This window comes from Hyla sarda, chromosome 2 (assembly GCF_029499605.1).
Source record: "Hyla sarda isolate aHylSar1 chromosome 2, aHylSar1.hap1, whole genome shotgun sequence".
NCBI lineage: Eukaryota > Metazoa > Chordata > Amphibia > Anura > Hylidae > Hyla > Hyla sarda.
The window spans coordinates 94,828,622-94,972,800 of record NC_079190.1 but is presented as its reverse complement, the minus strand read 5'-3'; the positions used below and the strand labels follow the sequence as shown (position 1 = coordinate 94,972,800).

At 44.0% G+C, this 144,179-nt stretch overlaps 1 protein-coding gene across 8 annotated transcripts; it reads right to left on the bottom strand.

Annotated features, from left to right (window-relative positions):
• Positions 1 to 24,432: 24,432 nt before the first annotated feature.
• LOC130358794 (glycoprotein-N-acetylgalactosamine 3-beta-galactosyltransferase 1-like) lies at positions 24,433 to 127,470 on the bottom strand. Of its 8 annotated transcripts, none has more exons than XM_056562594.1 (6): positions 71,157 to 71,221; positions 70,180 to 70,275; positions 69,449 to 69,587; positions 45,353 to 45,547; positions 30,110 to 30,771; positions 24,433 to 27,230 (listed from the first exon to the last, which is right to left on the bottom strand). In XM_056562594.1, exons 4-6 carry the CDS (start codon positions 45,543 to 45,545, stop codon positions 27,009 to 27,011), a joined length of 1,077 nt encoding a protein of 358 aa, XP_056418569.1. In that variant the 5' UTR covers positions 45,546 to 45,547; positions 69,449 to 69,587; positions 70,180 to 70,275; positions 71,157 to 71,221; the 3' UTR covers positions 24,433 to 27,008. The 8 variants fall into 8 exon arrangements, with proteins under 8 accessions (XP_056418569.1, XP_056418570.1, XP_056418567.1 ...); XM_056562595.1 differs by lacking the exon at positions 71,157 to 71,221 and adding an exon at positions 71,063 to 71,133; XM_056562592.1 differs by lacking the exon at positions 71,157 to 71,221 and adding an exon at positions 71,015 to 71,055.
• Positions 127,471 to 144,179: the final 16,709 nt, after the last annotated feature.

Sequence of the window (144,179 nt, the reverse complement as noted above, 5' to 3'; positions counted from 1 at the left end):
GTGACCTTGGTCACCCATTTAGCAGCTGTCCCCGCTCATTCTCCAATGCTGTGACCACCCGGGATCGGGAGAGCAGTGAGGTTGCCTCATCTGGGGTGGGGACCAGCAGAGGAGAAGGGGCACTAGAGCCAGTGAAGAAAGTTAAGAACAAGAGCCCCTCTAAGCTTAGGAGGGAGGAGAGGCGCAGAAGGAGCAGGGATCTTGAAAGTTCCCTGGTAGAAGGTGTAGTCCGGGATCCTGCTCCCGACGCTGGCTCAGAGAAGACAGCTGAGGCTCTTGGGGACACCGAGTTAGATGAGGAGATAAGGAAACTTCGTAAAGAGGAGGCAAATAGGGCCATTTCCTCAAGTTCCTCTCAATATGAAAGTTTGGATGAGGAAGATGGGAAAGGGCAAAAGGAAAAACAAAAGTGTGGCAGAAGGAGGCAGGGCCAGAGGGTACTCAGGGCATCATCTTCCTCCTCCGGTGTTGCAGGCCAAGTGCCTGGGAAAAGCCTGACCAATCCCCCTCTGATCGTTCTATCCAATAGGTATCGGGCCCTTGGCAAGGACTCTTCCCTTTCTTTGGAGGGGGAGGCTGAGAGTCTTTGTTCAGAGGCGGAGGAACCTCCGGGAGGTGCTGAGCCTGTTCCTTCTGAGGTAACTTCCTTGGGAGGGCAGGTGGCCTCTGGGTCAGGAGATGAGGATCGTGGGATTGATATGTCAGCATCCCTAAAGAGGTCTAAAAAGAAGGAAAGGGGGTCTTCTTCTGATGTGGAAGGTGGGAAGAAGAAGGGTAAGAGGTAAAGAGGATAGGCCATCCAACTCGATCACTCAGGATGGCGACACTCACCCCATTGACGCTGGCATCCATTAACTGTGCCAGCATTAAGTCCGATATGGCTAGATTTGCAGCCTTTGATTTTCTCGGCCGAGTTGAAGCCGACATTTTGTATCTGCAAGAGACCAGGTTGTCAGATCTAGCCTCCCTGGTAAAAGCCAGGAAAGAGTGGAGGCGCGGCCCCTCCCACTGGTCTCTTGCGGCTGAGCCGTATAGTGGGGTGGCGGTATCAGGTATCGCCTGTATCAGGGTCTGAGGAGGAAACTCAAGCTTCTCGTCTCGACTGGAGGTAGCCGAGAGCATATCTCCAGAGTGAAGTCCTTGCTGATAAGGTGTCAGTACGATAGGCACGCATCTTTGGTTTTTGAGAGGGATTTCGGGAAGTACCGCTCGCCCGACCCTTACAGAAACTGTAAGATGTCAGTGAGTAGTAAAGTCATTTCAGGACTGATTGATAGTATGGGATCTTTGAATCGGTCCAGATCAGGGATCCTGGAGGTTGTCAGATCCTTCTACTCACACCTCTTGGGGAGGAATTATCTAGATCGGGACAAGATGTCGGCTTTCCTACCTGAAACCATTCCTGAGCCAGGGGTAGACCCCTCTCTTGATGTTTTGGCAGAAGAAATCAGGGAAGAGGAAGTGAGACTGGCAATCGAGGGGCTTGCCCCTAAGAAGTCGCCAGGTCCAGATGGCTTAACATCCGAGTGGTACAAGACCTTTAAGGAGTCTTTAGCTCCCCTCTTGACTGAAGTATTCAATGAGTGTCTCTCCTCGGGCACTCTGTCGAAGTCAATGAGGAGGTCGGCCCTGATTCTTCTCTCAAAGGGTAAAGATCCTAGCCGGATTGAGAATTGGAGGCCCATAGCTCTTCTCAATGCGGACAGGAAGCTTCTGGCCAAGATACTGTTTAATTGGCTGGTGAAGTTTGCACCCCGACTCCTTTCGGGGGCCCAGCACTGCTCTGTTCCAGGCCGAAGCACCTTAGGTGCTGTCCTCAGTGTCAGTGAGGCAGTGGAGCGGAGTAGTGCGGGTCTCTGGAAGGGGTACTTGCTGTCCTTGGATCAGGCCAAAGCATTTGATCAGATGAACCACGAGTACCTCTGGTCCGTCCTCCTGAGATATGGCTTACCGAGTACTTTTGTGAATTGGCTTGTCACCATATATGCAGGGGCAGAGAGTTTCCCCCTGGTGAACGGTTGGTCTGGCCGCTCTTTTGAGGTGGGGTCCGGAGTCCGTCAGGGTTGTCCTTTGAGCCCGCTGTTATACGTGTTCGCAATCGATCCCTTCGTCCGGAGGGTAGATTGTGGGCCGTTGGCGGGAGTCGGGATGAGTCTGGCGGAGCTGGATGTCGCCCAGAGAGTGGTGGCGTACGCTGATGATGTCACCATTTTCGTCTCCTCGAGGGGGGAGGTCGAGGTGGTGATGTCGGAGGTGGATCGTTACTCGGAGGCATCCGGGTCCAAGATCAATCGGGATAAGTGTGAGAGTCTCTGGCAGGGAGGGAGGGATCCCATGTTTGATCTCCCGGACACCCTTCCAGGGCCCCATGAGTCAGCAAATGTTTTGGGCATCACATTCGGCCAGGATGATTATCCCACCAAAAACTGGGATGGTAAGCTCCAGGATGCCACTCAGAAGGTGAACCAGTGGAAGGGTTGGTCTATGACCCTCAGGGAAAGGGTACACCTGATCAAATCGTACCTGCTCCCTTTGTTTCTCTATCTGGGCAGCGTATGTATCTTGCCAGAGGCTTACTACACTAGGATCTACAGCCTGTTTTTCCAACTGTTATGGGGGAACAGGTTGAGCCTAGTCAAGAGGGAGGTTACATACCGCACGAGGAGACTAGGGGGTTTATCTATGGTAAACCCTGTGGTGTTAACGAACACCTTCTTGAAAGCCAACATTGCAAACCTCTGGAAAGAGAGGGCTCCTCCGTGGGTACTCTCCTGCAGGGAATGGTTTCGGCCTTTCTTCCAGGAATGGGAGACAGGAGGGCAAGTGAAGGACCTCCGTACACCACATGGATATCTTCCGGCTTACGCTACCCCGACTCTGATGGCGATACGTCGGTGGGGTCTGGGAGTGTGGGAGATCAGGACCCAGTCAAGGCGTTCCCTTGACAAACTGGTTCTGTTGACCCACTTCCAGAAGCCTCTGGCGCTCAGGGACTGCCCAGGTCGGGATCTGAGGGTTGGTTTAAGTCTTTTGAACTCGAAACGGATCCCCCAGAAGTTTTGGGACTTGGCCTGGCGCTGCTTTCAGGGGAAGCTATGTGTAAGGGACAACCTGAAGTGTAGGAGCTCTGATGACCGGGACTGTCCCCGAGAAGAGTGCGGGAACACGCTGGAAAGCATGGACCACTTCCTGCTTCATTGTCCCTTTAATATAGGGGTCTACAACAGGGTGGGCGCTTCCATCGGCTGGAGTCAACTTGCCGGCCTTGCCTATCCGGAGTGGGCTTATGGAGCATTCAAGATCCTGGGTGGCCGAGATCGGTGCACATTATTTTTAGTTAGCTTAGTGGTTAGGTACCACACGTGGAACGCACGGTGTTTAGTGTCTACACAGCGGAAAGTCCTCTCCGAGGTGGAGGTCTGTAGGAATATCACTGGTGACCTCGGGAAGATCAGGTCTTTAGAGTATGGCAGATTGGGTACAAGTAGGGCTTCTCTCCTATGGAGAGGGTTTTCATTTGATGTGCCCTAGATGCTGAACCCTTTGGGGGAGGCACGTTAATTCTGGTTAGGGATAGAGTGGTAGGGTCAGTGTTAGGGTCAGTGTGTACGGACAGCTTAAACTTTAGGGGCAGCGATAGTGTGAGTCTAGGGAAAGTAGGTGAGGGATAGGTTTAATAATTATTTGGTATCTGGTCTGCCATACTCTGATCCCGGTGGAGGGCTGGCGCATGTCACCTATAGCTTTTTGTTTTGTTTTAGGGAAATGAGTGTATGAAGGGCTTGCAGGTAACTGAACTTGGGCCTTACAATTGTTATGTTATGTATATAGTAGTTATATGTATAGTTATGTTATGTGTATAGTTATGCACTTACATTACTATGTTAATAAGTGTATAGTATGTGTTAAAGTAATTATGTTGTGTGGCAAACCTTTTGGTGGCATGGTTGAATAGGCCTTGCTTTTACTTTCTTGTATATATGTATATAGGGGGCTATAGAATAGGTTGGGTGAGTGTGGAATGAGAGAGAGAGAGAGAGAGAGAGAGAGAGAGAGAGTTTTTGTTTGTGTAATTGGTGTGAGTTTGGTGTGATGTATGGTGTTGGGGTACACATTATTTCATTAGTTTATATATACGTGTACGTAATTAGTTTTAGTTGAAACTGGACTGGCTGGTAAAAGTTTAGTTTTTGTTATAATGACAATTTGTCTTATTTTGTTTCATATTTATGGCGCATGTAAGCTGAGTTTATGTTATGTATTATTGATTATGTCTGTTATGTTTTATATTTTATAATAAAAAGATTTACAGGATATAACTCAGGATCAGTACAGGATATGTACGGGGGGAGGGGATTATCAGATTATACATGTGAGGGGAGGATAATAATGATTATTATAATCCTCCCCTCACATATATGTAACATCTCCCCCTCACATGTATAATCTAGTAATCCCCTCCTCACATTGATAATCCCTTCACATATATAATATCATAATCAGATTATATGTGAAGGGATAATCAATGTGAGGAGGGGATTATCAGATTATACATGTGAGGGGGAGATGTTACATATATGTGAGGGGAGGATTATAATAATCATTATTATCCTCCCCTCACATGCATAATTTCCTCCCTTCTTACATTATATAATAACCCCCCCCCCCCCCACATTATATAATAAATATCCCTCACATTATATAATAAATCCCCCCCACCCCCACACTATATAATAAATCCCCCCACCCCCCACACACACACTATATAATAAATACCCCCAACACACACACACACAAACTATATAATAAATCCCCCCAACACACACACTATATAAATCCCCCCCCCCAACACACACACGCACACTATATAATAAATCCCCCCCAACACACACACACTATATAATAAATTCCCCCAAACACACACACGCACACTATATAATAAATCCCCCCCCAACACACACACGCACACTATATAATAAATACTCCCAACACACACACGCACACTATATAATAAATACCCCCAACACACACTATATAATAAATCCCCCCCAACACACACACGTACACTATATAATAAATACCCCCAACACACAATATATAATAAATCCCCCCCAACACACACACACACTATATAATAAATACCCCCAACACACACTATATAATAAATCCCCCCCAACACACACACACGCACACTATATAATAAATCCCCCCCCAACACACACACACTATATAATAAATACCCCAAACACACACACACGCACACTATATAATAAATCCCCCCCAACACACACACACTATATAATAAATTCCCACCAACACACACACGCACACTATATAATAAATCCCCGCCAACACACACACGCACACTATATAATAAATACTCCCAACACACACACGCACACTATATAATAAATACCCCCAACACACACTATATAATAAATCCCCCTCAACACACACACGTACACTATATAATAAATACACACAATATATAATAAATCCCCCCAACACACACACACACACACACACTATATAATAAATACCCCCAACACACACTATATAATAAATCCCCCCCAACACACACACGCACACTATATAATAAACCCCCCCCAACACACACACACACTATATAATAAATACCCCCAACACACACACACACACACACACTATATAATAAATACCCCCAACACACATACGCACACACTATATAATAAATCCCCCCAACACACACACGCACACTATATAATAAATCCCCCCCACACACACACACACACACACACACACACTATATAATAAATACCCCCAACACACACTATATAATAAATCCCCCCCAACACACACACGCACACTATATAATAAATACCCCCCAACACACACACACACACTATATAATAAATACCCCCAACACACACACACACACACACACAAACTATATAATAAATACCCCCAACACACACACTATATAAATCCCCCCCAACACACACACGCACACTATATAATAAATACCCCCCAACACACACACACTATATAATAAATTCCCCCCAACACACACACGCACACTATATAATAAATCCCCCCCCAACACACACACGCACACTATATAATAAATACTCCCAACACACACACGCACACTATATAATAAATACCCCCAACACACACTATATAATAAATCCCCCCCAACACACACGTACACTATATAATAAATACCCCCAACACACAATATATAATAAATCCCCCCCAACACACACACACACTATATAATAAATACCCCCAACACACACTATATAATAAATCCCCCCCAACACACACACACGCACACTATATAATAAATCCCCCCTAACACACACACACACTATATAATAAATACCCCAAACACACACACACGCACACTATATAATAAATCCCCCCCAACACACACACACTATATAATAAATCCCCCCCAACACACACACGTACACTATATAATAAATACCCCCAACACACAATATATAATAAATCCCCCCCAACACACACACTATATAATAAATACCCCCAACACACACTATATAATAAATCCCCCCCAACACACACACACGCACACTATATAATAAATCCCCCCCAACACACACACACACTATATAATAAATACCCCCAACACACACACACACACACACTATATAATAAATCCCCCCCAACACACACACGCACACTATATAATAAATCCCCCCCAACACACACACACACACTATATAATAAATACCCCCAACACACAATATATGATAAATCCCCCCAAACACACACACACGCACACTATATAATAAATCCCCCCCAACACACACACACTATATAATAAATTCCCCCCAACACACACACGCACACTATATAATAAATCCCCCCCAACACACACACGCACACTATATAATAAATACTCCCAACACACACACGCACACTATATAATAAATACCCCCAACACACACTATATAATAAATCCCCCCCAACACACACACGTACACTATATAATAAATACCCCCAACACACAATATATAATAAATACCCCCCAACACACACACACACACACACACTATATAATAAATACCCCCAACACACTATATAATAAATCCCCCCCAACACACACACGCACACTATATAATAAACCCCCCCAACACACACACACACTATATAATAAATACCCCCAACACACACACACACACACACTGTATAATAAATACCCCCAACACACATACGCACACACTATATAATAAATCCCCCCAACACACACACGCACACTATATAATAAATCCCCCCCCCCACACACACACACTATATAATAAATACCCCCAACACACACTATATAATAAATCACCCCCCCAACACACACACGCACACTATATAATAAATACCCCCCAACACACACACACACTATATAATAAATACCCCCAACACACACACACACTTATATAATAAATACCCCAACACACACACGCACACTATTTAATAAATACCCCCAACACACACACTATATAAATCCCCCCCAACACATACACGCACACTATATAATAAATCCCCCCCAACACACACACTATATAATAAATACCCCCAACACACACTATATAATAAATCCCCCCCAACACACACACGCACACTATATAATAAATCCCCCCCAACACACACGCACACTATATAATAAATTCCCCCAACACACACACACACACTATATAATAAATCCCCACCACCACACACGCACACTATATAATAAATTCCCCCAACACACACACACACACTATATAATAAATCCCCCCCCCCACACACACACATTATACATACTCACATATCCGGCGGTGGGTCCCCTGCTGCAGCCTGGATCCTGGAAGTGGCCATGTGGGGACTGAGAGGAGGAGCGGGAGACTCTCTTTGCTCCGCTCTTCTCTATGATGCCGCCCGTAACGTCGCACGTCACGTGACCATCTCCCAGACAGCCATTGCGGTACTGGCTGCCTGGGGATGAGTGACGGCGGCGGCGAACATAAAAAGGTAGCAAAAGGGGCAAAAGGGGCGAGCTGCTTTTGGGCCCCCAGGAATTACAGGGCCCGGGACAGCAGCCTCTTTGCCCCACGTTAAAGACGGGCCTGGGCACACAATTCTTTCATGGGGCCGGGCAGGGGCGTACCTAGAGCATTTGGCACCCGGGGCGGACCCTTTGTTTGGCGACCCCCCCCCACACACACACACACACCCCTTAATTACACCCCCTCCCTCCCCCCCACCCCCTTTATTTACCCCCTCCTCCCCCCCCCCTTAATTACACCCCCTCCCAGGAGCGGACTGACAACACTCAGGGTCCATGGACCAAAAAAAAAGCAAGGGCCCCTACTAGGCTCTGCAGCTCATCAATCCCATGCTACACTCCTATTCCACCTAAATCCCACACACAATAAACTAAAATTTATATATATATTAGAAACACTTTAACATAGGTAAATTTCCATGACCAATAATACTGGTATACAAGGAGTAAATATATACCACCACACAGTAACTGGATAATGCCGCCATACTGTACTGAATAAAACCACTATACACAGACCAGTATACTATAAAGGATCTGTATACAGGACCATATGGCGGTAGATATCAGCTGTACACAGGATGTATATACCATATAAGCGATTACAGTTACATTTTGGGACTCACAATTTCGTATTCTGATCAGCGGCGTCCTCTTTCCTTTTCTTCTCCGTCCGGATAAGACCGCCATGTGGATCTCTTAACATCTGCAGGAAAAACATGTCAGACTTTGCATTTTTCCAGTGCCCTCCTCTGCACAATCTTTCCATCTATAGGCCCACAAACTGTAATAATGCCCTCCTTGGTGTCCTGCACAGTAAAGGGGCAGGTAGGTAGGTAGCCAGGTAAATAGGTAACTAGGTAGGTAGATCAGGAAGCCAGATATGTAGATAGGTAGGGTGCTAGCTAGGTAGTTAGGCAGCCATGGATGAAGGCCAGGTATGTACATAGTTAGGTAGCTGGGCATGTAGGTAAGAAGTTAGGCATCCAGGTATAAAGTTAGGTAGCCCCCCTTCCCTGTAGGTATAGGCAGCAGAGTTAAACCCCCTTCCCAATAGGTATTGGAACAGAGTTAACCCCCCTTTCCCCGTAGATATAGGCAGAGTTAAAAAAAAAAAAAAAACTCCCCCTGTTTCCCATAGGCAGAGTTAAACCCCTTTATTCCCATAGGTATAGGCAGATCCCCCCCCCTCTTTCCAATTGGTATAGGCAGAGTTACCCCCCTCTTCCCCATTGGTATAGGCAGAGTTACCCCCTTCTTCCCCATTGGTATAGGCAGAGTTACCTCCCCCCCCCCTTTTTCCCATAGGTATATGCAGTTACAGCCCCCCTCTTTCCCATAGGTATATGCAGTTACAGCCCCCCCTCTTTCCCATAGGTATATGCAGTTAAACCTCCCCTCATTCCCATAGGTATATGCAGTTACATCCCCCCCTTTCCCAAAGGTATAAAACACTTTTACCGAATATTCTGATTCTGAGATTGTTATTCTAACTTTGAAGCTCTCTACATGTAAGGAAAATGGATATTCCCAATAAATGTTATTTTTCTTCACAAATACAATATGTCCACTTTTTGTTGGCATCATAAAATGGACAAATTTTTGCTTTTTGAAAAAATTTGAGGGCTTCAAAGCAGAGCAGCAATTTTCAAAAATTTCATGAAAATTGCTAAATCTGAAGGGACAGATGTTACAGAACTACAACTCCCAGCATGCCTGGGCAGTCCAGGCATGCTGAGAGTTGTAGTTTGGCAACATCTGGAGGGCTACCGTTTGGGCACCACTGTAACAGTGGTCTCCAAACTGTGACCCTCCAGCTGTTGCAAAACTAAAACTCCCAGCATGCCAAGACAGCCTTTGGCTGGGAGTTGCAGTTTGGCCTTCCTAGTGGTCGCCACAGTAAAGATCGTTTTACTTTCACTTTCAATTCCCCCCCACCACCACCGTCGCTTCCCTACCTGAGCCAGGATCCAGCAGTCTCCAGCGAAGATCCTGCTCTGCCATTGGTCAGAATCAGTTCTGACCAATGGCAGGGGATAGGAGGAAATCGCAGCACATCGACCTCACTCCTAGCCCTCAGGATGATCGGGGCTGTCTCTGACAGCTCCGATCATCCCTATTTTCCGGTTGATCGGGTCACCAGAGACCTGATCAGCCCGGAATAGCAGAAAATCGCATGTCTGAATTGACATGCGATTTTCTGCAATCGCCGACATGGGGGGGTCTCAGGACTCCCCTGGGTGATGTGTCGGGGTGCCTGCTGAATGATTTCAGCAGGCCTCCCGGTCTGGTCCCCAACCGACTAGCTGCAGGGACCGGAATTCCCATGGGCGTATGCATATGCCCCACGTCCTTAAGGACTCGGGATGCAGGGCGTATGCATACGCCCGGCGTCCTGAACAGGTTAATTCATGTAGTGGAAATTGTGTTCCTGCACCTAATTTATCATATGATGCAGGGTATGTGATAAATCTGGTGTAAATCATATGTGGTGTTTTCTCTACAACTTTTTGTGCAATGTTTTAACCTGTGCGACAATTATGCGAGTTTTTAATAACGCTGTCCACAGTTAGTTTGTAAGCTCCTTTCTATTTGGTGGTGATTAGCGGCCTTTTTGGTGGGTTGCGCCAAAGTATGCAACTTTTTTTTTAAATTCCTGACCACTGCAAAAAAAGAACCAAAAACACGTCTACCACTGCAAAAATTTAAAACACAGATAAATGAAAAGCCAAAATATTGCGATAAATTTACCCAAAAAACAGGGTAAATGCTTCATAAATACCCCCAAAGTTTTTACATCCGGTATTTCAACCTGTGATGAATAGTTACCAAGGGTACATTCTCCAAGACTTGAACAGGCACGTTGATGTATACCTGAGCTCTGCCCTTTTTTTTTTAGCAGGCACCATCAGCACAGACCCTGTGGAATTTACCACACCAGATTGGCCAGTACTTTGCCCAGTTTGCCATGGGTGTTTTGTTTTGTCCACCCTTCAGTGTAGCAGAGAGAGAGTTCAGCGTGGCATCGACACCTCGAAAAGAACAAGATTGTCTGCCAGCAATGTTGAAAAACTCTTGTTTGTTTAAATGAATCAGCAGCGGTGGACTGACAACACTCAGGGCCCCTGGACCAAATAAAGCAAGGGCTCCCTGTGAAACTTCACCCCTGGCCACACCTCTCTCACTGGCCACACAAGTCCCTCCTCATTCCTCACACCTACACACAAAATAAAATTATATATATATAAATAAAACATGTTAACATAGGTAAGATTATTTTCCATGACCAATAATACCGGTATACAAGCAGTAAATATATATCACCATACAATAACTGTATAATACCGCCATACTGTACTGAATAAAACCACTATACACAGACCAGTATTCCCCCATAGAGTGCCCATATAGAGGTGGATATCAGCTGTACACAGGATTTGTATACCATAGAAGTGATTATATACAGGACTATATAGAGGTAGATACCATCTATACACAGGATATATACACCAAATCAATGATTACAGCTACACCATGACAACTTCTTCAGCCAAAACTCATCTCTTTGGCATCTGCAAGACAAACATGTTAGACTCTACATTTTTCCAGTGCCCACCCCTCCTCTACGCAATCTCCCCATATATATGCCCTGAAGTGTTATAATGCCCTGCTTGATGTCCTGTACAGAAAAGGGAAGGTATGCAGGCAGATAGCTATGTAGTTAGGTAGCCAGATATGTAGGTAGGTAAATAGCCAGGTCGGTAGGTAGCCAGAAATGTAGGTAGGTAGCTTGGTAGTGAGGTATGTAGGTAGATATGTAACTTAGTATTTAGGTATCCAAGTATGTAGGTATCCTGGTAGATAGCTAGGTAGTTAAGTAGCCATGCATGTAAACAGATAATTATGGCAGACTGGTATGTAGGTAGGTAGTTAGGTAGCCAGGTAGGTAGGTAGTTAGGCAGCCAGGTATGTAGGTAGGTAGCTGGGTATATAGTTAGGTAGCCAGGTATGTAGGTGGTTAGGTAGTTACATAGCTAGATATGTAGGTAGGTAGTTAGGTAGCCAGGTATCTAGGTAGGTAGTTAGGCAAACAGGTGTGTAGGCCAAGTATGAAGGTAGTTAAGTAGCCAGGTATGTAGTTAGGCAGCCAGGTATGTGGGCCAGGTTAGCCAGCCAGGTATGTGGGCCAGGTTAGGCAGCCTGGTATGTGGGGGAAACATCAAATGGATAGGCTTCCAAAAAAATAGGACTCTGCCAGACGCAGAGGAGAAGCGCCTGGCAGAGTCCTATTTTTCGGATGCCTATCCATTTGATGTTTACTCAACACTGAAGTGACCCAGAGCCACTTGAGAAGGACACACCGGCCAGCCGACCTCAGTCTTCATTGTGACACTACGTGCAATTCACGGTGTTGTGCCCGTAGCGCAATGTTTTCTGGTAAGCAGATTTTAACCCATTTGGGGGCACCCGCTTACCTAATACTTTTACACTAGGAGAGCACCTTTGTTTTCCTTCTCTAGTATGTGAGGGAAGTCAGGTATGTGGGCCAGATATGTGGGGGCAACCAGGTATGTGGGCCAGTTATGTCAGCCAGGTATGTGCAGGTCCCCTCCCCTCTCTGCCTCCCCTCCCTGCCAAGTTGCAATAAAAAAAGTAAAAAACAAAACAAAAAGAGATACTCACATGTCCCACGCAGTGATCTCAGCACCACCGTCGCCCACGTTCTTCAGCCACTATAGTGCAGGTGCCGAGGAGTGACGTACTCGGCGCCTGCACTGCGTGCTGTGTGGGGGCGGAGGTCATGACTCCTCTCAGTGTAGGCTGCAGATGCGGCTCACACAGAGAGGAGGCTTTCAGTGTGAACGGACCCCTGTGAATCAGGCATGGAGCAGTGAGAAATTTAAAGTGGCTGTGTCAGATGCCACTGAATAGACAGTACTACAACTCCCACTAGTCTGCCATTTCCTGCTTTGTGCTGCCTACTACAACTCCCACAAATCCACCATTTCCTTCTGTCATTTTGTCACTTTTTTTTAGGTTCTTTACTATTTTAAGATTGTGTTACCAATCCTGTTTCAACTCACAAAAAGGGATAACTTTTGAAACGCTTGGGGGGGAAAAGCCATTGCCCCTTCTGATATCTTTTTGTGCATTTTAACATCAGCAGGCATCTGCCAAAAACCAGGAATACTTAATACAGCTTTATTTTGCTAGGTGATCCTAGAAGTTTCATACAGGGCTTTAGAGTTCTTTGGCTGTGTTATAAACGTGTTTTTGAAGCTAATTGCCGGTTTGCGGAGAACTAGTTAAATGTAATCCAAACATTTTCTTAAAGTTGCAACTGCCAAAAAGGGATAATTTGTGGAACGTTTGGAAAAAACCATTGTGTCTTCCGATAAGATAGGAAAGCTTAGCTGTGATGGGTTGCTGTGGGAAAATCACTTCAGTTTTACTCTGACACGGTTTTAGAAATCAGGGCCACGGTATACTATTAATAGTAATATATACAGTATATATGGTATACAATATAGAATACTATAATTTTACAAAAGTGTGTTCCCAGCTCCGAAAAAAGTTCCTAGAAGGAAGTCAGGAGAATGCACTGGATGAAACTGGGACATCACTGTTTTCCTTTGAACAGAAATCTGTTTGGCTGCTATTCACACTTTGCTTGTGCTTGTTTTTATACATGTTGCATCCACCATGTTGGAACCGGATGCTGTTGTGTTGGAGATGCTTTTGCTGTTCAGCTAGCGTTTGCACTGGAATTTTGTAGGCTGAAGGCAATTGCTGGTAATGGGGGCTGAAAACGGTACTGGTATCCATATGCCCTTAGATGATAGGTAAAATACTCTAAGGTGTGCATGAGCTCAGCATCAACATAATGATAAGATATAGCAAGGTCTGAACAGCACTGAGGACCCTGCAAAAAAAAAAAAAAAAAAAAAACATAGGATGTTACCTGGAATTATAATAAGAAATACATACTATTTTTTGAAAAACAACATGACAGAAAACATGTTCTATGCATCAGTAGTTACTGTGGTCAATAAGAGGAAAAAGTTCCACTATGTACTTTAACCCATAGAAGGACATATATGTACACCCTGGCTGCCTGGTACTAAGTGCATCAGGATGTATATGTACGTCCTGAGAAGCATCTGGACTATAAAGCAAAAGCAGGAGTTGTGTCTGGTTGACTGCAGGTCTGTGGCTGCTACCACATTTATGGCGGACATCGATGATCATGCCAATGCATGTAATTAACCCTTTAGTTTCTTTTATCAATACTGATCAGGCATCTGACGCATTAGAGGAGCATTGCAAGACTCATCGAACCACCTGCATTGCAATTATTGGGTCTAGTGGGTCAAGAGAGTGGCTGGGACTCTGCTCACCTGCTCCAGGGCCACTCCAGGGATCTTCTTGTATGGTCTGCCTTCTAGATATCACAATGACAATGCATATCACTGAACAGTAATAGCAACCAATAGATTGCAATAAATGGTCCCCTGTGGGGACTTTAAAAAAAAAAAAAAAGATTTAAAAGTTTTTGTAAATGTGAATAAGCCCCCCCTTAATAAAATTTTACATAGTCCTCTTTTCCCATTTTACAAATAAAAAAGTGTAAAAAATAAAAATAAAATAAATAAACACATTTGGCCAGAAATTACTTTATTTAACCCCTTCAGGACCAAGCCCATTTTGGCCTTAAGGACCGGAGCGTTTTTTGCACATCTGACCACTGTCACTTTAAACATTAATAACTCTGGAATGCTTTTAGTTATCATTCTGATTCTGAGATTGTTTTTTCGTGACATATTCTACTTTCACATAGTGGTAAAATTTTGTGGTAACTTGCATCCTTTCTTGGTGAAAAATCCCCAAATTTCATGAAAAAATAGAAAATTTTGCATTTTTCAAACTTTGAAGCTCTCTGCTTGTAAGGAAAATGGATATTCCAATTTTTTTTTTTATTATTCACATATACAATATGTCTACTTTATGTCTGAATCATAACATTTATGAGTTTTTACTTTTGGAAGACACCAGAGGGCTTCAAAGTTCAGCAGCAATTTTCCAATTTTTCACAAAATTTTCAAACTCGCTATTTTTCAGAGACCAGTTCAGGTTTGAAGTGGATTTAAAGGGTCTTCATATTAGAAATACCCCATGAAAGACCCCATTATAAAAACTACACCCCCCAAAGTATTCAAAATGACATTCAGTCAGTGTTTTAACCCTTTAGGTGTTTCACAGGAATAGCAGCAATCTGAAGGAGAAAATTCAAAATCTTCATTTTTTACACTCGCATGTTCTTGTAGACCCAATTTTTGAATTTTTGCAAGAGGTAAAAGGAGAAAATTTTTACTTGTATTTGTAGCCCAATTTCTCTTGAGTAAGCACATACCTCATATGTCTATGTTAATTGTTCGGCGGGCGCAGTAGAGGGCTCAGAAGCGAAGGAGCGACAAGGGGATTTTGGAGAGAACATTTTTCTGAAATGGTTTTTGGGGGGCATGTCACCTTTAGGAAGCCCCTAGGGTGTCAAACCAGCAAAAAAATACCACATGGCATACCATTTTGGAAACTAGACCCCTTGGGAAACATAACAAGGGGTAAAGTGAACCTTAATACCCCACAGGGGTTTCATGACTTTTGCAAATGTAAAAAAAAAAAAAAAATTTACCTAAAATGCTTGTTTTACCGAAAATTTAACATTTTTGAAAAGGGTAATAGCAGAAAATGCCCCCCAAAATTTGAAGCCCAATTTCTCCCGATTCAGAAAACACCCCATATGGGGGTAAAAAGTGCTCTGCTGGCGCACTACAGGTCTCAGAAGAGAAGGAGTCACATTTGGCTTTTTGGAAGCAAATTTTGCTCTGGGGGCATGCCGCATTTAGGAAGCCCCTATGGTGCCAGGACAGCAAAAAAAACCACATGGCATACCATTTTGGAAACTAGACCCCTTGGGGAACATAACAAGGGGTAAAGTGAACCGTAATACCCCACAGGGGTTTCATGACTTTTGCAAATGTAAAAAAAAAAGTAAAATTTTTTACCTAAAACCTAAAATGCTTGTTTTCCCAAAAATTTTACATTTTTGAAAAGGGTAATAGCAGAAAATACCCCCCAAAATTTGAAGCCCAATTTCTCCCGATTCAGAAAACACCCCATATGGGGGTAAAAAGTGCTCTGCTGGCGCACTACAGGTCTCAGAAGAGAAGGAGTCACATTTGGCTTTTTGGAAGCAAATTTTGCTCTGGGGGCATGCCGCATTTAGGAAGCCCCTATGGTGCCAGGACAGCAAAAAAAAACACATGGCATACTATTTTGGAAACTAGACCCCTTGGGGAACATAACAAGGGGTAAAGTGAACCTTAATACCCCACAGGGGTTTCATGACTTTTGCAAATGTAAAAAAAAATTAAAATTTTTACCTAAAATGCTTGTTTTCCCAAAAATTTTACATTTTTGAAAAGGGTAATAGCAGAAAATGCCCCCCAAAATTTGAAGCCCAATTTCTCCCAATTCAGAAAACACCCCATATGGGGGTAAAAAGTGCTCTGCTGGCGCACTACAGGTCTCAGAAGAGAAGGAGTCACATTTGGCTTTTTGGAAGCAAATTTTGCTCTGGGGGCATGCCGCATTTAGGAAGCCCCTATGGTGCCAGGACAGCAAAAAAAAAAACACATGGCATACCATTTTGGAAACTAGACCCCTTGGGGAACATGACAAGGGGTAAAGTGAACCTTAATACCCCACAGGGGTTTCATGACTTTTGCAAATGTAAAAAAAAAAATTTTAATTTTTACCTAAAATGCTTGTTTTCCCAAATATTTTACATTTTTTAAAAGGGTAATAGCAGAAAATACCCCCCAAAATTTGAAGCCCAATTTCTCCCGATTCAGAAAACACCCCATATGGGGGTAAAAAGTGCTCTGTTGGCGCACTACAGGTCTCAGAAGAGAAGGAGTCACATTTTGGCTTTTTGGAAGCAAATTTTGCTCTGGGGGCATGCCTCATTTAGGAAGCCAATTTGGTGCCAGGACAGCAGAAAAAAAAACACATGGCATTACATTTTGGAAACTAGACCCCTCGGGGAACGTAACAGTGTTACAGTGAGTTCTTACACCTCACAGGTTTTTTGAAAAGTGGGCCTAAATTGAAAAATTAGATTTTTTTACACTAAAATGCTGGGGTTACCCAATTTTTTACATTTTCACAAGGGGTAATATGAGGAATTGGGTTACAAATTTTGGAGGGCTTTTTCCCCTGACTATAAAAATCCATCCACATATGGGGTATCGTGCTGGGCGGGCGCACAACAAGGCTCAGAAGTCATAGAGGTCACTTTGTATTTGTGGCCTATGGCATATCAGTAGCTGACGGTTACATACATTCCGAGGAAAATACAAAAATGAAACACCCACATGTGATACCATTACAGAAAGTACCCACCCTGAGGAATGGGTATAAGGGTAAAGAGGACATTTCTAACGCACAGGTGTTTCCTATATTTATTTTCCAGGAATGGATGAAGGGTAGCTTTTGAAAATTGCAATTTTCAACCTATGCTCTGCTTCATCTTTTTGGGAACAACTAACATGTGACTCTGAATTGTCGCCTGGTAATACGACAGAGCTCAGCGAGAACTCTTCGCATTTGAGGCGGATGTTTGTTACGGACCTAACAGTTACATACATTCAGAGGAAAATACAAGAAAGGAACACCCATATGTGAGATTATTACAAACAGTACACCCTCTAGGGAAGGTGTATAGGGTGAAGTGGAGATTTGGAACAGATGGGTGTTCCCTTCATTTATTTTCCAGGAATGGATGAAGTGTACTATGGGGGGAAGAAAATTGCAATTTTAGAACTGATATTCCAATTATTTTCCCAGAATGATGACCCAGAGTACAGCCAAAAGTAAAAAAGGATGCCCGCCCCAAACCCTATACTCTGAATCATCATTCTGGGAAGGGGATGTGTGGGGCCGTCCCTATTCTGTTACCTCAAATGCGCAACCCGCTCAGGTGGGGAGAGAGAGCGTTGCGCATTTGAGGCAACTGCAAACCTCCCATGCTGTTGACTCTGTGTCCCATGACCCATTTTTTAGGGGGAAGAAAAAAAAAAGATATTGGGGGTATTGAGAAAAAGGTTATTTTTTTTTGGGGGGGGGGGGGGTTTGGTATAAAATTTGGAAGACAATGTACCCTGGACTGGTACATTGGAGTCGAATTGTGGGTAATGAAAATTAGGGAAAATGACGGAAAATTTAGTACTCCATGGAAGTGTGATACTCCCTGAAGCAGCCTATGCAGAGGCCCGGATGATCGGGGCAAGTGTCGCATTGAGTGGTGGTGTCCTTCCGAATCCCCCTCTTGCGACACACTCTGCATTTCTTCTGAGATCGTCCCTTCTTTCCAGTGTGGGGGATCACACCTGGAAAGTGTTGGCCGGGGACGATCCGGGGACCGGAAGTTCCAGAGGTGCTCTGACCCGCTCTTTGGCGGTCACCATAGATGAGGGCCTTTAGAACTTCCTCTTGGAACTCCAGGTATGTCCCTGTGTTGCCAGCGTTCTTGTACAGTACAAAAGAGTTGTACATGGCAACCTGTACCATGTAGACCGCAACTTTTTTGTACCATATCTTTGTTTTCCGCATGGCATTATATGGCTTGAGGACTTGATCAGAAAGATCAACTCCCCCCATATACCGATTGTAGTCCAGAATACAGTCGGGCTTGAGGACCGGTCCCACGGTACCTCGCACAGGGACAGGGGTGCTGCCATTCCCATGAATTGTGGTGAGCATAAGGACATCCCTCTTGTCCTTATACCGGACCAACAACAGGTTATCATGGGTGAGGGCACGGACTCACCCCGGGGGATAGGAGTCTGCAGGGGATAGGAAGGAAGGCCTCTTTGATTCTTCCCGACTGTCCCACAAGCGAGCGTGGATCTGGCGGCGAGGGATGTGAAGAGAGGGATACTTGTATAAAAGTTATCCATGTAAAGGTGGTAACCTTTATCTAGCAATGGGTGCAAAAGGCCCCAAACGATTTTCCCGCTAACACCCAGAGTGGGGGAACAATCTGGGGGTTCAATGCAGGAATCTCATCCCTCATACACCATAAACTTGCAAGTGTACGCGGAGGTACTCTCGCAAAGTTTATACATCTTAACGCCATACCGCGCTCGCTTGGTAGGGATGTATTGCCGGAAGCTGAGTCTCCCCTTAAAGCTGATGAGCGACTCATCAATAGCGACCTCCCTTCCAGGGACATAGGCCTCCCAAAATCTGGCCCCGAAGTGATTGATGACCGGCCTGATTTTATACAGGCGGTCATACGCGGGATCAGTTCGGGGGGGACATGCCGCATTATCAGCATAATGCAAACATCTCCGAATGGCCTCGAACCGGGAACGTGCCATGGCCATACTGTAGAGGGGTGTCTGGTAAAAGACGTCCCCACTCCAATATTGCCTGACACTGGGTTTTTTAACTAGACCCATATGCAGCACGAGGCCCCAAAAGGTCCTCATTTCGGCTGCATCGACTGGAGTCCAGCCGCCGGGTCTAGCTAAAAGTGAGCCCAGGTTAGCGGCGACGAACTGTTGGGCGTACAGATTCGTCTGTGTAACCATTAGATTAACAAAGTCGTCACTGAAAAAATGACCGAAAAAGTCCTTTTCAGTGAACCCGGCGATGTTAATCTTGATTCCTGAGTCGCTAACAAACTCAGGAATCACGGGCTCGTGGTCCGCTGGCTCAGCCCTGACAAGTTCTCCGGTACGAGGTACCAGTGACCTTGGCAGGGGGGCTTCACTAGTATGAGTGCCAGGGGGACTCATACTAGCATGGGGCACAGGGTCAAGGGCAGAGGAGGTTTGCGGCACCGCACGGCGGCGTCTCCGCCGCCTTGGTGGCTCATCATCAGAACTAGATGATAAGGAGGACGATGAAATAAGGAAGGTGGGGTCTTCATCGTCCTCTGAGCCGCTCTCGGTGTCGGAGGCAATTATGGCATATGCCTCCTCCGCCGAAAACGCTCTGCGGGCCATTTCCCTACTCTAATGGGGATACGGGTATGTGTGTGTGTGTGGGGGGGAAACTTTATTGGTGTGTGTGCTGCGTGTGGTGTGGTGCGATACTACCTCCCTTACCCGCCCTAGCCTAACCTAACCTAACTAAACTAACCCGCCCTAACAGAAAAAAATATAAAATAAAAAGGGGACTTTTAAAAAAAAAAGGGGGACTTCTAGCGCAAAAAAAACCCTGCGCCAAAAAAATAAGCGTTTATCTAATCAGTGGTGTGCGCACTGATTAGCGCTTGTGGCGGCAGGGGGCGCAGAAGTCAGAGGGGGGTCCAGCCACTCAGCCCAGAACAGTGGCTGGTGGCTTGTACTCAGACCCCCACACAAGAAACCCGAAAAATAAAATAAAAAAACGCGTAACCCCGGAAAAAATGCACCCGCCTGAACAAAAAAAAAAAACGCTGATCAGTGATAAATCACCGACAGCGGTGGGACAGGCTGCACACACAGGTACGGTCCGTCCACACAGTACACGCCTGCTACTGGGGGCACGGACCGCCTATGGGTGCAAAAAAAATACGTGTTAACCGAAAAAAGTGCCTTTACCACAAAAAAAATGCTGATCAGTGATAAATCACTGACAGCGGTGAGGCACGCCGCACACACAGGTAAGGTCCGGCCACACAGTACACGCCTGCCACTGGTGGCACGGACCGCCTATGGGTGCAAAAAAAGCGCTAGAAAACGCGTAAAAAAGCGCCAGCACCACAAAAAAAACGCTGATCAGTACTACGGGACTGATCAGCGGCGGGTGGGCTTTAACAAACGGTGGCGGACCGCTCTTTTATAACTAAGAGGGTCCGCACACACGCTTAGGGAAAAAAGAAAAAAAAAAGAAGAAAAAAAAGGCTGGCGGCAGACCGCAGCGACCCGGCAGGGCCGGGGTCACGCAGCTAAAGGTGCTACGGACCCACGGACACCCACTGAGGTACGCCGAAAAAAGAAGAAAAAAAAAACTTTATTTTTTTTTTTTAACCCTAACCTGTCCCTACCTAAATCTAAAGCTATCCCTGGGGATTTCTGTGCCAAGGGGCCACAGAAAGGGGGCAAGGGGCACTTTTTTTTTTTACTGAGGGGATGGTGGGCAGCACGGGGCTCCGTCCTGCACACCAGATCTCTGTGGAATGGTGGGCAGAACGGAGCAACGTGCTCCTAGCCCCCACCATCCCCTCCTATTACATTGTGATTGGTGTGGCCACTTTGGCCACCCAATCACAACTGTACTGAGGGGGGTGGCCACAATGCCAGCCCCCAGTACAGTACGGATGGTGATTGGTGGTGTATACTACACCACCAGTCACCATCTATATCCGGGTAACAGGGTCACACGTGACCCTGAGGACCCGGAACCGCTGCAGAGCGCCGGTTAGTAGTTATCGGCGTCCTGCAGCGATCGCCGGTATAGGAGGTCCTCCGGACCTCCTCCTGCACACTGCCGGGATGTCTGCTGATAGAAATCAGCAGACATCCGGCTCCGATCCCCGCCCGGCGAGCGGCGGGGAACGGAATCGCAGCGCATCGCTCATCTGAATTGATGAGCGATGTGCTGCGATCGCCAACATGGGGGGACATAATGACCCCCCTGGGCGATATGCCGGGATGCCTGCTGAACGATTTCAGCAGGCATCCGGCTCCGGCGCCCCTCCGGCTAGCGGTGGGGGCCGGATTTCCCACGGGCGTATGGATACGCCCTCGGTCCTTAAGAACTCGGAATGCAGGGCGTATCCATACGCCCTATGTCCTGAAGAGGTTAAAAGCAGTACAAAAAAAAGAAAAACATATAGCAATGGGTATAAAGAAAACCTGTCAGTTTAATCTCTTTCCACACTACTGTTTGTGCCCAGTAGGTGACGTCCGTTAGAAAGATAGTGGGATAAAAATTTGTGCATGTGCCGTCTTTTTCTCCCGCTATCTTTGGCCGCAACAATGGGAGTTTTAACGGACGTTAGAAGAATCCTCTTTGCCCGTTATGACTCCTGTAAGGCTCCATTACAATAACGGACATTAAGGGCGGTCAAAGTGAAAAAAAAAAAGAGCCCTTAACGTCCGTTTGTAATGGAGCCACTTTCATAGAGTGAATTAAATAAAATAAAATAAAATTAAGTAAAGTGCAATGTGTAATAAAGAAACTCCCCAAATTTCCTGCCACAGATAATTTTTTTTTGTGTGCTGGACATTTTATGGTAAAATGAAATGTGTCATTATAAAGTACCTTTCATTGGACAAAACACAAGCCCTTATATGGCACTGTCAATGGAAAAATAACAGTTTTTACTCTTAAAAGGCGATGAGTAAAAAAAAAAAAAATTGTCTGTGTCCTAAAGGCAACAATGGCTTATCCTTAGGAGGTTAAAAGGTGTCACAACAAGGTTTATGGTCCTCTGACCTTAAAGGGGTACTGCAGCGAAAATGTACTCATCTCCTATCCACAGGATAGGCCATGTGTCAGATGGGCTCCTGATCCCAGTGCTTCCCTCATCTCTATGGGAGCGTTGGGGTCTCTTCGGCGCTCTTATAGAGAATGAGTGCCACGGCCATGCCATAATGGGTAATCCCGGCAGTTGGACCCTCCGTGATCTGACACATCCCCTATCCTGTGGATAAGTACCCCTTTTTAAAGCCAGCACCACAAAAGCTTTTCATATCACATCAATTTTTTAAGTTACATTTTTAATAATAAATAAAAAAAAAATGAAAGGGATATTTCAGCTACAAGCATGTTAATGATCACATCTCAAGTAGATTGATGGGATCTGACCACTGAGACTTTCACCTACCCTGGTACTCTGGTTTCCCTTAAAAGCGGGGAAGGACAAATTAGGGTTTTGGACTGCTAACATTCTCAACTGGGCTTTATCCCACTTATTATGAGCCCGTCAATAAATCTGTCCATTAACACCTTGTTGCCCGGCTCGGGAGTTATACCATGTAATTTTTGGACAGTCTCTAGGGCTATGGCATTAGCTCTTAAAGTCTCACCTGGCTTCTGTCGCCTTTCATACAGCCGAAGACGTGCCTCTGACAGAGAATGTGACTCAAATACCTGGTACAGTCCTTCAAAGATCTGCTCTACAGTTGTCTTCTTGGAGGCTGGCCAGGTGCTGACTTCCTCTAGTGCTGACCCCTGTAGTTGTCCTGTGAGCAATGGTACCTGTTGATTAGCAGGGAAAAAGTAAAAGACAAACAGACTCTGGATCTGGAAGGGTGAAGGTGTCTCCCATAGACTTGCATTGAGGGGGCGGGGAGTGATGTCACACAGGGGCGTAGTCATGATGTCAAAATCTTCCGTCCCCGTGGTTGGGAGGAATAAGCCAGAGAACCTCCAGCGCTTCCGGATGCAGTTACAGGTGGGTGCTGCTTGCTATATTGCGGGGGGCCCCAGCGGCAGGACCCCGGCAATCTGACATCTTATCCCCTATCCTTTCGATAGGGGATAAGATGTCTAGGGGCAGAGTACCCCTTTAACCACCCGAAGGTAATACCGCTGGTCCTGGTCTAGGCATGGGGGGGGCAATGAAGACACCAATGCCAAGTTACGGCCAAACGGTAGCTTTACTGAGGGTAGACAGATGACACAGTCTATGAAGTACAGCCAATATCCCAAGGAGGTCACCAGTTACACAGGGGGACCTCGCAGGCTTGCTGGGACTTGCAGTAGTTCGACAGACTTTGGCGCAGGCCACGGTGAATAAACAGTAGACTTGACTTGATTAACTTGATGACTGATAATTAGATGACTTTAGCTTACTTGCAATTGACAGGTGGCTGTAGACTTTAGGCTTGAGGCCTCCAATGCTCCGGACACACACACTGAGATGACTGCACTGGACCTCAGGAACTAAGAGAGAGATTGCAGCCCCTCCCCTGGTTATATAGGGGGGCTGTGCAAGGAGCCCATAGGTCACTTGGGGGGGGGGGGGTCACCTGGTCACTAATGCCTCCTGGGTAACAATCAAATGGTATAACAATTAAAGAAACAGTACATTATTAATATCACAACTTATATACACAGGGGATAATACATAAAAGGGGGCCCTGAGACTCTGCCTGACAGGGCAGGAGAAGTACGGGGAAACACCATCCCGTATTGGGCCACCGTATTTTTTTTTTTTTTTTTTTTTTAAAGCCACCATGACCCATTTGAAACAAAAAAAATTTTTCAATCTCTAGACAACACCTTTTAGGGGGTCTAAAAAGAAAAAAAAAATATAGCAAAAAAATTAATAAAAAACACACTGCACTTCAAAAAATACAAAATAAATAAATCAATTTAATCATATTCCTAAAACATATAAAACATGTGCATATTAAATACCCACACTCATCTTGACCCATATACTAAAGTTATGTCATTTATTAATTTTAATGGAAAACAACATGAGAAAAAAAATAACAAAAACAATGGTTCAATTGTTTTTTTGTTTTTGTTTTTTTGTGAATTCCCCCTACTAGAAAGGTACCTAAATTAAATAACATCATATATTTACCTAAAAATAATTTCTATAAAAATATAAATTGTCCTGTAAAAACAAGGCCTCAAATATGCTACATAGTTTGTATGACCATGTCTGTATGACCAGTTTCTGTCAGGGTTCTTTTTTAACAGGATATACAAGCAGAGCCTGCTCATTTTTGTACAATGCAAGTCTAAGGCTAGGTTCACACACAGGCTTGCATCCAACCTTTTTTTTTTTTTGAGCCAATCGGACTCTGAAACGGCTACTGTCGGGTCCCGATAGCCCCCATTAACTTACATGGGGTCTGTCATTGACCCGGTAATTTTACAGGGTTTTAGCGGAGGAAAAAAAATAGAGCTTGCACTATTTTTTTCTCTGCTAAACTCCCATACTTCTGGCCGGATTGCCGACGGAACTCTGAATAGTGGAGTCTGACAGCAATGTGAACATGGGTTAAGGCAACAAGATTCTGCAGGATAGGTACCCTGTTACATCGGGTTAAACCATCCTGTTTGGCATCTGATTTTATTTTTTTTAAACTTTAAATTAACTTTTAATAACTATAAAAAAAAAGATTTAAAAAAAAGGTGAGTTTAAAAATGGCTACAAACTTATATACAAGTGGATCTGTCAAAAGGAAGCTGACATGTTTACTTACTGTAAAAAAAAAAAAGCAAACAAGAAAAAAAATGTTTTAACCGGATGCAAAAGGGCTAATATATCTAAATGGCTATTTCCATCTTAACCATTTATGATCTAGCCACAGGAAATGCCATAAATGTCTGATAGATTAAAGTTTTACCTATAGTGTTTTTGTAACTGTTAAAGGGTTACATAATAACATAAGATGAAAATTCCTTAAATATAACTCTCCATACTATGGTATAGAAAGCAGACACCTTTAGACTACGTCCATACAGTATAAAAGGAATATGTGCATTTCAAGGCAGAGATGCTTCGGATATTTTTAATTTTTTTTCATTAATAAGGTTTTTTTTTTTAACAAGCACTGTCTTCTGCAAAAACTTTTCATATAATGTAGATAATAACATTATATGTATATTTGTAATATACATTGAGTCAAAATTTATATTTTTGGGTAAAAAAAAATGCTCCATACTTCTTACCCCTAGGGGTCTCTCCACTGACATAACACCGTCTTGTCCGCGTAGCTATTGCCAATTGTAAATAGAAAGCATTTAGAACGTGAATTGTCGCTGAGCAATTCCCTTTGAATCAATGGGCAACACATTATGAATGTAAAATATGAGTATTTTTTACATAATACAAGTGCTTTAGACTTAAATATACATATCCAAAAACGCTGTGTCATCGTCTTTGTTTTGTCTGTACTGAGGCTGCATAGTTCACTTATGCAAAATGTAGCACTTGCTGGTTACATGGAATAAGGTGCATTTCATAATGATAATAAGGCACAGTTTGGGGTGTTATGGCTCCCAATGTTGTCACTTAAAGGGGTACTCCGCCCCTAGATATCTTATCCCCTATTCAAAGTATAGGGAATAAGATGTCTGATCGTGGGGTCCCGTCGTTGGGGATCCCAGCGATCTCCCTCCAGCACCCGGTGTTCATTTAGAGTATTGGGTGCAGTGCTGGAGTGCTGGAGGCTTGTGATGTCACAGTCATGCCCCAATCTTGATGTCACGGCCATGCCCCCTCAATGTAAGTCTATGGGAGGGGGCATGATGCCCGTCACGCCCCCACCCATAGACTTGCATTGAGGATGCATGGCCGTATCATCAAGAGCGGGGCGTGACTGGGACATCACAAGCCTCCGCCCCACATTGTCAGTCACCTGGCACGGAGTGAAGTTCGCTCCGTGCACCGGATGTCTGGGGTGTCGCAGCCAAGATTGCAGAGGTGCCCAGCGGCGGGACCCCCTGCGATCAGACATCTTATCCCCTATCTTTTGGATCGGGTCTAAGATGTCTAGGGGTGGAGTACCTCTTTAAAGACCTCAGCAGTCATTATACAAATGTTAATGGGTTTAAGTCTAGCATCAGTGTATTATAGTTATTATCTTGCATGTATGGATTATGTTTAAGATTTCTCTTGTAAGTCTATGGAGGCATGTGAACATGCCCTAAATGACAGTAACGCATTAAGTTTCCAATGCAGAAATACCATGGTGACATATTTCCGTATCACACAAAGTTACGTAATCCAATTTTTATATTAGCTTTATAAGTTGTCCATCTTAGAGTCTAGTTTCATTGAATGTATGACATGTACAGTAGATTTCCATTTTACAGGTTTAAAACCTTTCAAGGAAAATATGCTGTACTCCACTCATATGTATAACAAAAATGCCTTTGAGAGGAAAACATCAGCCAGCTTTCTAGATTGAGTCTCAAAAGATTCCTATGAAGAGATGACACGGCCAGCCTACAGTGTACTGGTTTCATTTGTAGCCATTGGTTTCACGTCTTTTGAAGGCCTCTCCTCATAGTGCACTGGAAGATGTTGTGCAACCTCTGATAATGGTGGCTGGTAGCGATACTCGTATCCATATGCTCTCAAGTGGTATACATAGTACTCCAGCATGTGCATCAGCACGGGGTCAACGTAATGAAATGATATAGCGAGGTCCGAGCAGCACTGGGGACCCTGCAGAACAAAAATTCACAAAACATTTACATTTATGTCCTTAAAATGTAGATAGCTATATCTATGATTTTAGTGGGAGCAACTGCTATGTCAGGGGATGATCTAGAACCTAGTGCCAGCACTAATAAGTGGGATGACTTTGCACATACATACTGTAGATATACATGGTTTACTAGACTTCCCTGGTGCTATGACTTGGTCAACAGGATCAGAATAGTAGACATCTGGTTTAATGCCCCCAACATATGATCAGTCTCATCTCCATTCTGAATTCCTATAGGGGTAATCCAGGAACAGAAAAACACAGCTTATTTCATTCAAAAACAGCTCCACGTCTGTCTGCAGGTTGGGTGTGATTTCACAACTTGGCTCCATTCACTTTAATGGAACTGAGTGGCACAACCACACCCAACCTGGAGACAGACAGGGAGTGTTTTTTTTTAAGAAAGTAGCTCTGTTTTTCTCTTTCTAGATAATATATTAAAATATAAATAATAAACTGAACTGAATATATTTAGATGGTTTTCCTATAATGGTAGCAATTAACCCCTTAAGAACCCAGCCGTTTTTTCATTTTCAGTTTTTCCTCCTTAACTTTAAAAACCCATAACTCTTTCAAATATTCATCAAAAATTCTATTTGATGGCTTATTTTTTGCGTCACTAATTCTACTTTTTAATGACATTAGTCATTTTACCCAAAAATCTACGGTGAAACGGGAAAAAAAATCAATGTGCGACAAAATTGATGAAAAAAACACTATTTTGTAAGTTTTGGGGGCTTCCATTTTTACGCAGTACATTTTTAGGCAAAAATGATACCTTATCTTTATTCTGTAGGTCCATACGGTTAAAATGATACCCTACTTGTATAGGTTTGATTTTGTATCACTTTAGAAAAAAATCATGAATACATGCAGGAAAATGTATATGTTTAAAATGGTCATCTTCTGACCCCTATAACTTTTTAATTTCTGTGTTCAGGGCACTATGAGGGCTCATTTTGTGTGCCGTGATCTGAAGTTTTTGTTCTGATCAGACTTTCTGATCACTTTTTATTCACTTGTTTGTGGTATAAAAAGTGATCAAAAATGCGCTATTTTGGACTTTGGAATTTTTTTGCGCGTACGCCATTGAACAAGCGGTTTAAAAAGCAGTATATTTTTATAATTCGAACATTTCCGCATGTGGAAATACCACATATGTTTATTTTTATTTTTATTAACACTGTTTTTTTTTTATTCTTGTAAATGCTGGGTGATTCAAACTTTTATTAGGGGAAGGGATCATTCAAAGGGTTAATTATTTTTTTACACTTTTCTTATGCAATATTATAGCTCCTATAGGGGGCTATAACATTGCATTAACTGATCTTTAACACTGATTGATGCATCTCCATAGGAATGGATCAATCAGTGTTTTCGGCGATTGATTGCTCAAGCCTGGATCTCAGGCTTGAAGCATTCATTAGGCGATCAGACAGCGCAGGAGAAGGTAAGAAGACCTCCTCCTGTGCTACAGCTGTTTGGGATGCCGCGATTATGCCGCGGCGATCCCGAACAGCTCCCTGAGCTAGCCGGGCACTTTCACTTTCGTTTTTAGCCGCGCGGCTAAGCTTTGAGCGCGCGGCTAAAGGGTTAATAGCGTGCGGCACCGCGATCAGTGCCACGCGCTATTATCGGCGGGTCCCGGCTTCACTATGACGCCGGGCCCGCCTCGTTATATCGCAGGACCGGGACTCAAGACGTACCCATACGTCATGGGTCCTTAAGGGGTTAAAGGGGTTATCCAGGAATAGAAAAACAGAGCTAATTTATTTCCAAAAATGCTCCCTGTCTGTCTCCAGGTTGGGTGTGGTTCTGCAACTCAGTTCCATTGAAGTGAATGGGGCCAAATTATACTACCACACACAACCTGGGGACAGACGGGGAGCTCTTTCATAAAAAAAAAAAGGAGCTCTGTTTTTCTATTCCTGGATAACCCCTTTAATCATACTACTCCTATATACCCAACCTGTAGACTGTAGGATATGTTTACATTAGATATACAAAGCCTGTTGCAATTAGAAACCTGAACAAGTGAATACACTCTTAGGCTAGGTTTCCACATGTCTTTTCTTTTGCTTTTTTTCCTTACACAAAAAACATAAAAACTGCCTTGTCATTTTACACCCCCAAAATGCCATTTTTGTGGTATGTTTTAAAAAATAGTGGGTTTTAGTCTTTGGGGTTTTCCCCTGCTGTTTTTTTTTTTTTTTTTTTTTTATGACAAATCATGTGGTTCTTTCAAAATGTGACTTAAGGATTTGTATTGAGGAATTGGGGGAAGAAATGCCAGTAGAAACTCCAATGCTAAACTCACATATTCAGGGCCCCAGCAGTCAGCATGAAGGGAGCATTCCGAAAAGCCCCCCCCCCCCCCCATGTATCCCATAGAGATACATGGAGGGGGGGGGGCTTTTCGGCCACCATATCATGCTGGGGATGGACATGTCCCCTTTCTGCCATAGATGAGATCACGGGGGGTCCCAGTGGTGGGATAAGTTGTTTTGCACTACAGTATTCCTTTAAAAAAAAAAAAAAAAAAAGTAGAAACCTAGCCTAAGGCTGGAGAAATCTTAGTCATGGGGTGTGAATGTTGTACATTAAGGGGAATGTATGCCTAATTCACACCCCCTGACTATATAATCCTGCCCATCACCTGATATTTACTACCATTATTAAAATTAAGTTACCGCCCATCTGACTGATTCTATGAATTGTCTGACAAACTATAAACAATTTTAGGAATAGAAAGGCTTATCTTGGCGTATGTTTTGGGTTGGCCACTGGTTTCTTTAGAACATTTGAGTCTTAAAATGTATAACTTCCTTAAACTTACCTCCACAATGGGATAGAAACAGTAGTTCCAATACCACCAACTTTTGTCAAAATGTTGTGTAAGATGGGATTCCGGTGGAAATGGATGAAAGGTTTCCCTTTTTTCAGTGTCCCTAGAGTCTCCAGCTATAACTCCCATTTTTTCCATGCACTGACCCAGCGCTAGGTCCTCCACAGATGTGGTGTGCTGGCAAACTCCAGTACGGAATCCTTCCACAAATCTGTTAAGAGCTTCCTTACTAAGTACATACCCAGCCCCACCACTCATGTAGCCTTGTTTAGCATATGGTTTGAAGCGTTTCCCAAAATACACCGGCTGGTCTGAAGTATAATTTGAGAGCATCCACCGCAAATTTTCCACCACGACATATGTGTCATCATCTGCTTTAAAAAACCAATCTGCTTGGTCAAAGTAGTTCTTGTGTACGTATTGAAAAGCTCGAATGGTCTTCCAGTAAAGCTGATCTCGCCCTTCCTTGGTGCCTAAACCAATGGTAGGAAAAGTGTCATTGGTGGTGGAACTCATAAAAACGGCAACATTGCAATGACGAGCCCAAGAGTACTTGAGATGGATGGCTTTGGTATCCAAATTCTTTGGTCCAGTCATGATCCAGCAAAGTATTCTGACTTTGTGTGAAAGATCATCGCTGACTTTGCTGCTACCTATGGCAGATGAAAGATGAAAAAACTTTTTAAGTTCAGAATTTAACTTCAAGAATATCCTCACCAAAACTTATCTTCTACAATGTCAAGAAGAAATGTTATAAGATGACATCAGCGGTGATCTCATATGGAAGATATTTGAAATTATAAAAGTAAAAGGCATAGCACTTGTTTAAGTGAAGAGGTTGGAAAAAAATTTGCAGTATCACTGACCATGACATCAGTCTATTTCAGGCAAAACTACAATAAAAACAGCCAAATGAGTAAAGACTAGACAATTAAACAATAAGGGACACAATTGGAAGAGAAAAAGAGAAAAGGGAACTGTGTGCAGATCTATGTAAAGGAAACAGAAATAATAAGAACATTTCAATTGTGAGTTGAGCCTATTTGGAATTTTCCCCATACGAAAAATGTTTTTTGCATATGCTCCTAAGAATAACTTTCTTGTGTGTCGTGTTGTATGTTCCTGCGAGCACCTACTCTTACATGTGGAGTAAAAGCTGTGTAATTTTGCATCAGTGGCATCCCCATATACTGTTTAAGCTGATAACAAAAGAAGTGTGAACTGTGGGCTATTGTTCTGATATTTCTAGAAAGAGAGTATGCTCTGGGTTGGAGAAAACTATTTTCTGGTAGTCAAACTGGTGGTCACATGACCTAGCTGTAGTAATGACAGCTGACAGTGTAGTGGTGAGGTGGAAGTTGCCTAGAGTTTATGAGATCTCACGCAAGGCACCTGGGCCATAGCATACAAGAGGCTGGTACCCCCCCCCCCCCACACAAAATAATCCTAGGAAAAGGGGTAATCTTTGCCTTAGATCTTGGGCACTCCTTGATATTTAGAGGATTTATGGTATGACACATGGTCCTTCAGGCCCTGGTAATAGGCAACTAAGGGAAACAAAGTGGAGTTGGTGTTCAGGAGCATTTACTCACCAAATGTGAGAGAAGAGAGAGGGTGTATTCATATACGCAGGATTTTATGTGCAGGATTTGATGCTGCAGATTTCAATGTAAAGTAAATGACTGAACACAACTTAAAACAGTGCTCATCAAATTCTGAGCATCAAATATACACAGGATACTGTATGTGTGAATAGACCCTAAGTGATCGTAACTAGAGATGAGCGAATCGAAGTTGACGAACCCGAATTTGTTACGAATTTCATGAAAAATTAGATTCTCAACGTATACGAATATCGCTGCGATTCTATCGCTCGAATCGCTTAATTAAACTCCATTTTACAGCGTTCCAGGCTATTGGGGACCTAAGATGGTGGATCCATGTGTGAGTACATGGGGCAGGGGATTATGGGAGGGCAGGAAACAGCGGCGGGAATGAAGGTAGGCGGGCTGACCCTGAATCACATGTGAGATGCAGCCTATCAGTGTTCACTGACCCCTGTGATGTCACAGCCCCTATATAATCGGCGGCCATCTTGCCTCTCTTCATTTCATCTATGCACTCAGATGGAGGGGACGGGACTGTGTGTGTGAATAGCTCATACCACAGCGTTACACTGCAACTGCTAGTCACATCAGCATTAGGGAAAGACAGGAGTGCAGAGTGCTGTGCTGTTACACTGAGAAGGATCATTGATTGCTAAACCTCCTATTCACGTTATTGAGAATGGCAGCAGAGAGGGGCAGATAGCTGTCAGCTGCCTCATACAGATCTCCAAGCTGCCTGAACTTTCTGAAGCATCTTATCTCCTCATTGTTCAGCCCAATTGAGTTTATTTTTATTGCTCCACAAAACTTCTGCTGCTCAGAATTGTGTGACAGAATGCAATTTAGGGTTTAATCCCTGGATTTTTTTTTTTTTTTGTGGTCCTGCTGCTGTTCAGAAATACGTGATTGTTCAGTGGACTGTAGTGCATTTGCACCATTTTGTACCTGTTAATCTGTCAAGGGGCTGGCTACATACTGTGCAAGTCCAAGCAATACTATTCACCAGCTGTTTTTTTTTTTAAACAGTTTTTTCTGCGTATAGTTACGCATATATAACTACCCTCATCAGTGCATACCGAATAGGTACATGCAAGTATTGTACCATTTAGTACCTGTTAAGCTGTCAAGGTGCTCCATACCGTCAAAGTCCAAACAATAGTATCCACCGGCTGGTGTTTTACAATAATACAGAGTTTTTTCTGCTAATAGACATATTACTGCCCTCATCAGTGTATACCGCATACGTACATCCAAGTATTGTACCATTTAGTACCTGTTAAGCTGTCAAGGTGCTCCATACTGTCAAAGTCCAAACAATAGTATCCACCGGCTGGTGTTTTACAAAAATACAGATTTTTTTCTGCATATAGTTACGCATATTACTGCCCTCATCAGTGCATACCACATAGGTACATCCAAGTATTGTACCATTTAGTATCTGTCAAGGTGCTCGAAACCATCAAAGTCCAAACAATAGTATCCACCGGCTGGTGTATTACAAAAATACAGAGTTTTTTCTGCTAATAGTTAGGCATATTACTGCCCTCATCAGGGCATACCGCATAGGTACATCCAAGTATTGTACCATCTAGTACCTGTTAATCTGTCAAGGACAGCCGTAAGTAATTACCTGCTGCTGTTTTAGACAAATACTGTTTAAAGAGTAGTGTAGGGTATTGTAATACCCTCATAAACGCACTAAGTATGTCAGGCAGAGAAGTGCCAGGACGTGCACAGAGGAGTGGCAGAGGCCTAAATACTTCAGGCAGAGTTGGCAGCAGACTTGGGGCGAGTGGCAGCAGGAGTCACAGCGAGAGGCCTGAGCTCCCATTATCAGCCAGCGGTCGTGTCTCCACCATCAACCCATCTGCCATCGTCGATTGGTTAACACGCTCATCCACATCATCACAAGTAACATCTGACACCCCCAGTCAACAGTCGGTGGGTTCCTCAGACACAACCCTCAGTTGGCATGGCCCGGGAGCAGTCCGTGTCCTCCCATTGCCTTTGTCCTATGCTGTTCCCTCTACTAAAGAAGTATCTTATGCTGTGTGTTCAGCTCCACTATTTACTGAGGACGATCCAATAGAGGACAGTCAGCAGCTACTGGACAGCCAAGAAGGGGAGGAGACATGCGCCGCTTGCTCCGCTAGGCGGCCAAGTAGTGATGCGGGGAGTGACGTGGGAGGCAGTGTTGCAAGTGTTGAGGTTCTTGAAGCAGACACTGTTGGGGAACCTGAGGAGGACATCAATGACGTGCACACAACTGTTGATGATGATCATGATGATGATGATGATGATGATGATGAAGCCGATCGCAATTGGGAGCCGGGTGCAGAAGGGGCTTCATCATCATCAGGAGAAGAGAGTTGCAGGTTGCCCTTGAGGCAACAAGGCGGTAGCACGGTTGGCAGTCAGCGTGGTTGTAGTAAAGGAAATTCAGGAGCAAAACGTGCCCGGGGGAGACCACCTGCTTCGCGGCAGCCTACCTTTCCGGGAGGTAATGGAACAGGGGATCCTGGAGACGGCGCCAGTAGCAGTCAATTAGTGCGGACTGCGGGTGGGAAAATCAGCTACTCGGAGGTGTGGAAGTTTTTCATAAGGCATCAGGAGGAGGTTCACGTAGCCACATGCAAGATCTGTCAGCAGAAGGTGAAGAGTGGCCAGGGTCCCAATGTCGGCACCACGGCCCTGCGTCAACACATGCTTCGCCACCATAAAGCGGCCTGGGAGAACCGTGACTCCGATGTAGTGGTCCAGCCTGCTGCATCATCCAGTGGCCATCCGCTCCCTCCTTCATCCAGCCAAGGCTCCACCACCTCAGCCGAAGGGAGCTGTGTGTCAAACCCTCCTTCTGTCGCTCCTGCTTCACCCGCTTTTAGTCAGCCATTCCGCCAACAATCCATCGGCGAAGCCATGTCCAAGAGACAACAGTATGCGCCCACTCATCCAACGGTGCAGAAGTTGAATGGGCTCCTGTCCAAGTTTCTGGTGTTGCAGTCCCTCCCTTTTCAAGTGGTGGATTCTGCACCTTTCAGAGAATTGATGGCTTGTGCCCAGCCGAGGTGGAGAGTCCCAAGCCATCATTTCTTTGCGAAGAAGGCAGTACCAGCCCTGCATAAGTTTGTACAAGAGAAGGTGGGCCAGTCCTTGAGCCTGTCGGTGTGTTCAAAAGTGCACGGCAGCGCCGACGTGTGGAGCTGTAACTACGGGCAGGGACAATACTTGTCTTTTGCGGCTCACTGGGTAAATGTGGTTCCTGCAAAGCCACAACAGCAACTTGGACAGGTCACACCGCTTCCTCCTCCTCGCTCTCGCTCCCAGGCAGTTGGTCCTGTTACAGTGTGCGACACTGCCTCCTCATGCTCCACCGTGTCCTCGGCCTCCACTGCACGGCCAAATCTCGGTGGCCATTCATCGTACCATGTGTGTAGGGCACAGCGGTGTCAAGCTGTTCTTCACATGGTTTGCCTTGGCAAAGGGAGTCACACAGGGGAGGAACTGCTAAAGTTCATTCGTAAAGAAATCTGAGTATGGCTTACTCCAAATCTGGAAATGGAAACCATGATGACAGACAACGGGAAGAACATCGTGTCCGCGCTGCGACAAGGAAGTGGGAAACATGCGCCCTGCATGGCACACGTGTTGAATCTGGTTGTCAAGCACTTCCTCAAGTCTTCACCCCATTTGCAAAACATCCTGAAAATGGCAAGGAAACTTGCATGCACTTCAGCCACTCGTACACTGCCAAGCACACCTTCCTTGAGCTGCAGCGTCAGAACGGTATCCCACAAAATAGTCTTATTTGTGACGTTGCCACACATTGGAATTCCACCCTCCATATGTTGGACAGACTATACGAACAAAGAAAAGCCATCACCGATTTCTTGATGATCCAAGCAGATAGGAGTACTCCCCTGTGTAACTTCAATGTGAACCAGTGGCAGCTCATACGTGACACCTGTCATTTGCTGAGGCCCTTTGAGGAAGCCACATTATTTGTGAGTCGCCTGGATTACGCCATGATTGATGTAATTCCACTCCTACATTTCCTACAACAAATTATTGAAACCATGGCTGGTCACAGCAATGGAGACGTTGCGCCTACATCTCAAGGCTACATGAGCACTGTGGGGGCTGAACTGGAGGAGGAGGATGATGAGTGGGCAGAGCGGAGCACAGTTTAGGTTGGATGAGATGGCCGGTGTTTCTAGTCTTCGGACAGGAGAGGAGGAGCAGGAGCAGCCAGAGGAGCTGGAGGGTTAAGAGGAAGTTGAGACAGAGGACCCAGATACACCGTGGCAGTATACAGTGGAGATGGAGGCAGGTAGTCCCTCCGAGTCACTGGCGCAAATGGCATGATGCATGCTCAGTTGCTTGCGTAGTGACCCCCGAATTGTCAAAATTCGTCAGCGGGATGACTTCTGGATCTCCACCTTATTAGACCCTCGCTACTGTCCCAAAATGGGGGCCTTTTTTACACCCACTGAGAGGGAGGACAAACTGACCTACTACAGAGAGATTCTACGTAGTCAGTTTGCTGATGCCTATCGGCCACATGGTCCATCCACTCGCAGGTCTGACTCGGGGGGTCCTCTGCGCTCACCTTCCACTGCCATGGCTGCTGGGGAGGGGAGGGGTGGGAGGAGCAGTACCATCTCAATCAGCAGCAGCCTGAGTCTACAGTCGCTGATGAGCAGCAGCAGGTAGAAATGGAGCAGGACCTGAACCAGCAGGTGGTGGCATACCTTGACATGGCCATGCCAACAACCATTGAAGATCCGCTGGACTTCTGGGCAGCCAAACTTGATTTATGGCCACAACTAGCAGAGTTTGCCCTGGAAAAGCTGTCCTTGTTACGCCTAGCGCTCCGGGTCCCCGCTCCTCCCCGGAGCGCTCACGGCGTCTTTCTCCCTGCAGCGCCCCGGTCAGTCCCGCTGACCGGGAGCGCTGCACTGTCATGGCCGTTGGGGATGCGATTCGCACAGCGGGACGCGCCCGCTCGCGAATCGCATCCCAGGTCACTTACCCGTCCCGGTCCCCTGCTGTCATGTGCTGGCGCGCGCGGCTCCGCTCTCTAGGGCGCGCGCGCGCCAGCTCTCTGCGACTTAAAGGGCCAGCGCACCAATGATTGGTGCCTGGCCCAATTAGCCTAATTGGCTCCCACCTGCTCCCAGACTATATCTGCTCACTGCCCCTGCACTCCCTTGCCGGATCTTGTTGCCTTGTGCCAGTGAAAGCGTTTAGTGTGTCCAAAGCCTGTGTACCTGAACTTCTGCTACCCATCCTGACTACGAACCTTGCCGCCTGCCCCCGACCTTCTGCTACGTCTGACCTTGCCTCTGCCTAGTCCTTCTGTCCCACGCCTTCTCAGCAGTCAGCGAGGTAGAGCCGTTGCTAGTGGATACGACCTGGTTGCTACTGCCGCAGCAAGACCATCCCGCTTTGCGGCGGGCTCTGGTGAATACCAGTAGCCTCTTAGAACCGGTCCACTAGCACGGTCCACGCCAATCCCTCGCTGACACAGAGGATCCACTACCTGGAAGCCGAATCGTGACAGTAGATCCGGCCATGGATCCCGCTGAGGTGCCGCTGCCAAGTCTCGCTGATCTTCCCACGGTGGTCGCTCAGCAATCGCAGCAGATTGCCCAACAAGGACAGCAGCTGTCGCAGTTGACCGCCATGTTACAGCAACTTCTGCCTCTGCTACAGCAGCAACCATCTCCTCCGCCAGCTCCTGCACCTCCTCCGCAGCGAGTGGCCGCTCCTAACCTCCGCTTGTCCCTGCCGGACAAATTTGATGGGGACTCCAGACTCTGCCGTGGATTTTTGTCTCAGTGTTCCCTGCATATGGAGATGTTGTCAGACTTGTTTCCTACAGAACGGTCTAAGGTGGCGTTCGTAGTAAGCCTTCTTTCAGGAAAGGCCTTGTCCTGGGCCACACCGCTCTGGGACCGCAATGATCCTGCCACAGCCACAGTCCAGTCCTTCTTCGCTGAAGTCCGAAGTGTCTTTGAGGAACCTGCCCGAGCCTCTTCTGCTGAGACTGCCTTGCTGAACCTGGTCCAGGGTAATTCTTCCGTTGGCGAGTACGCCATACAATTCCGTACTCTTGCTTCTGAACTATCCTGGAATAACGAGGCTCTCTGCGCGACCTTTAAAAAAGGCCTATCCAGTCGCATCAAGGATGTGCTGGCCGCACGAGAGATTCCTGCCAACCTCCAAGAACTCATCCATTTGGCTACCCGCATTGACATGCGTTTTTCTGAGCGACACCAAGAGCTCCGCCAGGAAAAAGACTTTGATCTCTGGGCACCTCTCCCACAGCATCCTTTGCAGTCTACGCCTGGGCCTCCCGCCGAGGAGGCCATGCAAGTGGATCGGTCTCGCCTGACCCAGGAAGAGAGGAATCGCCGTAGAGAAGAAAATCTCTGTCTGTACTGTGCCAGTACTGAGCATTTCTTGGTGGATTGCCCTATCCGTCCTCCACGCCTGGGAAACGCACGCACGCACCCAGCTCACGTGGGTGTGGCATCTTTTGGTTCTAAGTCTTCTTCTCCACGTCTCACGGTGCCCGTGCGGATTTCTCCTACAGCCAACTCCTCCATCTCGGCCGTGGCCTGCTTGGACTCTGGTGCCTCCGGGAATTTTATTTTGGAGTCCTTTGTTAATAAATTCAGCATCCCGGTGACCCGTCTCGTCAAGCCGCTCTACATTTCCGCGGTCAACGGAGCCAGATTGGACTGCACCGTGCGTTACCGCACAGAACCCCTCCTCATGTCTATTGGACCCCACCTCGAGAGGATTGAGCTATTCGTTCTCCCCGGCTGTACCTCTGAGGTCCTCCTCGGTCTGCCTTGGCTCCGGCTTCATTCCCCCACCATTGATTGGACCACCGGGGAGATCAGGAACTGGGACTCTGCCTGCCACAGGAAGTGCCTCTCCCCCCCTCCCAGTCCCGTCAGGCAAGCCTCGGTGCCTCCCCATGGCCCCCGTCCTGGTGTCACACTGCCCCGTGCCAGGCCTCGCCCTCTGCCCTCCCTCCCCATTCCCACTCCTGCTGTACTGCCTGCCGTTGAGGAAACCCTCCGTTCTTTCCCGGTGTCCTCATCCCAGGGGAGGCAGTTACCGGACAAAGAGAAGGGGAGACCTAAGGGGGGGGGTACTGTTACGCCTAGCGCTCCGGGTCCCCGCTCCTCCCCGGAGCGCTCACGGCGTCTTTCTCCCTGCAGCGCCCCGGTCAGTCCCGCTGACCGGGAGCGCTGCACTGTCATGGCCGTTGGGGATGCGATTCGCACAGCGGGACGCGCCCGCTCGCGAATCGCATCCCAGGTCACTTACCCGTCCCGGTCCCCTGCTGTCATGTGCTGGCGCGCGCGGCTCCGCTCTCTAGGGCGCGCGCGCGCCAGCTCTCTGCGACTTAAAGGGCCAGCGCACCAATGATTGGTGCCTGGCCCAATTAGCCTAATTGGCTCCCACCTGCTCCCAGACTATATCTGCTCACTGCCCCTGCACTCCCTTGCCGGATCTTGTTGCCTTGTGCCAGTGAAAGCGTTTAGTGTGTCCAAAGCCTGTGTACCTGAACTTCTGCTACCCATCCTGACTACGAACCTTGCCGCCTGCCCCCGACCTTCTGCTACGTCTGACCTTGCCTCTGCCTAGTCCTTCTGTCCCACGCCTTCTCAGCAGTCAGCGAGGTAGAGCCGTTGCTAGTGGATACGACCTGGTTGCTACTGCCGCAGCAAGACCATCCCGCTTTGCGGCGGGCTCTGGTGAATACCAGTAGCCTCTTAGAACCGGTCCACTAGCACGGTCCACGCCAATCCCTCGCTGACACAGAGGATCCACTACCTGGAAGCCGAATCGTGACAGTCCTGCCCGGCCAGTAGTGTGCCATCAGAGCGGGTGTTTAGTGCGGCCGGGGCCATAGTAACCCCAAGGCGAACTCGTCTGTCCACTAAAAATGTGGAGAAACTGACGTTTGTCAAGATGAATCAGGGATGGATCAGCCAGGATTTCCAGCCACCAATGACAGATGAGTCTGAGTAGATTGACCATGCTCCTACAACAATATTTTCTCTATTATGGTTGGTTATGAAACCCTCTGGGGCAGACCTGGGATTGTACGGCCCGCTTGCCACATACGGCCCTTTGATTGGCTCTTACCGGCCCGCGCTGACTCGGGGACAACTATGCTGCCTAATCTGGGGGAAAACTATGCTCCTAATCTGGGGGACAACTATGCTCCTAATCTGGGGGACAACTATGCTCCTAATCTGGGGGACAACTATGCTGCCTAATCTGGGGGACATCTATGCTGCCTAATCTCGGGGACATCTATGCTGCCTAATCCTGGGGACAATTATACTCCTAATCTGGGGGACATCTATGCTGCCTAATCAGGGGGACAATTATGCTCCTAATCTTGGGGCATCTATGCTGCCTAATCTGGGGGACATCTATGCTCCTAATTTGGGGGACATCTATGCTGCCTAATCTGGGGGACATCTATGCTCCTAATCTGGGGGACAACTATGCCCCTAATATGGGGGAAACTGATGCTTCTGGCCTTGGGCCTGTAATTTTTTGAAGTTTAGCAGTAGCTAAATACATGCTTAATGCAAATGTAAACATTGATCTTTAAATGTAAGGGGTTATGAATACCTCTTGGGTAGTGCAAATGCATGATTCAGACTCATTCTGTGTCTTTCAGCAACTACTTGCCTCCCTGGTGCCTCTGGCCTTGGGCCTCAAATTTTTGGATGTTTAGCAGTAGCTAAATACATGCTTAATGCATATTTCAACAATGATCGTTAAATTCTCGGCGCGCTGCCAGGGCCTTCTCCTACCCCGCCTGGGCCGATCCGAGGACCTCACTAACCAATCCAATCGGTTGTAGCGACAGGCGGTGTGTACAAAGGGCAGAGACTTAATCAACGCGAGCTTATGACCCTCACTTATTGGTAATTCCTCGTTTTAAGGTTAAATAATTGCAATCCCAGATCCCTATCACGAACTGGTTTCAGCGTGTAACACGCACCTGTCCTTGAAAGATAGAGATACGCTAATCCGTTCAATGGAGCGTTAGTGCCGCCCAGGACATCTGAGGCCATATCACACCTGTTATTGCTCGATCTCACAATTGATCGGGCAAGGTAAGGGGTTATTAAAGCCTCTAGGGTACTGCTGAGGCCTACTCCTGACTGTTCTTGGTGCAATGTATGGGGCAATTAAACACTCTTGGGTAGTGTTATTGTAAAATTTACTGATAATTTTATCAGTAATAAAATTGAAATTTGCAGAATGCTAACTGTTACACAACGGAACGCTTGTTGCGTGTGATTTTTTAATTAAAATTTAAAAAAAAAAATCCGGAGAGGGATTAACTCTGCTTAATCATTTTTGGCGAAAAAAAATGCTTACACACATATGTAATAATTTTTTTAAAATAATTTCAAACATTGTGTGGTTTATTATTTTTGAGAAGAAAGTCTTTGGGTGGTCCACCGTCCTGCATTATAGAGTCTTCTGAAATGTTGGATATGCGCTTGTTCTTACACAAAGGTACACATTTTTTTTTTAATTTATACAATTTTGTTGATTTGGGGGCGGATTGTGAAGCCCTGTGTGTACTGGTGCATCAGCCAACTCCAGGCTGTGTCCTTCAGGCAATATATGGGTTCCTGATGCCGCAGAGGTGGGGCCTGGGTCTGGGAATTAAAAAATTTTGGATAGCGGGTGCTATCTATGAGAAATCTTTGTCAAACATTTCTCATTTTGTGTTGTTTTTTTGGGGGGATTGTGAAGCCCTGAATGGCACAGCCAACTCCACGCTGTGCCATTCATCCACTATATGGTGTCATCATATGGTGTCATCATGCTGCCAACACCTCCAGGCTGTGCCATTCAGCCACTATATGGTGTCCTCATGCTGCCAACACCTCCACGCTGTGCCATTCAGTTGATGGTTGACAACATTTATTTGCATTCCCTTAACGCTGTTACTAAGACCTGGGGTAATGGTTTTCTGCTGTGAAATCTGGATGGTCTTGGTAATGTTTATGGATGGGGACCATTGAGCCATGGCGGAGTTCATAGTGATGGCCGGTGCGCTCCTCTTCAGGCTGATATTTTCCCGGGCGTCCATCAATTTTGGCGGTTTTACTGCAAAACCCACCTGCTGCTTTTTAGAATTCAACATCTCTCGGGCATCTTGCACTTTACCCTTTATTCTGAAACGTGCATCTTTGGCGACCATTTTCTCGTGGGCATCCTTCATGCCTAGCTTCAGACGGGCATCTGTCACACCAATCTTCTGACGGGCATCAAACGTTCTCTGGAAGCTTTTTTGCAGGGATGCACGTTTCAGAATAAAGGGTAATGTGCAAGATGCCATTGCAAGCCAGCTTGTCCTGGTATGGTATAGTAAGTTTTATCTTCCGAGGATGTCCTACATTTGGGGAAACAGAGTATAAATTTGAAATTTCCAGAAGGATAACCATTACACAGCGGAACGCTTGTTGCGTGTGATTTATTACGTAAAATTTTACTAAAAAAATACAAAGAGGGATTAATTCTGCTTCTTCATCCTTTTTGGTGAAAATTATGATCTTTGGTGGTCCACCGTCCTTAATTTTGAGGCCTCATCAACTCGTTCATTTGAGATTGTTTTTATAAAAAAAATTTAAAAATCTTTGTCAAAAAATCATCATTATGTTGTTCTTGGGGGGGAGTTGTGAAGCCTTGGTGTGTACTCTTGAATCAGACAACTCCAGGCTGTGTCCTTCATGCAATATATGGGTTACTGATGCCGCAGAGGTGGGGACTGGGTCTGTGAATTTCAAAATTTGGGATAGCGGGTGCAACCTATGAGAAATCTTTGTGAAACATTTCTCAAGGGCTTGTTTTTTGGGGGGGATTGTGAAGCCCTGGTGTGTACTGGTGCATCAGCCAACTCCAGGGTGTGTCCTTGAGCCAATATATGGGGTACTGATGCTGCTGTGGTGGGTCTGTGAATTTCAATTTTTTGGGATAGCGGGTGCTACCTATGAGTAATCTTGGTCATAAATTTCTAATTGTGTTGTTTTTTGGTGGGGATTGTGAATCCCTGGTGTGTAGTGTACTAGTGCATCAGCCAACTCCACGCTGTGCCATTCAGCCACTAAATGGTATCCTCTTGCTGCCAACACCTCCACGCTGTGTCATTCTGCCACCATATGGTGTCCTCATGCTGCCAACACCTCCTCGCTGTGCCATTCAGCCACTATATGGTGTCCTCATGCTGCCAACACCTCCACACTGTGCCATTCAGGCACTATATGGCCTCCTCATGCTGCCAAACACCTCCACGCTGTATCATTCTGCCACTATATGGTGTCCTCATACTGCCAACACCTCCACGCTATGTCATTCAGTCACTATATGGTCTCCTGACACTGATGCCACCACCAGGCTCTGTCATTGTGCTGCTGTGCGGCAGTGATTCTAAGAGTGATGCCGGTAATCTGCATGCTATTCTGAATAACAATATTATTTCACTACCCCAGCACACACCATATGCGTTTTAGGACACAGCAAAGTGTTCTATACCCCTATAGAGGCTGTATGTAGGCTAGAAATAGCCTTATTTAATATCAATTTGCTGTGAACAAATTTGGATCGAAACAAACATTTTCAGAAAATTTGGCGAATCGGCCGAATCGAATTTTTGAAAAGTTCGCTCATCTCTAATCGTAACCGCCAAGCTTCTATGCCTTTTTGTAAGAAAGAAAATACATTATTTTTGTTTACTTCTAAAAATGGCAAATAATTTACTGCTTGATCCACCTAAAATATACAGCTAGGATAGAGCCACCAGTAGGACCCTTTTTATTTTTTTTTAAATACCGTATTTATCGGGGTATACCACGCACCAGCCTATAACACGCACCCTCATTTTACCAAGGATATTTGGGTAAGAAAAGTTTTTTACCCAAATATCCTTGGTAAAAGGAGGGTGAGTGTGTGTGCATGCGTATACTCCGATACACTGTCTCTGACCCCGCAGAAGCCCCCAGGAAAGGCAGGGGGAGAGAGGCCATTGCTGCCCGCTTCTCTGCCCCTGCCTTTCCTGGGGTCTAGAGCCCTGCTGCCTCCGCTTCTCTCCCGCTTGCTATCTGCGCCGCTGCCCGTTCTCTCCCCTATCGGTGCCGGCGCCCCATTGCCGGCGCCGATAGCCAGGGGGAGAGAACCGGCGCTAGCAATGGGGCAGCAGCGCTGATAGCCAGGGGGAGAGAAGGGGTAGCGGCACCCATTGCCGGCGCCGCTGCCCCGTTGCCTCCCCCATCCCCGGTTGTACAATTACCTGTTGCCAGGGTCGGGTCCGCTGCCGATAGCCAGGGGGAGAGAAGGGCCGGCAGCAGGGCTCTAGACCCCAGGACAGGCAGGGGCAGAGAAGCCGGCAACGACGGCAGGTCTCTGCACCTGCAAAGCCGCTGCAGTTCATTGATTTAAAACGCCGGCTTTAAATCATTGAACTGCAGTGGCTTATCGGTGTATAACATGTAGATAGACTTTAGGCTAAAAATTTTAGCCTAAAAAGTGCGTGTTATACGCCGATAAATACGGTACTTGTATTCCCCATGAAATACCAATTCTGGAACATGTTTTCTTATGTGGGGGGTCCCTGCACTGTCTAATGCTATTCAGTTAAAGCGGACAGTGGCAGACAGCATAGGACCATACATACATTTCTTGAATGAATAACAGAGGAACAAGAAAAGATGTTCCAGAATCCAAGTTTCAGTTATTATTGAAAGTGACAGGTCAGGAGTAGGCCATGAACCTCCTTTAACACCTTCCCATTCTGTGATGTACTTTTACTTCACGGTAAGTAGGTAATTCTGATGGTTAACTGATTAATTAGTACATCGTAACAATCTCATAAACCAGTGGGGGAGCTGTCCCCCGAAATGCGTTATCCTGTCTGTATCCCTGCTTGCTATGATTCTGCACCAATAAAGAAGCTATACCTTGCAAAATATTTCTGCCTTGGGCTTCTTATCTTCATCTCACCAGGACAACAGCAGCGCCCTTTGAAAGGGTTTTTTTCTTCCTCTCCACTGCTTTTCTCTGCAATAACTCATTACTCTGAGTATAAGAAATATTTTGCTTTGCGGTGATATAGAGGTGCTTTTGTATCCAATAACTTATTACTTTAAATATTAATAAGACTGTTTAACGTATAACTGCATATTATAGAACCCATTGCAGATATCCTTTTAGAGATATACAACATTGTGCTCAGAGATTACTGTGGGATTCTATGTGGACTGAGAGTCCAGTTTTTAGACATTGGAATGGTTTATACACTAGAACACAATATCATTTTTAAAGTTTTAAGTATATACAAATAAAAGTTATGTATTAATGCTTGCCTTTTGCACATTGGTGTATATTTTTTGGCAAGTTTATATTAGTCGGTTCTTCAGCTCAAGGCTAAGTTGGCTTTGGACTAAGGACATAAAGGTGGGCATAAAGGCTAGAATGGATTCTCCATTGTTCTCTATGACTTAGATGGTATTTTAACTAGTTTTTATAGAATAATTCAACTAGCTCTAAGTCACATATGATAATGTTACATACGTACCTGGCTGGTGAATATGAGGAAGCTTGTCCAGCAGAGACATGTCCTCAATTTTTTTCCACGAGCGAATGGCTACAGGTGCCTTCATTCTGACACTGTTGGTGATGTTGTGCAGCAGGAGAAATATGGTAAAGAAGCCAATAAGAATGCCAAGGTTGAATGCCAGCCATGAAATCTTGCCGGAAAGGATCGACATTGCTTTAAAAAAACAAAACAGAAAAAAAAATCAAACTTATAGATCTATAAGTAACAATTTAATATCATCCTCCATATACTGGTCTTGTTTTTAGTTTTTGAAACAAAAAAACACACACACATTTAAAAATTTGTACCAGCCACCTAACCACCAGTTACCTATGGAATGCTCTAGGGCAGTGTTTCCTAAGCACGGTCCCCATGTACCCTCAACAGGTCATGTTCTCAGGATTTCCTTAGTCCGTCACATGTGATATAATAGTGGTGAAGGTGATGCCTGATTCACTGACCACAACTATACCCCCTGTGAAAGACTAAGGAAATCATGAAAACATGACCTGTTGGGGGTACTTGATGGCTACTCTTGGGACAGACTTCTCTTGAGCAGCAATCCCAAACCCAGTCCTCAAGGGCCACCAACAGTCTTGGATGTTTTTCTGTTCTATTCCAATGGAGTAACTGAAAAAAACTTGAATATTGGCAGGCATTGAGGACTGGGATGGAGACCACTGAGTTAAGAGTACACCAGGGGGATTTTGACTATTTGCTTAGTAACAATCTTGCCATCATTTTTCCTATAGCGATTTCACAGGATGGATCACAAAAACATGTCAGCCTACGTCTAGGAGTAGTATCATTTTCTGTTCCCATTTTTTGTAGGTATTGCAGATCAGTTCTATTGAAATGCATGAGACTTAGATGCAAAAATACACAATACCTGAGGAAAGTTTTTGGGTGGAAAAGCTGCCATGATTTTCTAATTCTGTACAATCCCTTCAAGGCAAAAGTAAATATATCTGCATAAGACAAAACAGCAGAACTGTGGAAAGAAAATATCAAAACACAAGACCACTCTACTTGCTAGTCTACATTATGGGGGGAATTTAACTGGCATGAATAACCAGCAAATTCTTATGCAATGCACAGATGGGTGGGTTTACACTGTGCTCACCACTTTGAAATAAGTGGGTTAAACTCTGTATAAATGGGGTGCAGTAAAATTTACTAAGATTTACACCATTTGCCCCTTTACTCCTTAGTCTGTTTTGACCTTAATGATCAAGGCAAATTTTCTAAATCTGACATGTGTCCACTTATTTGGTAATGATTTCACTTATGAAAGCAATTCTGAGATAGTATTTTCGTCACGTATTGTACTTTACATTAGTGGTAAATTTTGATCGATATATTTAGCATTTTTTTTTGGGTGAAAGCTTGTAGCTAGGAACACGAAACCGGATATATTTGGCAGAGAGCCACACTTTGTCCCCAGGAGCGAAGACAGGAGGAGTTCTTCTCTTCTTATCTGCATGTCTCTTCATTCGAGACGAGGCCAGTAGGCCTCCTTCCAGATAACAGAGAAATCACGGGTTACTTCATCTACAGCAGGAACTCCAGAAGAAGTGGGAATGGGGAGGGGGGCAGAGGGTGATGGCCATACACCACAAAGAATGGGGATTTGGCAGAGGATTCCGAATTTTTTAAATTGTACGAGAATTCAGCCCAGGGCAGAAGGTCGACCCAATCGTCTTGGCGGGAGGAGACAAAATGTCACAAGTAGTCACCAAGAATCTGGTTTACTCTCTCTACTTGTCCATTGGATTGGGGGTGATAGGAGGACGAGAAATTTAATTAGATTTTTAATTGGTTACAGAGAGCTCTCCAAAATTTCGACACAAATTGAATGCCTCTATCCGAGACGATATGTGTGGGAAGCCCGTAAAGGCGAAAAATATGCAGAAAAAATAGCTTTGCCAACTGTGGCACAGAAGGAAGACCTGGAAGCGGAATGAAGTTAGCCATTTTGGAAAAACGATCAACGACCACCCAGATGACAGTGTTGCCATGGGATACGGGAAGATCAGTAAGGAAATCCATGGCAATTTGGGACCATGGTTGCTCAGGGACGGGCAAAGGAAGGAGGAGTCCAGCAGGCTTCTGGCGAGGGGTTTTATCCTGGGCACAAATAGTACAGGCCCGAACGAAATCGGTAACGTCAATCTCTAGTGTAGGCCACCAATACAGACGGGAAATGAGCTGGATGGACTTTTTAATGCCAGCATGGCCAGCCAGGTGAGAGGAATGCCCCCATTTGAGGATCTTGAGGCGAAAGCGTGGAGGAACAAAAGTCTTTCCAGGGGGGGGGTTGTCCAAGTGAGGCTGGAGCAGAGGAGACCAGGCACTCAGGCGGTACGATATGCTGCAGAGGGGTTTCAGATTCGGAGGCATCAGAGGAACAAGAAAGGGCGTCAGCTCTGACATTTTTGTCAGTGGGACGGAAATGTATCTCGAAGTTAAAGCGGGCAAAAAACAACGACCATCTAGCCTGGCGAGGATTCAGACGCTGAGCAGACTGGAGGTACGAGAGATTCTTGTGGTCAGTATAAATGACAATGGGGTGTTTGGAACCCTCCAATAGATGCCTCCACTCCTCGAGTGCTAATTTGATGGCCAGAAGTTCACGATCTCCAATGGAGTAATTCTTTTCTGCCGGAGAGAAAGTTTTAGAGAAAAAACCACAAGTAATGTTACGTCCGGTAGCGTTTTTTTGAAGAAGTATGGCTCCGGCTCCGACTGAGGAAGCGTCAACTTCCAGGAAGAATGGCTTCAATGGATCAGGTCTGGACAGCACTGGTGCAGAAGCGAAGGCAGTTTTGAGACGATTGAAGGCCTCATCTGCTTGAGGAGGCCATGACTTAGGATTAGCATTCTTCCTGGTCAGGGCCACAATATAGGCCACAATGGTGGAGAAGTGGGGAATAAACTGTCGGTAATAGTTGGCAAATCCCAGGAAGAGTTGGATAGCGCGGAGTCCAGAAGGGCGTAGCCAATCCAAAACCGAAGACAGTTTATCCGGAAGACTGTTGCATTCAAAGAGACATTTTTGAAATTTAGCATACAGGTGGTTTTCACGAAGTCTTTGGAGCACTAGATGGACATGACGACGGTGTTCCTCTAAGTTAGAGGAAAAAATCAAGATGTCGTCCAAGTAAACCAAAACACAGGTATACAATAAGTCCCGAAATATCTCATTAACGAAGTCCTGGAAGACTGCAGGGGCATTGCAGAGCCCAAAGGGCAAAACTAGATATTCAAAATGTCCATCTCTAGTATTGAACGCGGTCTTCAACTCATCGCCTTTACGGATGCGAATAAGATTATACGCGCCCCTTAAGTCCAATTTTGTGAATATATTAGCTCCGCGAAGACGGTCAAAGAGTTCAGAGATCAAAGGCAGGGGATAGCGGTTTTTGATGGTAATTTTATTTAAACCGCGGTAGTCAATACATGCTCGTAAGGATCCATCCTTTTTAGAAACAAAGAAGAACCCCGCTCCAGCAGGGGATGAGGACTTCCGAATAAAACCTCTCTTTAGATTCTCTTGGATATACTCAGACATGGCTTGTGTCTCTGGGGCAGACAGAGGCTAGATCCTGCCCCGGGGTGGAGTGGTACCAGGAAGGAGGTCAATGGGACAATCATAAGGCCTATGAGGTGGTAAGATCTCTGCTTGCTTTTTGCAGAAAACCTCAGAAAAGTCCTGGTAGGCCTTGTTTGACAAGTGGGAGCAGATGTGAGGCATCATTTGTGACAAGAAGGACCCCAACTCTTGATCTCCCCGGTGGTCCAGTCGAGGGTAGGAGCATGACGTTGGAGCCACGGCAGGCCGAGAAGAACTTCAGAGGTGCAATTCGGCAGAACAAAAAATTCAATTCATTCATGATGCAGTCCAATGCTCATAGGCAGGGGTTCTGTGCGGTAGCGCACAGTGCAGTCCAACTTTTCTCCGTTAATAGAAGAGATATAGAGCGGTTTGACGAGACAGGTTACTGGGATGCTTAACCTATTAACAAAAGAGGCCAAAATAAAATTTCCTGCAGAACCAGAGTCCAAGAAGGCCACAGCTGAGAAGGAGGAATTGGCGGAAGGAGAAATCCGCACAGGCACAGTCAGACGTGGAGAGGCAGAATTCACACCAAGCGTCGTCTCACCCTTGTGAAATAATAGAGTGTGTTTCTCCTGACGCGGAGGGCGGATAGGACAGTTTTTTTAGGAAATGTTCGGTACTAGCACAGTGCAGGCACAGATTCTCGCTACGGCAGCGAGTCCTCTCTTGTAGGGTCAGGCGGGACCGATCCACTTGCATAGCCTCCTCGGAGGAAGGCACAGGAACAGATTGCAAAGGACTTTGGAAGAGAGGAGCCGGGGAGAGAAATCGCCTGGTGCAAACAAGATCCTTTTCCTGTCGAAGTTCCTAGCGTTTTTCAGAGAAACGCATGTCGATGCGGGTGGCCAAATGGATAAGTTCAGACAGATTTGCAGGAATTTCTCGTGCGGCCAGGACATCTTTGATGTTACTGGATAAGCCTTTCTTGAAGGTCACGCAGAGGGCCTCATTGTTCCAGGATAGCCCAGAGGCAAGGGTACAAAACTGGATAGCGTATTCGCCTACAGAAGAACTCCCTTGGACGAGGTTCAGCAAAGCAGTCTCGGCTGAGGAGGCCCGGGCTGGCTCCTCAAAGACACTACGTACTTCTGAGAAGAAGGACTGGATAGTAGCGGTGGCGGGATCGTTGCGGTCCCAGAGCGGTGTGGCCCATGACAAGGCCTTTCCAGACAGGAGACTGACCACGAAAGCCACCTTAGACCGTTCAGTGGGGAATTGGTCCGACATCATCTCCAAGTGTAGGGAACACTGGGACAGGAATGACGGTCAGTTGAGTCAGCTGCTGTCCTTGTTGCGCGATCTGTTGTGATTGCTGGGCGACCACCGTGGTTAGGTCAGCGACACTAGGCAGCGGGACCTCAGTGGGATCCATGGCCGGATCTACTGTCAGGATCCGGACTGGTATGCAGCGAGGACACTGGTGGTGGATCCTCTGTGTCAGTGGGGTAATGGCATGGGCCGTACCAGGGGAACGGAGTCTAAGGGGTTACTGGTTTTCACCAGAGCCCGCCGCAAAGCGGGATGGACTTGCAGCGGCAGGTAACCCCCAGGTCATTCCACCCAATAGCGACTCAACCCCAACTGACAGCTGAGTCAGGCGCGGTACACAGGGACAAGGCAAGAGCAAGGTCGGACGTAGCAGAAGGTCAGGGCAGGCAGCAAGAGTCGTAGTCAGGGGCAACAGCAGAAGGTCTGGGTACACAGGCTTGGGAACACACTAAACGCTTTCACAGGGCACTAAGGCAACAAGATCCGGCAAGGACAGGAAGGAGAAGTGGGTTTTTATAAGCAAGGAGCAGGTAGGAGCTAATTAACACTGATTGGGCCAGGCACCAATTAGTGGTGCACTGGCCCTTTAAATCTCAGAGAGACGGCGCGCGCGCGCTCTAGAGAGCGGGGCCACGCGCCGGGACAGAACAGCAGGAGGACGGGGCAGGTGAGAGGGACGGGGTGCGATCTGCGAGCGGGCACGTCCCGCTAGGCGGATCGCATCCCCGCTGGGCACAGCTGAGCAGCTTCTCCGGTCAGCACTGCCGACCGGAGCGCTGCAGGGCAGGAAACGCCGCAAGCGGTCCGGAGGAGGAGGGGGAGCCGGAGCGCTCGGCGTAACAAAAACTTTTCCTTTTTCTAGATTTTACATTTTCTGCTTCTACGACAAATAGTCATGCCGCACCAAATTAATAATTAATTCACATCTACAATATATCTACTCTATGTTACCATTATTTGATTAAAAAATTTTTTTTAGTTTTTTAGAATTTTCTTGAAAATCTGCTAAACTTGCTGCTAAACTTATAAACCAAAAGTTTAGCAGCAATTTCCAGATTTTCAAGAAAATTTCAAAATCAGATTTTTCAGGGACCAGTTCAGTTCTGAAGTAGATTTGAGGGGCCTGTATGTTAGATACCCCCATAAGTCACCTGATTTTAAAAACTGCACCCATTAACCCCTTAAGGACTCAGGGTTTTTCCGTTTTTGCACTTTCGTTTTTTCCTCCTTACCTTTTAAAAATCATAACCCTTTCAATTTTCCACCTAAAAATCCATATTATGGCTTATTTTTTGCGTCGTCAATTCTACTTTGCAGTGACATTAGTCATTTTACCTAAAAATGCACGGCGAAACGAAAAAAAAAAATCATTGTGCGACAAAATCGAAAAAAACTTTTGGGGGCTTCCGTTTCTACGCAGTGCATATTTCGGTAAAAATTACACCTTATCATTATTCTGTAGTTCCATACGGTTAAAATGATACCCTACTTATATAGGTTTGATTTTGTCGCACTTCTGGAAAAAATCATAACTACATGCAGGAAAATTTATACGTTTAAAAATGTCATCTTCTGACCCCTATAACTTTTTATTTTTCCACGTACGGGGCGGTATGAGGACTCATTTTTTGCACCGTGATCTGAAGTTTTTATCGGTATGATTTTTGTTTTGATCGGACTTTTTGATCACTTTTTATTCATTTTTTAATGATATAAAAAGTGACCAAAATACGCTTTTTTGGACTTTGGAATTTTTTTGCGCGTACGCCATTGACCGTACGGCTTAATTAATGATATATTTTTATAGTTCGGACATTTACGCACGCGGCGATACCACATATGTTTATTTTTTATTTTTTTTACACTGTTTTATTTTTTTTATGGGAAAAGGGGGGTGATTCAAACTTTTATTAGGGAAGGGGTTAAATGACCTTTATTAACACTTTTTTTTAACTTTTTTTTTGCAGTGTTATAAGTCCCATAGGGACCTATAACACTGCACACACTGATCTCCTATGCTGATCACTGGCGTGTATTAACACGCCTGTGATCAGCATTATCGGCGCTTGACTGCTCCTGTCTGGATCTCAGGCACGGAGCAGTCATTCGCCGATCGGACACCGGGGAGGCAGGTAAGGGCCCTCCCGGTGTCCGATCAGCTGTTCGGGACGCCGCGATTTCACCGCGGTGGTCCCGAACAGCCCGACTGAGCAGCCAGGTCACTTTCAGTTTCACTTTAGAAGCGGCGGTCAGCTTTGACCGCCGCTTCTAAAGGGTTAATACCGCACATCGCCGCGATCGGCGATGTGTGGTATTAGCCGTGGGTCCCGGCCGTTGATTAGCGCCGGGACCGACGTGATATGATGCGGGATCGCGTAAATATACGTCCTGCGTCGTTAAGGGGTTAAAGTAGTCAGAAAGGCAATAAAGAAGTGTATTAACCCTTCAGGCGTTTCACAGAAATGAAAGCAAAGTGTAGGTGGAATTTTAACATTTCATTTTTTGGCAGATTTTTTTTTTTCATCCATTTTTTCTGTAACACAGTAGGTGTTGACAGAGAAATACAAGTCAAGATCTATTCCCCTGAATTCTGATGTATATCCCATATGTGGCCTTTGTGCACTATGTGTCTCCCACACAGGCCTCAGACATGAAGGTGTGCTGTATGGATTTTAGGGCCTCTTTTTAGTTTAGGATATTTTGTTGATATCATATATAGTTGCAGAGGTCTTGGGGTGCAAAAAAATTTTGGGGAGACAAGTTGACGCTTTCCTTGGTACCATTCTGGGGTACATGTGACACTGATCATTTTTAATTTTTTATGAGGTGGTATAAATAAATGAAAAATCTGTTCTGCGGTTGTTTTTTATAAATTTTTTAACTTTACCATGCAGGTTAAAACAATTATGGCAATACCAAATTTATACTTTTTTTAATATCTTGCACATTTATAGCATAAGAACTATATTTGTAAAAATAAATCATGTTTTGTAAGTCACCGTATTCTGTGAGCCATAACTTTTTTATTTTTTCACTGACGCAGTTGAGTGAGGACTCTTTTTTTGCGTGACATGTTGGCGTTTTTGGGGGGACTGTTTTTGGGTGTATTATATATATATATATATATATATATATATATATACACAGTACAGACCAAAAGTTTGGACACACCTCACACCTTCTCATACAAAGAGTTTTCTTTATTTTCATGACTATGAAAATTGTAGATTCACACTGAAGGCATCAAAACTATGAATTAACACATGTGGAATTATATACATAACAAAAAAGTGTGAAACAACTAAAAATATGTCATATTCTAGGTTCTTCAAAGTAGCCACCTTTTGCTTTGATTACTGCTTTTCACACTCTTGGCATTCTCTTGATGAGCTTCAAGAGGTAGTCACCTGAAATGGTCTTCTAACAGTCTTGAAGGAGTTCCCAGAGATGCTTAGCACTTGTTGGCCCTTTTTTTCCTTCTTTGGGTTCAGGTCTGGTGACTGTGGAGGCCAGGTCATCTGGCGCAGCACCCCATCACTCTCCTTCTTGGTCAAATAGCCCTTACACAGCCTGGAGGTGTGTTTGGGGTCATTGTCCTGTTGAAAAATAAATGATGGTCCAACTAAATGCAAACCGGATGGAATAGCATGCCGCTGCAAGATGCTGTGGTAGCCATGCTGGTTCAGTATGCCTTCAATTTTGAATAAATCCCCAACAGTGTCACCAGCAAAGCACCCCCACACCATCCCACCTCCTCCTTCATGCTTCACAGTGGGAACCAGGCATGTAGAGTCCATCCATTCACCTTTTCTGCATCGCACAAAGACACAGTGGTTGGAACCAAAGATCTCAAATTTGGACTCATCAGACCAAAGCACAGATTTCCACTGGTCTAATGTCCATTCCATGTGTTCTTTAGCCCAAACAAGTCTCTCCTGCTTGTTGCCTGTCCTTAGCAGTGGTTTCCTAGCAGATATTCTAACATGAAGGCCTGATTCACACAGTCTCCTCTTAACAGTTGTTCTAGAGATGTGTCTTCTGCTAGAACTCTGTGTGGCATTGACCTGGTCTCTAATCTGAGCTGCTGTTAACCTGCGATTTCTGAGGCTGGTGACTCGGATGAACTTATCCTCCGCAGCAGAGGTGACTCTTGGTCTTCCTTTCCCGGGGCGGTCCGCATGTGAGCCAGTTTCTTTGTAGCTCATGATGGTTTTTGTGACTGTACTTGGGGACACTTTTCACCTAGAATGACATATTTTCAGTTGTTTCACACTTTTTTGTTATGTCTATAATTCCACATGTGTTAATTCGTAGTTTTGATGCCTTCAGTGTGAATCTACAATTTCCAAACTCTTTGAATGAGAAGGTGTGTCCAAACTTTTGGTCTGTACTGTATATAATTTATTTTATTATTTTTATTTTACTTATTTTTTCACTTTTTTTTACTTTCACTTTTTCATTCACTTGACTTTTTTTTACTATCATACACATAATTCAGTGGAGTACACATCTATACTCAACTGAATTATGCCTATGTTTTACTCTGACAGGCATAGGATAGCAGATCAAACTCTACCTTAGGTAGAGTCTGATCAGCTTCTGTTGCCATTGTCAGGATTCCGGTCAGTTTTCTGCTTTCACTTTGCAGAGCACAGATCGGTAACAGAGGGAGCTCCCTCCCTTTGTAACCCTAATAGACGCTGCGGTCACAGTGACCGCAGCTTCTACAGGGTAAACTCAGGATCAGAGCACAGCAATTGCCAGCCAAGGACTACTGCGATTTGTCCCTGGCCAGCTTTAGAGATTTTTTCACTTTGGTGGAAATTGTTGTCAGATTTGGCTTGCATTGGACTAGAAGAGTGGCAACCCACATGCCCATGGTCACATATACAGTATCACAGGTTTATAGCCCCCCCCCTACCCACTACTCTCTGTAGATTATTGTCCAACTTCAGAGACCAACCATAGTCCTGTTCTGGTTCTGCACAGGTCCACTGACTCTCTATTGTCTAGTAGTGTTGGGCGCGAATATTCGCATTTCGAATTTTTATCCTGAATATCGCAAATTTGCAAATTCGTGAATATTGCGAATATATCTGCTATATATTTGAAATAGTGAATATTCGCTTTTTACCGCATATGTGCATATTCGCATATTCCTTCTTTTCACTTGTGGTCCAATTAAAATGATGCAAATACACTTGTCAGAGGTTGTCAACAATAGCCCTAGCAACCAATAGTAAAGTTGCCCACCCCCTCACTGTTTTCTTCCTCGAATACGTGAATATGCGAATATTTACAGATGCAAATTTGAGAATATAACGAATACGCAAAATTTGCGAATATAGGACAAATATTTGTCTATATATTCGCAAAATATCGCGAATTCGAATATGGGCAATGCTGCTCATCACTATTGTCTAGCTTTCAGAACCCTCAGATGCTCAGATACTGTAAGTCAACATCTCCCTAAATCTGTTTTACTGTACCCCCAAGCATTTTAAGGCATCTTTTGCACAGCACTGCTACCACTATAGTACTTTTACTAAGCTTTTTGCACCTGTTTTTTTTGTGCATTGTACACACATGACTTTTATGACACAATGTAAAGCATTTGTGAAATTGTTTGTGACTTTTCAGTATGTTTTTAGCTATTGGCCTCAAAAGGGAGCGTGGTTGGACACATTTATTACATACAACTAATTTCTGCATAACCCCATACTACAAAGAGGTACATAAAAAATATATGCAAATTCATCATACATTGCATGACAGTTTGCTAAATTTTGCACAATTAAATCTGTCATAAAGTGCAAGCTAGAAATAAGGGGTGAAAACGTTGCAAATTACAATTTCATTCTACTAGAGTGTCAACACACATCGTCACCACTAGGTGTCACTCAAGCGCAAAGGTGACAAATCACTGACCAAGAAGCCTGCTCTAGAGTGTCAATTCTCACTGTCACCAAGGCTGTGCAGGCATGCTGGGAGTTGTAGTTTTGCAAAAGCTGGAGGCACACTGGCTGGGAAACATTTATAGGTTAAAAAGAAAAAACAATGACTATACATGTGGTCACATGAATTCCCTTTTTTAAATGGGCTGATAAACAATCAAATTTTACCTTCACTTGTATTTGGAGCACAGCATGACACTATTATATGGGCACTAAATAATATTTTGACATTGTGTGGTACAAATTAACTAGTATTTGCACTGTATGGCACTACCATTTTTACATTCTATAGCAGTGCATCTATACGACATCTATAGTAGTGCACTGTGTAAATAATCATTCCAGCACAGTGCCAGCCTGTTCAGTCAAGGGCATCTTTTTCAGCCAGTTGTCATGACATAGCAGATTCCGGATGTCTTTTTTTATTTTTACTACAGATATGCTTTGGTAAATGTATGTATCTGCTCATCACTTAGGGAGTCGTACATCTCATTTATTAGAGCACAGCATACATAGCTGTCCTGTGGCTTTGGACGGTCTTGGGCATCTCGGCAACACAAGGTGTTGGACCCACTGGAGTTCTACAGTTATGGTGTGTTCACACTGAGGAATTCAAGAGAAATTCACGAGGAATAATTTTGGTCAGGAAATTGTTGCCTTCTGTCATTTTATCCATCAAGCGGAATTCAAGGGGATTTCGATCGGAATTCAAGCGGAATTTCCATGCAGAAATGGAGAGGAATGAAGTAGGAGGCTATTTAATCTACTTTTCTGAATTCCGCTTGACTTCCGCCTGAAAACTATGTTGGGCAGAATTTTTTTTTTCATTGACTTCTATTGGATTCTGCTCCCGGATTCCGCTTGAAGAAGGAACATGTTTTTTCTTCAAGTGGAAAGGAATTCAGCGTCGGAATTCTGCTAGCGAAATTTACGCAGTGTGAACAGGACAGCAGAAATAACATTAAAGTCAATGAGCAGAGGAGATGTGCATTAATTTGGAGAGGAGAATTAAAGAGTGAGGTATATTGAGGTGCAGGGGAGGAGTTAGTCAGTCTAGTTCCAACAAAGCTCTTGAGCAACAGCTTAGCTCAGGTGTGCTGTGTGTCATGTGCTCTGAGGAGAGGCCTAATATAGTGTTCCTTGTGTAATTAGTAGACACTTTCCCATTCACTTGCTTTTAAAATTATCAACATAAATATGTTTAAAATGTAATAGAAAAAACGGCCACTAGGTGGCTCTGTTCTGTTCCCTGCCACAATTAATATAGTGAGTTTGGTCTCCTCCTGGCCTGGCAGGAGACCAAACTCAGGAAGTGTTTCTCTGCACTGAGCTTGATTGACAGCTGCACAATGCCTCACTGAAACATGTATAGAGCCTCACTGAAAGCTGCACAGAGCCTCACTGAAAGATGGATAGTGCTTTGCTGAAAGATGTACAGAGCTTGAGGTCTTCTATTCATCATAGCACTGTAATGATTTGAGAGCGGAAGTGGTCCCCCAGCAGGCTTCAGTGATGTCATGCCTGCTGGGAAACGCCCACTTTCTCCTGTTGCTAGATAGCACTTTGAGCAAGAAGAAAGGTATGGTACAGAGCTTTTTATAGCACTGATTTTTTTTTTAAGGGTGGGAGGAGTGTTAGGAGTAGTTACGGAACATAGCCTGAGTTAGTTTAAAAAAGTTTATTTGGTGACAGGCACTTTTTAAGATTACACACCTACTGCACAAAGTATACTATAAAACTTCTATAAGCATGAAACCTAAAAGGACAAACTGTGACACTGCCATTCCTATGTGGTCACTTTACTTAAATGCATCCCCCCCCCCCCCTCTAAAACCTATGGTCTGGTCTATAATGTCCAGCAGCCTACACATAAAACATTTTAGACACTTTAAGGGTCTATTCACATGAACACAGGTTCAAATATGCAGCTTCAACTCCTGCACATCAGATATGTACAGGATACTGTACATGTAAATTGACCCTAAATGGGTGTTCCGATATCAGAAAATTGGATTTAAAAAAAGACTATCACTGCAAGATATATAACTTACTAATGAAGTGTCATCACAAATTGCACTGGCTTCAGCTTGCTTTCGCATGATTCACTTCTAATAGGAAGTTGTATAGCTCTTTCATTATCAGTGTGGTGTTGTCTCCAGCTCCACAGCTCCTAACTCTCTCCAAAAACAATGGATCATCATCTGCTGTCTCAAGAGGTGTGGCTGGATCTTTTCACTAAGCTCCAGCTCCACCCCCTGAGTGAGGTCACCACTTCTTCTAACCAGTCCCTACAGCCTACATCCCCATCTCCCGGTCATATACACATATACACATCTACATATATATCATTATTGAGACATTTAGGGGAAAATAAGATGTGTGTACAGCATACTGCCTTGTGCTGAATTATGGCACAGGCAAAGGAGCAGGTGGGGAATGAGTGCAGCAGGTGCTGCACCCTCACTGATTGTTTGATAGTCTGCTGTGAAATGAAATGTTCTGAAACAGCTCTAGAAGGCGAACAGACAGGTCCGTTTATCTGTATTTTGAATTTTCTGCTTTGGGTTCTGTTCAGACATTAGGTTTGTGTCTGAACAGTTTCTGTGTTAATTCTCCTTGGGATGGGAAAAGTTAATCTTCTTGACTTCAGCACTGGGAGTGGATATAACACCACTTCAGCTGATCCCATGGCTGGTGATTAGACCTGTATTCTGGCCATGTTGGCTTGATGTTCACTATGTCTGTCTGTTCGCATACAGTACACTGAGTTTTAACCATAGTTATCTGTCCGGTTTGATATATGGATTTTAGCCTGCTTTGTTTTAGTACATTTGTCGTGTTTTTGTATTTTTGTATATTCGTTCTGCATTTGCTTTGTGTTGTCTTAGTCTGTATTCACACTGTGCATTTCATTTTGTTAGTCCTGTTTTGACCTTTGATCCTGCAACTTTGAGGATAGAATCCTGTTCTGAGCCTTGGGCTAATCTGTTTATCTAGGAGTGAGCTAGTCTTGTGTCTGTACCCATGTTTACTTGTATTTAGGATTTTTGTTTCCTCCTAAGCGAGTATCCTGATCACTTGGTGGACAGTGCCCACTGGCTAGGAGCCTATTTGGCTTTGGTATTGATGTTCCTCAATGCTTGGAGTGGGGTGTCTAGTGTGTTCCTTGCTCTGAGTCCAGTGTGAACAGTGCTCTTGTTACCCTGACCCAATTAGTGTTCTGACATTCAGTTAACCTGTTCATCCCCTGCATCTCCTGGTTTTGTCTGCTGTTAACTTATCCCCATATCTAGTTTTGTTCATATTATCATATCTGCCATTAATCTTGATTCCGGTTTCTGACATGTATGTTAATATGCTACATCCTGCCTTGTTCGTATTTATATATCTGTTTGTTGGTTTCTTTATGTTCCTGACTTATTTCCTGACATGTACAGTTGGTTTGTCTTGTTTGACTTCTACGCCAATGCACTTTAGTGCAAGGAAGGGACTGGCTCCAAGTTGTCAAACTGTCATTTAGGGCAGATGGGCGAGTAGGCAGGGAGAGTGGTTTATAGGGACAGCCTTTAGGGCTCACTTCTCCCTGCCCCCCCCCCCCCCCCATTCCCCCCATTCATGAAAGTAGGAGGACTTTGATGAAGAGCTGAGAGAAAGCAATGCATTCTAACAATTGTAGTTCTAAGCAACTAATCAACCCAGTACAGGACTAAGACCCCCAAAACATGTTTTTGTTAACTTAGAATACCCCTTAAAGGGCTACGCCGCTGCTCAGCATTTAGAACAAACTTTTTATAGTTTGTTCCAAACACTGAGCAGTGGAGTACCCCTTTAATCCCTTAGCCCCTTGGGGACCGAGCCCATTTTTACCCTAAGGACCAGAGCATTTTTTGCAATTCTGACCACTGTCACTTTAAGCATTAATATCTCTGGGATGCTTGTACTTATGAATTTGATTCAGAGATTGCTTTTTCATGACATATTCTACTTTATGTTAGTGGTAAATTTTGGTCGATACTTGCATCATTTCTTGGCGAAAAATTAAAAAATTTCATGAAAAATTTTGCATTTTCATAAATTTGAAGCTCTGTGCTTGTAAGGAAAATAAACATACCAAATAAATTATATATTGATTCACATATACAATATGTCTACTTTATGTTGGCATCATAAAGTTGACATGTTTTTACTTTTTGAAGAGATCAGAGGGCTTCAAAGTTCAGCAGCAATTTTCCAATTTTTCAAGTCAATTTCAAAATCTGAATTTTTCAGGGACCAGTTCAGTTTTGAAGTGAGTTTGAGGGTCTTTACGTTAGAAATACCCCATAATGGACCCTATTATAAAAACTGAACCCCTCAACGTATTCAAAATGACATTCAGAAAGTTTGTTAACCCTTTAGGTGTTTCACAGGAATAGCAGCATAGTGGAGGCGAAAATTCAAAATCTTCATTTTTTACACTAACATGTTCTTGTAGACCCATATTTTTTTATTTTTACAAGGGGTAGAAGGAGAAAAAGCCCCCCAAAATATGTAAACCAATTTTTCTCGAGTAAGGAAATACCTCATATGTGTATGTAATGTGCTTTGTGGGTGCACTAGAGGGCTCAAGAGAAGGAGCAACAATGGGATTTCGGAGAGCAAATTTTGCTGAAATGGTTTTTAGGGGGCATGTCGCATTTAGGAAGTCCCTATGGTGGCAGAACAGCGAAAAACACCCCACATGGTATACTATTTGGGAAACTACACCCCTCAAGGAATGCAACAAGTGGTACAGTGAGCCTTAACACCCCACAGATGTTTGACGACTTTGCGTTGAAGTTGGACGTGAAAATGACTTTTTTTTTCTTTTTTACTAAAATGCTGATGTTACCCCAAATTTTTCATTTTCACAAGGGGTATAAGGTGAAAATGTCTCCCAAAATTTGAAAACCCATTTCTCTCAAGTAAGGAAATACCTCATATGTGGATGTAAAGTGATCTGCAGGTGCACTAGAGGGCTCAGAAGGGAGGGAGCGATATTGGCCTTATGGAAAGCGAATTTTGCTGAAATGGATTTTGGGGGTATGTCTCATTTAGGAAGCCCCATGGTGCCAGAACAGCGAAAAATACCCCACATGGCACACTATTTGGGAAGCTACACCCCTCAAGGAACGTAACAAGGGGTGCAGTGAGCATTTACATCCCACTAGCGTTTGACAGATCTTTGTAACAGTGGGCTGTGCAAATGAAAAATAAAATTTTTCATGTTCACGGACCACTGTTTCAAAAATCTGTCATTCACTGTCTGTGGGGTGTTAAGGCTCACTATACCCCTTGTTACGTTCCGTGAGGAGTGTAGTTTCCAAAATGGGGTCACATGTGGGTATTCATTTTTTTTTTGTTTATGTCAGAACCGCTGTAACCAGCAGCCACCCCTTTGCAACTCACCAGATTAGGCCTCAAATGTACATAGTGCGCTCTCACTCCTGAGCCCTGTTGTGCGCCCGCAGAACATTTTACGCCCACATATGGGGTATTTCCGTACTTGGGAGAAATTGTGTTACAAATTTTGTGGGTCTTTATTTCCTTTTACCTCTTATGAAAATTAAACGTATGGGGCAACACCAGCATGTTATTGTTAAAAATTAAAAAATTTTTACACAAACATGCTGGTGTAGACCCCAACTTTACCTTTTCTTAAGGGGTAAAAGCCCCACAAAATTTGTAGCGCAATTTCTCTCGAGTACGGAGATACCCCATATGTGGCCCTAAACTGTTGCCTTGAAATAAGAGGGCTCTGAAGTGAGAGAGTGCCATGCGCATTTGAGGCCTAAATTAGGGATTTTTATAGGGGATGTACCCGGTTGCAAGCGTTTTACTTGCCTCCTCCACCAAAAATCCTGTACATCAGTTTTCCCCAAACAGGATGCCTCCAGCTGTTGCAAAACTCACCACATGCCTGGACAGCCAATGGCTGTCTAGCAATTCTGGGAGATGTCATTTTGCAACAGCTGGAGGCTCCGTTTTTTGTACGAGACGTTTTTAACTTTTCTTGGGGAGGGGGGGAGGAGCGACAGTGTAAGGGTGTAGTGTATATGTAGTGTTTTACTCTTTATTTAGGGTTAGTGTATTGTAGTGTTTTTAGGGTACATTCACACGTGTCGGGGTTTACAGTGAATTTCCCACTGCAGCGGAAAATTTGTTGCATCTCAAACTTGAAGCGGGAAACTTGCTGTAAACCCCCGCCTATGTACCCTGTATATTCACATGAGAGGGGGAGGGGGTAGCGGGGGTATGCAAAACTACAATTCCCAGCATGCACTGACAGACCGTGAATGCTGGGAAGGAGTTGCAGTTATTTTGAGTTCTAAGCAACTAATCAACCCAGTACAGGACTAAGACCCCCAAAACATGTTTTTGTTAACTTAGAATACCCCTTAAAGGGCTACGCCGCTGCTCAGCATTTAGAACAAACTTTTTACAGTTTGTTCCAAACACTGAGCAGTGGAGTACCCCTTTAATCCCTTAGCCCCTTGGGGACCGAGCCCATTTTTACCCTAAGGACCAGAGCATTTTTTGCAATTCTGACCACTGTCACTTTAAGCATTAATATCTCTGGGATGCTTGTACTTATGAATTTGATTCAGAGATTGCTTTTTCATGACATATTCTACTTTATGTTAGTGGTAAATTTTGGTCGATACTTGCATCATTTCTTGGCGAAAAATTAAAAAATTTCATGAAAAATTTTGCATTTTCATAAATTTGAAGCTCTGTGCTTGTAAGGAAAATAAACATACCAAATAAATTATATATTGATTCACATATACAATATGTCTACTTTATGTTGGCATCATAAAGTTGACATGTTTTTACTTTTTGAAGAGATCAGAGGGCTTCAAAGTTCAGCAGCAATTTTCCAATTTTTCAAGTCAATTTCAAAATCTGAATTTTTCAGGGACCAGTTCAGTTTTGAAGTGAGTTTGAGGGTCTTTACGTTAGAAATACCCCATAATGGACCCTATTATAAAAACTGAACCCCTCAACGTATTCAAAATGACATTCAGAAAGTTTGTTAACCCTTTAGGTGTTTCACAGGAATAGCAGCATAGTGGAGGCGAAAATTCAAAATCTTCATTTTTTACACTAACATGTTCTTGTAGACCCATATTTTTTTATTTTTACAAGGGGTAGAAGGAGAAAAAGCCCCCCAAAATATGTAAACCAATTTTTCTCGAGTAAGGAAATACCTCATATGTGTATGTAATGTGCTTTGTGGGTGCACTAGAGGGCTCAAGAGAAGGAGCAACAATGGGATTTCGGAGAGCAAATTTTGCTGAAATGGTTTTTGGGGGGCATGTCGCATTTAGGAAGTCCCTATGGTGGCAGAACAGCGAAAAACACCCCACATGGTATACTATTTGGGAAACTACACCCCTCAAGGAATGCAACAAGTGGTACAGTGAGCCTTAACACCCCACAGATGTTTGACGACTTTGCGTTGAAGTTGGACGTGAAAATGACTTTTTTTTTTCTTTTTTACTAAAATGCTGATGTTACCCCAAATTTTTCATTTTCACAAGGGGTATAAGGTGAAAATGTCTCCCAAAATTTGAAACCCCATTTCTCTCAAGTAAGGAAATACCTCATATGTGGATGTAAAGTGATCTGCAGGTGCACTAGAGGGCTCAGAAGGGAGGGAGCGATATTGGCCTTATGGAAAGCGAATTTTGCTGAAATGGATTTTGGGGGTATGTCTCATTTAGGAAGCCCCATGGTGCCAGAACAGCGAAAAATACCCCACATGGCACACTATTTGGGAAGCTACACCCCTCAAGGAACGTAACAAGGGGTGCAGTGAGCATTTACATCCCACTAGCGTTTGACAGATCTTTGTAACAGTGGGCTGTGCAAATGAAAAATAAAATTTTTCATGTTCACGGACCACTGTTTCAAAAATCTGTCATTCACTGTCTGTGGGGTGTTAAGGCTCACTATACCCCTTGTTACGTTCCGTGAGGAGTGTAGTTTCCAAAATGGGGTCACATGTGGGTATTCATTTTTTTTTTGTTTATGTCAGAACCGCTGTAACCAGCAGCCACCCCTTTGCAACTCACCAGATTAGGCCTCAAATGTACATAGTGCGCTCTCACTCCTGAGCCCTGTTGTGCGCCCGCAGAACATTTTACGCCCACATATGGGGTATTTCCGTACTTGGGAGAAATTGTGTTACAAATTTTGTGGGTCTTTATTTCCTTTTACCTCTTATGAAAATTAAACGTATGGGGCAACACCAGCATGTTATTGTTAAAAATTAAAATTTTTTACACAAACATGCTGGTGTAGACCCCAACTTTACCTTTTCTTAAGGGGTAAAAGCCCCACAAAATTTGTAGCGCAATTTCTCTCGAGTACGGAGATACCCCATATGTGGCCCTAAACTGTTGCCTTGAAATAAGAGGGCTCTGAAGTGAGAGAGTGCCATGCGCATTTGAGGCCTAAATTAGGGATTTTTATAGGGGATGTACCCGGTTGCAAGCGTTTTACTTGCCTCCTCCACCAAAAATCCTGTACATCAGTTTTCCCCAAACAGGATGCCTCCAGCTGTTGCAAAACTCACCACATGCCTGGACAGCCAATGGCTGTCTAGCAATTCTGGGAGATGTCATTTTGCAACAGCTGGAGGCTCCGTTTTTTGTACGAGACGTTTTTAACTTTTCTTGGGGAGGGGGGGAGGAGCGACAGTGTAAGGGTGTAGTGTATATGTAGTGTTTTACTCTTTATTTAGGGTTAGTGTATTGTAGTGTTTTTAGGGTACATTCACACGTGTCGGGGTTTACAGTGAATTTCCCACTGCAGCGGAAAATTTGTTGCATCTCAAACTTGAAGCGGGAAACTTGCTGTAAACCCCCGCCTATGTACCCTGTATATTCACATGAGAGGGGGAGGGGGTAGCGGGGGTATGCAAAACTACAACTCCCAGCATGCACTGACAGACCGTGAATGCTGGGAGGGAGTTGCAGTTATTTTGAGGCACACTGGTTGGGATTAGGAAACACTAAGTTTGGTAACAGACTACCGCAGTGTTTCCGCACCACTGTCTGTTTCCTAACTCAGTGTTTCCAAACCCATGTGCCTCCAGCTGTTACAAAACTACAACTTCCAGCATGCATAGTCTGTCAGTGCATGCTGGGAGTTATAGTTTTGCAACAGCATGAGGAACACGGGTTAGGAAACACTGAGTTAGGAAGCATACAATGTTTCCCAACCAGTGTGCCTCCAGTTGTTGCATTACTACAAATTCCAGCATGCCCAGACAGCTGAAGGGCATGTTGGGAATTGTAGTTATGCAACAACTAAAGGAGAACAATTTGGAGACCACTGTGTAGTGGTCTCCAAACTGTAGCCCTCCAGATGTTGCAAGACTTCAACTCCAAGCATGCCCAGACAGCCCAGGCATGCTGGGAGTTGTAGTTTGGCAACATTTGAAGGGCCATATGTTTCCGAACTACAACTCCCAGCATGCCTGGACAGTCTCAGAAGGCTTTGAATTGACATCTGGAGCGCTACAGTTTAGACACCACTGTATAGTGGTCTCCAAACAGTGCCCTTCCAGATGTTGCAAAACTACAACTCCCAGCATGCTGAGACTGTCAAAGCATGCTGGGAGCTGTAGTTCTGCAACATCTGAAGGGCCAGATGTTACAGAACTACAACTCCCAGCATGCCTGGACTGTCTGGGCATGCTGAGAGTTGTAGTTTTGTAACATATGGAAGTTCAGTGGTCTCCAAACTGTGGTCCTCCAGATGTTGCAAAACTACAACTCCCAGCATGCCCAGACAGCCAAAGGCTGTCTGGGCATGCTGGGAATTGTAGTTTTGAAACTCCTAAATACAGCAGTGAAGATCACTTTACGGCAATCTTCACTGTTGCATCTGGGAAACCGCCTCCGCTGCCTCCATTTGCCTGCGCCTCCTGTCAGCCGTCGGTCCATGGTCCCAGCGTGAAGCCAGGTAACCAGCGCCGGCAGTCCACAAGCATACAGGTTCGCCCTTGGTCCTTAACAGGTTAAATAAAGATTTTCTCATACTTCTACATATTATATAAGGCTCTGTTCAACTGATGCAGATGCTTTGGAGATTTCCTGCAGCATTTCTGCACCAAAAGGAAAATAAATCTATGGAGGAGAATTATCAAAACCTGTGCAGAGGAAGAAAGTTTATTCTACATAACGAGTGGTGACACATAATAGAGGTTCATATCATGTGTCCCACTATGTCTGGATGTCTGCTGGCACAGCTGTAAATGTGTAAAAAGCTTTTATAAGTCATGCAGTATATAAATGAGGCTCAAGTTGTTAGTTAGGCAAACGGAATGCTGAAGTAGTCATGGCACCCTGGGCTTTAATCACGCCTACTTAGGCTTGATTCACATCTATCCAGATATGATTGACAACCCAACTTTAAGCAATTACATCAGGCAATGACTGAGCTGATCAATCATACCTAGATAGTTGGTATTTGAGCCTGTATAGGTGTGATTACAGTCCGAGGAGCCATATCTACTTCAGCAGCCGCACGTCCAACTGACTGCTTGAGCCTCATTTATTATATATAGTGTTGAGCGGCATAGGCCATATTCGAATTTGCGATATTTTGCGAATATATGGACGAATATTCGTCATATATTCACAAAATTTGCATATTCGCAATATTTGCGGCCTTTTTTTACTATGAGCCATAAAATTTGCATGCGCATTCACCATAAAATTTGCATGTGCAATATTGCGTGATAAAAGAGCTAAAAGAAGGGAGGGATCAATATGCGCAAAAATTTGCATATGCGAATATTCACGCCCAACACTAATTACATACTGTGTGTGACAATTATAAAAATTGTTTTCTCTATATTTAAGGGGTAGGATCACATGTAGCTCATCCGCAAAGCATTTGACACTGCAGATGCGCTGATGACTGTCCCTAGAGTGAGCCTCCTGCTGTGCCCGTGTGTCCTGCATTGTCTGCTCATAGCAGCAATCCATGGCTACGAGCAGACACAAGGATTTGCGAGTTGTGTGCGCATGCGCAGTTTGCTCACAGACATCGCGGCCGCTCTCTGCCTAGCTTAGATAGCAGGGGGAGCGACCGCGATGACTGTGAGTAAACTGTGCATGCGCATGCAACTCAAAGATCCCTGTGTGTCTGCTGGTAATGACAGGTTTCTGCTACGAGCAGGCAACTCAGGAAACATGGGCGCAGCAGGAGGCTCAGTTTAGGGACAGTCATCTGGGCATCCACAATGTCAAATATGCTGTGGATGTGCTACAAGTGACCCTACCCAAAAGATGTACCAGCAGACATCCAGGTATGGTATAGTTACATAGTTTACAAGGTTGAAAAAAGACCAGAGTCCATCAAGCTCAACCTATATCCCTATTGAGTCCCTTCTGAGTTGATCCAGAGGAAGGCAAAAAAGAAAAAACTCATACTAGAGGTAAAGATTCCTTCCAGATTCCAAATATGGAATAAATATAGAATAAATCCCTGGATCAACCTTCTGCTCCTATAAATCTAGTATCCATAACCTGTAATGTTATTACTCTCCAGAAATGCATCCAGACCCTTTTGAACTCTCTTACAGAGTTCACCATGATCACCTCCTCCGGGAGAGAATTCCAGTCTCGCTGCTCTTACAGTAAAGAACCCCCGTCTGTGCTGGTGTAAAACCCTTCTTTCCTCTAAACAAAGAGCATGCCCCCTTGTTATAGATACAGTTATGGTGGCCCAATACGGGATGGTGTGTCCCCATACTTCTCCTGCCCTGTCAGGCAGGGTCTCTCCATGTCCCCAGGGCCCCCTTTATGTGTTATCCCCTATGTACATAAGTTGTATAATAAAATGTACAGTTTCTTTAATAGCTCTTACCATGTGATTGTTACCCAGGAGGCACTAGTGATCAGGTGACCTCCCCCCCTCCCGCCAAGTGACCTATGGGCTCCTTGCATAGCACCCCTATAAAACCAGGGGTGAAGCTACAATCTCTCTCTTAGTTCATTGCTATTCCTGCCGAGGTCCAATGCAGTCGTCTCAGAGTGTGTCCAGAGCATTGGAGGCCACAAGCCTAAAGTCTGTAGTCAAAAGCTCAATGTCATCTTCGTGTCAATTGTCAAGTCAGTCAAGTCAAGTCTTCTATATAGTCACCGTGGCCTGCACTAAAGTGTCTCTACATACTGCAAGTCCCAGCAAGTCTGCAAGGTCCCCCTGTGTCACTGGTCACCTCCTTGGGATATTGGCTGTACTGCATAGATAGTATCACCTGTCTACCCTCAGTAAAGCTACCGTTGTCTGTAACTTGGCATTGGTGTCTTCATTGCCCCCGTGGCTAGCCCACGATCCCATGGTATTACCTTCGGGTGGTTGAGGCTAATATCACACCAAGAAGGGGTTAATAACATCTGCCCCTAGGGTTATAACAGCTACCCTGCATTTGCACACCACTGACACCACACAGTTCTGGGTATAAATAGATCATGGGAGAGATCTCTGTACTGTCCTCTGATATATTTATACATAGTTATTAGGTCGCCCCTAAGCCTTCTTTTTTCTAAACTAAATAACCCTAATTCTGATAATCTTTCTGGGTACTGTAGTCCTCCCATTCCCCTGTATTACCCTGGTTGCCCGTCTTTGAACCCTCTCCAGCTCCACTATATCTTTCTTGTACACTGGTGCCCAGTATTGTACACAGTACATGTGATATTAACCTCTATTATGTGTCACCACTTGTTACACAGGCTAAAAGGTTCATCTAAAGTTGATGTCAATTCTACATATACGCAGCCTTTTGGATTTCGTATTTGATTATTTTTCCCCGCATGCTCTACACACAGCATGAAAAAATTGCCACTAAAAATGCTGACATGTCATGTCATGTCATGGAATCTGACATACTACCCTTTCCTAAACGCTGCAGAAATGAATTTAAAAACTGTTGTATTAATGTAATTATGTCACTTGTAAAAAATGCCATTGTGGGACTTGACATAATGCATGCGATTTGATAAGAAATATAGACAGTGAACGTGCAGAGCCAAGTTCTTCCTTCCCAATTCATTGGGATTTGTTGACTGTAGTTTTACATAGGACTACGAGTAGACTTACTGCAATATTTAAAGTTACTATAATACTATGTAGCTCTGCTACATCTGTCACTGCACAAGCTCTGCCAGTATTCAGTATGTTCATTGTACATACCTGAGGTTTGCAGTGACAGGTGGTGAAGAAAGATCCAGCCAGATATTGCTTATCTTTGTGGTTCACCAGGCTGGTTACAGTCACTTGGGTAACAGACAAAGATGGTTTACAGGTCTGCACATCCCCACATGGAAGGAACCTGAAAATAAGACATAAATATAAAAAATGATTATTGTGCACCGTGTTATCCAGCAATGAGCTCTGTGCACCCGCCCTGATCACTGCAGAGCTGCTCTGCCTGCACTCACACTAGAGATGCTCACACACCATGCACTCTCTGTCAGTGTCACAGCCGATAAGCTCCACACACCAAGAAAGCTACATCCTGCACTACGTCAAGAAACAGGCAGGGAAATAACCAATCCCATCTTCTGAGCTCACATCCCCAGCTGTCATTATACTCGCCCAGCCAAGAAATAATATAAAAGTGCAAATACCTGATCTGCTTCCTCAAGGAGTGATGATTCACAGAAGTGACAAGAAAAGCAGGTAGTTGCAAGATACGTTTTATAGTAGAACAGATACATACAGCATACATTAAGATAACAATCACCTGTAATCCCAGAGACTTTCTAAGTCAAATTATTACAAATCCCATTCAACCATTTCCTGGACTTAAAGGTAAAGTTTCTGGTGAAGCTGGAGAGTGGCCAATATTGTCATTATTACAATCTCTAAAAGGTTAGAATAGCATACAGGGCAGAATGTATCTCCCAATAGCGTACACTTACGGGGGGTGAAGTGGCCGCTACTAAGATGTGGTGAGCCGGCTGTCCTGTGGGCTGCTGATCTCCTCGGACATGCCTGCTGCTCCTGTGTTGGGCCCACTGTGAAAATGTTTATTATGTTTAATAAGTTCCAGCACTTGATGCTATTTACTGTATTCACTGGGTATTATGTTATTTATGTACTGTGCCTTTAAGATGGGAAGATGCATTGTTAACCAGATCAATGGAAACCCCTAAATTCTCAGGAACATAGGGGGAGATTAATCAAAACCTGTCCAGAGGAGAAGTTGCTGAGTTGCCCATAGCAACAGATCAGATCGCTTCTTTCATTTTGAAAAGGCCTCAGAAAAATGAAAGAAGGGATCTGATTGGTTGCTATGGGCAACTCAGCAACTTTTTCTCTGGACAGGTTTTGATAAATCTCCCTCTCATAGTGTAGGGAGGGAGGAGTTGCCCCATTCTAGTCCTAGTCTTGCTCCAGGCCAGTGTGCTGAGCGACAGTCTGGAAAGGAGGTGGAGTGTTAAGAATCCCAAGGGACGCCCAAGGAAATATCTTCTCAAGTCAGCCCGCCATTTTGCAAGTAGTGGGTCAAGCCCAGGCGGGGATAGAACCCTAGTCAGCGTGAGATATCTCTCAGTCTCAAATCTAAAGTTTATGGGGGAGATTTATCAAAACTTCTGCAGGGGAAAAGTTGCCCAGTTGCCCATGGCAACCAATCATATTTCTTTCATTTTTATCAAGGCCTCTGCAAAATGAAAAAGCTATCTGATTGGTTGCTATGGGCAACTGGGCAACTTTTCCTCTGCGCAATATATCAATCAAGTGGGTGAAAAGCACCATAAGTCCCAGCAAGGCAACAGGGCTCCCATGGGTTACACTGCATACCTTCTACTCTTCTCTGTGTGTGTGTGTATAATGCCATCTGCACCTGCTCAGTAACAGGCAGTTATCTGTAACCCGACATCGGAGTGTTTCTTACCCCCGTATCTGGCCCAGGAGAAGCTGTCTCCACCCTAGACCGTGTATAGACTAACAGTGCCTTGGCATCACAAAGTGGTAAATAAGGTATTTCTAGCACCCCAGTGTCACCACAGAGATGTCCCCTATTGGTAAAAAAAAAAAAAAAAGCCTCAAAAATCTTTCTAAATGACCGAATACTGTACTCACTCCAGGTTGTAATTACATATAAACACTATAAAAAGCGATATTATAAAGAAATAATGTTGCACTGTAATAAGGCTTTTTTTTAAAAAACTCAACAATGTAACCAATTAGGAAAAGTAATGATTTATTGCAGTCCAGTATTTAACAACAAACACAGTCATTGTACTGTAATACTGTAACAACAGGGGATCAGAGTGAGGAGGGAAGGAGAAAATAATGTGACACTGGGTAAGAAAGGTGGGATGATGTGTATAGAGGGTAATAAACGGGAAATTAAATGGCACAAAGGGTAATAAAGGAGGGATGATTCGGCACAGGGGAAATAAAGTGGCATGGGGGATCAGATGGGAGGGCGAATGACAGCGGTCTTCTGCTTCTGTAAGGGGCTGCTGCAAGGGGGTGCAGTGGGGGCTAGCGCCCCCTGGCAGCCCGGGCCCCTTACTAGAGTATTGGCTGTACCCACCTGATAGGGCCCTGTGTACAAGGTAAGGCAGGCACATAACCCTGGTTGCCTGCTATTGGTAGTGTGTTGCTCGGCACAGGTGTGTCCGCATGTGTTATTGGGATTGTCCGCTATTCGGAGGGTGCAAATACATTAAGTCTTATGAGACTAAGCTGGACAATCCAAAACTGTCCGCTATTGAGTAGAATAGGGTTGCACAAAAATGCGTCCAAAAACTGAAAATTCTGAGCAAATAGTCACAAAAAATGGTGCAAATTCTAGATAAATGTACCCAAAAAGTCAATTGGACAAAATCCACTAACAGATGCAAAAACCTTATGAATCGCCCCCCCCCCCCCCCCCCCACCAACCATGCTCCCTGCAGGGCCTAGTGATAGAAGTGAGGCCGCTAAAGACCATGGTGCCATCAAGAGCCCGGATAAGAGATCAGTGCGGGATCTAAGAGGGAAGTAAATGTTAGCTTGTTCTTTTAATGCATTTGGGGCTTATAAAAAAAATAAACTAATAGAAACCTACATAACCCGATTTGAGATTTAAATGTGTGTATGAGGGAGTCCATCTAAGTGGGTGTGTCTGTGGGGGTACTGCACTGGAAAACATTTTTCTTTTAAATCAACTGGTGCCAGAAAGATATACAGATTTGTAAATTACTTCTATTAAGCACTTAAGGACACAGGGCGTACAGGAATGCCCCCGTTCCTGAGTCTATAAGGACTCAGGGGGTATACCTGTACAACGTCCTGAGTCCCGCTGACGGGGTTTAAACCATTTTCACGAGCAGAGAACGGGTTAAACTCAGTGGCTCCCGGTCGCTACGTGTAGCCAGGACTAGAGATGAGCGAACTTTAGAAAAATTAGATTCAGCCGATATACCGTATTTTTCTAAAAAAAAAAAAATTTGGGTCGAATATTTTTGCGGTGAATCCCTATAAAAAACAGCTATTTCTGGCCTACTGAGAGCCTCAATAGGGGGTGTAGAGCACTTTGCCTTGTCGTAACAAGCATAGGGAGTGTGCTGTGTTACTGAAATAATAGTGTTGTTCAGTATGACAGGCATATTACAGGCATTGCTATTGGAATCACTGCTGCAGAGTGTCGATGTGGCAGCAGGGAGACCCTATGGTGTCAAAATTGAAGAGAATAAAGAGATTTTTTTATGTAATTTTTATTTTATTTTATTTGAATTTATTTTAATTTTTTGAGTACCCATTCTGGTGAGCATCGAGCTGGCGGTCCCCTACCAGGCGAGGTACCACCTGTTCCAGCCCCTGCCTCTCAGCACCCCCTGACTATGAAAGTGTGAATGTTTCAATTAATCAGTTATTGTTCATTGTTATCGCTCCAAGCTGTTTCATTGGATTCTTGTGATAATTCCACAGGTAATATGACGTTGAAGACCATAGGGCCTCAGTCTTGAAAAGATTACATCTATTTCTTTAAATTTTTATTTAAGATTTATATTAGATTCCCAAGTTTACTTTGAACTAATACTGTATGACCACAAAACCCAATCTAACAAGGAGTCATATGGTGACACAATGACAGAGCCTAGAGGTGGCAGTAGCATGAGGAGACGTAATCTGTCAGAATGACACAGCCTGGAATTGGCGGCAGCAAGAGAAGACCATATAGTGGCAGAATGACCCAGTCTGGAGGTGGCAACAGCCTGACAAGAACATAGAGCCTCACAATAGAGAAGATTAAAGATATTTTTTAACATTTAAATTGAAGATTTATGGTAGCTAGTGCAACCATAAAATATTTTTAGGTAATGTCCCAGGCCCTGCAGCATCAGTAAACCATATAGTGGCTGAATGGCACAGCCTGGAGCTGACGGCAGCATGAGTAGACAATAGGGCTTCACAATCCCTAAGATTAAAAGATGAATTTTAAAATTTAAATTGAAGATTTTTCATAGCTAGTGCTACCATAAAATATTTTTAGGCAATCTACAAGGCCCTGCTGCATCAGTAAACCATATAGTGGCTGAATGGCACAGCCTTGAGCTGGCAGCAGCATGAGTAGACAATAGGGCTTCACAATCCCTAAGATTAAAAGATGAATTTCAAAATTTAAATCAAAGATTAATGGTAGCTAGTGTTACCATAAAATATTTTTAGATAATGGTCCAGGCCTGGAGGTGGCTGAAGCATGGCAAAACCATATAGTGGCTGAATGCCACACCCTGGAGGTGGCTGAAGCATGAAGAGACCATAAAATGGCTGAATGCCACACCCTAGAGGTGGATGAAGCATGAGGAGACCATATAGTGGCTGAATGGTAAAGCCTGGAATTGGCTGAAGCATGAGGAAACCATATAGTGGCTGAATGCCACAGCCTGGAGGGGGCTGAAGCATGGGGAGACCATATAGTGGCTGAAATACACTGCCTGGAATTGGCTGAAGCTTGAGGAGACTGCATAGTGGCTGAATAACACAGCTTGGAGGTGGCTTGGGCATGTGGAGACCATATAGTGGCTGAATGGGCACAGCCTGGAATTGTCTGAAGCATGAGGAGACCATATAGTGACTGAATGCCACAGCTTGGAGGTGGCTGAAGCATGAGGAGACCATATAGTGGCTGATTGCCAAAGCCTCGAGGTGGCTGAAGCATGAAGAGACCATATAGTGGCTGAATGGCACCGCCTGGAGTTGGCTGAAGCATGAGGAGACCATATAGTGGCTGAATGCCACAGCCTGGAATTGGCTGAAGCATGAGGAGACCATGTAGTGGCTGAATGCCAGAGCCTAGAGTTGGCTGAAGCATAAGGAGACCATATGGTGGCTGAATGCCACAGCCTGGAATTGGCTGAATCATGAGGAGACCACATGGTGGCTGAATAACACAGCCTGGAGGTGGCTGAAGCATGAGGAGACCATATAGTGGCTGAATGCCACAGCCTGGAGGTTCCTGAAGCATGACGGGACCATATAGTGGCTGTATGGCAAAGCCTGGAAATGGCTGAAGCATGAGGAGACCATAAAGTGGCTGAATGGCACAGCCTGGAGTTGCCTGTAGTATGAGGAGAAAATATAGTGGCTGAATGGCACAGCCTGGAGGCAGCAGCATGAGGAGTCCTGAAAGTGACCCGGTGACAGAGTGGTGCGGTGGGTGGCAATACCAATATCTGGTGACGAAGGTGGGTGAAAAAAGGTCTGATGTGGAGGAATGTTTGTAACTGGGGAGCAGTGCCTTAAATCTGTTTGGCACTATCCATATTTGTGAAGTGTTGGTGTGGCACCATGGTCAATCTAGTCTACTCTAATCTAGGCATTCGTGGGTGGAAATCCTGGCTGATCCATGCCTGATTCATCTTTACAAAGGTCATTGTTTCTACATAAACACCCGCTCTGATGGCACACTTCTGGCCGGGCAGGACAGCTTTTCAAAGGCAAACTCTGCTAGAGTCTACCACAAATCAAGTTTGGCTGCTCAGAAGTACAGCGCATCTTCAAGGTTTGTTGGCATGGTCAAGGTATGCCTCCACCTGCTGGTTCAGGTCCTGCTCCAGGTCTATCTGCTGCTGATGAGTTGCTTCACTATGCAGATAAAGAAAGGTATTCATCAGCTACTTTAGACTCAGGCTGCTGCTGATGGAGCTGGTACTACTCCTGCCACCCCTCCCCAGAAGCCATAGCAGTGGAAGGTTAGCACAGAGGACCCCCGAGTCAGACCTGTGAGAGGATGGTCGATGGCACCAATGGGCATGGGCCAACTGACTACATAGGATATCTCTGTAGTAGGTCACTTTGTCCTCCCTGTCATTCGATGTAAAAAAGGTCCCATTTTGTGGCGGTAATGAGCGTCCAATAAGATGGAGAGCCAGAAGTCATCCCGATGCCAAATGGTGACAATTCGGCGGTCACTACTCAAGCAAGTGAGCATGTATCATGCCATTTGTGCAAGTAACTCGGAAGGACTCCCTGCCTCCATCTCCCCTGCATACTGCCACAGTGTGTCTGGGTCCTCTGTCTTGCCTTCCTCATAACCCTCTAGCTCCTCTGGCTCCTCCTGCTCCTCCTCTCCCATCAGATGACTAGAAAAACCACCTATTTGGCGAAACCTAAACTGTGCTCAACTGTGCCACTCCCCCTCCTCCAGTTCAGCCCCCACAGGGCTCATGTGGCCCTGAGATGTAGGCGCCACGTCTCCATTGCCCTGACCAGCCATCATTTCCAACACGTGTTGTAGGAAATTAAGCAGTAGAATGACATTGTTCATCACGTAATCCTGGCGACTTACTAATAATGTGGCTTCCTTAAAGGGCCTGAGAAAACGGCAGTTTTCACGTATGAGCTGCCACTGGTTCACATTGAAGTTACACAGGGGAGTACCCCTATCTGCTTAGATCAAAAAGAAATCGATGATGGCTTTTCTCTGTTCGTATAGGCTGTCCAACATATGGAGGGTGGAATACATACCAACGTGTGGCAACGTCACAAATCAGACCATGTTGGGGGATACCGTTCTGACGCTGCAGTTCAAGGAGGGTATGCTTTGCAGTGGACGAGTGGCTGAAGTGCATGCAAAGTTTCCTTCCCATTGTTTGGATGTCTTGCAAATGGGGGGAACACTTCAGGAACCGCTTGACAACCGCTTGACAACACGTGTGCCATGCAGGGCACATGGCTCAGCCTTCCCTGTTGCAGTGCAGAAAAGTTGTTCTTCTTGTTGTCAGTCACCATGGTTCCCGTTTCCAGGTTTCGTGGATTATGTCATGCTCTGATTTCTTCATGAATTACTTTTAGCAGTTCCTCCCCTGTGTGACTCCGTTCGCCAAGGAAAACCATGTGAAGAACAGTGTGAAACCGCCATGCTCTGCACACATGGTTTGCTGAAGGGGCACTGAGACTTTTCTGGACAGTGGAGGCTGAGGGCACAGTGGAGGATCATAAGGCGGAGTCACACACTGTCACAGGACCAACGGCCTGAGAGCGTGGAGGAGGAAGCGGCGTGACCTGTCCAAGTGGGGGTTGAGGCTGTGCAGGAACCACAATTACCCAGTGAGCCATAAAGGATGTGTATTGTCCCTAATCATAGTTACAGGGTACATTCACATGGGCGGGTTTACAGCAAGTTTTCTGCTACAAGTTTGATATGCCGCAGCTCAAACTCCCAGCGAGAAACTCACTGTAAACCCGCCCGTATGGATGTAAAAAAAAATGTTTACACTAACATGCTGGTGTTGCCCCATACTTCACAAGCGGTAAAAGGAAAAAAAAGACCCCCAAAATTTGTAACGCAATTTCTCCTGAATACGGAAATACCCCATATGTGAGGGTAAAATTCTCTGTGGATGGACAACAAGGCTCAGGAGTGTGAGCACACTATGTACATTTGAGGTCTAAATTGGTGATTTGCACAGGGGTGGCTGATTTTACAGCGGTTCTGACATAAACGCAAAACAATAAATACCCACATGTGACCAGATTTTAGAAACTACACCCTTTACAGAATGTAACAAGGGGTATAGTGAGTCTTCACACCCCACAGGTGTTTGACAAATTTTCGTTAAAGTTAGATGTGAAAATGAAGAAAAATGCTGGTGCTACCCTACATTTTTCATTTTCACAAGGGAGAATAGGAAAAGAGCCCCTACCTAATTTTGTAGCCCCATATGTGGATGTAAAGTGCTCTGCGGGTACACTACAATGCTCAGAAGAGAAGGAGCGCCATTGGGCTTTTGGAGAGAGAATGTGTCCGAAATGGAAGGCCATGTGTGTTTACAAACCCATAGTGCCAGAACCAATGGACCCCCCCCACATTTGAGCCCATTTTGGAAACTACACCCCTCACGTAATGTAATAAGGGGTGCACTGAGCATTTACACCCCACAGGTGTCTGACAGATTTTTGGAACAGTGGTCCGTGAAAATGAAACATTTTTCATTTGCACAGCCCATTGTTCCAAAGATCTGTCAAACGCCAGTGGGGTGTAAATGTTCACTGCAACCATTATTAAATTCTGTGAGGGGTGTAGTTTCCAAAATGGGGTCACATGTGGGGGGTCCACTGTCCTGGTACCACGGGGGGGCTTTGTAAACGTACATGGCCCCTGACTTCTATTCCAACCACATTCTCTCACCAAAAGCTCAATGGCGCTCCTTCTCTTCTGAGCATTGTAGTTCGCCCACAGAGCACTTTACATCCACATATAGGGTATTTCCATACTCAGAAGAAATTGGGTTACAAATTTTGGGAGGCTTTTCTCCAATTACCCCTTGTGAAAAGGAAAAATTTGGGGTAACACCAGCATTTTAGTGAAAAAAATCAAATTTTTTGTTTTTAGTGGACATTTGTCAAACACCAGTGTTATTTTAAAGCTCACTGTACCCCTTGAGGGTTGTAGTTTCCAAAATAGTATGCCAGGTGTTTTTTTCTTGCTGTTCTGGCACCATAAGGGCTTCCTAAATGCGACATGCCCCCAAAAACCATTTCAGCAAAATTTGCTTTCCAAAAGCCAAATGTGACTTCTTCTATTCTGAGCACTGTAGTGCACCCAAAGTGCACTTGACGTCCACACATGGGGTATTTCCATATTCAGAAGAGATTAGGTTACAAATTGTGGGGGGCATTTTCTCCTATAACCCCTTGTAAAAATGTAAAATTTGGGGGATAGCCAGCATTTTAGTGGAAAAAAAAAAATCATTTACACATCCGACTTTAACGAAAAGTCGTCAAACACTTGTGGGGTGTTAAGGCTCACTTAACCCCTTGTTACGTTCATTGAAGGGTGTAGTTTCCAAAATAGTATGCCATGTTTTTTTTTTTTTTTTTGTTTGTTTTTTGCTGTTCCGGCACCATAGGGGCTTCCTAAATGTGACATGCCCCCCAAAAACCATTTCAGAAAAACGTACTCTCCAAAATCCCATTGTCGCTCCTTCCCTTCTGAGCCTTGTAGTGCACCCACAGAGCACTTGACATCCACATTTGAGGTATTTCCTTACTTGAGAGAAATTGGGTTACAAATTTTGTGGGGCTTTTTCTCCTTTTACCCCTTTTCAAAATCTGGGTCTACAAGAACATGGGAGTGTAAAAAATGAAGATTTTGATTTTTCTCCTTTGCTGCTATTCCTATGAAACACCTAAAGGGTTAACACACTTTCTGAATGTCATTTTGAATAATTTTGGGGTTGCAGTTTTTATAATGGGGTCATTTATGGGGTATTTCATATATGAAGACCCCTCAAATCCACTTCAAAACTTAACTGGTCTGAAAAATTCAGATTTTGTAAATTTTTGTGAAAAATTGAAAATTGCTGCTGAATTTTGAAGCCCTCTGATGCCTTCCAAAAGTAAAAACATGTAAACTTTATGATGCAAATATAAAGTAGACATATTGTATATGTGAATCAATATTTAATTTATTTGGAATATCAATTTTCCTTACAAGCAGAGAGTTTCAAAGTTTGGGATTTTGGGATTGTTCACCAAGAAAGAATGCAAGTAACGAAGAAAATTTACCACTGTGTTAAAGTAGAATAAGTAACAAAAAAACTATCTCAGAATCTGAATAATCGGTAAAAGCATCCCAGAGTTATTAATGCATAAAGTGACAGTGGTCAGAATTGCAAAAAAGGGCTCAGTCCTCAAGGTGAAAAAGGGCTCAGTCCTTAACTCCTTGGGGACGAAGGGCGTATGCATACGCCCTCGCGTCCCATCACTTAAGGACGGAGGGCGTATCCATACGCCCTCGGCATTTCCGATCACTGCCGCTCGCCGGGCGGTGATCGGACCGGGATGCCTGCTGATATCTATCAGCAGGCATCCCGTGGCAATGCTTAGGGGGGTCCTGAGATCCCCCCATATCGGCGATCGCAGCAAATCGCAGGTCAATTCAGACCTGCGATTTGCCGCGATCCGGGCAAATTGGGTCACTGGTGACCCGATCTCCCGGAAAATAAGCGTGATCGGAGCTGTCAGAGACAGCTCCGATCAGCCTAAAGCAAAGGAGCGAGGTGGCAATGTTGCCACCTCCTCCTATTCCCTGCCATTGGTCGGTCAGGCTGACCACCAATGGCAGGAGAGGGGCGGGGGGTTACAGTTAATTTCCCCCCGCTCTGCGCACCGATCGAAGTCGGTACAGAGTGGGGGGAACACGGGCGGCGAGTGGGGGGACATGGCCCGGCTTACCCGGACCGGCATCGTCGGAGGCGTCGGCATCCCGGAGCAGCAGCGGCAGGCGGAAGAGCGACGGCCGGAAAGTGCGGCGGAGAAGGCTGCAGTGAAGATCGCGATAAGTGATCTTCACTGTGGCCTTCTAAAAGCAGCAAAACTACAACTCCCAGCATGCCCACACAGCCAAAGGCTGTCTGGGCATGCTGGGAGTTGTAGTTTTGCAACATCTGGAGCGTCACAGTTTGGAGACCACTGTGTAGTGGTCTCTAAACTGTGGTCCTCCAGATGTTGCAAAACTACAACTCCCAGCATGCACTGACTGTCTGGGCATGCTGGGAGTTGTAGTTTTGCAACATCTAAAGTGGCACAGTTTGGAGACCACTATATGGTGGTCTCCAAACTGTAGCCCTCCAGATGTTGCAAAACTACAACTCCCAGCATGGCCAGACAGTCAGGGATGCTGGGCGTGTAGTTCTGCAATATCTGGCCCTTCAGATGTTGCAGAACTACAACTCCCAGCATGCCTGGATAGTCTGGGCATGCTTGGAGTTGTAGTTTTGCAACATCTGGAGGGCTACAGTTTGGAGACCACTGTTCTTCCCCAGTTGTTGCATAACTACAACTCCTAGCATGCCCAGACTGTCCAGGCATGCTGGGAGTTGTAGTTCGGCAACATCTGAAGGACCAGATATTGCAGAACTACACGCCCAGCATCCCTGACTGTATGGGCATGCTGGGAATTGTAGTTTTGCAACAGCTGTAGGCACACTGGTTGGGAAACACTGAGCTAGAGTCTGTTTCCTAACTCAGTGATTCCAACCCGTGTGCCTCCAGCTGTTGCAAAACTACAACTCCCAGAGTGCACTGACAGACCGTACATGCTGGGAGTTGTAGTCTTGCAACAGCTGGAGGCACATGGGTTGGAATCACTGAGCTAGGTCTGTTTTCTAACTCAGTGGTTCCCCACCCGTGTGCCTACAGCTGTTGTAAAACTACAACTCCCAGCATGTACGGTCTGTCAGTGCATTCTGGGAGAAGTCATTTTGCCACAGCTGAAGGTTTGGGGCGCCCCCCACCCCCCATGTACAGGGTACATTCACACGGGCGGGTTTACAGTGGGTTTCCTTCAAGGAAACTTACTGTGAACCCCTGCCTGTGTGAATGTACCCTAAAAACACTACACTACACTAACAAATAATAAAAAGTAAAACACTACACATACTCCCCCTTACACGTCGCCCCCCCCCCCCCAATAAAAATGAAAAACGTCTCATACAGCAGTGTTTACTAAACGGCGCCTCCAGCTGTGGCAAAACCACAACTCCCAGTGTTGCCGGACAGCCATAGACTGTCCTGGCAGGCTGGGAGTCTTGCAGCAGCTGGAGGCACCCTGTGGGAGACACTGCTGTAGGGTTTTGGTGGAGACAAGCCCCATCCTTGTAACCGGGTCCACCCCTACTGCAAATTCCTTATTCAGGCCTCAAATGCGCATGGAGCTCTCTCACTTCAGAGCCCTGTCGTATTTCAAGGCAACAGTTTAGGGCCACATATGGGGTATCTCCGTACTCGGGAGAAATTGCGTTACAAATTTTGGGGGGATTTTTCTCCAATTACCCTTTGTAGAAATGGTAAATTTGGGGGAAAAAACTGCACTTTAGTGAAAACATTTTTTTTTCATTTACACATCCGAATTTAACGAAAAGTCGTCAAACACCTGTAGGGTGTTAAGGCTCACCGGACCCCTTGTTACGTGCCTTGAGGGGTGTAGTTTCCAAAATAGTATGCCATGTGTTTTGTTTTTTTTGCTGTTCTGGCACCATAGGGGCTTCCTAAATGTGACATGCCCCCCCATAAAAACCATTTCAGCAAAACTCACTCTCCAAAATCCCATTGTCGCTCCTTCCCTTCTGAGCCCTCTACTGCGCCCGCCGAACACTTGACATACACATATGAGGTATTTCCTTACTCGAGAGAAATTGGGTTGCAAATTTTGGGGGGCTTTTTCTCCTTTTACCCCTTGTAAAATTTCAAAAACTGGGTCTACAAGAACATGCGAGTGTAAAAAATTAAGATTTTGAATTTTCTCCTTCACTTTGCTGCTATTCCTGTGAAACACCTAAAGGGTTAACAAACTTACTGAATATCATTTTGAATACTTTGAGGGGTGCAGTTTTTATAATGGGGTAATTTATGGGGTATTTCTAATATGAAGACCCTTCAAATCCATTTCAAATTTGAACTGGCCCCTAAAAAATTCAGATTTTGAAAATTTTGTGAAAAATTTGAAAATTGCTTCTGAACTTTGAAGCCCTCTGATGTCTTCTAAAAGTAGAAACTCATCAATTTTATGATGCAAACATAAAGAAGACATATCGTATATGTGAATCAAAATATTATTTATTTAGAATGTTTATTTTCCTTACAAGCAGAGAGCTTCAAAGTTAGAAAAAGGCAAAATTTACAATTTTTTCATCAAATTTTGGAATTTTTCACCAAGAAATTATGCAAGTATCGACAAAAATTTACCTCGAACATAAAGTAGAATATGTCACGAAAAAAAAATCTTGGAATCAGAATGAAAAGTAAAAGCATCCCAGAGTTATTAATGCTTAATGTGACAGTGGTCAGAATTGCTAAAAATGCTCCCGTCCTTAGGGTTATAATGGGCTCCGTCCCAAAGGAGTTAAGGGGTTAAATGTGCACTGTCAGATGTAAAAAAAAAAAGGATATGTTGTAAATCTTTGCAAAAGAATAGTTTTTATAATATACTTCTTTAAAAAAATTCACATTTTATGGAAGAAAACTTCCTCCGAAAATCCAACCACTAGGGGTCCCCATACCTCCTGGGACACTGATAAGTCCCACAGCAGTATGAGTGTGTCCAGTGGTCATGGACACGAGATGGCTGATTGACAAGGCTGCAGGAGGAACACAGTCTGCAGCAACACTGCTGTAACACAGAGTTTTACCAATCATGTGCCTCCAGCTATTGCAAAACTACAACTCCAAGCATGCCTGGACAGTCAAAGGATGTCTCGGCATGCTGGGAGTTGTAGTTTTGAAAAAGCTGTAGGCACACAGCTAAAGGCAACACTGCTGCAAAAAGAGTTATCCAAACAGTGTACCTCCAACTATTCCAAAACAATTCCCAGCATTACAGGACTGGCAAAGGATGATACATGGAGCATATAGAAAATGCATGCATAAACAACCACTGTACTTTTAGCACTAAACCTTTGCACTAATTCAGGAAGATGTAGGTTATACATTTACCATATTGTCTTTGAGTACAGGCAATCTCCAATAATCAGTGTGTGTGTGTGTGTGTGTGTGTGTGTCTGCCTTAACTGTTGTGAAAAAGACCTTCAAACAAAAATATGAACTAATACAGTACAGAAACAAAATAAAGAAAAACTGTAAACAAGAAAAAATAATCAGTACAGTGACCCCCCGACCTATGATGGCCCCGATATACGATACTTTCAACATGCGATGGCCTCTCAGAGGCCGTCGCATGTTGAAGGCAGCATCAACATACGATGCTTTTGTATGTCGGGGCCATCGCATAAACGGCTATCCGGCAGCTCAGACTGCTTCAGCTGCCACCGGATAGCCGTTTACGGTGCCCCATGTGGTCCGCTGACGATCACTTACCTGCCCTCGGAGCTCCAGCGCATCCTCTTCGGGATCCCCTGCATTGTCGGCGCTCTCCATCGTCGTCATCACGTCGCTGCGCACGCCGTCCCATCATCCAATAGGAGCGGCGTGCGTAACGACGTGATGGCGGCGACGGAGAGCAAGGATGCCGGGGAAGCAGAGGCCTTGCCGGAGCGTCGGGGACACCCCGGGGACACGCCGACAACGATGGAAGGCGACATCCAGGGCAGCGGTGACGAGCGGTGACGGTCCAGAGCGGCGGGGGCACGTGAATATAACCTCCAATACCAGTGGTCTTCAACCTGCGGACCTCCAGATGTTGCAAAACTACAACTCCCAGCATGCCCAGACAGCCGTTGGCTGTCCGGGCATGCTGGATGTTGTAGTTTTGCAACATCTGGAGGTCCGCAGGTTATAGACCACTGTCCTATACTTTACATTGCAGTGATCCATCAACATACGATGGTTTTAACAAACGATGGTCCATTTGGAACGGATTACCGTCGTGTGTTGAGGGACCACTGTATTGCTTTTCATACAGAAGAGTGAATAAAACCTTAAACCGATCAATAAAAATAGATGGCTTTATCTTTATTTATCTTGCTCCTGGTGTTCCAGTACTCGGGAGCTTTTACCCCTTCCCGCAAATGTATATATATATATATATATATATATATATATATATATATATATGCATTTGTCCGGTGACTTGCCGCAACATACATATACGTCCATTCATATTCACGGCGCAGCGGGTGTGGGGCCTGTGATTGAAGGCAGGAGCTGGAGAATGCATATCGCCAGGCACCTGCCACAACTGCGATGGCGGGGTCTCATTGGTAGCCATGGCAACCAGAGACCTCTGAACGGCCACTGGTTACCTGACTAAAGAAGCCCATCAGACTCTGCCTGAGACAGAGTCTGATCTTCTGTGCCTGTCAGTGTAACACTGTCAGGCATAATACATTGCAGTACAGATCCGTACTGCAATTTATTATGTGTCAAGTCCCCTAGTGGGACAGTACAAAAAAAAGTTAAATAAAGTAAAAAAAATAAAAAAAAATACAGTAAATAAAGAATAAATAAAAAATAAACAATAAATAATCAAATAATAAATAAACATATACTATCTCCTTTTCCCTCCCCCCAAAAATTATATACACATACTGTATTTGATATCACCGTGTCTGTACCAACCAAAGCAATAAAACTATCACATTAATTAACCCACAAGATGAACGCCATAAAAAAAAATTAATAAAAAACCTTGCCAAATTTAAGGCTTTATATTAGTGTTGCCTCTGTAAAACAAATATAAAAAGTGATCAAAATGTCCCATGTACCCCAAAATGGTACCACTAAAAAACGTCAAATCCTCACACAAAAAATTTGCCCTTACACAACATTGTCAGTATAAAATAAAAATACAGCGATGCACTAACAAGATTTTTTTATACATTTTTTTTATAGTAAGTAAAGTACATAAATGAGGTATCGCCATAATCGTACCAACCTGCAGAATAAAATGACCATGACATTAATACTGCATTGTGATCACTGTAAAAAAAATTATAATAATCTTGCCAAAATTAAAGCTTTTTGGTAATCCCACCTCACTAAAAATGTAATAAAAAGTGATCAAAATGTCAGAGATACCCCCAAAAAAATACTTTTCAAAACAGCTACTTATCCCCAAAAAATAAGACCCCCACACAGCTCCATTGGTAAGAAATATAAAAAAGTTACAGCTCTCAGAAAATGGTGACACCATGTTAAAACACAATTTTTTTTGTAATGTAAATGTAATGTAATGTAAATGGGATAAACTATAAAAAAGTTATATAAGTTAGGTATCGCCATAATCATACCAAACGGCAGACTAAAAATGACATGTAATTTATACTGCATAAAAAACAATGGCAGAACCAATTTTTTTTTTTATTCGTACCACCTCATAAAATATAGAATAAAAAGCATCAGTGTCACATGTACCTCAAAATGGTACCAATAAAAACATGAATTTGTCTCACAAAAATATTTTGGAACCCAAAGGCCCTTGCATCTTGATATGTTTCCAAAATCCACATGGTGCTATGTCATGTATGAGGCCTGTGTGTGAGGCATGTAGCGCACAAGGGCCACATATGGGATATTTCTAAATATGTCATAATTAGGGGAATAAATATTGAGTTGTATTCAGGGCCGCCATCAGGGGGGTACAACCAATACACTTGTATGGGGCCCGGAGCTTCAGGAGGCCCGGACGTCCCTGGACCTTTTTTTTTTCTTATGGCTTGTCACCCCCCTGATGGCGGCCCTGCTTGTCAGTGGGTGACTGCGACTGTCACTTACTGACCGCTGGGTGCCCGCAAGGACTATGACCGTGCCTCATAGTCCGGGGGGCCCGCACATTTGTTTCTAGGGCGTGGGCCCCTTAAGAATTATGGCAGAGCCGGACAGGCCAAGGGCTGATTGGAGTACAGACGTCACGTGCCCCGCGCAGGCACGCACGTCTTCTCCAATCACCTGACCTGTCCACGTCCCTGCAGGATCTCCTTCATCCTCCCCTGTCCAGCAACAGGATCAGCAGAAGTCTCATGCAGTTTCTCCAATCCCCGGCAAGGTAGGTGAACTTGCGGTGGGGGGGGATGGGGTTGGTGTTATGGGTGATGAGTGGTGCCGAGGGGGGGTGGTGTTATGGGAATGACAGGTGATGAGTGGTGCGGGGGGGGGGGGGGTGATGAGTGGTGCCGGGGGGGGTTGATGAGTGGTGCAGGGGGGGAGTGATGAGTGGTGCAGGGGGGGGGTGATGAGTGGTGCAGGGGGGGTGATGAGTGGTGCAGGGGGGGTGATGAGTGGTGCAGGGGGGAGTAATGAGTAGTGCAGGGGGGGGTGATGAGTGGTGCAGGGGGGGTGATGGGTGGTGCAGTGGGGTGATGAGTGGTGCAGGGGGGGTGATGAGTGGTGCAGGGGGGTGATGAGTGGTGCAGGGGGGGTGATGACTGGTGCAGGGGGGTGATGAGTGGTGGGGGGGGTGATGAGTGGTGGTGGTGGGGGGGATGATGAGAGGTGCAGGGGGGTTATGTGGCTGATGAGAGGTGCAGGGGGGTTATGGGGTTGATGAGAGGTGCAGGGGGGGTATGGGGGTGATGAGAGCTGCAGGGGGGGTTATGGGGTGATGAGAGGTTGTGGGGGGGTTATGGAGGTGATGAGTGGTGCAGGGGGGTTATGGGGTTGATGAGAGCTTGTGGGGGGGTTATGGAGGTGATGAGTGGTGCAGGGGCGGTGATGAGAGGTTAAGGGGGGTTATGGGGGTGATTAGAGGTGCAGGGGGGGTTATGGGGGTGATGAGAGGTGGTGGGGGGTTATGGAGCTGATGAGTGGTGCAGGGGGGTGTTGAGAGGTGCAGGGGGGTTATGGGGGTGATAAGAGGTGCAGGGGGGGTTATGGGGGTGATGAGAGGTGCAGGGGGGTTATACAGGTGATAAGAGGTGCATGGGGGTTATGGGGGTGATAAGAGGTGCAGGGGGGCTATGGGGGTGATGAGTGGTGCAGGGGGGCTATGGGGGTGATGAGAGGTGCAGGAGGGTTATGGGAGTGATGAGAGGTGCAGGAGGGGTTATGGGGGTGATGCGAGGTGCAGGAGGGGTTATGGGGGTGATGAGAAGTGCAGGAAGGGTTGTGGGGGTGATGAGAGGTGCAGGGGGTTTATGGGGGGTGATGAGGAGTGATGAGGACACAGAGGATAAGAGGGGGTTTATATGTATATATGATGTGTATGCATGTATGGCAGTATTATATTCAGGGTACAGTGAGAGGCAGTATTATATTTAGTGGGTACAGTGTGTGGCAGTATTATATTCAGGGTACAGTGTATAGCAGTATTATATTCAGGTTAGAGTGTGTGGCAGTATTATATTTAGTAGGTACAGTGTGTGGCAATATTTTGTTCAGGGTACAGTGTGTGGCAGTATTATATTCAGTGGATATAGTGTGTGGGGGTATTATATTTAGTGGGTACAGTGTATAGCAGTATTCAGAGGATACAGTGTGTGGCAGAATTATATTCAGGTTACAGTGTGTGGCAGTATTATATTTAGTGGGTACAGTGTGTGGCAGTATTATATTTAGGGTACAGTGTGTGGTAGTATTATCTTCAGTGGATACAGTGTGTGGCAGTATTATATTTAGTGGGTACAGTGTATAGCAGTATTATATTCAGGGTACAGTGTGGGGCAGTATTATATTCAGAGGGTACAGTGTGTGGCAGGATTATATTCAGGGTACAGTGTATATCAGTATTATATTCAGGGTACAGTGTGGGGCAGTATTATATTCAGAGGGTACAGTGTGTGTCAGGATTATATTCAGGGTACAGTGTATGGCAGTATTATATTCAGGGTACAGTGTGTGGCAGGATTATATTTAGTGGGTACAGTGTATAGCAGTATTATATTCAGGGTACAGTGTATGGCAGTATTATATTTAGTGGGCACAGTGTGTGGCAGTATTATATTTAGTGGGTACAGTGTATGGCAGTATAATATTCAGGTTACAGTGTGTGGCAGGATTATAATTAGTGGGTACAGTGTGGAGCAGTATTATATTTAGGGTACAGTGTGGGGCAGTATTTTATTTAGGGTACACTTTTTGGCAGGGTTATAATGATTACTGTCTTTATGCAGAGGATGAGGATTTGCTGACATTGAGGAGCCAACGATGTCTGGATATAAGACTCTGCAGAGAAGATGGAGCTGGAGGAAGACCTGGTCTCTGGACCAGATGAAGAAGAAAAGATAACAGAGAAGAAATCACTCAAGTCAGAAGTCATCACTCAGGTTACTGATACAGTATCATTGCGTGTTCTCCTGACTGTCCCATCAGAGCTGTAGTCACTTATAAGTTCTGCAGTGATGATGGGTAAAACTGTGTCAAATCTGTGTCTCTCCAGCTGTTACAAAACTGCAACTCCCATTGCCTGAGGCTCTCCAGAATGAAGGGAGTTTTAGCTTTCCAACAGCTGGAGAACCACTTCAACTGAGGTGATCGGTGGGGGTCTCAGCTGTCAGACCCCCACCAAAAAAATGGGCTGCTTATTATAAAATGCCCGGGCCCTGGGGGGGGGTCATTTTTTGCATGCTGCGCATTGATACAGCATTGGGGGCAACAGTTAACAGCAGAAAGGAGCGTACAACATCTATATAGTGGCAAATTGTGCATCGGCCCATATAATTGTTGTAGGCCCCTCTTTGCTAATAGTTTTCCCTCCATATAGTTGTAGGCCTCTCTGAGAGGGGCCCAGGCTTACCACAACTATGTGGGCAACAATTTACAGAGGGGCCTACCACAACTATAGGGGCAACTATTAACAGAGGGGCCTACGCAAACTATATGGAGTTCCCTATATAGTTTGGGTAGGCCCCTCTGTTTATAGTTGCTTCCATATAGTTTGGGTAGGCCCCTCTGTTAAAGCAGTAGTTAGGGGATAAGTTATAGATCGCAGGGGGGTCCAAGCGCTGGGACAACACCCCCCCCCCCCCTGTGATCTCCTGCACAGGCCTCGGCGGTTTGCTGGAAGCTGATGCCTGTACCCCGCAGGAGGCTGCGGCCGACACCCCCCCTCCATTTATCTCTACATGGAACGGGGGGGGGGGCAGGCCTTGAGCTGTGTGAGGGGCCCTGAAATTTCTGATGGCAGCCCTGGTTGTATTTCCGTGTCAGAACCCACAGTGTTGCAGAGAAAATGGAGAAAAATTGCATATTTGGAGAACATTTTTTTTCCATTTTGCTTTAATTTCTGTGAAACATCCAACTTCCCAAATGTCATTTTCATTATGTTGAGGGTGCAGTTTTTATAATAGGGTTCTTACATACAGGCCCCTCAAATGTACTTCAGAACTGTACTGGTCCCTAAAAAGATGTGATTTTGAAATTTTCTTGTAATGTCCGTATATTTGTATTTTCTGCTTTGGGTCCTGTTCAGAAATTAGGTTTGTGTCTGAGCAGATTCTGTGTTAATTCTCCCTGGGATGGGAAGAGTTAACCTTGTTGACTTCAGCACTGGGAGGATATATAAGGTCTCTTCAGGCGCTGTTTTGTGCTGGTTATTAGACCTGTACTCTGACCATGTTTGTATTATGTCCACTATGTCTGTCTGAGTACATGTTTGATATCTGGATTTTAGCTTGCTCTGTTTTAGTACCTTTATCGGGTTTTAGTATTTTTGTATTGTTTGTTCTGCTCTGTGTTTCTTGAGTCCGTGTTCACACTGTGCATTTGTTAGTCCTGTTTTGACCTTGTTTGATTCTGGACCTCCTAGGATAGAATCCTTTTCTGAGCCTTGTGCTAATCCGTCTAGAGAGAGTTAGTCCTGTGTCTGTACTTGTGTTTGCTTTTATTTAGGATTTTTGTTTCCTCCTAGGTTAGAATCCTGATCACTCGGTGGAGAGTGCCTGCTGGCTAGGACCCTATTTGGCTTTGGTAATGTTGTCCCTGCAAGTTTGGAGTAGGATGTCTAGTGTGTTCCTTCTTCTGAGTCCAGTGTGAACAGTGCTCTTTATTTCTTGACCTGTTTAGTGTTCTGACATTCAGTTAAAGTGTTCATCCCCTGCATCTCCTGGTTTTGTCTACTGTATATTTATCCTCTTATCTAGCCTTGTTCATATTATCATATCTGCTGGTAATCTTTATCCCGGTTTGTAAACTGTATGTTAGTATGCTATATCCTGCCTTGTCTGTATTTATATATCTGTTTGTTGTTTATTGTATTCCCGTTATGATCCTGTATTCCCGTTATGTTCACTGACTTTGTACAGTTCCCCCCCCCCCCACAGTTCTTGACATTTCTTTATAATTAAAAAAATTGCTTCCAAACTTCTAAGCCCCATAATCTCCTAAAAAAGTAAAACAACATTTAACAAATGATGCCAGCATAAATTAGACATATTATAAATGGGAATGAATACATTATTTATGTTGCATGACTATCTTTCTTAAGTGGAGAATCTGGAATACGGAAAAATGCTAAAATCTTTCAATTTTTCACCGAATTTTAGAGTTTTTCACACAAAAATGCAGAAATAATTGACAAAAATGTACCACTTACATTAAGTACAATTTGTCACAAAAATACAATCTCATCATCACTTCGATAAGTTAAAGTGTCCAGAAGTTCTAACAACATAAAGTAAGACAGTCAAGAGTCATAGATTGGTATAGGTCAACAAATCCGATTCCCAGCAAATTTAAATTATAAATATATAGGGGAAGTGTCTAAAATATAGCCTTTATTAAATATAAATTAAAAGCCACCAAAAAGAAAAGTATATCAGGGAAGTGTTCCCCAACCGACATAAAATCTTATTAAATTATACCAAATAACAGATTGGTTATAACCAGAATAGATGTCAGCAGTGCTAGTCCGTTCGCACAAATGAGCTCAGCTTCACTAATACAGAGATGATAGTATCCACATTTCATAGCTCTCAAATAAACACAAGGTACTGGTGGATCACCAAGTACCGTTCCCAACGTACGTTTCTGTCCCTAGGTGTAATGCATGCACACCGGGACGTCCTCAGGGTACTTTAGAGACACGCCGGCGTGCAAACTGCGTGCCATCCCGGGCATACCGTACCGTGCAGGACTTTCAGATAGGACTCTGACACCTTGGTGGCATGTGAGTATTCAATACAGGCACTGGCTATGCTCACTGACCAGGGACTTATAATAGACATATACTGAGTCAGCGCTTTACTGTTTTAGGTTACTTTCAATACCCATGCAATAACGTGACGAACCGCAGCACCTATGTAAGTACAGATGTGGGCCTAGGTGACTAGAAATCGCACTCCAGGAAGCAGGTATTGCTTTTAAAATCTATTTATTTTCTCTGCTTTTCCCAATAGTTTGCAACTGCGGGAACCAGTCCGCTTGCATGTGGTATCTGTTATATGAAATATTTGATTACTTATCTACATATCAAAAAGAGATTTGGCTGTCACTGACATGAATGTTGTTGGTGGCACTTTGTCTATTTAATATTATCATACATATCAACTGTGTTAGGTACCCTGAGGATGCATGCATCACACCTAGGGACAGAAACGTATGTTGGGAACGCTACTTGGTGATCCTCCAGTACTTTGTGTTTATTCTAGAGCTATGATATAAGGATACTATCATCTGTATTAGTAGAGCTGGACTCCACGGATGAATAAAGTAAGACAGGTCAGATTTGAAAAATGGGCCTTCATACAGGGGTCACTTACTTTTTTGGTTCATCAGCTGCCGAGTTATGCCCCTTTAAAGTTCCTTTCTTCAGTGTATGATTAGCGCTTTGAAGGCGGGATCCCCGTCGGCCGTCTGCTTTGGCCTCCCGCACTGAAGTTTCTACGCCCGCCCCCATTGTTTGAATATTCATTATCTTTAACTCCATGTCCTAGTGACGTGGAGTCACATATCCCCTGAGCGCAGCGCTCTGTTTGCAGAGCGCATGCTCATGATGCTGTGTGTACGTCGGTACTGAAGCCTCTCTACTCCCGACATCCGGGTGTAGCGAGGGATCGGCATATGCGCATTGGTCCTGAAGGGGTTAAGTAATTATGTGTATGATAAGCATGGAGCTGGGTGTGATAGCTGTAGCATGAGAGAGAACAAGGAAACAGGAACATATTATCATGTGTATTGTTATATTTATACAGCATAAATGCATTTCAGAGATATTTACTGCCAATGTTTTCCTGGTACCACATGCTGACGTTACACTGTAACCAATATAATGGCTAACTGTATCAAAGTATTTAGGTTTTTACTGTTGGATCTTCTAGAATACATTGACTGAGAAAGGTTTAAAGGGGTACTCTGGTGTAAAACAATATTTTTTTTAAAATCAACTGGTGCCAGAAGGTTGAACAGATTTGTAAATGACTTCTATTTAAAAATCTTAAACCTTCCAGTACTTATCAGCTGCTGTATGCTTCACAGGAAGTTCTTTTCTTTGACAGGTTTTCTATGAGGATTTGCGCCTGCTCTGGAAAGCTCCTGACATGGACAGAGGTGTCAGCAGAGAGCACTGTGGTCAGACTGAAAAGAACAACTCCTATTCCCCTGGAGCATACAGTAGCTGATAAGTACTTGAAGGGTTAAAGGGGTACTCCGGTGAAATTTTTTTTTTTTTTTAACCCCTTAAGGACCAGGCCATTTTATACCTTAAGGACCGGAGCGTTTTTTGCAATTCTGACCACTGTCACTTTAAACATTAATAACTTTGGAATGCTTTTAGTTATCATTCTGATTCCAAGATTGTTTTTTCGTGACATATTCTACTTTAACTTAGTGGTAAAATTTTATGGTAACTTGCATCCTTTCTTGGTGAAAAATCCCAAAATTTGATGAAAAAAATGAAATTTTTGCATTTTTCTAACTTTGAAGCTCTCTGCTTGTAAGGAAAATGGATATTCAAAATATATTTTTTTGGGGTTCACATATACAATATGTCTACTTTATGTTTGCATCATAAAATTTATGAGTTTTTACTTTTGGAAGACACCATAGGGCTTCAAAGTTCAGTAGCAATTTTGAAATTTTTCACAAAATTTTCAAACTCACTATTTTTCAGGGACCAGTTCAGTTTTGAAGTGGATTTGAAGGGTCTTCATATTAGAAATACCCCATAAAAGACCCCATTATAAAAACTACACCCCCTAAAGTATTCAAAAAAACATTCAGTAAGTGTATTAACCCTTTAGGTGTTTCACAGGAATAGCAGCAAAGTGAAGGAGAAAATTCAAAATCTTCATTTTTTACACTCGCATGTTCTTGTAGACCCAATTTTTGAATTTTTGCAAGGGATAAAAAGGAAAAATTTTTTACTTGTATTTGAAACCCAATTTCTCTCGAGTAAGCACATACCTCATATGTCTATGTTAATTGTTCGGCGGGCGCAGTAGAGGGCTCAGAAGGGAAGGAGCGACAAATGGTTTTTGGGGGGCATGCCGCATTTAGGAAGCCCCTTTGGTGCCAGGACAGCAAAAAAAAAACACATGGCATACCATTTTGGAAACTAGACCCCTCGGGGAACGTAACAAGGGGTAATGTGAACCTTAATACCCTACAGGTGATTCACGACTTTTGCATATGTAAAAAAAATATATATTTTTTTTACCTAAAATGCTTGGTTTCCCAAAAATTTTACATTTTTAAAAAGGGTAATAGCAGAAAATACCCCCCAAAATTTGAAGCCCAATTTCTCCCGATACAGAAAACACCTCGCATGGGGGTGAAAAGTGCTCTGCTGGTGCACTACAGGTCTCAGAAGAGAAGGAGTCACATTTGGCTTTTTGAAAGCAAATTTTGCTCTGGGGGCATGCCGCATTTAGGAAGCCCCTATGGTGCCAGGACAGCAAAAAAAAAAACACATGGCATACCATTTTGGAAACTAGACCCCTCGGGGAACGTAACAAGGGGTAATGTGAACCTTAATACCCTACAGGTGTTTCACGACTTTTGCATATGTAAAAAAATATATTTTTTTTTTACCTAAAATGCTTGGTTTCCCAAAATTTTTACAATTTTAAAAAGGGTAATAGCAGAAAATACCCCCCAAAATTTGAAGCCCAATTTCTCCCGATTCAGAAAACACCCCATATGGGTGTGAAAAGTGCTCTGCTGGCGCACTACAGGTCTCAGAAGAGAAGGAGTCACATTTGGCTTTTTGAAAGTGAATTTTGCTCTGGGGGCATGCCGCATTTAGGAAGCCCCTATGGTGCCAGGACAGCAAAAAAAAAACACATGGCATACCATTTTGGAAACTAGACCCCTCGGGGAACGTAACAAGGGGTAATTTGAACCTTAATACCCTACAGGTGTTTCACGACTTTTGCATATGTAAAAAAATATATTTTTTTTTTACCTAAAATGCTTGTTTTCCCAAAAATTTTACATTTTTTAAAAGGGTAATAGCAGAAAATACCCCCCAAGATTTGAAGCCCAATTTCTCCCGAGTACGGCGATACCCCATATGTGGCCCTAAACTGTTGCCTTGAAATACGACAGGGCTCCAAAGTGAGAGCGCCATGCGCATTTGAGGCCTAATTTAGGGACTTGCATAGGGGTGGACATAGGGGTATTCTACGCCAGTGATTCCCAAACAGGGTGCCTCCAGCTGTTGTAAAACTCCCAGCATGCCTGGACAGTCAACGGCTATCTGGCAATACTGGGAGTAGTTGTTTTGCAACAGCTGGAGGCTCCGTTTTGGAAACAGTGGCGTACCAGACGTTTTTCATTTTTATTGGGGAGGGGGGTTGTATAGGGGTATGTGTATATGTAGTGTTTTTTACTTTTTATTTTATTTTGTGTTAGTGTAGTGTAGTGTTTTTAGGGTACAGTCGCACGGGCGAGGGTTCACAGTAGTTTCTCGCTGGCAGTTTGAGCTACGGCAGAAAATTTGACGCAGCTCAAACTTGCAGCCGGATACTTACTGTAATCCTCAGCCCATGTGAGTGTACCCTGTACGTTCACATTGGGGGGGGGGAACATCCAGCTGTTGCAAAACTACAACTCCCAGCATGTACGGTCTATCAGTGCATGCTGGGAGTTGTAGTTTTGCAACCGCTGGAGGCTCCGTTCTGGAAACAGTGGCGTACCAGACGTTTTTCATTTTTATTGGGGAGGGGAGGGGGGCTGTGTAGGGGTATGTGTATATGTAGTGTTTTTTACTTTTTATTTTATTGTGTGTTAGTGTAGTGTTTTCAGGGTACAGTCGCACGGGCGGGGGGTTCACAGTAGTTTCTCGCTGGCAGTTTGAGCTGCGGCAGAAATTTTGCCGTACCTCAAACTTGCAGCCGGATACTAACTGTAATCCTCCGCCCGTGTGAGTGTACCCTGTACGTTCACATTGGGGGGGAACATCCAGCTGTTGCAAAACTACAACTCCCAGCATGTACGGTCCATCAGTGCATGCTGGGAGTTGTAGTTTTGCAACAGCTGGAGGCACACTGGTTGTGAAACACCGAGTTTGGTAACAAACTCAGTGTTTTGCAACCAGTGTGCCTTCAGCTGTTGCAAAAGCTACAACCCCCAGCATGTACGGACAGCGGAAGGGCATGCTGGGTGTTGTAGTTATGCAACAGCTGGAGGCATACTACTTTGGCTGGGGATGCTGGGGATTGTAGTTATGCAACAGCTGGAGACACACTGGTTTACTACTTAACTCAGTGTGCCTTCAGCTGTTGCAAAACTACAACTCTCAGCAGTCACCGACAGCCAACGGGCATGCTGGGAGTTGTAGTTATGCAACCACCAGATGCACCACTACAACTCCCAGCATGCACTTTAGCTGATTGTGCAAGCTGGGAGTTGTAGTTACACAACAGCTGAAGGTACACTTTTCCATAGAAAGAATGTGCCTCCAGCTGTTGCAAAACTACAAGTCCCAGCATGCCCATAAGGGCATGCTGGGAGTTGTGGTGGTCTGCCTCCTGCTGTTGCATAACTACAGCTCCCAGCATGCCCTTGTTGCATGCTGGGAGCTGTTGCTAAGCAACAGCAGGAGGCTGTCACTCACCTCCAACGATCCTCGCCGCACAGGTCAGTCCCTCGTCGTCTCCGCCGCCGCCGCTGCTCCTGGGGCCCCGATCCCAACAGGGACGCCGGGGATCGGGGTCCCCAGCACCTGGGGTCGTCTTCCCGCACCCGCTCACGTCCTCCGGAAGAGGGGCGGAGCGGGTTGCGGGAGTGACACCCGCAGCAGGCGCCCTGATTGGTCGGCCGGTAATCCGGCCGACGAATCAGGGCGATCGTGAGGTGGCACCAGTGCCACCTCACCCCTGCTGGCTCTGGCTGATCGGGGCCGTCAGAGACGGCCCCGATCAGCCAATAATTCCGGGTCACCGGGTCACTGGAGACCCGATTGACCCGGAATCCGCCGCAGATCGCTGGACTGAATTGTCCAGCGATCTGCGGCCATCGCCGACATGGGGGGTCATAATGACCCCCCTGGGCGATATGCCCCGATGCCTGCTGAACGATTTCAGCAGGCATCGGGGACCGGCTCCGCTCCAGATGGTTGCGGGGGGCCGGTAAAACACATGACGTTCTCATACGTCATGTGTCCTTAAGGACTCGGAAATGGAGACGTATGAGAACGTCATGTGTCCTTAAGGGGTTAAATCAACTGGTGCCAGGAAGTTAAACAGATTTGTAAATTACTTCTATTAAAAAATCTTAATCCTTCCTGTACTTATTAGCTGCTGAATACTACAGTGGAAATTCTTTCCGTTTGAAACACAGAGCTGTCTGCTGACATCATGAGCACAGTGCTCTCTGCTGGCATCTCTGTCCATTTTAGGAACTGCCAGCGTAAAAGGAAATCCCCATAGCAAGCATATGCTGTTCTGCGCAGTTCCTAAAATGGACAGAGATGTCAGCAGAGAGCACTGTGCTCATGATGTCAGCAGACAGCTCTGTTTCAAAAAGAAAAGAATTTCCGCTGTAGTATTCAGCAGCTAATAAGTACAGGAAGGATTAAGATTTTTTAATAGAAGTAATTTACAAATCTGTTTAACTTTCTGGCACCAGTTTATTAAAAAAAAAGTGTTTCACCGGAGTACCCCTTTAAGCTTTTTAAATAGAAGTAATTTGCAAATCTCTTTAACTTTCTGGCACCAGTTGATTTTAAAAATATTGTTTTTCACCGGAGTACCCCTTTAACCCTTTAAAGACTCAGTGTTTTTCTGTTTTTTACACTTTAGTTTTTTCCTCCCCACCTTTTAAAATTAAAACTCTTTCAGTTTTCCACCTACAGACCCATATGATGGCTTGTTTTCTACGCTACTAATTTTACTTTGTAATGACATAAGTCATTTTAAGAAAAAAATCTACAGCAAAACAAAAGAAACATTTATTTGTGCGACAAAATTGAAAATTGTTTGTAAATTTTGGGGGATTCCGTTTCTACACAGTGCACTTTTTGTTAAAGATAACACCTTATATTTATTCTCTAGATCCATACGATTAAAATGATACCAACTTTTTGCACAAAAATAAGTAAGTTTAAAAATGTCATGTTTTGACCCCTTTCTTCTGCATACAGGGCGGTATGAGGTCTAATTTTTTGCGCCGTTATCTAAAGTATCGGTATCATGTTTGTTTTGATGGGACTTTTTGATAGCTTTTTATACATTTTTTTTTTAGGGTATACAAAGTGACCAAAAATACGCAAATACAAAATTTTTTTTGCGTGTACACCATTAACTGTGCAGTTATAATTAACATTATATTTTTATAGTTCGGACATTCGCGCACGCGGTGATACCACGCATGTTTATATTTATTTTTGTTTACATTTTTATTTTTAACCCATTTTTATTTTTATACTTTTTTTTTTTTTTTACACATTGTAAGGATTCCTCCTTGGGGATAGCTCTGGGATTGTCCTGGACACTGCCACAGGACACGTTTCCACTCAATAAACCCGCAGACAACGGTTATTCATGCAAGTCTTGCACCTTGCCAGTTTTATTTAGACAAGTTGCAGGGGAAAAACAAACATAAAGCAGGAACAAAATAAAATCCTAGGCCGTCTGGTCACTGACTACACATATCAGCAGTCAGTGACCAGACTACTAACTGGTGAGCTACCCTCAGCCAGTTAAACATGTGACTCCTGCAACCTGCTACTCACAGTTCACACCACTTCTTGGACCACTCACAGCTCCAGCTGTGTGCTTCCTCAACAGGGTCCGAGTGTCTCCCGTTACAGCGACATGCTGTTTCCCAGGGAGAGCTCAGAAGACTGAGTCTCCATCTTATATACACCTCCCCTCAATCGTGCCTCATTAATTAAGCAGCAGTTGAGAGACTCTCCAGGGTGAGCCAAGGAAATACACCCTTTCTTTGCCACCTTATCAAATATCCCCCCCCCCTCCGTTGCTCAAGCCACCATGAAGGAGCACATATGTTTGAAAGGCAGAAACCATCTGCCTTTCCTTTCTCTTGAACAACTTTTATCCCACAGTCTCTGAAGTCCTTGACTTCTTTCTTCCGGACTATTACCAGCCACCAATTTCAAGTATCTCGGTCACACCGCTCCAGTACCAGGTTCTTCACCCTGGTGTGCGCAGGGTTCTTGATATTAAGGACTGAGAGGATCGATGCTTCCAACCTTTGTCTTCTTCTGGCTTCCGGACCTCTGTCTCTGCTTCAGAGAATCTTTCGGCCGCAGTGGCTTCACCAACCACTGTCTTGTTCTCTGTAACTTCAGAGGACCTCCAACATGGGTCCATCTCAGTCTCAACTTTAGAGGACTTCCCACCTGGTTTCACCTCAGTCTTGCCTTCAGTGGATTTCTCACATGGTTTCACCTCATCCCTTCCAGCTTTCTCTTCAGGGGCACCAGCTTCCTCAGGTTTGGCTTCAGAGTCTTTGGCTCCTTCAGGTTCTTGTGTAGAATCAGCTTCTACTTCTGTTTTGCTCTTCTCTGTTGCTTCTTCAGGCTTACTCTTCACCCTTAGCTTCAGTTGTGCTATTTTCTTTACTCACAGCTTTTGAGGTTGACTCTGGTTTAGCTTCTGCTTCAGTGGATTTCTCTGCATCAGCATTACCTTCAGAATTTTTGGTCTGCTCAGGTTCAGAGGATTTCCCACCTGACTTCTCCTTAGTCTCCACTTCAGAGGAATTCCCACCAGGTTTAAGCTCAGTGCTAGCTTCAGGGGACTCCTTACAGGGCTTCACCTCAATCTTGGCTTTAGAGGACTTTTTACCGGGCTTCACCTCAACCTAAGCTTCAGAGGACTTTTTGGCATTCAGGGAAAGCATCCCTGTATCCCGTAACTTCTGCCCCAGAAGCCTTTTTTTAGCCAATTCCACCACAGCTTGGTCTCTTTTAGGACTTCCCGGTCCTCTTCCTTTTTTCCATATTTCTGCTGCTTACACTGGAGCTTAGCAGACTTCCTCCTTTCACTGTCAGGTAACTCTGTCAAGTCCCTGACAGTATCTTCCGAAGACAGCAATTGTTTACTCAACTGTTCATTGTCTGCCAGCACAGCTTCCTCCTCGTAGAGTTGCGCTCTCAGCAAAACCAAGGCAGCTACGTGGGACCTTCTGCGCATTTCGTTCTGCGCTTCCAGGTTCTACACGTTGTGCACTAACAGCACTTTCTCTCACTCCAGATCCTCTATGGCAACCAGCCTAGCCTTGTAGCCACACCGTAGAGTATGATATGCACTACGCAGAAGTCCAACTTCTTCCGTCAGAAAGGTAACCTGCTTGGCCAGTCTCTCGACTTCATTCTTCTGACAGGTCACCAGATTCTGGGAGCGGGACAGTTCGTCCTGCAGAGCCACAAACTCACTTCTGTGGTGCTCCATGACTTTTTCCAGCTGAAGCCTCGCTTCTTGCTCTTTCTTAAAGTCACCAAGCGATTTGTCCCTCTCCTCTGTCAAGCGATATACCTCTTTTTCTTTCTCAGTCAACTTCACAGAAACCATCTGCATGGTTTCTTCCAGATTCTTGATCTGCTCCAGTTTTTTTCCAAGGCCAGCTAGTCTTTTCCGAGACCTTTTACTGACAGCGGTCTCCTCACTCTCGCAGTTAGACCTTGAGACCTCCTCTGGTCCTCTGTCAGGCACTTGACCCAGCTATTCTCCATCTCTAGATGAAGACTCCCCCTTTTTCGGGGTTGCAGCCACTTGAGCCTCGTCATTATCATCAACAAAAGGTGCCACCGACTCCTGGCACTCTTCCTCTCCCACCATGTTGGCAACTCTGGAGACTCTCGCTAAACACTCCCGTCGGACCGGCAATCCCTTGGTGGTAAGTTTGTTGCCCCCAGCAACAACTTCAATGGCTCTTGGCACCAGCGAATCCGGGTGATTCCCGACCAGTTCCTCCGAACTGTCTCTCGGCTCCTTGGCAGACTTCTCTTTTGTCTTGTCACAGTCTCTCCACGGCCTAGCAAAAATGACTAGGGCACGTAAGTCTGCAACAGCATCTGGTCCAGCGGTTCGAGCTCTCTCTGGTCCAGACGCCACATTTCCTTCACTTAGGACTCTGTGACCATAAGCGCAGCCCCCAGCTCCACCGGTACTCTCTTCCAGAGTTTTGGTTTTTCCACAGCAATCTCCGTAGCTTCTATTCCAGTCAACTCTTTAACTTGACTCGCAGACTGTTCTTCAGCTCCCCTAGTGGTCTGGCACACTCCCACCTGAGATATACCTTGGGTCTGCGGACACTCCCCGTCCTCAGCCTCTGCTGAGTTACTGTCCCCTGCTACATGGTGCAAATCAAGTGTTGTGAGCCTATCAGCTGTTCCTGCTCTAGTCACCTGACTATCTTCCCACAACTGCTGAAAAAACGGAAAATCCTTCCCCAGCACTACTTAAAGGGGTATTCCAGGCAAAAACTTTTTTTTTATATATCAACTGGCTCCAGAAAGTTAAACAGATTTGTAAATTACTTCTATAAAAAAATCTTAATCCTTCCAATAGTTATTAGCTTCTGAAGTTGAGTTGCTGTTTTCTGTCTAACTGCTTTCTGATGACTCACGTCCCGGGAGATGTCCAGCTCCTATGGGGATATTCTCCCATCATGCAAGGGATATTCTCCCATCATGCACAGCTCCCGTGACGTGACATCATCATTGAGCAGTTAGACAGAAAACTTCAGAAGCTAATAACTATTGGAAGGATTAAGATTTTTTAATAGAAGTAATTTACAAATCTGTTTAACTTTCCGGAGCCAGTTGATATATATATAAAAAAAAGTTTTTGCCTGGAATACCCCTTTAACCCCTTAAGGACGCAGAACGTAAATGTACGTCCTGGTGCGGTGGCACTTAATGCACCAGGAAGTACATTTATGTCCTGTACATAACCGCGGGCATCGGAGCGATGCCCGTGTCATGCGCGGCTGATCCCGGCTGCTGATCACATCTGCATCTGCGGCAGTACGCGATTTCAATGAATGATCTGATCGCCCGCAGTGCTGCTGCGGGGATCCGATCATTCAGAATGCAGGACGGAGGTCCCCTCACCTGCCTCTCTCTGGCTCCTGGTGTCTTCTGCTCTGGTCTGAGATCGAGCAGACCAGAGCAGAAGATGACCGATAACACTGATCTGTTCTATGTCCTATACATATTGGGACTATGTAACCGAAAGAGACTTTCCTCAAGGGCTCAAAAATAGAATAATATTATATAGGTAGGCTAGGGGATTTATTATTCACTAAAAGAGCAACTAAAACAACAACCTACAGGTGTGGAAGACCACACAACAAAATGGTGAATATACCCCAGTTAAAAATAGTTTATGACAAGTATAATCATGTATAAAAATGATTTTATTGAAATATATAGTTTAAAAAATATATATATGTATATCTGAAATCACAGAATCAATTCATAAACGGTAGTATAAAAATAAAGGATATATATAAAAGTATAAGTATAAAAGTATAAGGTGGATGCTGGGGTGAGAGAGCCTGTATGCCAATAAAATAGATAAAGAGATAAAATAGTTCTTTGAGAAGTCACAATGCTAGTAGTGAGCTGCAATTAATGGTTATAAATAAGTAGATTGATAATAATAAATAAATTAATATCTGCAGGGGTTGCATGCACAGGGTGAGGGGAAGAAGGGGGGAAGGGCGTCGTGCAAGATATGTGCAAAAAAATGTGCAATACTTGTGGAATTAAATTACCACGCAATGGCCGGTGAGGGCAAACAAATATATGTGATAGAATTGTTGATTAATAACCAAGGCAGAAAGCAAATAAATAAAACATAACACTCAAGTGAGTTACAAGAAGTGCAAAAGATAAAAAAATTAACCGTGCAAATGAAGTGGACAAGGACTTGGACATGCAGCCCAAAAAAAGGGGAATAATATCACCTGGGTCACACAGTATAGTGCTGATAAAAAGCATTAACAACCAACAGGCAATTAGCAGCAATAATATGGATAGCAGCAGATAGATAGCAGCAAGTTTGAGTGGTGACTAGCAACAAAGAGTAGTATGCAGGGAAAAACAGTTTGGTATAGGCTGGCACAGGACTCACCCCAGTCCACCTCCACAACTCCGACACGTTTCGCCGGAAGCGGCTTTGTCAAGGAGTGAGGTTGACTGGGATAGCCTCGCTATAAGTAGTATATGTATGCCAATGGGGAGTGAGGAACGCACCTGTTACGAGACACTGGGTGATGAAAACCGGAAATAGTGTCAGGTCACATGAGCGGATCAGCTCATGTGAATGAGACCGGGATCTCGCGAGAGGAGGGCCGTGTAAGCCGTCCTCGCCTGGGGTACACTACTGCGCATGTATGCCGGCTAGACTCCCATACAGGGAGCCGGAGACGCGCAAGGATGGAGCTATTGGCGCAGGCCACACAAACATGGCCGTATGCTATGATATTGCGCATGTGCGCCGGGCCCGGTCTCTAGAGGCAAAAAATGCCTGTGGCCTCACTAAGATGGCTGAATGCCGATAATAAACTAAGGGAATGAAATAATGTGTGAAAGATAGTTGAAAAATAATACTTAATGGGGGGAAAAAGGTAGGATCTAAATTGAATCGACCATATGGGATGTATGTGATACAGGAAATGTGTAAGGATGTGTGTGTGCGCGTGGGAATAAACAACATTGTGCAAAGTGGTGAAAGGGCAGGGAGGAATGGAAGGGAAGGAGAAGAAGAGGAGGTGTGATTGGGAAATATATATAGTGTGATGAACCTGGTGTGCAAATATGCAATAGGATTTAATAATAAGAGGGTGAGTGAGTGGAAGTGATGAGATGAATAAATAAATGTGAAAAGTATGGGAGATAATTAATACATTGATATTGCCAAGTGAGAGGGTATGGGAACCAATAGAAAGGGGCGTGATAAATGAATTGTACATCAATAAAAGAGAATGATGATATAATAGCCAAATATTGATAATTATAAATAAAATATAGGTTATGAATAAACATACATAATAAGGTGGGTGGCCCCCCATATAGCTTTAACCCCTTAAGGACCAAGGACGTACCGGTACGTCCTTGGTCCTGCTCTTCTGATATAACGCGGGGTTACACAGTAACCCCGCGTCATATCATGGCGGACCCGGCGTCATAGTGAAGCCGGGACCCGCCTCTAATAGCGCGCAGCGCCGATCGCGGCGCCGCGCGCTATTAACCCTTTAGCCGCGCGCTCAAAGCTGAGCCGCGCGGCTAAAAGTGAAAGTGAAAGTTCCCGGCTAGCTCAGTCGGGCTGTTCGGGATAGCCGCGGCTAATCGCGGCATCCCGAACAGCTGACAGGACAGCGGGAGGGCCCCTTCCTGCCTCCTCGCTGTCCGATCGCCGAATGACTGCTCAGTGCCTGAGATCCAGGCATGAGCAGTCATGCGGCAGAATCGTTGATCACTGGTTTCTTATGAGAAACCAGTGATCAACATAGAAGATCAGTGTGTGCAGTGTTATAGGTCCCTATGAGACCTATAACACTGCAAAAAAAAAGTGAATAAAGATCATTTAACGCCTCCCCTATTAAAAGTTTGAATCACCCCCCTTTTTCACAAAAAAAAAAACACAGTGTAAATAAAAATAAAAATAAACATATGTGGTATCACCGCGTGCGCAAATGTCCGAATTATAAAAATATATCATTAATTAAACCGCTCGGTCAATGGCGTGCGCGCAAAAAAATTCAATAAGTCCTATCAATGCAAAAATGGTACCGTGAAAAACTTCAGATCACGGCGCAAAAAATGAGCCCTCATACCGCCCCATACACGGATAAATAAAAAAGTTATAGGGGTCAGAAGATGACAATTTTAAACATATTAATTTTCCTGCATGTAGTTATGATTTTTTCCAGAAGTCCGACAAAATCAAACCTATATAAGTAGGGTATCATTTTAATCGTATGGACCTACAGAATACATATCAGGTGTCATTTTTACCGAAAAATGTACTACGTAGAAACGGAAGCCCCCAAAAGTTACAAAACAGCGTTTTTTTTTTCAATTTTGTCGCACAATGATTTTTTTTCCCGCTTCACCATAAATTTTTGGGCAAAATGACTGAAGTAGAATTGGTGGCGCAAAAAATAAGCCATCATATGGATTTTTAGGTGTAAATTTGAAAGAGTTATGATTTTTTAAAGGCAAGGAGCAAAAAACGAAAATGCAAAAACGGAAAAACCTCCGGTCCTTAAGGAGTTAAACATAATTAAGAAAAAAAAATCACAAGAGCAACAAATAAATATTGTATGAACATGCATACATGAACCATCCACAGATAGTTAATTGGACAACACTACTGATAACAACAACAATGAATACTCATGGATGAACAAGAACCACAACCCACAGGTAAGTTTCCTACACACCTTTTACCTAAATCCAAAAATTTCCCACAGCTGACGCAGTTCCCAGAGATTGATCTTTTTGTCAAACTAGTCTCTCAGGAGTTCAATCAGATCCCAGAGACAATACAAAATGATAATTTGACATATCACCAACGTCAAGCATTACGTGAGATCCAATCCTTAAAAAATGTCATTATCAAGCCGTCCGATAAAGGCGGCAATGTAGTGTTATGGCCCCTAGAAATGTATGAGAGGGAGATGCTACGCCAACTACGACAAGGCGACTGTTATAAAAAACTTACTTTTAATCCTACCTTAAGGTTTTTATCTGAATTAACCCCTTAAGGACCCGGGCTTTTTCCGTTTTTTCATTTTCAATTTTTCCTCCTTAACTTTAAAAAATCATAACTCTTAAAAATTTTCACCTAAAATTATATATAATGGCTTAATTTTTGCGTCACTAATTCTACTTTGTAATGACATTAGTCATTTTACCCAAAAATCTACGATGAAACGGGAAAAAAAATCAATGTGCGACAAAATTGATGAAAAAACACTATTTTGTAAGTTTTGGGGGCTTCTATTTTTACGCAGTACATTTTTTGTCAAAAATGATACCTTATCTTTATTCTGTAGGTCCATACGGTTAAAATGATACGCTACTTGTATAGGTTTGAATTTGTATCACTTCCGAAAAAAATCATGAATACATGCAGGAAAATGTACACGTTTAAAATGGTCATCTTTTGACCCCTATAACTTTTTTATTTTTCTGTGTTCAGGGCGCTTTGAGGACTCATTTTTTGCACCGTCATCTGACGTTTTTAGCAGTACCATTTTTGTTCTGATCAGACATTTTGATCACTTTTTATTCACTTTTTTGTGGTATAAAAAGTGATCAAAAATGCGCTATTTTGGACTTTGGAATTTTTTTGCGCGTACGCCATTGAACGAGCGGTTTAAAAAGTGGTATATTTTTATAAATCGGACATTTCCGCATGCGGCGATACCACATATGTTTATTTTTATTATTATTTACATAATGTTTTTTTTATTTTTGGAAATGCCGGGTGATTTAAACTTTTATTAGGGGAAGGGATAATTGAAAGGGTTAATGATTTTTTTACACTTTTCTTATGCAACATTATAGCTCCCATAAGGGGCTATAACATTGCATGTACTGATCTTTTACACTGATTGATCCATCTCCATAGGAATGGATCAATCAGTGTTTTTGGCGATTGAATGCTCACGCCTGGATCTCAGGCTTGAAGCATTCATTCGGCGATTGGACAGCACAGGAGAAGGTAAGAAGACCTCCTCCTGTGCTACAGCTGTTCGGGATGCCGTGATTATACCGCGGCGATCCCGAACAGCTCCCTGAGCTAGCCGGGCACTTTTACTTTCGTTTTTAGCCGCGCGGCTCAGCTTTGAGCGCGCGGATAAAGGGTTAATAGCGCGCGGCACAGCGATCAGTGCCGCGCGCTATTAGAGACGGGTCCCGGCTTCACTATGACGCCGGGCCCGCCACGATATGATGCGGGGTCACCGTGTGACCCCGCGTTATATCGCAGGACCGGGACCCATGACGTATGCATACGTCATGGGTCCTTAAGAGGTTAAATACTATTTTAAACCAAGCAGTCGACCAAGGCATTTTATCAGCCAAACAGATGGAGGCCCTTTTACCAAAAAATCCTACGGTATCCTCCATCTATTTACTCCCTAAAATACACAAAAGTGCCACCTGTCAGCCGGGTAGACCGATTGTGTCTGGCTGTGGAAATTTATGTGAACCACTATGCCGCCTCATTGATTATCATCTAACCTCTATTGTAGAGACCCTGCCATCTTTTTTAAAAGACACCAATGACGTGCTAAGAAAATTAGACAACCTGCAACTCGAATCCGACATGGTTATAGCTACCTGTGATGTGGAGGCACTCTACACTTCTATTCGACATAGTGACGGAATACGAGCGGTAAGATTCTTCTTGTCTTCCAGAGCCCTGGATTCTGACTTATGTAACTTTCTAATAGTGGCCCTTGAGTACATTTTGACTCATAATTTTTTTATGTTCAAGGAGTCTCTCTTCCTGCAGCTCCAGGGCACGGCAATTGGGGCATCTTGTGCGCCTTCGTATGCCAACCTGTTCCTGGGGCTGTGGGAGAGAGACATTTTTATTTCAGATCCCATTCCAGGCATAGAGAACATACAATATTGGTGGCGATATATTGATGATATCCTCTTAGTGTGGCAGGGACCGGTCACTGAATTACAAGACCTAATTATTAGACTTAACCAAAATGACTTAAATATTAAACTAACTACCAATATAGGTACCACATCTACTGAATTCCTTGATGTTAAGATCACAAGAGATGATAACGGTTTCCTTTCCACAGACCTTTTTAGAAAAAGCACCTCTGCCAACACTATACTTCATGCAAAATCCGGACACCCACGACATCTAGTGAATAACATCCCGACTGGACAATATCTTCAGGCACGACGCATCTGTTCCAATACCTCGGACTTCGAGAAACAAGCTGAAGATCTTCAGGTACGATTTAAAGAGAGAGGCTATAATGACAATTGTTTGACTAAAGCATATCATAGAGCCAAAAAGAGTGATCGCAATACTCTTTTACAGGTTAAAAGACCTACCAGCAAACAGGATTCCGATACCGTCAGATTCATCACAACATACCATTCACGGACCCAAGATATGAATACAGCAATTGCAAAATACTGGCCCTTACCTACGACAGACCAGGTACTTTTTGGATGCCTTCCCAAAAATCCTTCTGTCACTTTTAGAAGGTCCAAAAATATCAAAGATTCTTTGGTTCGTAGTTACCATCAGGGACCTAATAAATCCCATCTTTTTGGGTCAAAGGGACCCAAATGGGGCAGTTTCAACTGCGGGCAGTGTGTTGCATGCGCAAACATAGAAAAGAATACTACCTTTGAAAATGCCAGTGGAATGAAATCTTACAAAATTACTCATCATATTAACTGTGCAACCAAGGGTGTAGTGTACTATGCTAAGTGCCCATGCAACAAAATTTATGTCGGCATGACAACACGCGAACTCCGCAGACGCGTGAGGGAACATGTTCTGGACATAAAAGCAGGGAAGGATGGACCAGATCCATTCTATCAGAAGTCTTTGGCAAGACATTTTAAGAAGTACCATGGTAGTGATTCATCTCTTTTACAGGTTCGGGGCATTGATCGGGTCTATGCTGGCCCACGTGGCGGCAATTGGAAAACTCTTCTTGCTCAAAAGGAATGTAAATGGATCGAAATTTTGGGAACAAAAACTCCTGCTGGATTGAACGAGATTAACAGTTTTGCCTCCTATTTGTAAGTATAATCTATTTATTAGATATTTCTATATTTATTTTCATTACCTTTTACATTGCTATTACCATCATTACATCACTATCATCACTCTTCCTCTAAATCACTATATGTTACGATTTTCTTAATTTGTTATTATTTCCTTTTGTGTTCATTTTCTCTTCTCCCATATTATGGTAATATATCTTTTGCACTTCTCCTCCACACCTTTAGTCCTCCCTTATCCTTCCTTCCCCTTTCCCCTTTCCCCTCCCCCATTCCATTCCTTTTTTCTTAATTATGTTTAAAGCTATATGGGGGGCCCCCCACCTTATTATGTATGTTTATTCATAACCTATATGTTATTTATAATTATCAATATTTGGCTATTATATTATCATTCTCTTTTATTGATGTACAATTCATTTATCACGCCCCTTTCTATTGGTTCCCATACCCTCTCACTTGGCAATATCAATGTATTAATTATCTCCCATACTTTTCACATTTATTTATTCATCTCATCACTTCCACTCACTCACCCTCTTATTATTAAATCCTATTGCATATTTGCACACCAGGTTCATCACACTATATATATTTCCCAATCACACCTCCTCTTCTTCTCCTTCCCTTCCATTCCTCCCTGCCCTTTCACCACTTTGCACAATGTTGTTTATTCCCACGCGCACACACACATCCTTACACATTTCCTGTATCACATACATCCCATATGGTCGATTCAATTTAGATCCTACCTTTTTCCCCCCATTAAGTATTATTTTTCAACTATCTTTCACACATTATTTCATTCCCTTAGTTTATTATCGGCATTCAGCCATCTTAGTGAGGCCATAGGCATTTTTTGCCTCTAGAGACCGGGCCCGGCGCACATGCGCAATATCATAGTATACGGCCATGTTTGTGTGGCCTGCGCCAATAGCTCCATCCTTGCGCGTCTCCGGCTCCCTGTATGGGAGTCTAGCCGGCATACATGCGCAGTAGTGTACCCCAGGCGAGGACGGCTTACACGGCCCTCCTCTCGCGAGATCCCGGTCTCATTCACATGAGCTGATCCGCTCATGTGACCTGACACTATTTCCGGTTTTCATCACCCAGTGTCTCGTAACAGGTGCGTTCCTCACTCCCCATTTGCATACATATACTACTTATAGCGAGGCTTTCCCAGTCCACCTCACTCCTTGACAAAGCCGCTTCCGGCGAAATGCGTCGGAGTTGTGGAGGTGGACTGGGGTGAGTCCTGTGCCAGCCTATACCAAACTGTTTTTCCCTGCATACTACTCTTTGTTGCTAGTCACCACTCAAACTTGCTGCTATCTATCTGCTGCTATCCATATTATTGCTGCTAATTGCCTGTTGGTTGTTAATGCTTTTTATCAGCACTATACTGTGTGACCCAGGTGATATTATTCCCCTTTTTTTGGGCTGCATGTCCAAGTCCTTGTCCACTTCATTTGCACGGTTAATTTTTTAATCTTTTGCACTTGTTGTAACTCACTTGAGTGTTATGTTTTATTTATTTGCTTTCTGCCTTGGTTATTAATCAACAATTCTATCACATATATTTGTTTGCCCTCACCGGCCATTGCGTGGTAATTTAATTCCACAAGTATTGCACATTTTTTTGCACATATCTTGCACGACGCCCTTCCCCCCTTCTTCCCCTCACCCTGTGCATGCAACCCCTGCAGATATTAATTTATTTATTATTATCAATCTACTTATTTATAACCATTAATTGCAGCTCACTACTAGCATTGTGACTTCTCAAAGAACTATTTTATCTCTTTATCTATTTTATTGGCATACAGGCTCTCTCACCCCAGCATCCACCTTATACTTTTATACTTATACTTTTATATATATCCTTTATTTTTATACTACCGTTTATGAATTGATTCTGTGATTTCAGATATACATATATATATTTTTTAAACTATATATTTCAATAAAATCATTTTTATACATGATTATACTTGTCATAAATTATTTTTAACTGGGGTATATTCACCATTTTGTTGTGTGGTCTTCCACACCTGTACATATTGGGACTATTCAAATGTAAAAAAAAATGTAAAAAAAATGTAAAATTAAAAATAAAAAAAGTGAAAAATCCCCTCCCCCAATAAAAAAGTTAAACGTCCGTTTTTTTCCTATTTTACCCCCAAAAAGCGTAAAAATAAATTTAATAGACATATTTGGTATCACCGCATGCGTAAATGTCCGAAATATTTAAATAAAATGTTAACGATCCCGTACGGTCAACGGCGTGAACGTAAAATTTTTTTTCCAAAATTGCTACTTTTTTAATACATTTTATTTTAAAAAAATTATAAAAAATGTATTTAAAGTTTTTTATATGCAAATGTGGTATCAAAAAAAAGTACAGATCATGGCGCAAAAAATGAGTCCTCATACCGCCGCTTATACAGAAAAATGAAAAAGTTATAGGTCATCAAAATAAAGGGATTATAAACGTACTAATTTGGTTAAAAAGTTTGTGATTTTTTTTAAGCACAACAATAATATAAAAGTATGTAATAATGGGTATCATTTTAATCGTATTGACCCTCAGAATAAAGAACACACATCATTTTTACCGTAAATTGTACGGTGTGAAAACGAAACCTTCCAAAATTAGCAAAATTGCGTTTTTCTTTTTAATTTCCCCACAAAAATAGTGTTTTTTGGTTGCGCCATACATTTTATGATATAATGAGTGATGTCATTACAAAGGACAACTGGTCGCTCAAAAAACAAGCCCTCATACTAGTCTGGCAATGAAAATTTTAAAGAGTTATGATTTTTAGAAGGCGAGGAGGAAAAAACTAAAACGTAAAAATTCAATTGTCTGAGTCCTTAAGACCAAAATGGGCTTAGTCCTTAAGGGGTTAATACTCTAAGGTAGGCTCTATTGCAACCTTGTGACTTGTGGTACCATAGGGAGTAGAAATACACACATTAACTGTTTTATCACCCCAAATACCGGCTTTTATAGACATTACAGCAGGGTCTGGCTTTCTGCAGCTGGTCTTTACCAGACTTATTACAAATTTGGGTTCTAACAGAACCATCATCTTTTTACCTTCTATTGCCAGCTCAGGCTGGGTTCACACTACGTTTTGTCCCATACGGGAGCGCATACGGCAGGGGGGAGCTAAAAGCTCGTGCTCCCGTATGTCACCGTATGCGCTCCCGTATGTCATTCATTTCAATGAGCCGACCGGAGTGAAACGTTCGGTCCGGTCGGCTCATTTTTGCGCCGTATGCGCTTTTACAACCGGACCTAAAACTGTGGTCAACCATGGTTTTAGGTCCGGTTGTAAAAGCGCATACGGCGCAAAAATGAGCCGACCGGACCGAACGTTTCACTCCGGTCGGCTCATTGAAATGAATGACATACGGGAGCGCATACGGTGACATACGGGAGCACGAGCTTTTAGCTCCCCCCTGCCGTATGCGCTCCCGTATGGGCCAAACGTAGTGTGAACCCACCCTCACACAGGTTCTCTTTTGTCCTCTTTTTGTGCTAGAGGGGGGAATAGTACTCTTTACATCTGAACACATTAGCATAAGTTTTTCAACAAAAGTTAATAAGTTAATAAATGTGAATAAGCCCTTTTCCTAATTTTTATATCACCCCCCCCCATTTCACTTTTTTATTTAATAAAAAATAATGTAACCAAAAATAAACATAAGTGTTATCACTGCATGTGGAAATGTCTGAACTAAAAAAAATATAATGATAATTAAACCGTACAGTGATTACGTAAAAATTAATGTAAAAAATAGTCCAGAATTGCTGATATTTGGTCACTTCATATATAAGATTTTTTTTTTAAAGCGATTAAAAGGTTCCATTAAAACAAAAATGGTACCGATAAAAACTACAGTTCATGTGGCAAAAAAGGAGACTTCATACTGTCCTGTATACAGTAAAATAAGAGAGTTATTGGGAGTCAGAATTTTTTTTATTTATCCACACAAATAATATTTTTTTAGTTGTACCATACATTTTTTTGTAAAATGAGAGGTGTCATTACAAAGTACAATTGATTGCGCAAAAAACAAACCGTCACATAAGTCTGTAGCTGAAAAAAAAATGTTATGTCCGAGGGAACATGAGGAAGAAAAAACGAAAATGCAAAAATGTAATTGTCTGTGTCCTTAGGGCCAAAATGCGCTGTTTCCTTAAGGGGTTATATGTAAGTTTATTTTTCTATATTTTCTTTATTTATTGTATGTGGTTGGAGCATCTGTATTGGTGGGCGCACATGGGGGCCCTGTGATCATTTTTTGTCTGGGGGCCCTATAAGGTATCAGTCCACCCCTGGTGTTAACATGCTGTTTTTTAGTGAAATATGGGTGATAGAGACATAAAATGACATGTACATGATCTGGATGAGGTACTGAGTAACGTGTAATAGTATGTTTGTTTTTTGCGGGTTCTGACAGGTCCGCTTTAAAGATTACTCCCATGCTCCAGCGTTCTGTACATTTTGTACAGAATGCTTGGAGCCGGTGGCCCATGACGTCATGTCACGCCCCCTCCATTCATGTCTATGAGAGGGGTCGTGTCGGCCGCCACGCCCCCTCCCATAGACATGAATGGAGGGGGTGTGGCATGATGTAATGAGGGGCGTTGCCGTGATGTCACAACCACTGCTGCCAGAACTAGGCATTTGTTTAGAATGCCGGGTGCTGTGGGAGATCCACAAGATGTCTAGCAGTGGAGTACCACTTTAAAATGATGGCTACCATACAAAGATGACCACCAGTCTATTAGTTGTAACTTAACCAAAGAGCAGTAAAAATATATATATATATTTTTTTTTTTTTACCTAAGCACTAAATCTTGAAGCTAGAATACTTAGAATGAGGGGGAAGAGACTTAAACAGCATCAACGTTTTGTGTATGTTTTTAAGATGAACCTAAAGGGGTTATCCAGGATTAGAAAAACAGAGCTGATTTCTTCCAAAAACAGCACCACTCCTGTTGTGTGTGGTATTGCATCTTAGTTACATTGAAGCGAATTGAGGTAGGTGGACATACCACACACAACTTGAGGACAAATGTGGTGCCAGTTTTTGGAAGAAATTAGCTCTGTTTTCTCTATTCCTGGGTAACCCCTTTAAACATCACTATTTCATGAATTACAAGTCCTGAATCGAACCATAAAATAAAATAAAAATGTAATTAAAAAAATCATTAATATTCCTAAAGAAGAGGCAACCCGATACATGTTCAGTGCTGTTTTATTGTGTTATTTTTAATAAAGGAATTTACATGGATGGAGAACTCAGACTGCCTGAGGCTTGGGAGGAACTCCAGTGGAACAAGGAATCCATTATTTTAGGAGAGATACGACTTGCCAGCATGAGGGGAGTAGTAGTGGTTGCACTCTTCTCAGTGAAGTGAGTTATGTATGGGAATCTTTTAAGAGACTTTTGAAGGTTAGCGCCTGAGGCAGGGCTGGTTAGACTAAGAGAGGCCCTGGGCAAAAATGAAAAATGGGGCCCCCATATTGCGCTATCAAAGATCACTATGTTGCGCCCCCTGAATTGTGCTGCATCTCGGCTAATGCAAGTAAATGAGACTGCGCTGCAAACCACAAATGGCTGTGACTACAACATGAGAAATGTAACAATTCCATCCAGGAGGAATTCGTGCCTGTGGTAATTTGGGGGTCACAATGTGACACCATTTAGTGCAGATCAGCTCAGCTCCCCCTTTGCAAGAGCGAAGTGCACGGACAGTTGTAGAGCCACAGCAACTTGTAAGGACAACTTGTAAATCCAGCACAAAACAGCATCATAAAATGTATGGTCACAGGAAACCACAGGGTCACAGAAAGCCATACATTTTATGATGCTGTTTTATGGGTTTAACCCCACAAAGAGCAAGAACTGATTTGTGCGCGATTTCTCTGTGTGACAACATTTACTTACATTAGCTGAGATTCAGCATGAATCAAGGAGAACAATATGGCGCTCTATGACTGTGCGACCCATTTTTGTCATCTAGCCCTAACCTAATACTGTCACCTTGTTCTTTATACAGTAATAGTCACTGCACACAGATAAACAGTGATCTTTTCAATGCTACCTATCAGTAATAGCGCCCACATATACTATAAGGCTAAGTTCACAGACAGAATGTCCACATGGAGAATCTCCGTGCAGATATTCCGCAAACTGCACGACACTGACATAATATGCCAGCACTAGGACTGCACAGGAATGCAGCGTCTCATAGACAGCCATGCATTCTGTGCGGACACAGAAAATGGAATTTCCGTGCCGGAAACATCTGTGGACCCGCCGGTGACCCGACCCATTTTATGCCTCCAGCTGTTGCCACCCCCTTCCCCCACCTCACCCGCCCTGGCCTGCTGAAAATGTTCCGAATCCTGGGGCAGTGGACTACCCCTTTAAGTGCGCAGCATAGTCCCCCCCCCCCATATTAAGTTGGCAGCACAGTTTCCCCCCACATTAGTTTGGCAGTATAGTTCCCCTACATTAGGTTGACAGTATATTCCCCCACATTAGGTTGGTGGTATAGTTCCCCCACATTAGGTTGGCAGTATAGTTCCCCCCACATTAGATTGGCAGTATGTTCCCCCACATTAGGTTGGCAGTATAGTTCCCCCACATTAGGTTGGCAGTATAGTTCCCCCCACATTAGGCTGGCAGTATAGTTCTCCCACATTAGGTGGCAGTATAGTTCCCCCACATTAGGTTGGCAGTATAGTTCCCCCACATTAGGTTGGCAGTATAGTTCCCTTTCATTAGGTTGGCAGTATAGTTCCCCCACATTAGGTTGGCAGTATAGTTCCCTTTCATTAGGTTGGCAGTATAGTTCCCCCACATTAGGCTGGCAGTATAGTTCCCCCACATTAGGTTGGCAGTATGTTCCCCCACATTAGGTTGGCAGTATAGCCCCCCCACATTAGGTTGGCAGTATAGTTCCCCCACATTAGGCTGGCAGTATGTTCCCCCACAGACATACAGCCTACAACCATATACAGTGTATGGCTGGATGCTGGATGTCTATGTATTGCCCTGCTTCAGTGCTCTGAGCACTGAAGATGACGTGCCACTGGTGACTTACCATGCTGGCCAGCGGGCGTCCTCCCTCGATGCTCTGTGCCTCCATTCCTATGGGCGCATGCACGGGATGTCAGTCATGTCCCGGCGTGTGCTATCTCTGGTGTGCGCCCCTGTCTTTTTAAAGTTAATGCAGTGCCGCAGAGAGTTAATGCGGGCAACCTTGTGTCCCGAAAAGATCTTTCGGGACACAGGGATACCCTTAATAGTGATGGGGGAAATTAATCCAAACGCAGGTATTTTGCGCAGGTATTGTTTGTAATGCCCTAAAGCTTTTCAGGGGCCCCCTTTTGGATGGGGGCCCTAGGCAACTGTCTAGGATGCCCCGCCCTAACGCCGGCCCTGGCCTGAGGTCTGCTCTCCTATTTTTAATATTTTTTTAATATTTTTATATGGTTTTATATTTTATTGGGTGGAACAAATTTTTCCTTCCGAAAAGGATAAAAGCTTTTTTTTTTAGTTGTGGGAAAGGAGTGGTATAGGAGTACCATTCGGGAAAGTGTGAGTGCCATTCCAGCTTTCTTTTAATTTTCTAATTTATTTATTTATTTTATATGGATATCAACAAGCAAGAATATATAAAAAAAAATTTACTTCATGTTTTCCACATGCCCTTCTGCAATTTTGCAATTTTGTGATGCTACCTGCATCATACCAGTAGTTTCATACTTGTTCCGCCTATTTGCAGGGTTGGCTCTGCCTATAGACAAAATAGGCATCTGCCTAAGGCGCCCTCTTGAGGGGGGAGCTGCTCTGCCCTTTGCAAGAAACTTAGCCAGCCAACATCTGAACCACCCACTCACAGCCACAACCCCCCCCCCCCCGTACCATAATTATTAGCATTCTTCAGCTTGAAAGAGGAGCGCAGCACCACTGCATGCAGTGCTCCTTTCTGAGGTCTGTCCAGCATCCTGACAGCACTTGCGTCTCATAACATCCATCTCTCCGCCACCCCCTCCCCAGTGTCTCACCTCAATATTATGGAGATATTATATAAGGAGGGGGTTTGTTACAGTGTGTCACCCGAATAGTAGGGTGATTACATGAGGAGGAGGATTGTCACAGTGTGTCACCGTAAAAGTAAGGAGATTACATAGGGAGGGGGTTTGTGACAGTGGGGCATCAATGGACGAGTCAAGGGGGAGGCAATATTAGCTTTTGCCTAGGGTGGCAAAAATCCTTGCACCAGCCCTCAAAAAAAAAATATGTGCTATATATAAAGGTTCTGACCTTAGACATAAAAGACCTAAAGAATCAGACAGAAGTCTGATTCCTAAAACTAGACAACTGTACAGTGCTTTAGCCTCTAATGCAGGTTCCCAAACAGGGTGCTTCCAGCTGTTGCAACACTACAACTCCCAGCATGCCCAGACAGCCTTCGGCTGTCTGGGCATGCTGGGAGTTGTAGTGTTGCAACAGCTGGAGGCACCCTGGTTGAAAAACACTGCTTTCACCTTTGGCTCTCTGTCTATTTGAAAATTATTGGGTAATTTGGCCAAATAAATGTCTTATTTTATGACATAAACTGCAATATCACAGGTTTGATATAAAACTATGAAACAAAAATCTCTGCAGGTAAAAAAGGCAGAAAGATCCTGTGAAAAAAATTTATATACAAAGAACAAAAACATTGTGGGGGTGATTTATCAAAACTTGTGCAGAGGTAAAGTTGACCAGTTGCCCAAAGCAACCAATGAGCTCGCTTCTTTCATTTTGCACATGCCCTTTTTAACTTGTTAAGGACCAAGGACGTACCGGTACGTCCTGAGTCCTTTCCCTTTCTATAACGCGAGGCCACGACAAAATCAAACCTACATAAGTAGGGTATCATTTTAATCGTATGGACCTACAGAATAAAGAGAATGTGTCATTTTTACTGAAAAATGTACGGCGTAGAAATAGAAGCCCCCAAAAGTTACAAAATGGCGGGGTTTTTTTCCATGTTGTCTCACAATTATGTCCATCATATGGATTTTGATACATCATATGGATTCAAAATTGAAAGAGTTATGATTTTTTTTAAAATAAGGAGGAAAAAATGAAAGTGCAAAAACGGAAAAAAAAACCTGGTCCTTATGGGGTTAAAATGAAAGTAGCGATCCGATTGGCTGCTACGGGCAACTGGGCAACTTTTCCTCTGTGCAGGTTTTGATAAATATCCCCCCATGTGCCTAATATCGAGAGTACTGTGATCCTCATGCAATAGTGATTTGTTAGGAATCGTACAGAACACAGACAGATGTAGATTTTAAATAGAACCTGAATAGCAGGTCGGTAATTTTACATGAGCGATAATCCTAGGCGTGGTAATGGCCCTACAAGCAGTTTTTTTTGTTGTTGTTTTTTTTTTTTTAACCATAGATATCAATGGCTTGTTCTTTCTCCATTATGAAAAACGTGTCCTTCTGAAATGTGACATCTGCAGATATTTACAGGGTGTGAAATGTTAGCTCCATATTCTTGCCTCGTTCTTCTTTATTTTCCCAAATTCAAATGTTCCTCTCTCCATTAACCCCTTAAGGACCGGGCGTTTTTCCGTTTTTGCATTTTCGTTTTTTGCTCCTTGCCTTTAAAAAATCATAACTCTTTCAATTTTGCACCTAAAAATCCATATGATGGCTTATTTTTTGCGCCACCAATTCTACTTTGTAATGGCGTCAGTCATTTTGCCCAAAAATCTACGGTGAAACGGAAAAAAAAATCATTGTGAGACAAAATTGAAAAAAAAAACGCAGTTTTGTAACTTTTGAGAGCTTCCGTTTCTACGTACTACATTTTTCGGTAAAAATGACACCTTATCTTTATTCTGTAGGTCCATACGATTAAAATGATACCCTACTTATATAGGTTTGATTTTGTCGGACTTCTGGAAAAAATCATAACTACGTGCAGGAAAATGAATACGTTTAAAATTGTCATTTTCTGACCCCTATAACTTTTTTATTTTTCCGTGTATGGGGCGGTATGGGGGCTCATTTTTTGTGCCGTGATCTGAAGTTTTTAACGGTACCATTTGCATTGATAGGACTTATTGATCGCTTTTTATTCATTTTTAAATGATATAAAAAGTGACCAAAAATGCACTATTTTGGACTTTGGAATTTTTTTGCGCGCACGCCATTGACCGAGCGGTTTAATTAACAATATATTTTTATAATTCGGATTTTCCGCACGCGGTGATACCATATATGTTTATTTTTATTTTTATTTACACAGTTTTTTTTTTTTTATTGGAAAAGGGGGGTGATTAAACTTTTAATAGGGGAGGAGTTAAATGATATTTATAAACTTTTTTTTTTTCACTTTTTTTTTGCAGTGTTATAGGTCCCATAGGGACCTATAACACTGCACACACTGATCTCCTATGCTGATCACTGGTTTCTCATAAGAAACCAGTGATCAACGATTCTGTCGCATGACTGCTCATGCCTGGATCTCAGGCACTGAGCAGTCATTCGGCGATCGGAAAGCGAGGAGGCAGGTAGGGGCCCTCACGCTGTCCTGTCAGCTGTTCGGGATGCCGCGGTTAGCCGTGGCTATCCCGAACAGCCCGACTGAGCTAGCCGGCAACTTTCACTTTTAGCCGCGCGGCTCAGCTCTGAGCGCGCGGCTAAAGGGTTAATAGCGCGCGGCGCCGCGATCGGCGCTGCGCACTATTAGAGGCGGGTCCCGGCTTCACTATGATGCCGGGCCCGCCGTGATATGACGCGGGGTTACACAGTAACGGGAGAGCAGGACCAAGGATGTATCGGTACGTCCTTGGTCCTTAAGGGGTTAAATGGGCACTGTTAGATCCAGAAACCTTTTATATGTTGTTACTGATGAAAATTAAAGACCTTTTGTAATATGGATGTTTAAAATTATTTTAATGTTTAATAAACAATACGGACCCTAAAAATCCCACCACTAGGGGTCCCCATACCTACTGGGACACTAACCAGTCCTGCAGCAGCATTAGGCTTGTCCATGAGTAGACACACCAATCACCTCCCACCACCACAAGGGAGGGACACGTACCCATCCCCGGAGAGGATTTCTACCACTGTGATCTAATGAAAAGAGCGATTTTTATAATAAATATAGGTGATAGAGTATAAAAATTAGGTATACAGGATTAGGTACAGAGTAACATATGTTTTCTTTTTGTTTTGTTTTTGGGACCTGACAGGTATGCTTTAAACACAGAGACAAATAAACCCTTTTCAGTTTTGTGCTCAACCAAAAAATGTTTAATAGATTTTTCATTTCATGCTTCTTCCAACACTACAGTATGTATAGTTACATAGTTTATAAGGTTGAAATAACAATATTCTCTGGAAGAGAGTTTCATAGTCTCACTGCTCTTACAGTTAAGAATCTCTATCTTTGATGACAGTGAAACCTTCTTTCTTCTAAGCATAGAGGATGCCCCCTTGTCATGGTTACCGGCCTAGGTGTAAAAAAAAGATCACTAGAAAGATCTCTGTACTGTCCATTCATATATTTGTACCTTGTGATCAGATCGCCCCTAAATCGTCCAATTATTGTTTTTGCCTCCTCTGCACCCTCTCCAGTTCAGCCATGTCCCTCCTATACACAGGCGCCTTGAGGGGGCGTGACTGTGATGTCATAAGAGGGTGTGGCCATTACATCACTAGCCTCCGGCGCCGCAACACCAGTCATCCTGCACGGAGCAAAGTTCGCTCCAAGCACCGGATGACTGGTGTGCAACAGAGGAGATTGCGGGGATCCCCAGTGGCGGGACCCCCCACGATCAGACATCGTATCATCTATCCTTTGGATCGGGGATAAGATGTCTAGGGGCGGAGTACCCCTTTAAGTTATCCCCCTCACCTTACTCAGTTTAATGTCATCTGCAAATATAAAAATTCGACACTTGTAACTGTCAACCAACCAGAGTAAGTTCCATGAGAAATCTGAGTGGTGTATCTGCTATGGATTTTTACACATTAGATATTAATGCTGAAAACCCACAGTGTATTACAGCGAGACATTACTGTCATACACCTTCCGGGTAGAAAATAACTGCGGTTTTTGTTATTTTAATTTTTTTCCTCTGGCTGGATCCACTTCTTACACTTTATTCATGGGGACTGGTCCCCGGTGACTTAAATGGGCACTGTCAGATTCAAAAGCTTTTTCTATGCTGTACATCTTGGCAAAACTTTAATGTCTAATATACTTCATGAGAATTTTTTTTATAGAAATCGTGGCTTATAAAAAGACTGCTAGGTGTCACATATGAGCAGGGATTCAGTGCACTCTACCTCTCACCCAGAACCCTTGTCCCTGCCTATTGTGTAGTCGCCCTAAACTGCCAATATCAGAGCCAAAGTCACAAAACCAGAACACAGAATCAGATTTAAGATATAGCTAGCTACAGGGTACAAGCTCTTTCACAGGCAGTGTCCAAGAGGACACTGCAGACTTATATAGCCAGAGCTAGCAGAGTGGGGACGTAAAAGTGACCTATCAATGGCTGAAGAAACAGAATAGGCCAGAGCATTGCTACAGCAACCACAAGCTTTGCTAACAAACAGGGGAAATCAAATAGATACACCTCTTACACTAGGAGCCCCCATACCATCCAGAACATAATCCTGCTTGGTTGCAGCACCATTTTTGTCTAAGCTTAAGTACAGGGTGTGACAAAATAGTAGTGATTGTGAGACTTGCACTCCCCTGTGCTCACTCCTGTCCTATTAGACTGAAGCATGAAAAAAAGAGAAAAGGGAGATACAGAGCAGCCTGCAGTGACTGGATGAAGAGACACAGCACAGTACAGCAGGGAGGAAAATGAATCATGCAGAGTGAGGGATACGCCTTCTCCAGAGCACAGAATGACAAAGTGAGCAACAGATAGAAGGTATTTGTAAGAAAATTAAAGGTGCTTGATACATAAAAATATACATTTACATGATTAGGATTAGATAATGAGTAATATGTTACATTTTGAATTTTTTATGGGACATATGACAGATGCTCTTTAAAGGAAAAGAAATGAAGAGCTGATTTTTACTGGAAACAGTGCCACAGCTGTCCCCAGGTTTGTGTGGTATTACAACTTGGCTCCATTTACTACAATGGAACTGAGCTGCAATACCACACACAATCTAATGACAAGGATGGTGCTGTTTCTGGAAGAAATGAGTCTTGTTTTTCTTATCCTGAACAACTTCACGCAGGTTTGGCACAGGCATAATTGGAATGTAATTTAAAACCCCTACATCATAGTGCCTGCATTTTGTAATATTGTAAGTGCTGATGTCAGGTTCCTCATATCACACTTCCCTGTTTCATATATTTTAACCTGTTGGGGACGGAGGGCGTATGGATACACTCTGGTGTCCCGGTACTCAAGGACGGAGGGCGTACCTGTATGCCCTCCATATTTCCGATCACCGCCGCTCGCCGGGCGGTGATCGGACCAGGATGACTACTGATATCAGCAGGCATCCCGTTGCAATGCCTAGGGGGCTACAGGAGGGCTACAGTTTGAAGACCAGTACTTAGTGGTCTCCAAACTGTTCTTCCCCAGTTGTTGCATAACTACAACTCCTAGCATGCCCAGACTGTCCAGGCATGCTGGGAGTTGTAGTTCTGCAACATCTGAAGGGCCAGATATTGCAGAACTACACGCCCAGCATCCCTGAATGTCTGGGCATGCTGGGAATTGTAGTTTTGCAACAGCTGTAGGCACACTGGTTGGGAAAAACTGAGCTAGAGTATATTTCCTAACTCAGTGATTCCAACCCATATGCCTCCAGCTGTTGCAAAACTACAACTCCCAGAATGCACTGACAGACCATACATGCTGGGATTTGTAGTTTTGCAACAGCTGGATCACTGAGCTAGAGTCTGTTTCTTAAATCAGTGGTTTCCCACCAGTGTGCCTACAGCTGTTGTAAAACTACAACTCCCAGCATGTATGGTCTTTCAGTGCAATCTGGGAGTTGTAGTTTTGCAACTACAGCGCATGGCTCTCTTTCACTTCGGAGCCTGTCGTATTTCAAGGCAACAGTTTAGTGCCACATATGGAAGCATTTCCGTACTCAAGAGAAATTGCGTTACAAATTTTGGGGGGATTTTTCTCCTTTCACCCCTTATGAAAAGGTAAAGTTGGGGGCTACACCAGCATGTTAGTGTAAAAAAATAAAACATTTTACACTAACATGCTGGTGTTGTCCCATACTTTTCATTTTCTCAAGAGGTAAAAGGAGAAAAAGACCCCCAAAATTTCTTCAGAGTGCGGAAATACTCCATATGTGGATGTAAAATACTCTGCGGATTAACTACATGGCTCAGGAGTGAGAGAGCGCCATATACCTTTGTGGCCTAAATTGGTGATTTGCACAGAGGTTGCTGATAGTTACAGCAATGCTGACATGAACGCAAAAAAATAAAAAAATAAAAAATTCCCACATGTGACCCCATTTTGGAAACTCTACCCCTCATGGAACGTAACAAGGGGTATAGTGAGCCTTAACACCCCACAGTTCTTTGACAAATTTTCATTAAAGTTGGAAATTAAAAATGTGTTTTTTTTCCAATGCTACCCCAAATTTTTCATTTTCACAAGGGGTAATACGAAAAAAGCCCCCCAAAATTTGTAACACCATTTTTTTTGAGTGTGGAAATACCCCATATGTGGATGTAAAGTGCTCTGCAGGAAAACTACAATGCTCAGAAGAGAAGGAGCACCATTGAGCTTTTTGAGGGAGAATTAGGCTTGAATTGAAGGCCATGTGGGTTTATAAAGTCCCCATGGTGCTAAACAGTGGACCCACCACATGTGACCTCATTTTGGAAACTACACCCCTCACGGAATGTTATAAGAGGTGCAGTGAACATTTACCACTGCCAGATTCTTTGAAAAGTTGTCCGTAAAAATGAAAAAAAAAATTTTCATTTGCAAATCCCACTGTTCCAAAGATCTGTAAAACGCTAGTGGGGTGTAAATGCTCACTGCACCCCTTATTAAATTCTGTGAGGGGTGCAATTTCCAAAATGGGGTCACATGTGGGGGTCCACTGTTCTGGCACCATGGGGGCTTTGTAAATTCACATGGCCCTCGACTTCAATTCCATCCAAATTCTCTCTCTAAGAGCCCAATGGCGCTCCTTCTCTTCTGAGCATTGTAGTTCGCCCGCAGAGCACTTTACATCCACATATGGGGTATGCCCATACTCAGAAGAAGGAGTTACAAATTTTTGGGGGCTTTTTCTCCTATTACCCCTTGTGAAAATGAAAAATATGGGGTAATTTTTTTTATGTCCCAATTTAAGGAAAGTTTGTCAATCACCTGTGGGGTGTTAAGGCTCACTGTACCCCTTGTTATGTTCCTTGAGGGGTGTAGTTTCCAAAATAGTATGCCATGTGTTTTTTTTTTTTTTTTTTTTACTGTTCTGGCTTCATGGGGGCTTCCTAAGTGCGACATGCCCCCCAAAAACAATTTCAGCAAAATTCGCTCTCCAAAATGTCGCTCCTTCCCTTCTGAGTCCTCTAGTGCACCCACAGAGCACTTTACATCCACATATAAGGTGTTTCCTTACTCGAGAGAAATGGGGTTACACATTTTGGGGGGCTTTTTCTCCTATTACTCCTTGTGAAAATGAAAAGTTTGGGGTAACACTAGCATTTTAGTGTTAAAAATCAAATTTTTCATTTTCACGTCCCACTTTAACAAAAGTTCATCAATCACCTGTGGGTTATTAAGGCTCACTGTACCCCTTGTTACGTTCCTTGAGGGGTTTAGTTTCCAAAATTGTATGCCATCTGGTGTTTTTTTTTGTTTGTTTTTTTACTGTTTTGGCATCATGCAGGCTTCCTAAATGGGACATGCCCCCCAAAAACCATTTCAGCAAAATTCGCTTTCCAAAATGCCATTGTCGCTATTTCCCTTCTGAGCCCTCTAGTGCACCCACAGAGCACTTTACATCCATATATGAGGCATTTCCTTACTCAAGAGAAAATGAATTACAAGTTTTGTGGGGCCTTTTTACCTTTTACCCCTTGTAAAAATGAAAAAAATGGGGCTACAATAACATTTTAGTGTAAAAAGTTTAGATTTTGATCTTTCTCCTCCATTTTGCTGCTATTCCTGTGAAACACCTAAAGGGTTAACAAACTTTTTGAATGTCATTTTGAATACTTTGAGGGGTGCAGTTTTCATAATTGGGTCCATTATAGGGGATTTCCAACATAAAGCCCCTCAAATTCACTTCTAAACTTAACTAGTCCCTGAAAAATTCTGATTTTGAAATTTTGGGAAAAATTTTGAAAATTGATGCTATACTTTGAAGCCCTTTGATGTCTTCAAAAAGTAAAAACATGTCAACTTGATGCTGCCATCATAAAGTTAACATATTGTATTTGTGCATCAATATGTAACTTATTTGACATGTCCCTTTTCCTTACAAGCAGAGTGCTTCAAATTTAGAAAATTTTTCCTGAAATTTTGGAATTTTTCACCAAGAAATTATGCAAGTATCGAAGTACCATAAATTTACCGCTAACATAAAGTAGAATATGTCACGAAAAAACATTCTCAGAACCAAATTTATAAGAAAAAGCATCCCAGAGTTATTAATGCACAAAGTGATAGAGGTCAGATTTGCAAAAAATGCTCCCGTCCTTAGGGTCATAATGGGCTCCGTCCCCAAGGGGTTAAAAAATATAATTTTTCATTATATTCTTTTACAGTAATTTTATATTTCCTGGCAGAGGCATTCATCCAGACACACAAAAATCTAATGACTTTTATGTCACAAGTCTATAAGGTGAGAATGCATTAGTCTCTGAAATCATACCAGCCCCGGATTTCCTAAAAGAAGTGCTCTAGAATAATGTGACCCAACATTTTAACCAAATTGTCAGTAAAAGCAACAACAGTATTCCTAGAATGCTGTTCCAGATTCCCATACTTAAAAATGTATATATGATGCCAAATGAGTATCAGCCTTCTAAAGTTCTTTTATTCTGCAATTTATGGGTGGTTGAAGATTTTAAAGGTCACTAATGTGATTTTCTCATATGTATTTAACCCCTTAAGGACCAGGCCCATTTTGGCCTTAACCCTTTAAGGACCCAGCCAATTTTCACTGTAGGACCCGGCCATTTTTTGCACGTTTGACCACTGTCACTTTAAACATTAATAACTCTGGGATGCTTTTACCTTTCATTCTGATTCCGAGATTGTTTTTTCATGAAATATTCTACTTTAACATAGTGGTAAAATTTTGTGTTAACTTGCATCCTTTCTTGGTGGAAAAATCCCAAAATTTTATGAAAAATTTGAAAATTTTGCATTTTTCTAACTTTGAAGCTCTCTGCTTGTAAGGAAAATGGATATTCCAAATAAAAAATTTTTTTGGATTCACATATACAATATGTCTACTTTATGTTTTCATCATAAAATTGATGATTTTTTACTTTTGGAAGACACCAGAGGGCTTCAAAGTTCAGCAGCAATTTTCCAATTTTTCACAAAATTTTCACACTCACTATTTTTCAGGGACCAGTTCAGGTTTGAAGTGGATTTGAAGGGTCTTCATATTAGAAATACCCCACAAATGTCCCCATTATAAAAACTGCACCCCCTAAAGTATTCATAATGACATTCAGTCAGCATTTTAACCCTTTAGGTATTTCACAGGAATAGCAGCAAAGTGAAGGAGAAAATTCACAATCTTAATTTTTTACACTCGCATGTTCTTATAGACCCAATTTTTGAATTTTTACAAGGGGTAAAAGGAGAAAATGTATACTTATGTTTGTAGCCTAATTTCTCTCGAGTAAGCACATACCTCATATGTCTATGTAAATTGTTCGGCGGGCGCAGTAGAGGGCTCAGAAGCGAAGGAGCGACAAGGGGATTTTGGAGAGTACGTTTTTCTGAAATGGTTTTGGGGGGCATGTTGCCTTTAGGAAGCCCCTATGGTGCCAGAACAGCACAAAAAAAAAAACACATGGCATACCATTTTGGAAACTAGACCCCTTGAGGAACGTAACAAGGAATTAAGTGAGCCTTAATACCCCACAGATGTTTCACAACTTTTGCATATGTAAAAAAACTGCACTGCTGTTTGGTGGTACTCACTGACTGCACTGATGTACGGTGGCACTCACTGACTGCACTGCTGTTTGGTGGTACTCACTGACTGCACTGATATGCGGTGGCACTCACTGACTGCACTGCTACTTGGGCCACAATCAGCAAACACTTCTTTATGATTAACGTGCAAGTCCAGCATTGCTCTCCCTCTCCATGCCGAACTTTGCAGAATGGTTGGGAGTGTAACAGTTCTGGAAGCCCAGCACAGGTTTCAGAAGCCCAGATGAAAGGCACCTCAGGACTGGTCAGGGCTCAGCAGCCAGGCAGAGATGGTGACAGCCACAGCAGGTGCATGTCCAGGCGCTATCCTTGCCCATCCTGCACGCCAAACCACAGCAACATCACATGTAACTTGATATCATGGAAGGTCTTAGTCTAGGACATTCCTTTATGTTGCAGCTTAATGATTGCGAGCCTTGGCGCAAGAAATGCTTTGGTTGGCCACATGTGACCCATGGGCCATATGGTGTGCATATCTAAGCACACTGCCATTAATTTAGATAACATTTTTTTACACATTGCCATTTCTTTCTAAAAATCAATGATGAAAATGATGATCAAAGGTCAACAATACAGTAAATATGATTTTTACATGTACAGAGCTTATATCAGAATATAACAAAATTATATACATTTTCCCTTTATAGTGGTTTTCCTAGAGTTAACATTAATCACCTGTTGAGAGGGTAGGTGACAAGTGTCTGCATGCTAGGGGGTCTCTACTGTAACATTCCTCTCCTTTCTCTATGACCATCAGTCCCATAGACTCTGAATGCACCTGCAGTGCTCATCCTTACATGCTGCTCCATTCCTTCTAATAAAACTAAAATATTATATAATAGTTATTTGGTTTTACTGACCTCTTCCCTGAATGCTCTCTTGGGCTAATTGAAAGCCATATGCGCTGTACAGGATATAAAATACAACAGGACAATTCTCTTCCTTTTCATGTGTCAAGAACATTGTATTCAGGAAGTGAGAAACACGCAAAAGAGATCCTTATAACATTTTTACATTTTCTCAGTCTGTACAATGATGCAGGGCGGTACTATACTTCCTGTTTTCCTAAACTGTACTTGCTAACACAGCAGATGTATTGTAATGCAATGCTATGTTTACTAGAATAAAGCAGTTACATAGTGTAAATTCTTATTTTAAACTGATATGTTTTGCTGTATGCACACCTTCTTCAGGGTGCTGGGACACTGTAAGACCTGCTGTGATAGCATTCTACAGCTGGGTGAAGTGCACTGCAGTAGGCAACTCACTCCACAGCTGTCACTCAAACCCAACCCCTTTAATGTATTAGTCTGTGGAGTGAAAAGGTCGGGCAGAGCAGTGGGCCAGGGAGTAAAGTGTGCTTCCACTTACTTCACAGGGTTATAACTCACAATCACAGCAGGTCTCACACTAAAGTTTATTGGAATGACAGTAACAATTTAAATGGGCACTGTCACCAACTTTTTTTTTTTTTTGATATATTGTAGCACTTATGTACTACAACATATCTCTAATATAGTATTTTTTTTTTTTTTTTTTTTATTAACATAGTGTATTTTACATTTTAAAACTGGCCATTAGGGGTCTCCCTCCTAGTGGCCGGCTGCAGCCTGGCGTGACATCATGCCTGAATTCAGACCGATGCCGGCCGGGCAATCGGTCCGAATTCATTCAGGCTGTGCTCGCTCCCTGCCTGTCAATCAGACAGGCAGGAGCGAGCGCTGAGAACAGAAGAAGCACGCATTGGCTCTCCTGCTCCCTGGCCTCGCACGCGAGTAGCAGGGTCCGGAGGGGGGGGGGTATTATAGCGTGAATTTTGCACGGTTGACTAATATGAGGCCTTGAATCTGCTAGACCATTGGTTCCAGGTATCGCAGATCACAGCAAATCACTGACAAGTGGCCAAGTGGCGTGGGGGGGGAGGGGGTTGCGCCGCGGCCATGGAAGGATGTTGTTTTTAACACAGGGTGCCTCCAGTTGTTTCTCCACTACTACTCCCAGCATGCCCTGACAGCCGATAGTTGTCAGGGCAAGCAGGGAGTTTTAGTGGTGAAACAGCTGGATGCACCCTGTGTAGAAGCACTAATGGTGGAAGTGTCGGCCCCAGCAGGCATCAGTGACGTCGCGCCTGCTGAGGAAGTCTGCCTGGTAGTGAGCACACTACCAGGCAGACAAAAAAGCATTTTTAATATAGTAAAAAAATAATTTTAAGGCAGGGAGGGGGTTAGGGATAGATGGGCAATAGACAGGTACAGGAAAAAATAAATAAATAAAAAAGGATGGTGGGAGCTACTCTTTAAGTAATAGCACCACACAATGTCCAAGTAAACACCATCCTACAGTATTCAAAGAACACCAACTTATAGTGGCCAAATAACAACAGTATAAATAGCATAATCTAATAACAATTACAATTCATTGGAGTCTAGGTTGCAAGAATATCAGTGGCATCTTCTCCAGGAGGATCACTTGATGTGCAGGATCACTTGACGTACACATCCCTAATGGCAGCCTGGGGCTAGCCAAGTAGGATACTACTGAAAGAAGCATTCAAGTTTTCAAACAAAATGTAACATAATATGGGATGATTATAGCTAAAATAACTGGTGTCCTTGTTTTTAGTACTTCTGCCACATATCTGACAATTCCCAGACTCCCTTACGGTTCATGAATGTGTACAGACACTAAAGCCGCTGCTCACAGGGTAGTCTGAGAAAATAGGGGCCATGTTAGATGAATGCAGAAGGGACCAGGAAGCTGCTGATGTATGTCTGAGGAGCTAAAAAGGATTGCATCAGGTACTTTACATATAGATTTACCATATCATGCTAATAATAGTTCCCTAACCTCATAGACTCTTAGAACTTGAACTATTATCTCTAGAGGAAATAAAAAAAAGAAACTTTGTCATAGTAAGCAGGAAGCATAAAATATCTTCCATACTGAGTCCACAAACAGACTTGCTTTGGAGGGGTTATTGAGCAAAGTTTCTACCTAGTAAACACATAAACCCAGCTGGATAAAGCAGTCAGGCAGCTTCCTCCTGTTTTATATTTTCGGTTTATGTTTAATGTTTTATTATCATGCACATAAATTCTTATCTGCTGTACATCTGCAGAAAGCTTTAATGATGATGCAAATACTGCAAACGTTTGTTCACACTGATCTAAAATGTAAATGTGTGCTAAAAAAAAAAAATTATGCCACACAGTTCACAGTGTGAACCAAGACATGTATTCCCATTAAAAAATACAGTATGTGTGCGCCTTGCACACATTTTTCGGCACATATTTTGGCATACAAGCCAAAATATGTACAAAAAACTATGTGTAAACATAGTTACTTCTGACTGGTCCAGCTTAAAAAAGGGCAGGGGCATCACTAGCTCTGGACATCCGGGGGGCAGGCAAAAGATTTTCAATCTGTAACCCCAGACCTCCGGATGAAGATGCAATGCAGTAGAGTGGTGGACTTGGGGGGGGGGGGGGGGGTCAGTTCTCTGCTCCACTAATGACTCAAAAAGGCTGCAGGCACTTCAGGCCTACACAGGATCCCCACTCTGGCCGTCACGATCATATGACGTTGTTTGCCTGCCTGGGCATCCTGTCTCTTCAGCTCATACACTGCAGGCCTGAAGAGAGGAAAGCCTCTGTCTAGTCCTGGATTGTTTTACAATCTTTTTATTGGGTTTTCAAAACATAAACATGACATCTCTTACATGGGGGGATCCGTCACATAATATAATATACATGCATATTACAAGGATATTATTGCAAGATTATGCGTATGTGACAATCAACCCTTCAATAGTAAGTTATGTAGAACAACAAGGAACTATTGAGTCCAAGGTAGGACTAAAGTAACGATGGAAACATAGTAATCAAAACAAGTAAAGATAAAATAAAGGACTTGTATGCAACTAGCACTGTTACTTTAAGTTTATTCACTCTGTAGATCTCATTCTCGTGGGTAGGCCTGAGTATTCGGAATTCATCTTCTCCTTATAGGAATGTGTGGCTTTCGTCATCTATACTGTTTGTTGGATACAGCATGGTTTGTTGGATAACCCTTTTTAAAACTTAGATATTACACCTGGTTCCTGTACTATTCTTATGGTGATGACTATGTCCTTTGTTTCATGTCTCCTGAGGTGTGGCCATATTCCTGTAGTTTGACTGTGTTCTAGTCCTGCTTCCACTTTCCAGGACCTGGCCACACCATGTCCTACTGGTCCTAGTGGGAAAAAAGGTTGGTTTTCCAGCTTCCACAAAAACAATAAGTTTATTTCCATCCATTAAAAAAGTGCAAAAAACATAAATGTAACCTGCAGATAAAAGCCAAATGAAGCACCGACGCATTTCTGTTTACTAATAAACCTTATTCATAGCGATAAGTATACATAGGAACATGTTCCTCCATACATACCAGTAAAGAGGAAGAGGTAGCAGAATGTAGGATCCACAAAGATGGGGGGGGGGGGGGTGGAGGCACACAATCACTCAATCACTAATGATCCCGGTGTGAAGTAGACACCTATAGTGTGACTGTGTTGTAGTCCTGTTACCACTTTCCAGCACCTGCCTACACCATGTCCTACTGGTCCTAGTCCCTGGTCTGTTCCTAGTGTCCATGTTACTGGTTCCAGCTCCTGGTCTGTTCCTGGGATTTGTGTTCCTTGCCTAGTTCCTGTCTTGTCCCTGTCTGGTCTTGCTGATCCTGTTCCATGCTCCACAACTGGTCTACATAGTCCTGTTTAATGCCTCACAGCTGTTCCTTTCTTGTTATTGCTACTGTGACAGTCTACCAGCCTGTAATTATTCTGGTGACTTGGAGATTGATCTGAAGATTTAATGTGGCAATGTTCATACCGCCTTACTGGAGATAAAGGGGTATTGCCATCTAAGCATGTTGTCCCATATCCACAGGATAGGGAATACAATGCTGATTGTGGTATGACTGCTGTAACCCCTACTGATCCCAAGAACGGAGATAACAGTGTCAAATGGCTTAATGCAGCATTTGGAAGAGTTTGACAGGCCCCTAGAGATAAATAGATTGCTGGCTGGACATGAATGGTGCACGCCATTCATTCTGGGCACAATTTTTCTCCTGTTGTCATGATCAGTGTGGGTTCCAATAGTGGGTAAAGCCTAATGGTGTCTGCTAGTCAGAAATAGCAGCAGTCACTGTATTAGCAGACTGTTTAAAAAGCTTTGAGATGGGATCGCTTACTTATAAACCCCTATGTGCTGTCTCTCTACAGGCATCTCCCATCCCATCTGCATCTTCCTCTCTTCATAGACCTGTACTGCTTGTCTTGTAGGCACAGGACAAAGCTGAGCTGATTTTCAGGGTGAGTTTAGGAGCAGGAGGGGGTGGTGAGAGGGAAAATGTTTAATAACTGTAGAAAGAAGCATGACAGTGCTTAGCAAATATACTTAGCAAATAAAAAAATGTCATAAAAAGGACCAGTTTTATTGTCTAGTCCTAAATAGAAAAGTTTTTTTTTTTTCAGGTGAAACATTTTGTTTAAGACTAATTGGGGGACATTTACTAATATAAGCAAATATATATATCTAACAAATGTCTATATGCTAACTCTTTCAATTTAATTCTCAATCAATTTAACCCCTTAACGACACAGGACATAAATGTACGTCCTGGTGCGGTGGTACTTAATGCACCAGGACATACATTTACGTCCTGTACATGACCGCAAGCATCGGACCGATGCTCGGGTCATGCGCGGGAGGTCCTGGCTGCTATCATGTATGCCATTAACCGCTCAGATGCCATGATCAAGAAAGATCACAGCATCCACTAAAATGATGATCAGATCACCCGCAGCGCTGCAGCTGGGATCCGATCATCCAGCATGGCGGCCGGAGGTCCCCTCACCTTCCTCCGGCCATCTCCCAGGGTCTTCGGCTCTGGTCTGAGATCAAGCAGACCAGAACAGAAGATGACTGATAACACTGATCAGTAACACTGACCTATGCAAAGCACCGTTTTTGTGTGTGATTGAGGACTATTAAAATGTAAAAATAAAATAAAAATAAAAGTATAAAAAAAAATTAAAAAAAAATTGAAAAATCCCCTCCCCAATAAAACGTTAATTGTCCCTTTTCCCATTTTACTCCCAAAAAGTGTAAAAAAAATTAATAAATATATTTGGTATGACCGCATGTGTAAATATCCAAACTATTGAAATATAATGTTAATAATCCTGTACGGTGAACGGTATGAATGTGAAAAAAAAATAAGTCAAAAATTGCTGCTTTTTTTTAACATTTTCTTCCAAAAATTTTTTTTATAAAAAATGTATTAAAAGTTTTAGATAGCAAATGTGGGATCAATAAAAATTACAGATCATGGCGCAAAAATGAGCCCTCATACCACTGCTTATCCGGAAAAATGAAAAATGTTATAGGTCAGCAAAATAGAGGGATTTTAAACGTACTAATTTGGTTAAAAAGTTTGTGATTAATTTAAAGCGGTACAATAATAGAAAAGTATGGAATCATGGTATCATTTTAATTGTGTTGACCCACAGAATAAAGAACACGTCATCTTTACCATAAATTGTACAGTGTGAAAACGAAACCTTCCAAAATATGCAAAATTGCGGTTTTCTTTTCAATTTCCTCACACAAATAGTATTTTTTTGGTTGCGCCATACATTTTAGGGTAAAATGAGTGATGCAATTACAAAGGACAACTGGTTGTGCAAAAAACAAGCCCTTATACTCATCTGTGAATAAAAATATAACAGAGTTATGATTTTCAGAAGGCAAGGAAGAATAAACTAAAACATAAAAATAAAATTTGCTGAGCCCTTAAGGCCAAATTGGGCTGAGTCCTTAAGGGGTTGAAGATGTTTGCATATATATATATGCCGCTTGAAAATGGCTGGGTGAGCCAGCTGAAACGTTGCCCAACACGTTCTTTTGAATAAATCAACTTTTTTTTTGCTGACACTTGGTGTGCCACTGTTCATTAAATTTTTCTGTATCTCGGAGGGGTCCCCAACCTAGACCTGACACAGTAGGCACCAGAGCACCTTTTTTTTACCCTGGAGTGCTGCTTCCCTGCTCTATCTATATATATATATATATATATATATATATATATATATATATATATATATAAAGCAAAATCATTGGTAGTTGCAGTATCTAGTAATACCTTTTTTATTGGACTAACAAGATTACCGTATTTATTGGGGTATACCACGCACCGGCCTATAACACACACCCTCATTTTACCAAGGATATTTGGATAAAAAAAGTTTTTTACCCAAATATCCATGGTAAAATGAGGGTGCGTGTGTGCGCGTGTATACCCTGATACATCCCCAGGAAAGGCAGGGGGAGAGAGGCCGTCGCTGCCCGCTTCTCTCCTCCTGCCTTTCCTGGGGTCTAGAGCCCTGCTGCCGGCCCTTCTCTCCCCCTGGCTATCGGCGCCGCTGCCCGTTCTGTCCCCCTGACTATCGGTACCGGCGCCGATAGCCAGGGGGAGAGAAGCGTCGCCGACAGCCAGGGGGAGAGAAGGGGCAGCGGCACCCATTGCCGGCGCCGCTGCCCCGTTGCCTCCCCCCATCCCCGGTGGCATAATTACCTGGGTCGGGTCCGCGCTGCTCCAGGCCTCCGGCGTGCGTCACCTGCGTCGTTGCTCTGCACGGCGCGGCGCACTGACGTCATGCACCGCGCCGTGCAGCCCATAGCAACGACGAAGGGGACGCATGCCGGAGGCCTACAGCAGCGCGGACCCGACGCAGGTAATTATGCCACTGGGGATGGGGGGAGGCAACGGGGCAGCGGCGCCGGCAATGGGTGCCGCTGCCCCTTCTCTCCCCCTGGCTACCGGCGCCGGTAACGATAGTCAGAGGGACAGAACGGGCAGCAGCGCCGATAGCCAGGGGGTGAGAAGGGCCGGCAGCAGGGCTCTAGACCCCAGGGAAGGCAGGGGGAGAGAAGCGGGCAGCGACGGCCTCTCTCCCCCTGCCTTTCCTGGGGCGGTATCGGCGTATAACACGCACATAGACTTTAGGCTAAAAATTTTAGCCTAAAAAGTGTGTGTTATACGCCGATAAATACGGTATGTAGAGACAAGCTTTCGGGATTCCTCCCTTTATCAAGTCATAAGCATTTTTGAGCTCACAAGGAGAAAACACACGTTCTATCTCACAAAATATGCAAGGGTTAAAACAACATATGTGGAGAATGGACATTAAGTTGGGCCATAAATTGTATAGCTATAGGACGATAGACTACAGATAAGGATGAGGGGGGGGGGAGAGCAGAAGTGAGAATGGTGACCCCGCTGGACAGAGGAGAAAGGACAGTTTTACTACAGAACCATAGACTGGAGATAAGACTTAGACAGGGGAGGGGGAGCAGGGGTGTAATAGTGTTAGAGCAGGGAGAGGGAAGACAGTTTAGCAAAGGTTATAGGAAATTTTGATAATGGGATAAGAAGCTTAAATCCACATTAAGTCCTCTGTTCTTGGAGTCATAAAGAACTATCATTTTGACTTCAAATGTCTTTCTTTCCTGGGTGTTCTTAAAGTTTCCTTTCAGGATCTTGATTTTTAGGTCCTGTACGGAGTGACCTGTTTGTCTAAGTCTTATCTCCAGTCTATGGTTCTGTAGTAAAATTGTCCTTTCTCCTCTGTCCAGCGTGATCACCATTCTCACCTCTGCTCTCCAGCACCCCCCCCCCCCCTCATCCTTATCTGTAGTCTATCGTCTTATAGCTATACAATTTATGGCCCAGCTTAATGTCCATTCTCCACATATGTTGTTTTAATCCCTGCATATTTTGTGAGATAGAACGTGTGTTTTCTCCTTGTGAGCTCAGAAATGCTTATGACTTGATAAAGGGAGGAATGCCGAAAGCTTGTCTCTACATAATCTTGTTAGTCCAATAAAAAAGGTACAAGATACTGCAACTACCGAAGATTTTGCTTTTTGCATCACTGGACTAATACGGCTACTCCTAACTACTGTATGTATATATATATATATATATATATATATATATATATATATATATATATATATATAGATATATATATATAGATATATATAGATATACATAAACAGGAGAATACAGTAGCACACTGCTAGCACAAAGATACAGATAAAACATGAAATGCTATATTGCTACAATGCAAAATTGTAGGTACTTTGCTCACCATTTGGTAGCCAAATATTATTATTATTTATAGATGGATATAGATATACAGATGTAGCCAATTTGGTTCTTGGCACAATAACATATTGTATTGCACTCCTGATTAAATAAGTTAAAGTAACTCATTACACAAAGCTAAGTCACAAAACATCACTGATTGCATGATTCCTGCATTGAGATATCACTACACAACATATTGCTGTGTTGGGTTATGCACTCAAATGATCAAATTCTCAAATGGTTTGAAGAAAGGAAATAAAGCTGCTAGACTGGCCCAGCCAATCACCTGACTAAAATACCATTGAAACTCTATGGAAAGAACTGTAGAGCATGATTCATAGAAGAGGCCCACGGAAACTCCAAGATTTGAAGACTGTTGGTGTGGAAGAATGGGCCAAAGTCCCACCATAGCAATGCATGTAACTAATTACTCAATACAGGAAGCATCTTGAAGCTGTCATTACCAAGAAAGGCTTTTGTGCAAAGTTTTAAAAGTTTTAGAAGTGTGTTAACCCCTTCATGAACCAGCGTTTTTTTTTTTTGTTTGTTTGTTTTTGGTTCACATTTGTTTGCTACTCACATCCTAAGACCAATAACTTTTTTATTTTTCCACTGACAAAGTTGTATTATGGCTTATTTTTTGTGGGACAAGTTGCATTTTTCATTGGCACACTTAATTTGATCATATAATGTATTATGGAGCCAGAAAAAATCTATATGTAAGGCAAAATTAAAAAAAAATATGGAATAATTTTTTCAGGGTTCACAATACTGTTAATCTACCATGCTATCTTTATTTTATTGGTCTTTACAATTCCAATGATACCAAACTTGGGTAATTTTTGTTTTGTTTTTAGGTACGGTAAATAAAAAATAAAAAAAACGAAAACTTGAAATAGAAAAAAAAAAGCATGCTCAAGGCTATGTTTTGACCCCTATAGCTTTTCTATTTTTCCACCTACGGAGCTATGTTAGGGTTTATTTTAACATTGCGCCATGAGCTGTAGTTTTTAACGGTATCACTATTGCGTATATATATTTATGACTTTTTGATCACTTTTTAATAATTTTTTTGGGGGGGACATGATGTGACCAAAAATCAGCAATTTTGGTGTTTGGATTTTTTTTGCGTTTAAGCCTTTTACCCTGCAGCATCAGGAACACCATAATTTAATAGTTCGGACAATTACGCATGCGAAGATACCAAATATAGTTATTATTTATTTTTATTTTCTTATCAGTGTTTTATTAGAACAAGGGGAAACGTGGGGGGGGGGGGGTGATTTTAACTTTTATGCATTTGTTGCATGTGCTTCAAAGCACTTTTTTCCCCCAACTTTGCGCTGTAAACAAAAAGCTACAAACGATCTTGCAAAAGTCAATTTCAGTTTTTACTTTTCAGTGGTAGCGTTTTTTTTTCAAGTGCGAATGTCGCACAGAAAGTCGAAAACCCCTTCAAAACACCACAAATCTACATCAGCCCAGTCCTAACTTACAAATCTGCCTTTGGAGAGCATGTTTTACTGGTTGCTGTCTCAGGACGAGCCGGCTCATCCTAATTTATGGCTACTTGCCGCATTAGCTAAACTGTCTCAGCGGGTTCCCACAAAAATAAGAGTGACTGGTGCTGTCAGACGATATCAATCACCCTGGAGCTTGTGACCATCTCCCGCTGGTTCATATTCCCCACCGTGATCCATAATTGGTCAACACCAACTAACCAATCACAGCTCCCAGCAGGGAATTTAAAATCACGGCACTGTAATTTCATATTTCCTGCTGGGAGTTGTGATTGGTTGGGACCAATCAACTTATCATGGCTTCCTTCTGGCAGGGAATATGAAATCAAGGCACCTATTCTGCCTGCCCCATCTGTGTACTCCAGAGCAGGTGCTATAAATGCTGCAGTCAGTGTGACTGCAGCATCTATAGGGCAACAGAGGGAGGGGGCTCCATCTGCTCTTTATCAGTGCCCTGCAAAGTGATAGCAGTGCGCCGATGGTACCCATGACATGGGCCAGACTGGCCTACCGATAAATTCCCAGTAGGCCGCCCACCCTGTCGTGCTGCGCTGCCCAATGCGGAAAATAGCACTGGCCAGCCGCTGCCTGCCTCACTCCAGCATACAAGGTCCTGACACTGGTATCAGGAACTTGTATGCAGCATCCAGGGGTGACTGACTGGCCAGGCCTCCGGACGTGATCCGAGGGCCCCGCTGGGTAAAGGATCTGCCGCCGCTGCTACTGACGATCCAGGACACTCATCCCAGATCCCCAGGCAGACAGCGCTTCCTCTCTGTTTGAGCCGCATCTGCAGCCTACACAGAGAGGAGATGTGACCTCTATCCCCCACGCAGTGCAGGCGCCGTTGACATCACTTTATATGGAAAAGAAATGTGCTCACCTGATGTCCATACGCATCGAACTCCTCAGGAGCAGCGGCCTGTGTCTTTAATCCTCCTTAGTGCAAGCGCTGATGAGTGACGTCATCGGCGCCTGCACTGTGGAGGATTGAAGATGCGGGACGCTGTTCCAGAGGAATTCACTGCATGGGACATCAGGTGAGCACCTGTACCTACTGTGGGGGAACTCTGCTGCCTGTACCTACTGTGTGGGAACTCTGCTGCCTGTACCTACTGTGGGGGAACTCTGTTGCCTATACCTAATGTGGGGATACTCTGCTGCATACACTTACTGTGGGGGAACTCTGCAGCCAACACCTACTGTTTGGGGAACTTGGCACCCTACACCTACTGTGGGGGTTACTCTGCTGCCTACACCTAATTTGGGGGAACTCTGCTGCCTACACCTACTGTGGGGGAACTCTGCTGCCTATACCTACTGTGGGGGGACTCTGCAGCCTACACATACTTTGGGGGAACTCTGCAACCTACACCTACTGTGGGCGAACTCTGCAGCCTACACCTACTGTGGGCGAACTCTGCAGCCTACACCTATGTGAGGGACTATCTACTATGTTCCTGCCTAGATAATATGGAGACAAACTACCATAGTCTCCCCACAATATGTAGCATAGTTGCCCCCCCCCCCCCCCACACACAAACACACACACACATAGACACACGCATAGACACACTGACCTGGCTTGCGCAGCGCTTCTCCTCTCTGGCAGCGGCCTGACGAGTGACATCACTGACACCCTCCTGCTCAGGTCTGCGGAGAAACATCGCTTGACGTCTCACATCAGTGTCTAAAGTGTCTGCTGCGCTATTATGCGCCGCGGCCACTTTAGAACAGTGAGCAGTGGGGGCACAGCGGCAGAGGCGGCCCTAGCATGAACCTACTAGGCACAAAAAAAAAAGGTGCAGCAAAGTGCCACCCCTGAAAAGTGCCGCCTGGGACCAATGTCCCACCGGGTCCCATGGTAGGGCCGGCCCTGCATGTAAGCAAAACCAAATAAAAAATAAATGACATCAAAACACACTTTCTAAAGACAATGATAAATGTCCCCCATATTCCTTACCTTCCAAGTCTTTTATACTTTTGTGTCTTTTACATAGCACCTTGCTGTTAACATGAGCCTTTCAAGTCAGAATTGTTTAAAGCAAAACTGGATGAACTCAGTTACTCTGTGTACTTACTCACTAATATTTAACAAAGCTAAAAATCTGTTGATGACAGTATCCTCAAAAACTAATGTGCAAAGTTTATTGAACAAATCCCTATAATAAATGTGACACTAAGGTATCTAAAATATGTAGTTTCAACTTTCATAATTGTACAGTTGATATCTTATGGAGAAATGGAATACATGGTTTAGTGTGATGCCCTACACTGATAAATATACTGTATCTAAAATAAGTAAGACCACTCCTCACATTTTTGTAAATATTTTATTATACCTTTTCATATGACAACAGTGAAGAAATGACCCTCTGCTACAATATAAAGTAGGGAGTGCACCTCCTGTATAACAGTGTTCAATGTTGTGTCCCCTCAAAACAACTCAACACACAGCCACTAATGTTAAACCTTGGCAAGAAAAGTGGGTACACCTTTAAGTAAAAATGTTCAAAAAGCCATTTGTCCTCTGTGGTGTCATGTTAGTGTTACAAGGTCACAGGTGTGAATGGGGAGCAGACGTCTCAAATTTGGTATTATCGCTCTCACCCTCTCTAACACTGGTGACTAGAAGTGTAATATGGCTCTTCATGGCAAAAAAAAGTTATTTTTCCTCTACATAAAGATGGCCTAGGCTATAAGAAGATTACCTAAATCCTGAATCTGAGCTGCAGCATGGTAGGCAAGATCTTACAGCATTTTCATTGGAGAGGTTTCACTCAGAACAGGCCTTACCATGGTCGACCAAAGAAGTTGAGTGTACATGCTCAGCGTCATATCCAGAGGTTGTCTTTGGGAAATAGAGGTATGAGTGCTACTAGCATTGCTGCAGAGGTTGAATGGGGTTGAAGAATCAATTTTGTCCGCATGGTTGTCCTCCAAGAAGGAAACCTCTTCTAGAGATGAAGCAGAAGAAAGCCTGCAAACAGTTTGCTGACAAACAGACTAAGGACATGGATTACTGGAACCATGTCCTGTGGTCTGATGAGACCAAGACAAACTTATCTGGTTCAGATGGTGTCAAGCGTGTGTGGCAGCAACCAGGTAGATAGTAATCTAAAACAATGCAATACTGCAACGCGTTTCACCACGAAAGCGTGGCTTCATCAGGCTTCATCAGTTGCCTGATGAAGCTGCACATGCGCGATGAAACGCTTTGCATTGTTACATTGTTTTAGATTAAAACCGTACATCTTACCAGTGGTCATTCCTGCCAGTGCCGATCTTCAAACCTGTAGCTCCCATTAGAAGGCTCTGACTGTAGGCAAGACACACTTGTCTCCGATTTGTTTAACCTTGTTCAGCAGGAGGGCCGCGGATGGAACCTTTTATCTAACTTACCCATTACATTGTTGTATGTGTGCGTTCACACAACCACCTGCCATAAGCACAAACTTCCCCTGTACTGGGTTCATCCGCTGGTGGTATTTCACTATGGAGCACCATTCTATGTTTTACATCTTGCCTACCGTCAAGTATGGTGGTAGTAGTGTCTTGGTCAGGGCCTGTATGAGTGCTGCTGGCACTGGGGAGCTACAGTTCATAAAGAGCCATGAATGCCAACATACCCTGTTTCCCCGAAAATAAACCGTACCCCGAAAGTAAGCCCTAGCAGGATTATCAGGGTGGGCTGCAATATAAGCCCTACCCCGAAAATAAGACCTAGGCCAGGGTTAATCAACTGGAAGACCGCGGCCGACAGTAATGCCCGCAGACTTCCCAAACACCCCCACTGTAGGAGTGTGTAGGACGATGGGGAAGGGGAGGATGGGGGGCTGTAGGAGTGTGGAGGATGGGGGGCTGTAAGAGGATGGGGGGCTGTAGCTGTGTGGAAGATGGGGGGTGCGGCATCATCCACACTGCTAAAGCCCCCCACCCTCCACACTGCTACAGCCCCCCATGTTGTTCAAGGTACATACCGTAAATCTGAGTCTGTCAGGAAATCCTTGCTCTGCTAATAGGTGTTTCCACCACAAGACACCCTGACTATCATTTGTTTACAGCAGATTATTTCTATGTCCTTTAGAAATGTCTTTTGTGGAAAAGCTATTTTAATCCGCTTAATCCGCTGTGCCACCTACCGATTTGACATTGGGCCAAATTTAGATATATGGGGGGATATTTACAAAACCTCTCCAGATGAAAAGTTGCCCAGTTGCCTATAGCAACCAATCAGCTTGCTTCTTTCATTTTTAACATGGCCTCTGCAAAATTAAAGAAGCCATCTGATTTGTTGCTATGGGCAACTGTCCCCCACTTTGATATATATATATATATATATATATATATATATATATATATATGGAGGGGGCGCGATCTAAAACGTATCCCCTATCCTACATATAGTGGATATGTTTTTATACAATGTGTGTAAAACTCCAGTTCCTCCCAGAGTTGGTGCCAACCTAGTGCCCTCCACACAGTAATTTTGCCAGCTATTAAGTTATAATGCTTCTTTGTGCCCCCATAAGTGACCCCTGAAGGTAGTTCGTCCCCTCTAAGTAGGATGCTCGGTGTGTAGTTTGCATGTAGGTTGCATCCTGCTTTGTGGGCAGTGCTTAAAATGACATTAATGTTTACCGCCAGGCATCCTTGGGGGGAGAAAAGTGCAATTTCTTTCCTGATATTATCCTGCTTACCGGAGTGCCCCAGCACCCTGGTTAGAAATCACTGGTCTAGAGGATACTGATACAAATAAAGGTTATCTGGAGGTCCGGGGCACCTAGAACATGATCCAGTGCCTGAGTCCTGGGTGTCCATTGCTGGCTATATCCCTAACAATGCCGGAAATTTTCTGCCACATGTATAGCAAGCCTATGTATATGTATAGCAAGAGCTACTGCTACTGCACCAAGCTTACAGTGCAACAGCCTACAGGACAGACTGTGTGCACTGTTGTGCATGCTCCATTGGATTATGAGTATATAAAGATATTCTCTCCTAGAAATAATGGGTCAGATTTACTAATACTGCCTAATACTTAATAGTTTAAACACACTAGACATACTAAAATTCTAGCACATCTTAGACACAATTTTCTACGTTTTGACCACCTTCTACTTATTAGTTGGCTTAATGCAAACCACACCCCATTCCCTGACAAGCCAAAAATATCTAAAAGGCTTTTTTCCACATCCGCAGTAGTAAATCTTTCTCAATACCCCTGTACATATGGAGGAACCCATGCACCCTTGTGACAGCCCTATTACGATGTTATACAAAATAAAGCCATAATACAGTCTTGTGTTATGGCTTTATTGGATGTGGCGAATTGGATGTAACCTGGTAGCCAAGGAGAGTGGACTAGAATGTGCATGTGTGTGTAACGCCGAGCGCTCCAGGTCCCTCTCCTCCCCCGGAGCGCTTGCGGCGTTTGTCTCCTGTTCACAGCGCCCAAGTCAGACTCGCTGACCGGGAGCGCTGCTCTGATTCACCTGGCGGGGATGCGATCCGTGCGGTGGGGCGTGCCTGCCCGCGGGTCGCATCCCGTTCTGTTCATCTGCCCCGTCCTCCTTCTGCTCAGTCCCGGCACTCGTGGTCCCGCTCTCTAGGGCGCGTGCGCACCGGGTCTCTCAGATTTAAAGGGCTAGTGCACCATTAATTGGTGCCTGGCCCAATCTGTTCCTAATCACTCCCAAACACTTTTAAACCCACTTCCCCTTCCTGTCCTTGCCGGATCTTGTTGCCATGTGCCAGTGAAAGCGTTTTTGTGAGCCCATTGCCTGTGTATCCAGACCCTTGCTGTTGCCCCCAACTACGAACAGTTGCCATCTGCCCTGACCTTCTGCTACGTCTGACCTTGCCTTTGCCTTGTCCTTGTGTCCCGCGCCAGTCTCAGCCGCCAGTGGAGATGAGTCGCTACCGGGTGGAACGACCTGGGGGTTACCTGCCGCAGCAAGTCCATCCCGCTTTGTGGCGGGCTCTGGTGAAAACCAGTAATCCCTTAGATTCCGTTCCCCTGGTACGGCCCACGCCATCACCTCTCTGGCACAGAGGATCCACTACCCATGTCCTCCCTGCATACCAGTCCAGATCCTGACAGTAGATCCGGCCATGATCCCGCTGAGGTGCCGCTGCCCAGTATCGCTGACCTAACCACCGTGGTCGCCCAGCAATCTCAGCAGATCGCCCAACAAGGACAACAGCTGACTCAGTTGACAGCCATGCTACAGCAGCTTCTGCCTCCACAGCAGCAACCATCTCCTCCGCCAGCTCCAGCTTCTCCTCCGCAGCAAGTTGCCGCTTCTAGACTCCGCCTGTCCCTACCTGATAAGTTTGATGGGGACTCTAAGCTGTGCCGTGGGTTCCTGTCCCTGAAGATGATGTCGGACCAGTTTCCCACAGAACGGTCTAAGGTGGCGTTCGTGGTCAGCCGGCTGTCTGGAAAGACCTTGTCCTTGGCCACACCGCTTTGGGACCGCAACGATCCTGCCACTTCTACTATTCAGTCCTTCTTCTCCGAAGTACGCAGTGTCTTCGAGGAGCCAGCCCGGGCTTCCTCAGCCGAGACGGCTCTATTGAATCTCGTCCAAGGGAGCTCTTCAGTGGGCGAATATGCCATACAGTTCCACACCCTCGCCTCTGAGCTAGCCTGGAACAATGAGGCCCTCTGCGCAACCTTCAAGAAAGGTTTATCCAGCCACATCAAAGATGTTCTGGCCGCACGAGAGATTCCTGCTACCCTGTCTGAACATGCGTTTCTCAGAAAGACGCCAGGAGATTTGCCAGGAAAAGGATCTTGTTCGCACCAGGCGTGTTACGCCGAGCGCTCCGGGTCCCCGCTCCTCCCCGGAGCGCTCGCTACACTCTCGCTACTGCAGCGCTCCGGTCGGATCCACTGACCCGGTGCGCTGCGATACCGCCTCCAGCCGGGATGCGATTCGCGATGCG

Coding starts and splice junctions, on each gene's coding strand:
- LOC130358794 (XM_056562596.1), bottom strand. CDS start 45,545: ATGTCGATCCTTTCCGGCAAGATTTCATGGCTGGCATTCAACCTTGGC. Junction 30,772..45,352: donor TCCTCATATTCACCAGCCAG/GTACGTATGTAA, acceptor CATCTGCCATAG/GTAGCAGCAAAGTCAGCGAT. Junction 27,231..30,109: donor GTTTCTATCCCATTGTGGAG/GTAAGTTTAAGG, acceptor TTTGTTCTGCAG/GGTCCCCAGTGCTGCTCGGA.